The 144,179-nt window shown below is 37.4% G+C and overlaps 2 protein-coding genes and 1 non-coding gene across 4 annotated transcripts; 2 read left to right on the top strand and 1 right to left on the bottom strand.

Annotated features, from left to right (window-relative positions):
• Nucleotides 1–46,652: 46,652 nt before the first annotated feature.
• LOC136126225 (U6 spliceosomal RNA) lies at nt 46,653–46,757 on the bottom strand. The gene has a single exon (XR_010656112.1). It is a non-coding gene; the product is annotated as a U6 spliceosomal RNA (small nuclear RNA).
• Nucleotides 46,758–50,868: 4,111 nt separating this feature from the next.
• ATP5MC3 (ATP synthase membrane subunit c locus 3) lies at nt 50,869–54,509 on the top strand. Its single transcript, XM_065880483.1, has 5 exons — nt 50,869–50,920; nt 51,108–51,219; nt 52,403–52,480; nt 53,367–53,560; nt 54,254–54,509. Exons 2-5 carry the CDS (start codon nt 51,181–51,183, stop codon nt 54,366–54,368), a joined length of 426 nt encoding a protein of 141 aa, XP_065736555.1. The 5' UTR covers nt 50,869–50,920; nt 51,108–51,180; the 3' UTR covers nt 54,369–54,509.
• A 27,776-nt stretch (nt 54,510–82,285) lies between these two features.
• ATF2 (activating transcription factor 2) lies at nt 82,286–142,216 on the top strand. 2 transcript variants are annotated; one of them, XM_065880353.1, is made up of 13 exons: nt 82,286–82,317; nt 89,346–89,415; nt 101,366–101,392; nt 102,544; nt 104,490–104,608; nt 104,748–104,876; nt 108,016–108,194; nt 109,749–109,863; nt 112,342–112,428; nt 124,267–124,416; nt 126,931–127,137; nt 137,485–137,590; nt 141,990–142,216. In XM_065880353.1, the coding sequence occupies exons 1-13, from the start codon at nt 82,286–82,288 to the stop codon at nt 142,214–142,216; spliced, it is 1,449 nt and encodes a 482-aa protein (XP_065736425.1). The 2 variants fall into 2 exon arrangements, with proteins under 2 accessions (XP_065736425.1, XP_065736424.1); XM_065880352.1 differs by lacking the exon at nt 102,544 and having other exon boundaries at nt 101,366–101,462.
• The last annotated feature ends 1,963 nt before the right edge of the window (nt 142,217–144,179 follow it).

The following is a 144,179-nucleotide window of genomic DNA, read 5'->3' as shown; positions in this document are numbered from 1 at the left end:
TATCTGAGGGCTGTAGACAATTTTCAACTAAGCTTACTGGTGATGAATTAGAAGAGAACTGGCGAGGATAGATCATTTCAGCGTTATCCACTGTGTTGGTGATAAAGGGTGAGCTGTGTTCTCCTGGCTCTGAGTTCCCAGATCATTTGGGAAGTGGTGAGAGTTCTGCCATTTTATGGGATCATAATCTGGGTTCTAATTGGGTCAACCTCAAGATAAAATGAATATTCAAGTTCCCAGGAATCACCCAGGCCTATAAGCAGAGGATCTTTTGAGACCAAATCACAAACTTAGCTTTTTTTCCATGCATAAGTGAACAACCTTTCAGCAAAATTTAATGACAGAGTTGAGACCAAAGATTATGGTCTAACTAACAATCCTCAATGAAATAGGTTTGATGGTTTCAGTTCAGTGCATATCATGAAAGCACTCTGGCACAATTGATAGCATGTTCATGAGGAGGTAATATACAGATCCACAGATTAAATTACTTTTCACCCCAAGAGATATTTATAGGGATGATCTATCAGGGTTACAGGGAAGAGCAGTGACATGACAGTAAGAATGCTCAAACTAAGCTTATATGCTGGAACATAAAGACACCTGCAATTGTGTCTTTGTTAACTACGGCAATGTGTCCTTGTAAACTACCACAGTTGACAACTTTTCATTAAAAAGTGTTTGGGGGCTTCCCTGGTGGCGCAGTGGTTGAGAGTCTGCCTACCGATGCAGGGGACACGGGTTCGTGCCCCCGTCCAGGAAGATCCCACATGCCGCGTAGCGGCTGGGCCCGTGAGCCATGGTCGCTGAGCCTGCGCGTCCAGAGCCTGTGCTCCGCAACAGGAGAGGCCACAACAGTGAGAGAGGCCTGCGTACCACAAAAAAAAAAAAGTGTTTTGGTTTAGGAGTCAGTTCTAAAGATTTATACTTGTTTTTCAAGTTGAATAAAAATGCAAAAATATATCTATTTTATTATAGAAGAGAAACTACCTACCACTTAAGATATATGGAATTACTTTTTCTATAGCAAAAAAAAGATCAATTTATTTTATTATAGAACAGATGCTACTTATATCTTAAAATAAGGAGTAAAGACCAGAAATGTAAAATTAATGTTTTCACAGCCATAAGTCCATTCAATTGCAAAAAATTATTTTTCTGAATAGAAACTTTAGGAAACATTTTGCCTTCAGAAAGCCTACCATGAGATCAACTCTATATCTACTACATTTCAGTGTTAGATGGTACAGATAGATAAAACTGTCATCTTCTACCCCACAAACTTTACTCCAGTAACTCTTAATTGTGATGAAATGTGGTCCACCTGAAATGTGGTCCACCTGACCTTAGAATTCACACACACATTGTATTATTTCCTTGACCTTGTCAACAATTGAGAAAATAGACCTAACTATGCTTTCAAAAGTATAGTAACACTTAAACTATACCTCATGTATCTGATCACTTCATTCTTCAGAATACAACAACCAGGGAGCTAGAAGAAAACCGAAAAGACATCTAAGACATAAAAATAAATCAGGCCAAAGTTCATCCCCTTTCTTCCTGAGACAATTCCTTGACCCCTCTTTTAGAGTCTATTTACTCTTTTATATATGTTCCAATAAGCTTGGTTACCCTGGAAGAACAGTATTTCTAGAGGTGGGCAAACTGACATTAAGAACAGCGTTATGTATATGCACTTATATATACCAGATACAAATCGAATTACCACTCAGGTCCGGAGAAAGGGAGAATTGTGAGATGCACGCCCACACATCCATCTCTAGTCTAGTCATAATATCAGAGAGCAAGATTGAAATGTATATTTTATAATTTCTAATGAATGATAAGCTGAAGAATCTATATTGCCTGCTAACTCAAATAAGGAGTATTTACTCCACCACTTGGCTGAGACTAGGCTGTCACAAAGCCAGAAAGAGACCCCTGAGAAGATTTACACTAGGGAGGAAAGGACAGGCCCCTTCCTCCATGCCTGAGTGGAAGCCCAGACCAGGGCCAGCCAGGGAGGGGAGCAGCCAGAGTTGGCAGCCCATATAATAGGTATTCACGTCTCTAGGTAGGGCCACTTCTACAGGGTCTCCACGGTAGGTTCTTCTGCTCTACTTGTATTTCAGCACAGAAAAGCTGTGTCCCCTACCAACGGGGGGACAGCATCCAACGGGGGTGGGAGTGAAGGAAGCTTTCTTCCTTCTGATTTTGAGGTATTCTGACAAGAGCAAGAAATGGAGACTTGGGGTCACATACTTGGCGACCAGTTGTTCTCCCAAAGCGATAAATCATGGTTAAAACAGAAAGTCATGTCAAGTACATTTTGCCAATCAACCTTTCAATACTGAATTGAAGCCCCATTTTTCCCTGCATAAATGTAACCTTGATTTGAGGAAGTCATAGGCCCTGTATTCCTTTGGTTCTCTCCCAAACTGTTGAGCCCAACAAAAATGGAGATATTCTACAAAGACTATGAAATTTCTAACTTTGAGTGGATATCTTGAGTCTCTTTAAGTGAACATTTGAAAGTCTCTAGTGATTATCTCAAAGCCAATCATTTGAAACTCGGTTTTTAACCTTAAGTATGAGAATCCCTTGTTGAAAGTCCTTTAACTTTTAGTATCTGCTGATTAGGGAGCTACATACTGATGACAGGCTACTGCCAGGTTAATGATTAATTTAATTTTAAATTAACTTACATTTACTCAATCACAACATATACATATATTTGGAAAGTAGCAATGCCTATATGTGGGAGACACAAATTCAGAATCCATTCACACACCTTTTACAGTAACTCCAAGGGCTCCTCGAAACTAAGATCCATAGGTTGGAAACTATTTCTTTAGAAAAACTAAACTTATGAAAATAAGTAACTGAAGGAACATCTGACCATTTTGAATGTGGGCATATTTTAATTTGTCAGGAATCTTAAAACAGATCAAATTGAGCACACTTCCCTTTTTCTAGATCAAGTGCATTTTGAATATGAATAGGATAAACTGAAAACATGAATATTTGGCACTGAGACAAAAGAGACTTTATATTTTAATACAGGAAGGGATGGCAGTAAAAACCAATCCTTGTGTGAAAAAAGAGTTTAGGGTTTTTTTTTCTCCTTTTTCTCTTTTAATCCAGAGGGGGAAAGGAAAAGGCAGAAACATGTAGTGGCCAAGCGCTCATTTTTCAGAGCCAGATAAACCAGAGTGTGAAACCAGGCCTCACCCCTAACCAACTGTGGAATCTTGAGTCTCTTCACACCTATTTTTCATGTGTAAAATGGGAATAGTACCTACATTAGAGAATGTAATAAGAGTTGAATGAAGTAAATGTCAAGTGCTTGGTCCGTAGTAAGAGCTCTAACAGTGGTGGCCATTGGTATTATAGTGAATTTTGCATGGAAATGGGTGTTCTAGTGAGGGTTAGCTTTAGAAATCTAATATTTTTTAGTATGCCCAGAAAGGACAAATTGCAGACAGATCTAAAAGCTAGATCTCCAAAATGCAAAGAGAGGGCACTCAGGTGGGTATCATCACTCCACTAAGTCAACACTAGGAGATGAGAAAACGAGAGAAGGAATTTTTATCACTGTTTATTCTGTGCTTGGGCTCTTTGCTGAGGCCACAAGTACTAAATGGTCTCTGTACTCTTGGTATTATGGGTACCACTTGCAGAAGAATTAAAACCATTTCCTTGCTAAAAACAAAAAAGCCCTGTAGATTCAACAGAATATCTGAGACAGGGTGGATTATGACAGAGACATAGCTTTCAGACATTCTTATTGTCTGAGTGAAATTTATAATCGTCACTTGTGAGAGGAAGCCAGGTTTCCATGTTCAGATAGGCATTGTGTATCCCGCTGCTAGGTTTAGACATTGCTTATTGTCACAAAGGATCTTAGGTGGCCTCATATGCTGACAGTGCACTTTTTCCTTACTAAAACATGAATTCCATGCCACCACCCCTTCAGAAGAACAGGTGCAAAAAACTACAGATCACAAATGTGCTGTGGCTTTAAGTTGGAAAACCGAACTTCCACTTCTCGTATGACTCTGAATATAATGCATTTCTTTTACCCTGACAATAAATAAAGATCGATTTCTTTGCATTTGGGGGTAAGGGGGCAAGGACTCTCAACTTAGAATACTCTTTTTTCTTGAAACTTATTAAAGTACTCGGGAGCCAGACATTTAGCTTCAGTTGAAATAAGGATTGTAACACCAAGAAAGTGTCTTTGGCCCTTCAGGGATTTTCCTGAAGTCTGCGAAAACTCATCCTGATGGCACCTGAAGGACCAGGAGGGGATGGTTCAATTACAGCCAGAAAGTGCTGCAAAGAACCGCACATAATTCACACAGTGCTCATGACCTCTGGCTTTCTGCCTTAGCAACTGCCATGTACTACGTCAAGCGTGTAAATGTTCTATGCAGAACTCTTTTTTGTCACAGCCTGTGGGCCCCTGGGGCACAGACGGAGCTAAGAGAAGGTTAGCATAAGACATTCAGGACCCAGTTCCCTAAAACTCTTCCAAATATTGAGGTGTTAATCATGAAACCTAGGATGAATAAAAATATCTAGATGTACTAAGCAACAATTAGTTGGCTAAATCGTACAACAATTTCGTGAAGGATATAAATACTGTTACCATCTTAATCTGGGTTTCTTTGGTGGGTTGCTTTCCCATATAAGGTTTAAGAATTCTTTCTGTGTCACCCATGAAATTAGGCCCACATGTCCTAATCCATGTAATCTGTTCCTGAAATCATATAAGGTCCAGGCATCAGAATTCTATCACCCAGAATCCTATCAAGTTCTCAGTTTCCTGTTCGGTCCCTATTCAGAAACCCATTCATCCACTCCACAAGTATTTCTTTTTCTGCTAGGCACTAAGTATACATAGGTTTGTACTCCCTGCCCTTGGGTAGGTTACAATCCATGGGAGAGACCAACGATACACGAATAGATACACAGCTACATGCTGTGAAGGAAGCAAGTAGGGAGTGGTGATGGTCAAACAGAGAGGGCCTCTCTGGGATGACACTTAAGCCATAATCTGTAAGAAGTGCCCAGAGCTCTCCAGGGAGGAGGAACAGCGTTCCAGGATTCCTGGGTGTTCCCAGAAACACAGAAGGCCCGTGTGGCTGAGGCAGAGCAAGGGAGGGGCAGTGTGGGAGCAATCGCCTTGGAGAGGGGTTGGGGCCAGATCACGTAGGGCTTATTAATTCGGGTTTTCTGAAGTGTGATGAGAAGCCTTTGAAAGGTGTCAGGCAACGGAGTGACATGTTTAAAAGCCCTTTCTCTAACTGTGTGCGTAAGGAGGCATTTGCAATCAGCCATGCGATTGTGGTGGTTCTCTTCATTTTGACTTCCAGAGAAGATATAACTGCAGATGGAAGGTAAACTCCACGTCAAGTCGGCACTGTGCTGCTAACCAAACTTTGTATAACATTTATAAGCTACGTCTAATGACTTTACTTCCCTGAGCACTGGTTTTTCTGGAGAAACTTGCCAACCTTGAAGAGTTAGACTGAGGATTCAGAGACATAATTCATGAATGTGAAGTCTCTAATACCATGCCTGGCACAGAGCAGGTACTCAGTAAGTTATATTGTTATTTCCATAAAGTAGTACCTTCTTATGCATAAAATATCCATTTTCTAGGGCTTCCCTGGTGACGCAGTGGTTGAGAGTCCACCTGCCGATGCAGGGGACACGGGTTCGTGCCCCGGTCCGGGAGGATCCCACATGCCGCGTAGCGGCTGGGCCCGTGAGCCGTGGCCGCTGAGCCTGTGCGTCCGGAGCCTGTGCTCCGCAACGGGAGAGGCCACAACAGTGAGAGGCCCGCGTACCGCAAAAAAAAAAAAAAAAAAAAAAATCCATTTTCTAAAATCATCAATATCTTCATTTCTAAACTTAAGACGTAGAAATTGACCTCATTTAAATAGTTTTCTATCTCCTTTCTTTTCCTTTTACATCATGGAGTAGAGGCTGATTTTGAAAATGAATAGTCTACTAAATGTATGAACACCCATCAATTCCTTAAGAATGCAAGGTATGTTCGATGCCATCCTAGTAGTGGCTTTCTTTTAATTTCTGGTTAACATGTAGGACATATTTTATGTTCCCATCTCTTTATATACAAATGGAGAAAAAGTATTTCAAAGATGAATTCATATCCTATTTAAAATTCTGCTTCCTGTTTCAAGCAATTGTTCACTAAATCTGAATTATATTTTGAGTCAGTATTTGTCATTTAATAACAGGGCATTTGAATTTTATGTCATGGAGTCAAGTTCAATTAATAATTTAACTCACTAATATTTATAATTAAGATACTGGTGTGTCCTTGTCAGCAAACGATTATCCTTTACAATAAAGAAATATAAACAGTATTCTAACATTCTCCATATTCTTTCTTAGTGCTTTAATCTGTGTTCAGTTTTTAGCTATATGAACAGAAAGATACTTGGCCTGATTTCAGAAAAAAAAGTAAAATTCTGAATTTGGGAATGTTGGATCAGGAATAGCTTGAAGAGTATCTGGAAAGCACTCCAAAAGGATTTGTGGCCCAGTCATAAGAGAGAGTCAGAGAAGCCTGTAGCCACACAGGGCCCTAACCTGACGACATCCAATCTTTAGATTTTCTCTGCATCTTTTCCCCCTCAACTGAGCCACACGCAAAGAGAAAGGCCAGTTCGTGGTTGGGCAGATGTTTGAATCTAGTGCCAATTATAGGGTCTTCTATAAAGGAATATGTTATTAGGTTGATAGAATATAAGTCGGATCAAAAGAGGCTCCCACAAATATCTCCAGAAAAAAATTGGATTAAATTATTGTTGGTGAATAGCAGGTTCTAGTTCTATTCCCCAGCACTTTATCCCTTTTTAATGAAGAGGCTTGCTTCTAATGTTGACTCATGAATCAGGTCAACCACAATTCCCGTTAACGTCGAATGCAGGTGAAATACGGAATCAACAAGCACTGCAGAGAATAACCACAGCTTGGCTCAATCTTTCTTGGAAAACGACTTCAGAAAATGAAGCAGAGATACTGATGATGCATTTCCTCTGGCTGCAGCCCTGCAAGGGAACAGGGACTTTGTCTTTCCCCTTCTCCCTCCCTGACAGATAGAAGTTGGGTCTTCCAAGCTCCAAAATACAAGTTGTAAGCACCTCCAAGGTGTGAATGGTGAGAGGTGATGGGACTCTGAACCACAAGAAGGAGCTGGAAGCATAAGAAGTAGTGATGGGAAAATGGAGGCAAGAGAGGGGTTTATAAAGAGGGAAATGCGGGGAGGTTCCCACATTAACTCTTTTTTTTTTTTTTTTTTTTTGCGGTACGCGGGCCTCTCACTGCTATGGCCTCTCCTGTTGCGGAGCACAGGCTCCGGACGCGCAGGCTCAGCGGCCATGGCTCACGGGCCCAGCCGCTCTGCGGTATGTGGGATCTTCCCGGACGGGGATCCCTGCGTCGGCAGGCGGACTCTCAGCCACTGCGCCACCAGGGAAGTTCCCCACATTAACTCTTGAAAGCTCTTACCCCAGCCCCTGGGAAAGCTGGAGAATGATGGCAAGTGACCTAGTTATGTCCCATGTAGAGGCAAGAGTAAGATGAGGGCAGAAGTAAGCTTGATCACAGAGAGAGGGGAGGGGAAGGGGAAAAGAGTAAATGCTTAAGGCCAACCACCCAGTGAGGTGTGTCCCCAGGTCCACATGACAGTAATTAATGCAACGTAAGCTAAAGTACGAAAAACTGGTGGCTTATCATATTTTTTATGTTGGTTTTAGATGAGATGTTCACTGCTCAGTTTCTATGCTTCTCAGAGGTTGGCAGCAACATGGATTGATTCTCACTGCTAAATGTAATTTTCTAGACTCTGGTACCCTCATGAAGAAAGTAAGGAAAAGCTTATGTTTCTACCAGATTTATGTAAATTATCTTTGAGGATTTTAAGGGATTTTTTTTTTTTAACAAATTTAAGATGCAAACTATATCTCAGAGTTCCAATAGTGAAGGTTGGGAATTATCCAATGCTCTTTTCCTGTCTTGACCATATGTCTCAGCCCCCGGTACAGATCTGGCATGTGGATAGCTCTCAAAAAATACCTGCTGAGAAGATGATGATAATTCTTGCAATTAGCACCTCTAGACTTCACAAGTATAATAATCTTACTATGACTATAATGGGCACCAACACATTCAGGGAAGAAGAAACTGAAAGATTAGATTGGCCATACCCATGATCGCAGGACTACTAATCCAGATCATGAAAGAAAACAGATCACAGAAAATATTTTGTTGAGAGAAAGATTTTTTTTTAAGTTTTTAATAAACTTTATTTTTTAGAGCAGTTTTATGCTCACAGCAAACTTGAACAGATTCATTGCCAATTCATTACTGGTAGGAATTCAGAATGGTGCAGCCACTTTGGAAGATGGTTTGGCAGATTCATACGAAACTAAACATACTCTTACCGTACAATCCAGCCATTTCACTCCTCAGTATTTACCCAAAGGAACTGAAAACTTATGTCCATACAGATACCTACACACAGATGTTTATAGCAGCTTTATTCATAATTGCCCAAACATGGAAGCAACCAACATGTCCTTCAGTAGGTGAATGGATAAACAAACTGTGGTACAGCCAGACAATGGTATATTATTCAGCCGTAAAAAGAAATGAGCTGTCAAGCCATGAAAAGACATGGAGAAAACTTAAACGTGTATCACTAAGTGAAAGAAGCCAATCTGAAAAGGCTACATTCTGTATGATTCCAACTATATGACATTCTGGAAGAGGAAAAACTATGAAGACAGTAGAAAAGATGAGTGGTTGCCACGGTTAGGTGGGGAGGGATGAATAGGCAGAACACAGATTTTCAGGGCAGTGGAACTACTCTGTATGGTACTGTAATGGTGGATACATGTCGTTATATATTTGTCCAAACCCATGGAATGTACAACAGAAAGAGTAAGCCCTAAGGTACACTATAGTCTTTGAGTCATAGTGATGTGTCAGTGTAGGTTCATCAGTTGTAACAAGTGCCCCTCTGGTGGGGGACGTTTATAATGGGGGAGGCTGTGCAGGGGTTATGTGGGAAATCTGCTACATTTTGCTGAGGGCTTTTTATAAGTAGCTTGCTCACAGTGTCTTACTATTTGATAATTGCTAATTGCTGAGTTCTTGCTATGTGTCAGGTACAGTTATACACCCAGTCACATTTAATCCTGAACACAACTCTGTAAAGTAGGTACTATTCTTATCATCCCCACTTCATAGAGGAGGAAATGAAGCTTGGAGAGGTTGAGTAACTTGCCAAAGGTCACAGTGTCACAATGGACAGAGCCACACTTGTCATTAGGCCAGGCTGTCTCAGTCCACAGACGCTAACTGAAGTCAGTGCTTTGTCACAGGGACATTGTAACATGAGGCACGACTCATAACTGTGATGGGATAGGAAAGACTGTGGACCGAAATTTCACACAAAGCTATTTATAAATAAGTTGTAAAGATCACATAGATTGCCACCATGTGAGTGATCCAGGGAGGATCTTTGCACGATCCACTTAGCATCCGCGGCCTTAGCACCAGGAAACACGCAGACGCACGCATTTGTGTGTGTGTGTGTGTGTGTGTTGAGGTAAGGTTTGCGATGGTTTATCTGTCAAAGAAAAGCAAAGCAGTTAAAAGTCTTCTGGTGGCAAAGTTGAAATAGATTCTAATGATTTATGCTCTGACCAAGAAAAAATGTTCTGCTCCTTCATTATGCCTAGAATAAAGTAAAAGATGACTTTCTCACTTTTTAGTGATTTATAGGCCGTACCCCACACTGTGCCCTCACAGGGCATGTACAAAGGGAAAACTGAAATCATTAATAATGTAAAGGACCTCCACATCTGGTTGATCCTCCCAGGTGAGTGAAGCCGAAGCCTGATTTAACAGATGGACATTACACTCTTTCCTGATGGTAAAATCACCAGATGTTTAGAGATTCTAGAAGTACAAAGGCAGAAGGAAGTGCGCTAATGATGAGGTTTCTAGCATACCTTTGAATTTTCTTACTTTTCACACCACACGTTCTTGCACATAGGGTATATGTGCGTGTCATGCTATTATTCAAATTTTAATTAAAATAGAATTTTACTCCAGAATATTTTATGCTAAAAATAAGGAACAAGGGAAATATTCTTACATACCATCACTAGACAATACCAAGCATTATTCACAGCTTGGAAAATTCAGTTGTTTTATTTCCCATTGATTTTTTCTTTTTTCTTTTTTTTTTTTTTTTGCAGACGCTCTTGAAGGGGCTTGGCCCTTGTGGCAATGGCTTGTCTGTTCCTCCCTGGCTTTACCTCCCTGGCTATGCAGGGGGAGCATAGCAGATTTGCTTAGGTTGTGTCCATTACTTTTAAGCCTCTGATCCCAAAGGGAACTTGAGCCCACCCTCACTCAAGAAGGGGAAATCATGGAGGCCATAATCATAGGGAACTGAGATGAAGACCTTGGTGCCAGTAGCGCTGCAGAGGGAGATTATTCCACTGTGGGGAAGAACATAAGAGCAATAGCTGTGCAGAGAGTGAGACCTGAGTTTGAGTCCTGGCACCCACATTTCCCAGTCATATGGCCTTATCCTTGGACCAGTTCTTAACCTCCCTCCGTCTTGGTTCTCAGTTTTCTCTGTACAATGGGGATTGTAATGCGTACCTCACAGGATTGTATTGATCAAAGAAGGTAAGGAATGGAAATGGTCTTTGCACACTACCTGGTATAGAGTCAAGTCCTTAAATAAGAAATCAAAGAGAGAGAGAGAGAAGCTGTGCGTCATGAATTTCCAGGTACACTGCCTCTGGGAACACATCCTTCCTTCCTTTTGCATCCGAGTATTTCCGAATTGATGCCTAGCATGGACTAGCTTCAGCTTGTTTGTTCCAAACCTGTCTTGATCGTTCCAATAATCAGAATTCTGGGTCCTATGCATGGTGTAGTTTATATGGACAACAATATTGTATTATAATCATCAAACTTGCTAGGAGACTAGATCTTAATTATTCTTACCCAATTATTCCCACAAAAAAGAAATTATGCCACGGCAGAAGGGCCTAACCATCACTACAGTAGTAATCATTATTACGATATATGTATGTATCAAATCAATGTGTTGTACACTTTAAATGGACACAGTGTTATATGTTAAATATATTCCATTAATAAATGAATTAATAAAGAAAAGCTCAGGGCCCTGGACTTTCCGCAGATGGAGCTCCTTATTTCAGAACTGAGAGCAGGCTAAGGGGCCCACCCAGCACCACTCACTGGTCATGGTTCCTCTTTCAGATGCTCAGAAGTTTGGCCTTCTGAGTCCATCTGAATACAAACTACAAAAATAGAAAACAAGACAAAACAAGTAGCTTTCTCTAAGAATCTTTTCTGTGTGTTTTCAACGGGATGAAGCTGCCCTAGGGTTAAGTACTGTGCTGTCAACTGACCAAAGACCTGAAAGAGTAAGGCCCAGCTTCCCTTTTTCAAATTCTCTCTCAAACTACCTGCTGGATGATTGTTTAATTAGTGGGCAAACGGCAATTCCCAAAACTGATGGGGTCTTTTAGTGTTCACAAGCATATAGTTCCTAATGTTTCTTCCCAGCAGCATATACAACCGTCTCCTACTATGAAATAGTGGACCAATCTGAATATTAACTGTCTTCCGATTTCAACACACCTCTCCTATAAACATTCCCTTCCTGGGCAGGGAGGAAGCCCAAATGATGTGGTCCTGTGTAGTTCTTTAACTTTCTGTTTTAAGATTTGTGCAGAGCATCTGATTATTTCCAGGTGTTTCAGATTTTTCTCGTGGTCTCCTTGTTATTTCTCCCCTCTTTGAGCTCCTCTGGCAATGAATGTGACCATGAGGTCCAAAGCCATAAAGGATGTGTTCACCACTTCCCTCTTATGTCTGTCTCTTTATTTAACCACAAGTTCACTGTCTTTATCCATGTTAATTCCCTGAGGTATTCACACAGCATTTGTGTTGACTGCCTTAATTTTGGCCTTCTCTAATCATTCCCTGCCAGATGGTAGTTAAAGTTTAATGGCCCCCGTAAAAATAGTTCCCTTTCTTCTTTCATCAGTCATGTGTGTTTACTTAGCTAACTGCTGGATGTTCAGAATGAACGCAAAGTGACCACCAACAAAATGAAATCAGCAAACACATTGGCTTAATACTTTTCATGGTAGCAAAAGATGTTGCCTGCCATTATCCACTCAGCCATTAGCCTTACCTTTTATTGTCTTTCCTTTTTACCTCCCTTCTCAGGTTGTTGGATGGAAAGCCAGAAGACCATGGGGCCTGGCAATCATCCGTCGGCAACAGTTAAAGTGCGTGGATAGGTCCGGCTGCAGTAGCGTTAAGTGCTAGAGAGATGGCATTTGGCAGAGCCGGAGAGCTTTCCTTGCCACAACCATGTGAGGTGGGTAAGCACCCTTCCTTGCGTTCAGATAAAGAAGCTGCGATGACTCTCGGTGGGCCACACAAGAGGCTGGTGTAGAAACTTGGCATTCTCGAGAAGCAAAATAAAGAAGCAGATAGATAGAACAAATTCATCTCGAGATAAATGATATGCCCTTTGTATCTTTTGTGCATCCAACTATCATTCCTGAGCCAGCTGGTTCAGAAAAAGCAACTAAATGAGGATGATACAATAAGCCATTTTACAGATGAGGTAACTGAGCTGAGTCATATTACATGACTCTTGCCAGGACACTCACATCTCTAGAAGTATCCTGTCACTTAGATTTACATTCAACATATTAAAATATGTAGGAGCTATTTTAAAAATAAATAAAACTAACCAAACAAAAGATTGTTAGCATTTTTAGTGAGCAAGCATTCTGGGTGACTTTATGTACACACACCACTTAAATCCTATAAAATATAGGACTCTAGGGCAGGGGTCTGCAAACTACAGCCTGAAGGCCAAATTCAGCATACTGCCTGGTTTGGTAAATAATGTTTTATTGGAACATAGTCCCACTCATTCCTTTGCATATTGTTTATGGCTGCTTTCACACTGCAATGGCATTGTTGAGTAGTTTTAACGGAGACTATATGACCTGCAAAGCCTAAAATATTTACTATCTGGCCTTTTACAGAAAACGTTTGCCAAGCCCTGCTCTAGACCTTTGCATTATGGCATTGCATGTTATTTCTACTTAAATAATTAATTTCTTTTTATGATTTAGGAATGCTATTTGGCATTGTTGCTGAACATGGCTTAAAATGACTTGGCTTTTAAATAACATTTCAAATGCAGAAGAATTCTAAAATCATCTACCAACATGTCTAAATCGTACTAACCACCTTGAAGAGTTAGGAAACTATAAGTGTTCCACAACTTCTTGGTAATTTGGGAAGCATCCGATGACCATTATGCATTCTATAGCTGGTAGTATTTTAGAATGTGGGCAAAAGATATCCCAACTAACTATTAATCAAGGAAAAAGTCAATGTTAATATTTGGCCAGCTTCGTAATTTGAGGCAAGAACCATAATCTCTCTGGACTTCTGTTGTTTTATCCGTGAATTGACGCTGTGTGTTAAATCATCTCTAGCATCCCTTTAACACTTCTGTTCTATTGTTCATATTCTCCCCAAAGTGTAAGTGACCTCCTCCTCCCCCAGCCCCCTCCAAAACTAAGCTTCTAGACTCTCATGGGAATCTAGTTAGTCCCAGTTTTTAAACATCCCCTGCAGGAAGATTTTCATTCTAAGCATCTTTAACCTGAATCTCAGGGGAGTGAAGGAGAAGTGATGCTCTGAAATGAAGAGCATTAAGTTACTCTCATGCCAAATATTTTAACTATGAGTATAAAAATGGGAAACTTGGGGACTTCCCTAGCGATCCAGTGGTTAAGACTCTACTTCCGCTGCAGGGAGCACGGGTTCAATCCCTGGTAGGGGAACTAAGATCCCACACAGCGTGCGGAAAAAAAAAAAAAAAAGGGAAACTTGTACCCTTGTGGACCTGAGGAAGTGTATCCACACAGCGTGCGGCCAAAAAAAAAAAAAGGGAAACTTGTACCCTTGTGGACCTGAGGAAGTGTATCCAGACACAGGACAAATAAGGCATCAACTTTCCACAAAGATTTTGAATGGAGACTTAAGAAATTTAACTGATGACTTAAAAGATTCTTTTTATGTTAAAACAAGTAAAGCCATGTTGTAGAGTAGCATGCAAAAATCAGCAAGAATTTTCAAAATAAAATACAACCCTTCAAAGATCTTTTGCTCATGAGGCAGGAGCTTTAGATTTTACACCCAGAACCCTTCTCTCACCTTGTCCCCTCACACAGAGAGCTTGGTCACTGGGGAACTGCAAAGGAGAAGTTGGAGGGGCATTGTCTTACGGAAAGTAAATGCTCATCTTCCAATGTGAAGGAGAGCTCTCATGCCTTTGAGTCACTGTACCAGAATTTATAATCAGACTTATTACTGTGTCTCAAAACTTCTAAGTAGCTCCGAGAAGTTTATTCCAACAATAATGTGCGTAAGTGAACATTCAGAGTGGCCCATAATTATAAATTCCCAGGAGCGTGTGTATCTTTTCCTGATGTTTCAATAAATTACTGTGGGCAGAATTCAAGCATCATACATCAACCAGATTATCTCTAAGCTCCCTTCCAGGCAAGGGAGGCAGTGGTAGAAGGTGAGGAATGAAGTAGGAATAAACCAGGAGGCTCTGCCGGTAATTCACAGTGTAAACTTAGCCAAGTACAATAACTTTGGGCTGTGGTTTCTTTCTCTTTTTTTAATTGAAGTATAGTTGATTTACAATGTTGTGTTAGTTTCTGGTGTACAACAAAGTGATTCAAATATACTATATATTTTTTTTTCTTTTTCAAATTCTCCTCCATTATAGGTTATTACAAGATACTGAACAAGATCTTATTACAAGATACTGTTCCCTGTGCTATACAGTAAGTCCTTGTTGTTTATCTACTTTATATGTAGTAGTGTGTATCTGTTAAGCCCAAACTCCTAATTCATCCCTCCCCCTCCTTTCCCCTTTGGTAACCATAAGTTTGTTTTCTATGTCTGTGAGTCTGTTTCTGTTTTATAAATAAGTTCATTTGTATCATCTTTAGATTCCACATAAAACTGATATCATGATATTTATCTTTCTCTGACTTACTTTGTTTAGTATGATAATCTCTAGGTCCATCCATGTTGCTGCAAATGGCATTATTTCATTCCTTTTTATGTGGGCCGTGGTTTCTTTATCTGGGAATGAGAGGTTGGAACTAGAGGCAGGCCCACATGGGCCAGATATGAAATTCTTAGTAAATTATAACTGCTGTGAAAATGTTGTTTGTATAATCTTCAATTCACTATCCTCTATCTGGCAGTTACAAAAACTTACAGTATTTTCTTTATTTCCTAAATACGAGTGAAAATTACTATTATTTTATACTTACTCCTAATCCCTTAATTAATAACTATAGTAATAAACACCATGAACAATGTAGGTACCAGAAAAATAATTTGGAACATAAGAAGTGAAAAAAAGATGATTACAGATCTAAAGGAGCTGCCATAATGAAACTCAACAACAAAAAGGCTTAAGAAATAAGGAAGTTGATTTCTCTCTCAGGTAACAGTCACAGGCGGGTGCGCGGCTCTGTTTGGAGACTGTGGCTGATGACAGCTCTCCCTCTGCCACATGTGGCTGCCAAGGCCATATTGGTTGTTGCCATTCCAGCCACCAGGAAGTCCAGAGCCAGGAATTTGTGAGAGGCAAGTTGCTCACCTCACTTCTGCCCACCTTCCATTGGCAAGAGTTTAGTCCCACACCCAGTGGCTGCAAGGGGGACTGGGAAATGGGAAGTCTCACCCTAGCCACAGCTCCATTATTATGGAAGAAGAGGAGGACAGAGAATCCCTTAGGATCATTGGAATGAAAGGAGGCTGAAGAGGCAGGCTAGTCAGTTACTCAATGTATAAAAGGTATATATTTATAGAACTTTAAAATATTTTAATATTTCATATTTGATATATGAAATACCTAAATATGGATAAAAATTCTAACAATAAAACAAATTAGGGATCCTTACCCAAGCTTTAACAGCTCTCAGAATGTGTATAGTGAAAGACCTCCAAGTCTCTCTCCTCTCTTACCAGGGGGAACACACTCCTGGATTTAGTGTGAAGTCTTCCCTTCTGTGTTTTTTTAAAATTTACTACATTTTTAAATCAGTAAAGAATATAAAGAATATTTCTGTGTTTCTTTAACTTTACGTAAAGTGGTATCACACTGTATCTAACATAATACAGCTTGCTTTTTCCCTCCAAATTGTGTTCTTTAGATTTATCCGTGTTTATAGTATAAACTCAATTCCTTCACTCTGACTGCTTTACGGTATTGTTTGCGTGACTACAACTTGTCTCTGAATTTCTATTAATACAAATACTGCTGTTATGTGTATCTCTGTGCACAAAGGCAAGCATTATGCTAGAGTTTTGCTGTTCAATAAAGAGCCACTAGCCACTGTGTAGTCATATGGATACTTAAATTTAAATTAATTAAATTAATTAGAATTAATCCCATACAATTTACTTTTAATTCCACAGTCACACTAGCCACATTTCAAGTGCTGAGTAGCCACACGTGGCTAGTGGTTAGCATATTGGAGGGCACAGTCATCATCGTAGAAATTTCTACTGGACAGTGTTGCTCTAAAGTATATATACAGCAGTGGAGTTGCTGAGTTGTAGGGTATACATAGCCTCAGTTTTAATAGACATTGCCAAATTGCTTTCCACATCAGTCAGGAGTCTTAGTTATAAGCAACAGAAAGCCATTATGGGTCATTTAAACAAGAAAGATAATTTTTAAAAGAATGTCAGATAGCTTACAGAATCTCAGGAAGGGCTTGAGAACCAACCTGAAGATAAACTACCTAACATCACACCATAGAATTGATCAAATAAGGACAATGCTACTCTGCTTAAAGGCACAGGTACTGCCCCTTTTATTTCCAAATGACACCTGCTCGATGCTTGTGCTATTTCTAGGACGGTGCTCATTGCCGACTCCAGAAATTGTACAGAGGTGCTGTCTGTGCTGCCACCTTCATGACAAGGGTTCCGCTTGGTCCGTACTTTTTTTTTTTTTTGATTTTTTTAAAAAGCTTTATTGAAATATAATTCACATACCATATAATTCACCCTTTTTTGTTTTTTTTTTTTTGCGGTACACGAGCCTCTCACAGTTGCGGCCTCTCCCGTTGTGGAGCACAGGCTCCGGATGCACAGGCTCAGCGGCCATGGCTCACGGGCCTAGCTGCTCTGCGGCATGTGGGATCCTCCCGGACCAGGACATGAACCCGTGTCCCCTGCATCGGCAGGCGGACTCTCAACCACTGCGCCACCAGGGAAGCCCACACCCATTTTTTTTTTTATTTAACATCCATATTGGAGTATAATTGCTTTACAATGGTGTGTTAGTTTCTGCTTTATAACAAAGTGAATCAGTTATTCATACACATATATCCCCATATCACTTCCCTCTTGCGTCTTCCTCCCTCCCTCCCTCACTGTCCCACCCCTCTAGGTGGTCACAAAGCACCGAGCTGATCTCCCTGTGCTATGCGGCTGCTTCCCACTAGCTATCTATTTTACATTTGGTAGTGTGTATATGTCCATGCTACTCTCTCACTTTGTCACAGCTTACCCTTCCCCCTCCCCGTATCCTCAAGTCCATTCTCTAGTAGGTCTGCATCTTTATTCCCGTCTTGCTCCTAGGTTCTTCCTGACCATTTTTTGTTTTGTTTTTAAGATTCCATATGTATGTGTTAGCATATGGTATTCGTTTTTCTCTTTCTGACTTACTTCACTCTGTATGACAGACTCTAGGTCCATCCACCTCACTACAAATAACTCAATTTCGTTTCTTTTTATGGCTGAGTAATATTCCATTGTATATATATGTGCCACATCTTCTTTATCCATTCATCTGTTGATGGACACTTAGGTTGCTTCCATGTCCTGGCTATTGTAAATAGAGCTGCAATGAACATTGTGGTACATGATTCTTTTTTTTTTTTTTTTAAAAAGAAGATGTTGGGGGTAGGAGCTTATTAATTAATTTATTTTTGTTGTGTTGGGTCTTTGTTTCTGTGCGAGGGCTTTCTCTAGTTGTGGCAAGCGGGGGCCACTCTTCATCGTGGTGCACGGGCCTCTCACTATCGCAGCCTCTCTTGTTGCGGAGCACAGGCTCCAGATGCGCAGGCTCAGTAGTTGTGGCTCACGGGCCTAGTTGCTCTGTGGCATGTGGGATCCTCCCAGACCAGGGCTCGAACCCGTGTCCCCTGTATTAGCAGGCAGATTCTCAACCACTGTTCCACCAGGGAAGCCCACCTGACTCTTTTTGAATTATGGTTTTCTCAGGGTATATGCCCAGTAGTGGGATTGCTGGGTCGTATGGTAGTTCTATTTTTAGTTTTTTAAGGAACCTCCATACTGTTCTCCATAGTGGCTGTATCAATTTACATTCCCACCAACAGTGCAAGAGGGTTCCCTTTTCTCCACACCCTCTCCAGCATTTATTGTTAGTAGATTTTTTGATGATGGCCATTCTGTTGGTCCCTACTTTTTAACATCATTTTCAGATTCAAAGTTTGGAGCTGATGTATCTGTTTGGCAAACTGGGTCAAACACCTGCATCCCATCTTTACAGAAGGTGAGGAAGGCAAGTGTCTTGTAATTTTTCATTTCTGGGAAATGTGCAGATTTTCAGACTTACTATTACCTAGTTGGTCTCCAAAGTGGATATAAAAATTTTAATTCCTATGAAGGCAAGGGACAGTTCCCATTTCTCCACAAAGTTTCCGGCATGTGGTATCATCTAGCATTTTAATGTTTGCCAAACTAATAGTTGTGCAAAGATGTCTCAATGTGATTTTAATTTTCATTCTCTTGATTAGTGGTAAAACTGAGCATCTCTTAATGTGTTTCATAATCATTAGAGTTTGTTCTGTAAACTGCCTCTTCATATCCTTTGCCCAATTTTTAAGTTGGAATTTTGGCCTTTTTCTTATTGATATTAATAACTTCTTTTTATATATTTGTCTTTTTAAGTTCTAGGCATTAAATATCTCTTCCCAGGTGGTGGATTGTCTTTTCAATTAAAAACAAAGTCTTATTATGGAAATCTTCAAGCATATACAAAATAGAATGATATAATGAATCCCACTGTACCCATCACTGAGCCCATCAGTTTTGTTTCACCTATATCACCACCCTGCACTCCTCACAGGTTATTTAGAGGGAAATTCTCAGATATCATATTACTTCCTGCATAGAATCTCTGAAGGAAAGAACTCTTTGTAAAACCAGATCCATAATACCCTCATCAACCTAATAATATGTAGAAAACAATGTCCTAGTATCAAAATTCTCCAGTCAGTGTTCAGATTTCCCCAGTTGCTTTATAAGTGTTTCCAGTTTGTTTGGGTCAGTTTCCAAATAACCAATTACAATCAATATCCAATAGTCAATATTCAATAAGTGTTACAATTGGTTGATATGCCTCAAGTACATTTTAATCTGTAGGTTACTCCTCCTTTCCATACTTCTCTCTTTCTCTTTCTCTCTCTCCCTCTCTCTCTTTCTCTCTCTTTCCCTCTCTCTCCCTCTCTATCCCTCTCTCTTCTCCCCCCCCCCACCTTTTGGAAATGTTTTTGTTGTTGTTGAAGAAGTCAGGTTTTGGTCATATAGGCTTCCTAACGTTGGATTTTTGCTGTTTGAATGTCTGTGGTACAGTGTAACATATTCCTCTGTCCCTTATATTTTCTATAAATTGGTAGTGATAGTGAGACACTTGAATAGACTCAACTGTTTTGTGGCAAGATTACTTCATTGTTGGTGTAGTCTAATTCCATCAAGAAGTACGTAACATCTGGCTGTCTCTCTTTTTGAGATGCTAACAGCCATTGGTGATCATTGCCCAGGTCCGTTAATTCAAAACGGAATGGAAAATAGTGATATTCTTATGATACCAGTCCATCTTCTTCTGTTAGTTGAAATACTTCTATTGAAAAACAAAACACAGAACAGAAAAACTTCCCCTTATGAACTGTTGATATCTTGACGTATAGTTCAAATGGAAAAGGCAATATAAATGCTATTTTCCCTGTAACGGTTTTCAATATCATAAGTTAGTTCCCTAGAATCCTACAAAGGGGAAGAGGTTGTGGACTCCAAATACTGTTTTCCACTGAACAAACCAAAGATCCTTGGAGAAATAGCTATCTCCTGATTGGAACAGGAAATGTACAGGATGAGTCTACATATCACAACTGAAAGTGAGGAAGCTATAGAGTTGGAGTTGCATCAACAGTTCTCAGGAGCCAGCCTGAAAGGTTTCCACTGACCAAAGACAGGGTAATATGAACATTCAGAAGAATAATCATTAAATGTTTAAAACACAGCTTATATGTTAAAATTCACATCACAATGACACCAGACAAAACACTCTTTTTATATTTCTAATGGCAATCTTTTTAGACCAGATTTTTTTTAACCTGAATCTAGTCAGAATCATTTACATTTTTCTAATTATAGCTTCCAGACTCCTGCCTGTTTAACTGCACCACTAGAGATGAATGAGGTTTCTCTTTCTAGATCCTATTTGAAATATCCCAGCCAAAGGCTCTGATTAGCCATGCTGAAGTATTATTCCCACTCTTCAAGCCAATCACAGTGGCCAAAGAGATGAAGAAATTATGATTGGTCAAGTTTTGGCAGGTGGAGTAAGGTAGGGGAAAGGCTGTTACCATAAGGGAAAGTAGAGAACAAAAAATAATAACAAAGAGGAAGAGGGAGGAGGAGAAGAAGAGGAGGTCTGTTCTGAATGCACAGTCTACCTATAGCTCCATCCTTAAATAATGTGTTTAACTCACAGCCAAGAATCTTATTCAAAGGTTCCTAACCAAAAACACTTGACCCTGAGTGATGATAGACTAGGCTCTGGTTCACAAGTCAACATACAGGTGCCCATCTTTAAATGAGTCTGGCCAGCTATCTCTTAACACAAACCTATTATAACTCTTGTGTTCCAGTGGGGACTAGTCCTGTTGGGTGGTACAAGATACAAAAAGGTTACACAATTGCATGATTTTGTCTGACTTGATCGTGACATTTATGTGATTGCTTCTTGACAATGACCAGGGCCAGAGTCCCTCCAATAAATTAATTTCCCTTTATACCATCCTTAATCGTTCTCTTCAGAGGCTCATGTACTTCAGAATTTACTTGTATTAGTTCACCTCCATAAATTCTTTTTTCTTTAGCTTCACATTCATTGTGCTTCTTAAAGTCAATTTTCTCATCAGAACTTCTGCAGTTGCCAAAGTACAGAGGTGAATGTCAGAATGTCAAGGGTTTTTTAATGAATTCTGACAAGACAGAAAAGGTCAAAGCAGATTTCTCCAACATGTTCAAATGTGGTCCTGATTATAAAGGTTTTTATGAGTATTTAGGCTGTTCCTTAAAATGAATGCAGTGTTCTGCTATACTTGATGGGTTAAATTTTGCCTGGAACGGTCTTCTGTCTGTGGCCCCCACCTTCTGCCCTGATCACCTCCCCATCCTTCCGCTCTTGGATGAGATATTCTCTTGCAAGAAGTCTTTCCAGGACCCCCAAGATATAGCCAATTGCCACTTCTAATACCCTCTTCATGCTCAGAGTTTACCTCTATTATAGCACTGTAGTGTAATTACGCTAGATTGTAATTACCTGTTAATATGTACATCTCTGCGCCTCTTCACTGTAAGACCAGCTTCCTGGGGGCAAAGACTGAACCTAGACTCAGGCACCCCAGAGACTAGCACAGCTCCTACAAAAAGTATCTGCTATGCATTTGTAAGATAAAGGGACATTCTTCAAAACAATTGCCCTGTACTCTGTAAAAGTGTCAAGGTCATGAAAGACTGAGAAACTGTCCCAGATTGGAAGAGATTGAAAAGGCATGACTCTGATCCTGTATTGGATCGTGGACCAGAAAAGGAACATTAATGGGACAATTGGCAAAATTTGAATAAGGCCAGTAGGTTAGTGAATAGTATTTTATAAATATTGATTTCCTGGTTTTGATCGCTGTACTGTGGTTTTGTAAGATAACATTTGAGAAGCTGCATGAAGGGCATATGAAAGTTCTTTGACGTGTGCAGTCTTTTTTGTAAGCCTGAAATTATTTCAAAATGGAGAGTTTTTAAAATTTTTAATAGGAAAAAACAAGCATATGTTGACTCAGGGATAAAATGGAAGGCAGGGAGGGAGGGAGGGAAGGAAAGAGAGTAGGAGAAAAGAAAGAATGAAAGCTTAAAAGCTAGCTGGCTTTTGGAAGTATAGCTAGGATGATAAAAGGATAAATTTGAGAGCTTTTATAACCATAGGCACCTCAAACACCAAATTATTACCAAATTCTTAGCAGTTTAATTAGGAAATGCTGTTCACACCACAACCTTATGTAATCCTTTCTTTGCTGTTTACTCTTGAGCTTGGTTCCATATGCTTTCAGATTATTCAGTTAGATTTAGCAAGCACTCCCTGAGTGCCTGCTATGTGCCAGGCACAGTGACGAGCACTGAGGGTAGATGCAAATGTGGTAAGATATGTTCCTCGTCCTCACAATCCACAGGCGAAACCAAAGCAAAAGGCAAACGAAGAATGGCGATACAGGGAGAAACGTGCAACTGTTCCCCAAATACCAAATTGAGGCAAGACTTTGAGGGTGTCATGCTAAGTAAAATAAGTCAGATAAATACAGTATGAGCTCACTTATATGTGGAATTAAAAAAAAAAACTTATAGATACTACAGAGAATAGATTGGTGGTTGCCAGAGTGCCAGAGGCAGGGGTGGGCAGGTGGCGAAATCAGTGAATGGGGTCAAGAGGTACAAACTTCCAGTTATAAGATCAATAAGTCCTGGGGTGGGGGTGCAATGTACAGCATGGTAACTATAGCTAATAATACAGTACTGTTTATTTGAAAGTTACTAAAAAAGTAGATCTAAAAAGTTCTCATTTTCTCATCAATGTGTGGGGACAGATGTAACTAGACGTATTGTGAGCACTTCACAACATATACAAATATCAAAACATTATGTTATACACCTGAAACTAATATAATATTATATGTCAATTATATCTCAGTTACAAAAAGAGGCAGCCCAGAAAAGTGCTTACTTTCCTGGGAGGACTGAGGCTTCCCAGAAGAGGGGATGTGCAAACTGGGTTTTGGGAATAAATCAGGATTTACCGGTAGCAAAACTGGGGAGAACATTCCAGGCACACTATGTATAAGATCTCAGAGGTGGGAAACAGCAAAGGGAGTTCAGCACAGCTAAAATAAAAAGCATTCACAGAAGAATGGATTCCTTTTTCGCAGCTTTATTGGGATATAATTCACATCTCATAAAATTCACCCATTTAAAGGGTACACTTCAGTGTTTTTAGTATAGTCACAAAGTTGTACAACCATCATCACTGTCTAATTTTAGGATATTTCATCAGCCCCCAAATGAAATACCATGTCCATTAGCAGTCACTCCCCATGCCCCACCCCCAGCCCTAAGCAACCACTAATCTATTTTCTGCCTCCACAGATTTGCCTATTCTGGACATTTCACATTAAGGAATCCTACAGTATACGGTCTTTTGTGATTCTTTCATTTAGCGTAATGTGTTCAAGGTTCATCCATTTTGTAGCATGGGTCCGTACTTTATTGCTTTTCATTGCCAAATAATATTCCAGTGTGTGGATACGTCTCATTTTGTTTATGGACATCTGGGTTGTTCCCACTTTTTGGCGTTATTAAGAATGCCGCTATAAGCACTAATATTTTTATCTGGGCATAAGTTTTCATTTCTCTTGGATATATATTTAGAAGTTGAATTGCTGGGTTTCATGGTAACTCTGTTTACCTTTTGAGGAATTGTCCAACTGTCTTCCAAAGTGGCTGCACCATTTTACATTCCCGCCAGCAATATATGAGGCTTCCAATTTCTCCACAATTCCACACATCTTACTGTCTATCTTTTTTATCATAACCATCCTAGTGGGAGTGAAGTGGTGTATTAGCTTATTAGGGCTGCTATAACAAATTAGCACAAACTGGGTTCAGTAAGTCTCCTATGTATAGACGAGTTCCATTCCGAGAGCACATTCGTTAGTCCATTATTCGTTAAGTCCAACAAAGTTAGCTTAGGTGCCCAACAAACACAGTCGGCTGTAATAGGTTTATAATACTTTTCACACAAATAATACATAAAAAACAAACACAAAAAACCAAACATTTTAAATCTTACAGTACAGTACCTTGAAAAGTGCAGTAGTACAGCACAACAGCTGGCATCCAGGGGCTGGCATCGAGTGAACAGGCAAGAAGACCTACTGACTGGAGGAGGGAGAGGAGGTGGGAGATGGTAGAGCTGAAGGATCGTCAACAATAGGAGACGGGGGGCAAGCTGCAATTTCACTCACGCTTGCCATTCATGACACAGGTTCTGATTCCTTGCTGGAACCAGGTGCACGTTCGCATCTTTGAAAGTTCCCAACGTGAAGGTTCATATGTAGGGCACTTACTATAATTTAAAACAGGAGAAATTTATTCTTTCACAGTTCTGAGGTTGTGATAAGGAAAAGAATGAACAAACCAAGATTATATTCAGGAAGGGGTATCACTAAAGATGAGAATAATTAGCTAGAAGGAGGAAGTCTAAAATGACTCTTGGGATTCTTAGGGCAGTGAAACTGCTCTGTATGATACTATGATGGTGGATACATACCATTATACATTTGTCCAAACCCATGGAATGTACACCACCAAGAATGAGCCCTGATGTAAACTATGGACTTTAGATGATAATGCAATATATAGTGTCAGTGTAACAAATTTCTACTTTGATGCAGGGTACTGATAGTGAAGGAGGCTATGAGTGTGGAGAGGGGGAGAAGGGGAATGGGTAATATTGGAACTCATAATTTTGCTATGAACACAAAACTGCTCCAAAAAATAAAGTTTATTTAAAATGAAAAAGCTGTTTAATAATGATAAAATGACTCGTATTTGAGACTAGAGTGACTGGATACATGCTGTGACCCAATTTGGGCCAATCAGGGTCTTGCCTCCTGGAATTTGAACCTTGAAAAAGCAGTGAGCAAAGCAGTGAGGGCTGACCTACACTTCCGCCATGCCTCAAAGAAACTGGCCTCCTACTTAGAACCCAGAGCTGCCCCAGTTTTTCATCCAGACAGAGCCTGGGCCAGGATTAGGGTGAGGGGGTGAAGTAAGCGAGGCACTGACCTGGAGCACAAAATTTAAGAGGTGCTCCAAAAAACTCAGTAGTCAATATAAATAATAATTTAATGCAATATTTTTAAAAATCAAAATTCATGCAAATTTCCACGATGAACAAAATACCAAAATCTTAAAGATAGGATCAGTGTTACCGATTTTTTCTTTTGCCTCAGGCTCCAATATGGCTTGAAATGGCACTACAGGGTCCTGGTTGTTCACATTTTCCTTTTTTTCCAGAAGCCAATCCCTATCTCTCCAGTAATTCCTCCTTTCTGCAAGTTAACCAGAAAATGTCTCCTTTACTCACAACCCAAAACCCAACTGAGATGGACTCTGACATTATAAGTAAATGTGACTGCCTGCTAATTCCTTGGCTACACGGATTCCAACTTACAATTCCAATTGATTGGCCTTCTATTGGACAGAGCCTATGTCATCCTAATGCAAAGCTAAATCTCACTTTACCTAAAGACTATTTGAAATCAGGGATAAAAAGCCACCAACTGAGAAAGACTCTCAATTATGCTGAGTGAAAGAATTCAGACAAAAATGAGTACACACTGTTTGGTTCCATTTATATAAAACTCCAGAAAATACAAACTAATCAGTAGTGACAGAAAGGCAGATCAGTGGTTGCTTGAGGGGAGGGGGTGAGGGTGGGCAGGGAGGGATTACAAAGGACATCAAGGGAACTTCGGAGCATGATGGATGTGTTCACTGTCTTGAAGGTGGTGTTGCATTCAGGTGTATACATATGTCAAAACCTACCAGAGTATACACTTAAAATATCTGCAGTTTATTGTACGTCAGTTATACCTCAGTAAAGATGTTTTCGAAAAGCCACCAATTGGCCTTTAGACTTTGCAACTTTACTATAAAATAATTTTTACCTTTTGAAATTTGAAAACTTTTGCTTGAATACTACATAAAATGTTTTAAATTGATGTTTCAGATGTTTGATATATTTGGCTTTTTCCATTTCTTCCTTTCTCTATACAGAAGTAGATTTATTCAGATAATTAGAAATTGTCCCAAGGGAATGTTTCCCTAAGGTTGCAATGGAATAGTAATTTAGTCTCTGAAGTGCATAACATCCCAGCTGAGAGTGTGTGAAAAGTATACCGAATGTGCTGACTTCCTATTCAAACACTCCTGTGTGCAGATGATTCTCAACTTTTGAACAGATTGTCTGCCCAAGATTTTTGCTCGTTTCTAAGCTGTGTACTTCTCTCTTGGATCATACTTTCTCAAAGGAAAGATGTTGTACAAGCTAGATGCATCCGTAGGCACATTCCCCAAATCCTATTTGAGTTTAGCCACAAATCCAACCTTGAAAGTACAAAGGAATAAAAAATTTTTCTTGAAAAATAATTACTAGTGAAGAAGATAACATTTAATTATAATAAGGCTTTTTTTCCTTAAGTTAACTTCAAAACTTGCCCTTGAAAGAAAGTACTTGTATACAGAAGTTGGAGGGACGGTCAATGGAGACTTCAGTGGAAATTCCGAAGGAAACGTCTAGACCCTTCCAAGGGCTTTAGAGACTGATAGGGGCCTACCATTTCTAAATCCAATTTCCTCATTCAATTAGGTAGGAACAGTTGATAAAAATGATTTTCCATAGTCACAATTCATTATTCTGCCTTGCTTTAGGTCTCATGGCCAGAGGTTCCTTTCCCTGGAATTTGGGGTACATAATGCTTCAGATTCTGACTGCTCTTTCTAGCCCACTTAATCAAATATAAAATCCAAACCATAGGGCTTCCCTGGTGCCGCAGTGGTTGAGAGTCCGCCTGCCGATGCAGGGGACACGGGTTCGTGCCCCGGTCCGGGAAGATCCCACATGCCACGGAGCGGCTGGGCCCGTGAGCCATGGCCGCTGACCCTGCGCGTCCGGAACCTGTGCTCCGCGACGGGAGAGGCCACAACAGTGAGAGGCCCGCGTACCACAAAAAAAAAAAAAAAAAAAAAAAAAAATCCAAACCATGGTAAAGAAAGAGGGCTGTCTCTTCTCATTTTTCCTTGCCCCTTCATTCTCCCAGCCCTAGTTTCCCTTGTACAATCCCAGCATAATCTGTATGAGTTCTTAAAAGATTTTGCAGAAATCAGTGGGTTTCTTATAAATCAATGAATTTCTTTTTTCATTGTTTCACTTTGTATTTATTTTAAAGTGCTCAAGGAATTCTTAATCTGAAAACTAATGTTTTAATCTAAAAATGTTCAAAGATCTCTACAAAACCCAGGTTTGATCATGGGACAAATGAAATAATAAATACACTTGGATTTATAATCAATGTAATCGATTTATAATGTAATTGGAATTCTGTAGCAGAAACTCCCCCACTCCCAGTTTAACTTTTTGATAAGACACTTCCATACTTTAAAAGTCAAATCAGAGACTTCAGAAAACTGGTGATAAAAGGGAAAAAAACCTAGCTCAGAAACAGAGTGAAAACCTTTATTTAAAAACAAAGAAAAAAGATAAAGAGAAATAAATTTTAAAATTAAGATAAAGAAAATTTTAAATAAAGAAAGCAAAAAAAAAAAACAAAACCCAATGATGACATTTACAAACAAATACATGCAGTTCATCCAAATCTTGCTGTTTTCAAGCATTACATATGTAAAGTACTTAGGAATGGCTTCCAGCTCACCGAAGGGAGAGTGCTTCTCTACATGCCAAATTACAGTGCTAAGGCAGATTGAGGGAGAAATAGAATCAACCATTTGTTGATTATTTTTTTAATCATGTCCTCAAGCACCTACAGATGTAAGGAAGCATGTGGCCCCAGACTGGCGCTGTTTGCAAACAGCAGGATTGCCTGGCCCAAGGAACGGCGCTCGCTGTGTGCTGAAAACCATCCCTACACAACCGTGTTTGGTTAGCGCCTATGCCCCGCTGAAATTGGCATAGCACATTCTCTGTGGGCATGCTGCCAGCCTAACAGATGGGCATGAATGTAGCCCCGCCAAAGAACCAGTGTGTGCAGTGAGCTCACAACTGTGGTTAGATTCCTTTCCAAGGATGTTGCATCTACTTAAGCTGCCCAGCAAAAAAATGTATGACTTACATGTCTTCAGATGGCATTAATGAATATGTAAATAATTCTCCAAATCAGTGGTTCTCAAAATGTGGTTCCCTGGACCAGCAGCATTGGCACCATTTGGAAGATGGCTAGGTCTACTAATTCTCAGGCCCCACCCCAGACCTACTGAATCAGATACTCTGGGGGTGAGAACCAGCGAGCTGTGGTTTAACAAGCTCTCTAGGTGATCCTAATGCAGCTCAAGTTTGAAAACCACTGCTCTGAACAATGTTCTCAAATGTTCAGATTACTTGAGAAATTTTTCAAAAGACTGATGCCTGTGTCTCAGGCCCAGAGATTCTGATTTAATTGGTATAGGGTACAGCCTGTGCCACAAGAGTTTTAAAAATCTCCTCACTTGATTCTAAGGGACAGCAAGTTTGAGAAGCCCTGTTCTAACCACCTGGGATATGTGGAGCAGGCTTTGAGGAGAAATACTTCAGACCTTCTCAAATGCAGATAAGTCTTTATTGAAAGAACATTTGTATAGATCTTTGCATAAATAATTCTTTGGTTGATTGCTTTCAGTTCTTGGATAAGATAAAGTTTATGTAATCTGTGGATTTTTGCAAATTCCTGTGTGCTCTGTGAGTCACTTACCTTCAGGATCACCCTCTCTTGCAGCACCATATTGAAGTTTACTTCCAGTTTCAGTGTGCTTTTTTTTTTTAACATTTTAACCATTTTTTAAAATTGAAGTATAGTTAAATTACAATGTTGTGTTAGTTTCAGGTGTACAGCAAAGTGATTCGGTTATACATATATTCAGTTATATATATTTTCAGATTCTTTTCCACTATAGGTTATTACAAGTTGTTGAGTATGGTTCTCTGTACTTCCAGTAGGCCCATGTCGTAGTGCGTATATGTTAATCCCAAACTCCTAATTTATCTCTCCCCCCACCTGTGTGTTCTTTTAATCTCAATGAACTCAACACCTTCTAATGTAATATCCCAAAACTCTATTCTACTGGTATCTCACTCCTCTGTGTCTCTTAAATACTGAAACCTTGCCTTCTTCCAAGCCAGGAAAAAAATCTAACTTCAGAAAATTAAAACTTCAGATGGTCTAAATTGACATAATAAAAAGAGGGAAAAAAGCCCCTTTAAGCCACAAACTTACCCAGCACATTTAGTATTAAAGTATTCAACAAAGAAGGCAAGAGCAAGAAAACTTGAAATACCCATTAATTTGCTGTGCTTTCACTACCAGTGTCACATCAAGGCACCCGTAGGCATGATAATATTTGCACATTCCACTGGAGTGAATGGGAGAGGTTACTGCCAACTAGCCAGTCTGAGGGCAAGAGATCAGGATCTCACACAGACCAACTTCACTGCTGGGAAGCTCTGAATCAATGAAAACTCAGATTCAAGGATGAAATCAATATAATTCTTTGGAAAATGAGACTTATCCAACAAATATTTGGTTTCCCTTCCATTTTTCAGCAACTAATCTGTTGTAAGATGATAGTGATGGCCCTTTGTACCACTCGGGACTCTGTTGAGGTCCATATAACACTGAAAAGAAACAATGTTAAGGGGAGAAGTTAAGTGATGGGACTTTGTTTCCTGTGGTGGAATCTCAGTTTGACCGCCTACTAGCGGTGTGACCTTGGGCAAGTAACTTAATTGTGTTTTACCTCAATTTCCCTACCTATGAAATGGAGGAACGATAGCATCTATCTCATAGGGTTGTTCTGAAAATTAAGTGAGCTCATTAATGTATGGAAGCACATAGTAAGTCGTGATTAAGTGGTCACTATTCTTATTAACAATAGTTACATCTAACGATGCTGTTGTGTGGACCTATTCTTAGCGCTGGGCCTCATTTCCCTTGTCTCGGTCTCCCCTGGCCCCAACAGATGGACCTACTGAATGAGTGGCCATTCAACGATCCTAACGGATGAACAGAACAGGGCACAGCAACAAACAGGGAACTGGTGAGGCATGCTCTGCCCTCGGACAACGAGGTTCCACTCTGCGTTCAGCATGAAGTCCGGCACCCTAGGAAGGTGTGCAGACAGGGTGGTTTTCAATTAGAGTGGCACAACAAGCTTGCGGGATTGGAAATATTTGGAAGCGTTTCTGGCTGTGCACAGCTGAGGAACGCTACTGGCATTTAGCCAGTGTTGCTCAAGGTCCTGAAATTAATGGAAAGCAAATGGCAACAGCAACCGCATAGAGAACAAATCAGAACGGGACCAGCCCCCAGTGTGATGACTGGGGCATAAGACAAGTCACCAGTACAGGGACTTGAGAACAAGAACTAAGAATGAGCAGCAACATATAAACTGAGGCCCATGGCAAGGAGGTTTACAAAGGAATACCCTCGAGATGAGCACCTGAGGAAGGAAGGGGGCTATCTTAGTCTGTTCAGGCTGCTATAATAAAGCACCACCAGATGGGTAGCTTATAAACAAAAGAAATTTATTTCTCACAGTTCTGGAGACTGGAATTCCAAGATCTAGGCACCAGCATGGTCACGTTTTCTGGTGAGAAGCCTCTTCCTGGTTCATAGCCAGAGCCTTCTTGCCGTGCCCTCACATGACAGAAGGGGCTAGGGAGCCCTGTGGAATCTCGCTGTAAGAGCACCAGTCCCCTTCATGAGGGCTCCATCTTCACGATCTGGTCACCTCTCAAAGGCCCCACCTACTAATACTATCACCTTTTTTTTTTTTTTTTTTTTTTTTTTCGCGGGACGCGGGCCTCTCACTGTTGTGGCCTCTCGCGTTGCGGAACACAGGCTCCGGACGCGCAGGCTCAGCGGCCATGGCTCACGGGCCCAGCAGCTCCGCGGCACGTGGGATCCTCCCGGACCGGGGCACGAACCCGTGTCCCCTGCATCAGCAGGCGGACTCTCGACCACTGCGCCACCAGGGAAGCCCAATACTATCACCTTTGTGGTTAGGATTTCAACATATGAACTCTGGGGAGACACAAACATTCAGACCAGAGCAGGGACAGGAGTAAAACTGGGCAAAGGGAGAAATCAGGCTGCCTCAGATGACTCTGTGGGAAGTGCTGGAGCTAGAATAGCCCTTCAGAGTTGCCTCAAGTTGGGCCAAGATGTCAGTGTCTTTATATTCCCCATTGGTCAATCATTGGATATGGGCTGCCCCGGAAAGGGTGACCTCAGGCATGGCTGTTTCTCCTTTGTTAGGTCATTCATGAAGGGGCTGGCAACTGAAGGCTATCTGCTGACAAGGCTCTTAGCAGCTCGGTTAACAAGATCCACTAAAGGAGGATCTGAATGCCATGTAACAGGGATGGACAAAGTATGCAGAATAACATGGAATCCCAGTGGCCAGTGCCACAACACCATCTTCCAGGTCAGCTTTCAGCATGAGTGCCTTGATCAAACACATTCGTTCTATGTCCAGAGTTTGGTTGCTGGTCTACAAAGTAGGGAATTTGCATGTTCTCAGGACAATGCCTGCTTAGCCTTACTTGGATGGTCTGAAAGAAGGGATCAATCAGTAAAGCCATGGAACTCCTCTAGACTCCCCAGCGAGACGCTGATTGTCACGCTCTCTGTTTTGTGTGCTCAAGCCCAGATATGGGCAGTTGACATGTTCAACCTTCCGGCTCAGTCCCACCCTGTCATTATGCTAAAGAGAACCAAACAGCTATAATTAGGTTCTACTTCTCTCTCCTTCCATCAGTCTTGCCTGGAAGGGATGAACAGCAGCCTTCTACATGAATCCCTGTCATATATATTCAGTTGGAAGGAAGGGGCTTTTGACACCAGTTCTGGTTTATTCACTGGTCCAGCACTGCCTTGAATGTGTTTGTCTGGCTGGGACTCTATCAGTCTACCTAGTTCTGGTCAGTCTATTTTTCCCAGGATTTGGACCATGTCCTGATCCCCCCATGCTGTCTAGGATCCTGTTTTCATCAGAACCAAAATGACATCAGCCATTGAGTATCATCAGCATAGCTACTGCTCAGAGAATCTAGCTGCAGGATCCCAGCTCCCCTTATCTGATACCTTAATTTGCATTTTGTGATTTGGACTTCTGGGCTAGCTTCCTCGGAACCTGGTCAGGTCAGTCCCCCCAAACCCTTGTTCCCTAAAAGCTTAAGCTTACTCTCATCTCCTCATAGACTCACACTGTTGAGGGTCCAGGACAACCACTGGCAAAATATATAGTCTATGACACCTTGAAGCCTCTTAGAAGGATGTCTCCAAAGTAGTCTTCAGGAATCAAATTGGTATAATAATTCTATTCTAGCCATATAGAGATGGCAGACTTTAACCCACAATTTCCTTGGCCTCCTTTCTTCCCAGATCTCAGTCTTTCCCTCCCAAGGAGGGTCATTTTACTTCATACATCAAGGAGTGTTCCTCGAAACATACCAACCCCTTTGCTAGAACATGGCTAAAGACATTGCTCAACATCCCAGACACTTTCCTGTGTGATTTGTATTCCTTATGCAGTTAATTGACTGCATACAATCAATAGTCTAAACATGCCAGGCTATTTGGGATAACTCCAGCTCCCCCAAAACTCTGGGCAGTGGTTTTGTCCAGATAAATATCTTAGCCGTTTAAATAAAATCAATATCTTAACCATAAATAATACGTATACATGTATCATTATAACAAATATATTAAATATATATACTTAACCATTTAATACCAATAATATGAGTAATATCTTAATCTGATACCAATATTTTAAATCCTAACTAATATAATTTATATAAATTATACATAATAACCATCTACTACCAGTATTATTCATTCAAAGGGGACTCTGCACAAATTCATACAGAGGTAGAATAGTAGTTGCCAGGGGCTGCACGAGGGGACAGGGGGAGTTATTGTTTAATGGGTACAGAGTTCAGGATGATGAACAAGTTTTGGAGTGTTTATGGTTGCACAACAACGTGGATGTGCTTAACGCTCCTGAACCGTGCACTTAAAAATGATTAAAGGGGTAAATTTTATATATATTTTACCACACTTTTTCAAAAAGGACTCTGGAAGTAGTAATATTTTTCTCTCACATTACTCCTATTCTGGTTCGTTTGGTTAGAGAGAGACAGATATTCACTCAAGTTTGCACGATTAATGGCTGTTTATTATAAGACTCAGGATGGAGCCAGGATCTCATGGCAGTCAAGGAACAGGGACCAGACTGGACCAGAAACAGGGACCAAACTGTTCCCAAGGACCCTCGGGAACAAGAGCCATGACTCTCCTCTAAAGTGCTCCATTTCCACTTTGCTCAGCCCCTCCCTGTCTCTGCTTCTCCTCAAACTTCTTGCTACTCCTCCCGCAAATGACTGGATTTCTCTTCTCTGTCTTCTCCTTCTCACCGCTTCCACTTAATTTTTCTCATCTTTTTCACAGCTTAGCTTCCTCATACTTGGCTTTGCTCTTGGCCTCTATTCTACACTGTACCCCCCTCTATACTCCTTCCACATCAGTTCCTACTGTTACCCACTTCGTGTTTCAGTTTCCCAAATCAGATTCCTGCAAGCGAGCACATGATTGGTCCAGTTTGTCCCTCTTTGAGTAGTGCTTTTTGAGCCAGATCACCCTGCAAGCTGCTCTCCAGTCGATATTTTGGCCCCCTCTAGTGCAAGGCAGATTTATATGGTACGAAACGTAGCCACCTTCATCTGCCTCTTTAGCAGAGGTGGTGGGTATAAAAGACACTGTGAGAGCCACGTCCAGTAGAATCTCATTTTCCGTATCTTCTCTCCTTATGTTCTAGAATAATAACCCCTTTCTAGGCAGTCTCAGCAACTACATCTGGGTCAATGACATCTTTGACAGTATATTTCAGGAGCATCTCTACTATCTGATACAGCTGAAGACCAAATGACTGACCTAGAGATCATATCAGCAGTAACACCTGTAGAAGCCCTCCATGCTCTAGAGATCACCAGAGAGCATGCCTCAGGTGAACACGCATGCAAAATCAGTTTGAAACATTTAGCTTGATTTTAGGACACATTTTTACCCCTGCTGTTTATGTTTACCCCTGTTAATTATTATGTGCCTAATGTTGGCATAGCATAAATCCAAAAACCCCTTTGGACAAATATATCATTTTTAATCAGCAATTGTTTTTAGGTCTTGGTCGTTAAATCCTAATAATGTATCTATCTAGTACATTTGGCCTGTAGCAAATGCACTAATTATTAATGTTTCAAATAACACATAACAATGTATTGTTCAGGCAACAGGCTAAGGAAGATATTCTCCCCACTTGGAGATACAGGAGGCACTTCCTTGAGACATTAGATCCTGCTGTCTGAGTCCTGTAGAGCAGCCTGAGCTCATCAGCTAGCTCAACTCCAGCTCTGCAGGGCTTAAAGCTTCTGGGCAGGAGAGCAGGCAGAAAAGCTGCATTGTGGGTGCCCCCAAGTGGGTACATTTTGATGTGCACGCCGAGGATTTTCTGGCCAGTAACTCTAGCATTAGGTCATGTCTGTGAAGCATTTTTAAAGATGGAAAAAAGCTATACAAAAGTGTGAATGTTTTTCAGCATGTACCTCTTATTATATAATATCTACTGAAACAATCCTTAATATTTCAGGTTATCACAGATCATTTATTTTCTAGAAAATATCTTACGGGAAAATGTTCAAGTAATGCTGCCATATAAAACTGTGGAACTGAAGAGGGATGGGCTTTAGTGTCAGACACAACTTGACTTTGAACACTCAGCCCTGTATTGGTTGTGTGACCTCGGGCAAGCCACTTAACCTCCGTAATCCACAATCGTCTCATTTTCAAAATGGGACTCAGGAGTATTTGAAAGAGTATCTTATAGGGTCATGTTTTGGATAAAACAATACTTATCGTGTAATAGGGACAGTGGCACATTAGAAGTGCTCAATAAATATCACTTTTGTGTGTGTGTGAACAGTATGGTTTGATATATATATATATATATGCAGAATAAAATGTATTTATTGAGATATGTCAAGGAGCTCCCCAATACCTTTTTAATAAATTCCTGCTCAGTCAGCCATAGGCAACTTCTGTTATTTATGATGAGAACTGAGTAATGTATATGGTTATGGCAGGAAAAAATGAATGAAATTGACCTGGATTCCTCAAAAATGTCAGTGTCATGACAGAGCAAGAAAGGCTAAGGAAGTGTTCTAGATGATAACAGATTAAGAGGCACAGTGATTAAATGCAGTAAGTGACTTTGGACTGGATCCTGTATTAGAGGGGAAAATTTCTCTAAAGGACCTAATTGGGACAACTGATGAAATTGAAATGTGGGCTGTAGGTTGAATAAAAATATTTTATTAATGATAGATTTTCTGAATTGATAACTGTGATTATGTAAGAGAATCTTCTTCTTCTTAGGAAGTATGCACAGAAATATTAAGGGGCATGAGGCATGAAACCTACCCTCAAATGGTTTAGGAAAAATAAATAATATATATAACACCTGTGTACATACGTGGATAGAGAGATATAGACATATCTATATAAAGACAACACCATACATACACATACACCATACATGTGCATGTGTGTGTGTATACAAACAGAGGGAATAAGAGAGAATATGAAAAAGTGTAGAAAATGATAGAATTGGTGGGTCAGGGTAAAGGGCAAACAGTAGTTCTCTGCACTCTCCTTGCAATTTTTCTTTGTTTAATATTTAAAGTTTAAAAATATAGCTTAAATTTTTTACATAAAAAATTTTAAAGATAATGAAGTAGTCCCCCCAAAAATATTAGCTAACTCTCCAGTACTTTGATATAAACCCACAAAATTATTGCCAATTATTTGGCAAATAAATTATGCTATATGTTAAAGGAATACCTTATACTCTAAAGAACATTAGAATATATTAACTAATTCTTTCCAAAATTAAGAAATAAAGCATAAATGTTTTTCACGAATAAGAAAAATTTTGAGCTCAAACGGACATTACAGATCACCTAGAACAGGCTTCTTTCAAAGACAGAAATCATCCAAATTTCCTTAAAGATATATCCCCCACTCTAAATCCACTCTTGTACTCATTTCCTGATGGTTTAAAATTACCTATGACTCATTATTCTGAAAACTGTAAAAAAGGGAAAGAATCAACAATTTCTTCTGCCTTTTCTGTCCTAACTAACACAAGATAATAAAAATCGTTGATATGGGAAAGTTTTTCTTTGTAGAATAATTTCAGCTAAGTGAAGAAGAAATAATAGAAAAAGAATATCGCCATATTTCAATCCTAATGAAATAATGAACATACGAAATAATCATCAATGAGCACTAAACTTGTTAAGTAGGAAGCTGATGGGGAGCTTTATAATGGATAAATCAAGCTGAACTCATTGATCAATTTTAATATCAGAAAAAAGACAACCAGACATTGTGTGCCTCCAAAATGGTGCACGTAGGAAGTACACAACACAACCTACAAAAGCTATTTTAAGAAGGAAAAAAAAAAAATGACCAAGCCTCTAGGTCTATCTACCAATTTTCAGGAAATACAGAGTTCAAATGAACATGTTCAATGACACTATGAGGATAAACTTAGCAAAATCCAGATTATGGGAAACACTCCATAACAAACAACTGAGTTTCTTCAACTAATAAAGGTGAAAGAAGAGTGATGGAGAGTCTATAGATGAAAAGTGACTTAAAAGACATATAACTAATTACAATGTGTAGAACTTGTACAGATTCTTAATTTCAACAAACCAACTAAAAAATATTATAATACAATCAGGCATATCTGAACACTGGCTGCATATTTGTTGAGATTAAGGAATTATTAAATATTGTAAGTGTGATAATGGTATTGTGGTTATGTTTTTCAGTAAAGAGTCCTTATACAGATTCATACTTAAACATTCATAATTTAAATATTATGACTTCTGGAATTTGTTTCAAAATAACATGAGGTAGAGCAGATAGAAGGGAAAAGGAGTAGATGAGAGGGAGAACAGAAGAAACGAGACTAACCACGCGTTGATAACCATTGAAGCTGGGTGATGGGTGGGAATTTAGTATACTATTCCCTTTGCTTTTTAATATGTTTGAATTTTCCATTATAAAATTTTAAAATTTATTTATGTATTTATTTTTGGCTGCGTTGGGTCTTCATTGCAGTGCGCGGGCTTCTCATTGCGGTGGCTTCTCTTGTTGCGGAGCACAGGCTCTAGGCGTGTGGGCTTCAGTAGTTGTGGCACGTGGGCTCAGTAGTTGTGGCACTCGGGCTCTAGAGCGCAGGCTCAGTAGTTGTGGCTCGCGGGCTCTAGAATGTAGGCTCAGTAGTTGTGGCACACGGGCTTAGTTGCTCCGTGGCATGTGGGGTCTTCTCAGACCAGGGCTTGAACCCATGTCCCCTGCATTGGCAGGCAGATTCTTAACCACTGCACCACCAGGGAAGTCCCTCCATTATAAAATTTTAAGCACTATTTTTAAAAGATTGAGGTAACTGTGTGTTTACTGAAATTGAAATAATACTAGCAGGTATTTGTTGAAAAAGCAAGGTATAATTTGGGGGGTTGTTTTATTACATTTATCATTATATATTATACTTATTTATTTAGTTAAAATGTACATAATATAATATTTTATATACAAATTTATATTAAAAATTATTTCATTTCAATGGCATTAAGTACATTCACATTTTGTACAACAATCACCACTATCCATTTCCAGAACTTTTTCAGCATCCTAAAGAGAAACTCTGTACCCATTAAACAATAACTCTCTATTTCCCTTCCCTTCAGTCCTGGTATCCTCTATCCTACTTTCTGTCTCTATGAATTTGCCTATTCTATGTATATCATATAAGAGGAATCATATGATATTCATCCTTTTGCATCTGGCTTATTTTAATGTTTTCAAATTTCATCCATGTTGTAGCATGTATCAAAAAAATGTTTTGCTGAGATACAATATGTTTGTCATAATTTTTGTTTTATTAAAAGCTCACTTTTCCAAAGCCTGTTTCTTTTTTTTTTTGGAATTGAGTATAGTTGATTTACAGTGTTTCAGGTGTACCTCAAAGTGATTCAGTTTTATTTATATACATATACATATATTCTTTTTCAGATTCTTTTCCATTATAGGTTATTATAAGATATTGAATATAGTTTCCTATGCTATACAATAGGTCCTTATTGTTTATCCATTTTATAGATAGTAGTGTGTATCTGCTAATCCCAAATTCCCAATTTATCCCTCCCTCCCCCTTTCCCCTTTGGTAATCATAAATTTGTTTCCTATGTCTGAGAGTCTGCTTCTGTTTGGGGGTTTTTTGTTTCTTTTAATTTATTTATTTTTGGCTCTGTTGAGTCTTCGTTACTGCACGCAGGCTTTCTCTAGTTGAGGTGAGCGGGGGCTACTCTTCTTTGCAGTGCGCAGGCTTCTCATTGCGTTGGCTTCTCTTGTTGCAGAGCACGGGCTCTAGGTGCGCGGGCTTCAGTAGTTGTGGCACGTGGTTTTCAGTAGTTGTGGTTTGCAGGCTCTAGAGCGTGGGCTCAGTAGTTGTGGCGCTCAGGCTTAGTTGCTCCACAGCATGTGGGATCTTCCCGGACAAGGGCTTGAACCCATATCCCCTGCATTGGCAGGTGGATTCTTAACCACTGCGCCACCAGGGAAGCCCCCTCCTTCTGTTTTGTAAATAAGTTCATCTGTATCGTTTTTTGGATTCCACATATAAGTGATATGCCTTTCTCTGTCTGACTTATATTTGCCTTTCTCTGTCTGACTTAATTCCACATAGAAGTGATATCATATGATATTTGCTTTTCTTTGTCTGACTTAGTTCACTAGTATGATAATCACTAGGTCCATCCATGTTACTGCAGATGGCACTATTTCATTCTTTTTTATGGCTGAGTAATATTCTTGTGTGGGTGTGTACCACATCTTCTTTATCCATTCATCTGTTGATGGACACTTAGGTTGCTTCCATGTCTTGGATATTGTAAATAGTGATGCTATGAATATTGGGGTGCATGTATATTTTCAAATTAGAGTTTTCTCCAGATGTCTGCCCAGGAGTGGGATTGCTGGATCATATGGTGATGCTAGTGTTGGTTTTTTAAGGAACCTTCATACTGTTTTCCATAGTGGCTGCACCAATTTACATTCCCACCAACAATGTAGGAGGGTTCCCTTTTCTCCACACCCTCTCCAGCATTTATTATTTATAGACTTTTTGATTATGGCCATTTTGACCAGTGTGAGGTGATACTTCATTGCAGTTTTGATCTGCATTTCTTTAATAATTAAGCGATGTTGAGCATCTTTTCATGTGCCTGTTGGCCATCTGTATGTCTTCTTCGGAGAAATGTCTATTCAGGTGTTCTGCCCGTTTTTTTATTGGGTTTTTTTTTTTTATATTGAGCTATATAAGCTGTTTGTGTATTTTGGAAATTAATCCCTTGGCAGTTGCATCATTTGCAAATATTTTCTCTCATTCTGTGGGTTGTCTTTTCATTTTGTTTATGGTTTCCTTTGCTGTGCAAGAGCTTTTAAGTTTAACTAGGTCCCATTTGTTTATTTTTGCTTTTGTTCCCATGATCTAGGAAACGAGACAAAAAAAAATTTTGAAGCAATTTATGTCAAAGAGTGTTCTGCCTATGTTTTCCTCTAGGAGTTTTATAGTGTCTGATCTTACATTTAGGTCTTTAATCCGTTTTGAGTTTACTTCTGTATATGGTGTTAGAGAAGTTCTAATTTCATTATGTGTATTTTGTTGTAGCGTGTATTTTGTTGTAGCATGTATTAAAATAATATTCATTATTTTTAAGGCTGAGTAATATTCCATTGTATGTATATACCACACTTTGCTTATCCATTCATTTGTTGATGGACATGTGTGTTGGTTCCATCTTTTGGCTATTGTGAATAATGCTTCTATGAACACTGGTGGGAAAGTATCTGTTTGAGTCCCCGCTTTCAATTGTTTTGAGTATATATACCTAGAAGTGGAATTGTTGGATCATATGGTAATTCTGTATTTAACTTTTTGAAGAGCCATCACATTGTTTTCAACAGCAGCTATACCATTTTACATTCCAACTATTGGTGCACCAGGATTCCAGTTTCCTTACATCCTCACCAACAATTTTTTCCATTTTTTGGATAATAGTCATTCTAATAGGTATGAAGTGGTATCTTGTGGTTTTGATTTCCATTTCCCTAATGACTAGTGATGTTGTACATGTTTTTATGTGCTTATTGCCCATTTGTATATCTTATTTGGAGAAGTGTCTATTGAATTCCTTTTTCATTTTTGGATTGGGTTGTTTGGGGGGGTTGTTGTTTAGTTGTAGAAGTTCTTTACATATTCTGAATATTAATCCCTTATCAGATATATGATTTGTAATATTTTCTCCCATTCTGTGCATGTGTCTTTCACTCTCTTGACGGTGTCCTTTGATGCATACAATTTTTAATGCTGATGAAGTCTAGTTAATCTATTTCTTGTTTTGTTGCCTGTGCTTTTGGTGTCATATCTAAGAAATCATCATCAAATCCTTTGTCATGAAGATTTCCTCCTATGTTTTCTCCTAAGAGTTTTATAGTTTTAGATCTTACACTTGGGTGTTTGATCCATTTTGAATTAATTTTTGTATATGGCATAAGGTAAGGGTCCCACTATTTTGCACATATATATCCAGTTTTCCCAGCACTATTCATTGAAAAGAAGATACACATTTTTATTTAAGAAAATGTAAAACTATATTCATAAATTTGTATACTACTACGTAAAAATACAGTGAAAGATTTAGAAAGGTATACACTATGCGGTTAGTAATGGTTACTTTGAGAAGGAAAACAATATTGGGGAGGAGGATATATAAGAGCTATAGTTTTTATTGTCTATAATTTTATACTGTTTAGATTTTTACAAGCCTGTAGTCATATATTACTTACATAATTTTAGAAGGATAGTTTTGGTGGGTTTTTTTTTCTTTTTGTTTTTAAGAGAAAATTGGTTGGATGTCAAAGCATGGGATGTGTAAGCCAAGGGTCTATATTCTGGTATGCTAGAGGTCCAAATTAAATAAGAACTCCAAGGCAGGAGAACTGTAATGTGGCAAGGAATTAGCAGATCTCAGGGGAAATGCTGTTTGTCCAGATAATCTTGGAGCAACAATAGCAAATAGAGACAGTTAAGAAAACTTGGTCCTAATTCTTAACATTCCACCTAGCCTGCCCCCTATTTATTTTGTTTTAACCTTCACTTGTATTTGCATAGCATATGTTTTGTTGATATATGTAAGAGGTAACTGAAGAGGTCCCTGTGAGCTTTGCCAAAGCAAAGCAGCCAGTTACAAAGAGGCTCTTATGCAATGGCTGTTTGGAGGATGGTTGTTTGGCCAGACCAGAGGATTTTAATAGCAGACTGACTAGCAGGGTTCCAGAAAAAAATGAAAGCTTTTAACTTTACATTAATTACTATATATTTTATTCTAGAATTCTCAGCAAAGAAAATATCTATGGAAAGGAGTCTCACAATTATACATAATAAATAAAATGCTTGTTGAATGAATGAATAACATATGAATCTGAAGGACCAAAAATGGAGACAAGTAGACTAAGTAAGAGTAATATGGGAGTTCCCTGGTGGTCTAGTGGTTAGGATTCGGCGCTTCCACTGCTGTGGCCTGGGTTCAGTCCCTGGTTGAGGAACTGAGATCCCTTAAGCCGTGCAGCCAAAAAAAAAAAAAAAAAAAAAAAAGTAGAGTAGTACTAGTGAGATATTGGCCTAAATAGGGTAGTCTCAGTGGGGGAAGAAAAGAAAGGAAGGAATGTGTCTAGACTTAGTTCATAGTACCACCTAGACCAGACCTCTGAATAGTCAAAAAGTATGAATTAGGAAGCCTGTGACTTTTACTGTGCAATAAGCTATCAATGACCCTGACTCATCATTGAATTGACACTGGCCCACGTTTCCTGACCCTCCCTCTATTCCCTTTCTGGCCAACAGCCTATCATTAGTGATTCTCCTCTAGCTGCCCTCTTCCTGCAGGTTTTCTACCCTAAGAGCAACTTGGAGGCCAACCTGGAAAGCTATTTCTAGTCTTCTAGAAGTCACTGTGGTTCAGAAAGTATATTTTGTTGCTTTATGCTCAAGAGCGTTTCAGCAGTACTGTTATATACCAGCTTCCTATATCTGCCTGCCTAGAGATATCAGTCTTCTCTTTGGATATACTTCTGTTCAGTTTCTTGGGTACCTGGCTTTTTTTCTGTCCTCCAAATTTTGGGTGCCCAGGATAGCCAGTAAGCTGGCTAGTATACCTACTATGCTCTTGGAGATCATGTCCTCTTCTGTCAGAGCACACCCCTGCTACTCATCTCCCAGGCCTTGTACTAAACTAAGATCCATAATGAATGGCCCATGCCACATAACACTGGGCACCTTGGCTGCCTGGATTCCAAAGTCAAGGCCCCATCCCATCTCCTTGATTTGACCCATGCCTGGAATCACCAAAATTTGACCTCTGTATTAGTTTTCTACTGCTGTTATAACAAATTACCACAAACTGGGTACCTTAAAAAAAAAACCCACAAAATTATTATTTTACCATTTTGGAGGACAGAATTTTGAAATGGGTCTCACTGGCCTAAAATCAAGGTATTGGCAGGGCTGCATTCCTTCTGGAAGCTCTGGGAGAGAATCCATTACCTTGCCTTTCCAGATTTTGGAGGCTGCCTGAATTCCTTGGCTGGTGGCCTTCTTCCATTTCCTCAAAGCCAGTAACAGCCAGAGTCTTTCTCATGCTGTATCACTCCGACTCTGCTTCTAGGGTCATATCTCCTTCTCTGACTATCCAGCCTCCCTGTTTCACTTATAAGGACCCTTGTGATTACATTGTGCCTACCCAGATAATCCAGGATAATCTCTTCATCTCAAAACCCTTAACCTAACCACATCTGCAAAGTCCCTTTCACCATCTAAGGTAACATATTCACCGATTCTGGGGTTTAGGACATGGACATCTTTGGGGAAGGGCATTCTGCCTACCAAAAGCACCCTCCAAATTTATCTGAAAAAGTCACAGCCTTTGTATGGGGGAAGAAGTTACCACTTCAGACCCTGAGTTTAACCTGAACTCCTTAAACCTGGTCCCTCCCTTCCAGTTCATTCCCCAGAGCTCTGAACATGCTGTCATGCTGTTGATCAGATGAGGTTAACTGATGCTGATCAGATGTAGGATGTAATGTAAAAAACACTAAGATATTTTGCCAAGAGGTTGAAAGATAGTGAGGAAACGGTGTAGTGGAAGGGTTTGATTAAAGTTAACTCTTGAGAAATTAAAATTGTTAGGATCTTAATAAAAGGATTATATACAATTTGCCAGTTGAGTTACGTTTTCAGAAAGGTGGACTATCTACCTGGTATATAATACATACCATATTGTTGTGTATTAATGTACCCTCTATTAATGTACCCATGGCCACAGGCCATGGGTTGAGCAGATCAGAAACAGGAAGTTTATCTGGATTTATCTGACAATAAATCCTTCCTCCTAAAGCTGAGGTCCTTGCAATCTTGAAATAGGCAATGGTTGGGTAAGAAGTGAGCAAAACCATGCTTTCCTAGCACGACCTATCTCCTGGTACATCAGTTTCACTGAAGAATAATAAAGGGGAGAATTAAGTAATTTAATTGGTAATTTAAAGCATTTTAAATTATCTCAGTTTCTACAATAGAGTATCATATAAACATTGCAGGATTTTTTTAACGTAAAATAGAACAGGGCCTTTTGAAAAGCTTCCCTGATCCTTTAAGGCTGTACTCCTATAGGGGGTCTGCTTATATTCCTCAGCTGGTAGGAGTTCTCTGGTAGAACAAGCTGAGAGAACTCCCTTAAATTGTCAAGAAACGTAGATGGAATCTCACCAGAGAACAACCTGGAGCAACTGGTAGGATCTGCAGTTCAGTAACCTGTCTCTACCATGAATATATGGCCGTTCTCCTGAATGATTGACCAGCCCCATAATACTGTATAAGACTGAGCAAAAATACGACCAGATAAAAGAAGTTCCACGTGTGACTTTCCAAACTGGAATGTTCTCATCACAATGAGGGAATAGGACCCTCTAAGTTAAAGATTTTATCTACTATGAACTTTGCTTTTCCTATAGCTATTGACCACTGGTGTTTTTCTGGCCATGTTTTCCACTTCAAGTTCAAATACAAGTTGCTATATTTAAAACGTACACATTTTGCATATGCTCTCCTCTAGTTCAAATCAAGAAAGGCAATTTCAGCAAGCACTCTAACTTAATCCTTGAGGCTTAAATGAACCTTAAGGTTTATAGACCCCATTTTGTGAAATGTGTCTCCTTGATATTTTGCCTCTGAAAACCATGCTTCCCTTAAAATTAATACAGAGCCATCACTACTTTAAGCCAAGTTCCCTGGCTTGGGGACATGACATAGGAAACTAACCTTGGTAGTAAAGCCCATAGATCAGAAATTCTTAGATAGGTGAGATTGGTAAGGAAAAGTCTGAGACTATTTGTCTGAACAAACTGGAATAACTGACTAAAGTAATGGAATAACTGACTAAAATCAGTGATGTAAGAGGTGGTCAAGGAGAGTGACTCATGCCGTGTAACCATATTATTCTTACACAGAGCCACGATAATCCAAAAGTGGAAAGAAGACAAAGCATTACTCAGCATGGGGCACTTGTACCATATGGAAACCCTGTAATTCCCTAAATTGATGTAAGACCTTCATTTATCACATAGCACTAGGACTAGAAATATGACCCTTAAAGACCTCACTGAGGCTAGAGTAGCAAAAAAACTTGATAAGCAGAAGTCCTCTCAAACATTTTGTTAGTGTTGTGAAATCTCTTATCTCTTAACGGTAAGTTCAATATCTGGGTCCATTGATTATGAATGGATTTAATTTCTCGAAGGAGAATAAGGACTTACATTTGCATTTGGTTGTCTTAAAATATAGCCGAGGGCATTCCCTGGTGGTCCAATGGGTAGGACTCAGTGCTTCCACTGCTGTGGGCCCGGGTTCAATCCCTGGTCAGATAACTAAGATCCCACATACCACGCAGCACAGCCAGAAAAAAAAAATTATATATACACACACACACACACACACACACAGCTGAAACTGACAATATACTTTCCTATCACATACAAGAAACTCCAGCCAACATATAGATAAGAAGGTATACACACCCACACCCACACCCACGTGATGCTTTCAAACAGGAATAGCCTTACCATGGAGAGGTTAGAGTTTGAATATAAAAGTACACCAAAGCCCATCACCAAAAACTGAAATTCAACATTAAATAATGCTTCCCTTTGGTTTCATTAATGCAAGTGCCATAGAAGGGATAATATAATACATTTATCAATTATTATGAAGTATTAAAACTTTCCTAACATATTGGTTTTTTACATTTTAAAGCAATGCTTATGGTAACATATCAAATAATACAGAGGTATGTGAAGAAAATTTAATAGTTCCTTCCAACCTCATTGCTCAAAAATGTACTGAGTACCTATTAGTGGGCCAAGCAAGTTCTAGGCTATGTGGATACAGCAATAAACGAAACAAAGTCCCTGTCCTCATAGACTTAGAGTCTAATGTGAGCTACAAACAAACAAGCAGTAAATAATGCCAGGTAGCAATAACTGCTATGGAGAAATATAAGGTTAGGCAAGGGATCCAGGAAGGCCTCTCTTAAGAAGTGACTTGAGCAAAGACTTGAATGAAGTGGAGGTTAAGCCATAAACATAAGGTGTTCCAAACTAAAGGAATGAAAAGTGCAGTTCTATCAGGGGAATATGGTTGGCATGTTGCAGGAATAACAAAGAGGCTGGCGTGCATAAAGCAGATGATCTAGGAGTTGCTTGTCTTTTTATCCATTTGTAGACTCTTTGTACTTACCAAAAGTAAATGTGTGGTTATGTTACCGACTAGATGCAGTTAAATTCAGTTGTTTCATTTACTTTCAATTTGTAGGGATTTAAATTTTTTTTACTTCTATAAATGGTTTGCATGGTTCCAAATTCAAATCCAGAAAGCAAAGCATATTCAAAGAGGTTTAGCTTCTATTCTTGTTCTAATCTATTCCTTCCACCATAGGTAACCATCGATGAACCTTCTATTTTTTAAACACAGGAAATGCATTTGTAATTCTCTCCCTTTCTTAGATGCATTCACATCCCTCCCCACCTGTGAGGGAAATGGTAGCAAATTATTAAAACATGGAATACGTGATAAATTTGAGTGTCATCCTTGCACAGGTGCCATGTTAGTCTTCTCTGTATCATTATAATTTTGGTATATGCACTGCTGAAGCAAGCAATAAGTTAGATTTTACATGGGTAAGAGTTCAGAAGCTGGACACTGCCTGGAAAGAGATGGCTTCAGTAGGTGCCACCATGGAGAGCCTAACATAGCCAGGAGACACCAAGAAGGTACGAGGTGCCGGCAGAGAGAGTAAGTTGCCGAAGGATGGACCAAAGGCATTGAGAAAAGAAGTGAAAGGTTGACCACAGACAGACCTTGCCTACCTCACAACCCAGCCCAGGGCCTATTATGCTTCAGCTGATGTCCCATTCCTGCCAATACTCTATTGTATCATATAACAGGTCAATAAAGGGCTTTATTGTTTTGTTTTTTAATGAATTCTTTAGGCACATGAGAATATACACACAGAATCCTTCTTAGGCACAGAAAAAATGTTTGTTTGAACAAATTCATGCCACAAAGCAAAAATACGTTCCTCAAGTTCTCTAAGTTTGAATTTTGCAGTATGAGCAAGACAAAGAAATTCTAGAGGTCATTCCAATTTTTCCAATCCAATTTTAACTAAAATTAAAATTTTAGTTAAAAGAGAATAATAAAGTTTCTGCAAATTACTTCGAATATACTAAGTACCCTATTTATTACTGAGCAAACTTTACTGAGTGACTACTATGTTTAATACTCTACATTAGGTGCTGTGGAAGACATAAATACAAATTAGACCTAATCCCTGCCCTTGAGAATCTTACCATCTGTGCTAGTTAGTAATTTATGACTTCTCCACTAGAAATCCATCTTTCTATGCCTTGTTTCTATTCTACAAGTGGACCCAATAGGCATTTCTGCTATGACAACTGGCAAAATGTTAGGCTTCGCCAATAGAGGGCACTGGAAAGACACTGTGAGGCCAGAAGAGGAGGAAGGACTTTCCTTTCTTCTTCAGGTGGATTGGCTTGCAGCAGAGGCCTGGTTTGTGTTCACCTCGGCAATCCTCACGGTTCACTTGTGGCCCATGCCTTCAGCAAGTTTCTTCACCACAAGTGAACTTCAAGTTCCTGTGACAGCCATGTCCTCTCCTCTAAATTTCTAAGTTTTTCGTTACTATTCACTCTTCCTCAGCCAAAGGTAGTAGCTATTCCTATAGTTCCTATGGTTTATCTCTAGGCTTTCTATCCTGTGCCATTGATCTATATTTCCGTTTTTGTGCCAATACCATACTGTCTTGATTACTGTAGCTTTGTAATATAGTCTGAAGTCTGGGAGTCTGATTCCCCCAGCTTTGTTTTTCTTTCTCAAGATTGCTTTGGCTATTCATGGTCTTTTGTGTTTCCATACAAATTGTGAAATTTTTTGTTCTAGTTCTGTGAAAAATGCCATTGGTAGTTTGATAGGGATTGCATTGAATCTGTAGATTGCTTTGGGTAGTATAGTCATTTTCACAATGTTGATTCTTCCAATCCAAGTACATGGTATATCTCTCCATCTGTTTGTGTCGTCTTTAATTTCTTTCATCAGTGTCTTACAGTTTTCTGCATACAGGTCTTTTGTCTCCTTAGGTAGGTTTATTCCTAGATATTTTATTCTTTTTGTTGCAGTGGCAAATGGGAGTATTTCCTTAATTTCTCTTTCAGATTTTTCATCATTAGTGTATAGGAATGCAAGAGATTTCTGTGCGTTAATTTTGTATCCTGCTACTTTACCAAATTCATTGACTAGCTCTAGTAGTTTTCTGGTAGCAACTTTAGGATTCTCTATGTATAGTATCATGTCATCTGCAAACAGTGACAGCTTTACTTCTTCTTTTCCAATTTGGATTCCTTTTATTTCTTTTTCTTCTCTGATTGCTGTGGCTAGGACTTCCAAAACTATGTTGAATAATAGTGGTGAGAGTGGACATCCTTGTCTTGTTCCTGATCTTAGAGGAAATGCTTTCAGTTTTTCACCATTGAGGATGATGTTTGCTGTGGATTTGTCATATATTGCCTTTATTATGTTGAGGTAGGTTCCCTCTATGCCCACTTTCTGGAGAGTTTTTATCATAAATCGGTGTTGAATTTTGTTGAAAGCTATTTCTGCATCTATTGAGATGATCATATGGTTTTTATTCTTCAGTTTGTTAATATGGTGTATCACATTGATTGACTTGCATATATTGAAGAATCCTTGCATTCCTGAGATAAACCCCACTTGATCATGGTGTATGATCCTTTTAAGGTGCTGTTGGATTCTGTTTGCTAGTATTTTGTTGAGGATTTTTGCATCTATGTTCATCAGTGATATTGGCCTGTAGTTTTCTTTTTTTGTGACATCTTTGTCTGGCTTTGGTATGGGACATTCCATCTTATCTTCTCAGACTGGGATTTATATCACTGGCCTCTTTGGTCCTCAGGCCTTCAGATTCCAATTGAATTTTACCACCAGCTTTCCTGAGTCTCCAGCTTGGAGACATCAGCTCATGGGACTTCTCAGCTTCTATAACCACATAAGCCCATTCCTCATGGTTATCCTGTCAGTCTGTCTGTCTCTCTCTATACATATAAACAATAGTGCTCTGTACTACTCAGGGTTCTCCACAGAAGCAGAACCTGTAGGATCCTACTGAGGGAGGTCAGTTTTTCTTCCAGCTGGTTCTGTTTCTCTGGAGAACTCTGACTAATACAGAGCATTATTGTTTATTCTACTTTAAGCATCACAGGACATCTTACCACATACTTCAGGCAAGAACTGAGTACTTGAGAAAATACACTAATAATTTCTCTTTGAACTGCATGTATGCATTATCTCTTTTATGGGCTAAAGATTGAACCTGGGGACTTCCCTGGTGGTCCAGTGGTTAAGAATCCGCCTTCCAATGCAGGGGATATGGGTTTAATCCCTGGTCCAGGAAGATCCCACGTCACGGGGCAACTAAGCCCACACGCCTCAATTAGAGAGCCAGCACGCTGCAACTGGAGAGAAGCCTGCGTGCTGCAACGAAGATCTCGCGTGCTGCAACTAAGACCTGACACAGCCAAAAATAAAAAGTAATTAATTTTTAAAAAGAGATTGAAACTAAAATGATTAGCTCGTGTGTGATTTTGAAGCATTTTTCTGTGAAGTTAGATCAGTGACAAACTCTTATTCACTCTTCAAATTTTAGTTCTGAGGGCTTCTCCCCAGGATTACTGCTAGGTGATACTGCACCTTTGTGCCAACTAGAAAAAGAAGTGATCCTCTGGGTCCATGTTGTACCAGGGCTGTAGACCAAGTGGGTAGGATTTCAGTCCCCAGCCATCCCATCATCTGGGCACACTAGATATTTATTCTTTTATGTTGACTTGTATCACCTCTGATAGCCACTTGTTAGAACTATTAAGTCAGATTTACAGAATTCAAGGACTTAACAGAAGTCCAGAAAGAGCCATTTTTCTGAGATATTTCTGTATTCATCTGAAGTCCAAAGTTACCAAAAACAGGTGTTAAAGTTGGGTCAGTTTTGAAAAAACTCAGACTTTCTTTAGTCCCTGGCTCTACATGAAAAAACATTTACAATCCCTTAATTCTCCCAACCATGGGGCTGGGATTGAAAAACCGACCTGCTTCACTTTACCAAGAGGCAATTTTGTGCCCAAGTCACGAAGCTCTTAGATCTATTCATTTGCTTATTCCTTTGTCCCAGTAGGTCAGGCCCACTTTCACCCAAAAGATTATTCCAGACTCTGGAACCTTTTCCAGATTCCTTTAAAGAAATGTATTTTCACTTTGCTGGGAACCCTAACTGCTTCTGCCAAGCAGAGAATGAACCGTTTCCCCACACTGAGTCCCATTTCACAGAGGAGAATGACCAGGAAGGGAGCTCCTCTATGAAAGGGACCTAGGAACTGATAAAAGGCCAAATCTCATCAACTGAAAGACAAAGTCCCACTATCCTCCGACCAGCCTAGATCAAAGGCGAAACAACTTGTTCGGTTCTCTCTGCCTGGGCTGGTCTTTATTTCTTCTTCTTGTCTCTCCGCCACCCTCTGCTCCTCAGTCCGTCTCCGGGCGGCTGTCGCTGCCTTTCCCGACTGGTTACCAATAAAGTTGTTACACGGTGACCTTGAGCGTCTTCCCAGCTGTACCCGATTCCCCGCCTTCTGCATCCGGGTGCCGCGGCGCGGATAAGAGCCGGACCGCGCCTGCGCATCCAGCCCCATTCCTTCGACCTCTGCTGACTCGGCCGCTGCCACCTCCCGGGAAGGTAAGCGCAGGGTGCGGGAGCCGGACGTGGCCGAGGTGGAGCCGCGCCCAGGAGGGACCCATTCATTCTGCTGTCGCCTCGCTTGGCGCGGGACCCGAGCTGACCGCGTGCACGGGAGCCCGCGGGACCTGGGTGGAAGGACGGGCCCTCGGAGGGCACTTGACCTTAAGCCTCTTTGCCTCCGCAGAGAGGAAGCGGGAGAGGAGCCCTAGTCGTTTGTCACCCAAGTCCTCCAGCCGCGCCGCCCCGAAGAGTGCAAGATGTTCGCCTGCGCCAAGCTCGCCTGCACCCCAGCTCTGGTGCGTAGCCCAGGCTGGGCCGGGGGCTCGAGGCCCCGACCACTTGGCCTGGGCGTCCACGTTGTTGAACGGGTCACCTCGGGGCAGGACACACCGCCCTCTCGGGACAGCTTTCCCTAGCCCCATAACCTCTGTGTCCTTTTCTCCCTTTCCTCCTCTTCCTGGGGCTTCTCATTCCGCTCCTCCCCTCCACTCGCGGGGTGGAGAAACGCCGAAGGCCTAGCTGTCAGGCCCAGCTCGGTGTAGGTCAAACCCTTCTTGCCCCTCGTTCCGGAGCGGCCCCCCACCCCACCTCCTCCGACACCCTGTTGGATCGCGGCCTCGCGACGGTTGGGGTGCAGTGGAGGGTGGAGGGGGCCCCTGAGGCCTAGCTCGCGGCTGCACTCTCACTTGCTGATCTGTAGGTCAGTCTCGCTGCTGCAGAGGGAGGGACTTTCCTCACCCTGTGTGGGCGGAGGCGGCTGGTGCAGGACCCGAAAATCTCCCCTCCTGCTTCTGGGATGTTATTTCCAAAACCATTTTGGACACTTGATGAAGTGAAGATCTCGGGGGTTTGTCTTAGAGAATCAGGTCTTGGTTCTGAAGGGGTTTTCTGTGACCTTAATTTAGTGGACACTCAAGGGCGGAGAAGGTGGACTGGAACGTGTCCTTATGGTCAGAGTATTTCAACTATTGTTCTTCCACTGATGTGGAATTGCTTAAGCTGCTTTTTAATTCTATGATTAATGGACATATAAGAATATCCTAGAAATAGCGGGAGCTCATGTTAACTAATGGGCTATTTAAAATGACACACTGTTTATAGTGCTGTTGTACCTACTTGTTGATCCACTTAAACTTAACCAAAGAATGTGAGGTCTTTATTGCTGGTTTTCTGATCTGAATTGTGGTGCTACAATAATTAAAATTTTAAAAGCAATACTTATTCTTTTTAACTAATTGTTCTTAGAAGTTTTGTTCAGGATATCACAAATACATTATGAAGCAAGCTTTAAAATTGCGTTAAATTGCTTTGTGCCTTGAAAAATGACCAAACAGACAAGATAAGAATCAATAGAGGAAAGTCATAATTCTTCTTACTCATTTTTGCAGCTTGCCTTTTTAGAATTCATTGGTGCAAGAAGGGTCATTGAAGTTTTATCTGTATTTTTACTTAATACATGGAATCTTTTTTCATTAACAGATCCGAGCTGGATCCAGAGTTGCATACAGACCAATTTCTGCATCAGTGTTATTTCGACCAGAGGCTAGGACTGGAGAGGTAAATGTAGTAATAATAAAAATTAAGTAACACTACCAAATAAGCCTTATGGTTTCGATTAAAGTGAAGGGGAAAAACCTCATTAATGAGTGGTCTGAGAGGGTCCTTTCCACCCTTTCATCCAAAAAATTTGCAGAGAATGAGCCAATGAAAGAAACTTCTGTATCCAAAACTTATCCACCTGAATTGGCTAAGAAACATAGTCAGTATATATACTTAAGTATATGGTTTTGAGTTGCCTGTATTTAAGATTATGATAGCAACAGTTACTGAACAGCTACTCTATTAAAAAGCATATGCAGGGCTTCCTTGGTGGCGCAGTGGTTAAGAATCTGCCTGCCAATGCAGGGGTTATGGGTTCGAGCCGTGGTCCAGGAAGATCCCACATGCCGTGGAGCAACTAAGCCCGTACATCACAACTACTGAGCCTGTGCTCTAGAGCCCGTGAGCCATAACTACTGAGCCCACATGCCACAACTACTGAAGCCTGCGCACCTAGAGCCCGTGCTCTGCAACAAGAGAAGCCACTGCAATGAGAAGCCCGCTCACTGCAACGAAGAGTAGCCCCTGCTCGCCACAACTAGAGAAAGCCCAAGCGCAGCAGTGAAGACCCAATGCAGCCAAAAATTAATTAATTTATTTAAAATAAAAGCATATGCATGTACACCGTTTCTTAATTTTCAAAAACCTTATGCAGTGTGATATTGCTGTTCCTATTCTGCAAGATGGGAATTATTCTAAGCCCCAGATTTTTCTGTTGTGCCACACCACCTATTCAAACTCAGCTACAAAAATAGAGAAGTGGTTATCATTTTGACAGTACGGTAATTAAAATAGCTAACTGTGATTGCTGATTTGACCTTTGCCTTTATTTCCTGTTCTCTAGAGCTCTACGGTATTTAATGGGGCCCAGAATGGTGTGTCTCAGTTAATCCAAAGGGAGTTCCAGACCAGTGCAATCAGCAGAGACATTGATACTGCAGCCAAATTTATAGGTGCAGGTGCTGCAACAGTAGGAGTGGCTGGTTCTGGTGCTGGTATTGGCACAGTCTTCGGCAGCCTCATCATTGGTTACGCCAGGTAATTCCTGTTGCCGAATAAACTAGTTTAAAAACATGCTTGAAATAATTGGAAACTTAGGAAACTAGTGAAATCATCATAGCTACTTTGTATTAAGTGCCTGTCTGTGTCTTGCATTATATTTTGAGGTCTTTGCATGCAGTTATCTCACTGCTCCCGACACACCTTGGAGAAACACTGGTTTACCTGTGAAGGACTAGAGACACAGAGGTTATACGGCTTGCCCAAAGTCACAGCCAGTGTCAGAAAATAAATTTTAACTCACTTTGACTTCAGAGTCTGCACTCTTTAATTTTTAAGTTGTAGTGGGAATATAATTAAGAGAGCTTATGCTTTAAAAACATCAGCTTCCGTTTTATTATTTAAGACCTTATTTTTAAACTAATAAATCTTAAAAAGTATAGAACAAACTTTCACGGGGATAAGAAGAATGTCAGAATCCCTCAAAATGGATGAAGGCTAACCACTTACATTGATATAGAGAGACAGTGCCTCCCTTTCCCCATATGATTAGGAATGAGGAGAAAGGAATGTCAAAGGCAGAACCAAAAGAGAACTAGGCAAAACACTGTTCCGGTCCTTTCCAATTTACAAAGATCCTCACGCTCGTAATCTGGTTCTTTAACATTTACCAACCATGTTAAAATACAAATTATATTTCAAAGTAACAATGATATGTGTTGTCTCTTTTAGAAACCCTTCGCTGAAACAGCAGCTGTTCTCATATGCTATCCTGGGATTTGCCTTGTCTGAAGCTATGGGTCTCTTTTGTTTGATGGTTGCTTTCTTGATTTTGTTTGCCATGTAACAGAAATTACTGCTTGAAATGTTGGCATTCATGTTAATTACGGATGTAATTCTGTGTATCTTACTGTAACTCCAAAAACTGTAGCATTGGTGTCATGAAAATGTACGTTATTTCCAAAGTCATTAAAGATGAAAACTTTAATTTTTGCTGTGATTTGTACTTACCTAATTTAAGTTTAGATCATCACAAAGAAGAACATGTATTCAGGCAGAGGCTGTACAAGTCAGAGGAAACTACTGCAGTTGCCCTGGTGATGGAAAAGATCCTAATGTAATTTTTATGGGAATTCTTTTATATAGTGTTCTGAACATTGTAAATTATAGGGCTTTTGTTTATTCATGTAAAGGGGAAATGTTTGAGTGGTTTGAGCTTCTATGAAATATGATTAATTAAATCAAGATATTAATTGCTCAAGATGGTTTTGTGTTTTTAAGGGCTAATAACGTGAATTACAATACTTGGAAGCAGAATCACCTTCCAGGACTAACCTGGCTGGTCTTAACACAGCTGGATCTAAAAATAAATCACGTCGGGTTTTTAGGAATTGAAGCCTTATTAAATGGGTGTTGGGATTAGGGAGGTGATTTTTACTTTTCAGTAGGTCTCACGTTAAGTAGTTGTGTGTCTATAGTGAATCTTACCTGTCTTCTAAAAAGAAACTCAATCTAACTAGCAGCTAGTTTCTTGCTTAAACAAGGCTCTCATTAAAAACCAAATATCAAAAAGTAAACTGAATTTAAATTTAAAGCCAAAAGTTGCTAAAGCATTGCTCATCTTTGATACCAACAAATGTTTATAATAGGAGTCTTGAGAATGACAATTGGTTCAATAGTATTCTGTTTCTAATACTACGTGTTGCTTATTGGTCAAATTTTGCCTATTAAAATGAAAAAAGGGGTGCTACTATAGGAAGACTGAGCTTTCCCCCTAGCAAATATATTGTACCATTACATTATTTGTCATCACAGTTTCAGGGTTTCTATAAAAGGTTAGGCTGACAGTTGGAAAGCTTCATTTTATTCCTTTAATCCCTTCTGCCTAATTTGATTTCAGTTAAGAGCCGTCAGCTACAAGGGTTTGTCAAAGTGCAGTGGGAAGACCCATCTCCATCAGAATCACCTAGGATGTCTAAAGTACAAATCCCTACGCTCCAGACCTACTGAATTAGAGTCTTTGGCCTTGAAACTCAGCCATCTGCATTTTTAAAAAGGTTTCTCAGGTAATTTTTGAGCACATTATTTGAGGATCACTAACTTATCTGTATCCTTCCCACTCTCTATAAAGTGTCAAAAACACTAAAGAGCTAGAGCTACTACCACTTTCTGGTTGGTTAATCACCTAGTCTATGTTACATAATTTCCTGGAACCTTCACCTTTTTCTTAAATAGTACTACTCAGTATTTGAATTTAGCAATGTAAAGAAGTATTACATGTATTATATGACCTAGCAATTCCACAGCTTGGTATATACCCAAAAGAATTATAGGCATTCAACAAAAACTATATACAGATGTTCATAGCAGCACTATTCACAATAGCTAAAAGGTAGAGACAACCAAATTGATGTTTGGATAAACTGATGATAAAATGTGGTATATCCATATAATGGAATATTATTCAGCCATAGAAAAGAATGAGGTACTGATGAGCGTTACAACATGAGTGAACCTTGAAAACATGAAAGTGAAAGTGCTTTCACTTGGCTAAGTGAAAGAAGCCAAGCACAATAGGCTGAATATTTACATGAAATATTCAGAGTACACAAATCTGTAGAGACAGGGGAATTCCTTGGTGGTCCAGTGGTTAGGACTCTGCGCTCTCACCACCGAGAACCCAGGTTCAATCCCTGGTTGGGAAACTAAAATCCCACAAGCTGCACAGTGCCACCAAAAACCAAAAAGTCCATAGAGACAGTAGATTAGTGGTTACTAAAGGCTAGTGGGAGTAGAGATTGGGAAGTAACTGCTTAATAGGTGTGGGAGGTCCTTTTGGGGTAACCGGTGTTCTGGTGATGGTTGTACAACATTATGAATGTACTGAATGCCACTGAATTGTACACTTTAAAATGGTTAAAAGAAAATACATATCTTACTACAATTTACAAAGAAGTACTGTACAATTAACACAAAGTCCACAGTGTAAAATCATGAAATTTTTTAAGTCTAGGGAAATACTTAGATTAACCAGTCCTCTGGTAGAAGTTCATTTTAGGCCAAACAAACAAAAAACCTGCTCTTACTGCTGGTTTGGTGTTTAAAGAGGCCTGAAACATTGATTCTGGAACAGGTTTCTTATAAGACATGCCCTTAGCTGAGGAAATCCCCTGAGAATGAAAAGGAAATTGTGCTGTGGCTGCCTGCCTTCCAAGGTACTGAGGAAAAAAAAATTCTTTAGAAAATCAGTATAACTTAGAAGTATAACCACAGGCGATCTTACCTTACTTGGAGTAACAAGTTTCTGACATTGAAAGTACATCACTAGAATACATCTATTTGACAGCAGAAATGTTTATTGTATGCCATTTTTGCAGCAAGTACTACCAGCCTTATAAGCAAATATTAAAGGTGTATGCTTTTCACTAACTTCTTAGTTTCTGAACAGAGGCCAATAAAGATATTTTTGCATTGAAGACCAAATGAGTTTTTCGTGTTGATAAGTTTGGCCTGTTTAAAAACTCCAAGAGACAAGAGCACCCAAGAGTGGTAGAGTGCTAATTCATCTATTTATTTAGAATACCTAAAGGTATTTCAGATTTCCAGGCATACTTCTTATTTGGTAACATGTTGTTACCTTTCTTCATTGCAGGAATGTGGTATTTTTAATGCCTTTGGGATTAACCCAAAATACAGATTTGAGTATGTTTGAACTAAAGAAAAACTTGTCATCTAGCCCCAAACACTAGACATGTATGGAAATAGCTAAAACTCAAAGTAGAATGGTGAGTTCCAGAAGAGTGGCAGGAAGTACTAAGATGTTCAGGGGAGTAGAAAGAGTTTTCTAACAATGGAATCACATGAAGAAGAGTTATTTTTCTACAAATTAATATAAACCTTGAACTGGTGGAATGAAGAAAGGCCAGAATAAGAGGGTATCTTAGCTAGTGAAAGCGTGTGGTAAGGTTCGGGAGAAGCAACCTGGGTATGGAAGGGAAATAGTGTAAGATAAGGCTGCAAAGGTAAACTGGGGCCAAATTATGTAATTTGTCAGATGTAAAAGTGTGGGTTTTATTCATTTGACCACAGCCAGCCATTGAAGGTCCAGAGCCAAGGAAGTTTAATACAAGAACAGTGTAGGATAGACCGGAACCAGGAATGGTCAGTGGTTGCTATAGTAGCTTTGGTGAGAGGCAACGAGGGTCCAGTCTAGGATGGCGGCAATGAGTATTTTTTTTAAAAGAGTCTACAAAAGTTGTATCAGTAGGATTTGATGGGAACCAGTTGGAGGAGGAGAGGGTATGTGCATCAAATAAGTGCCATTCCCTATCCTAGGGACTTCGTATACTATGTCATTTAACTTTTATGACAACCATGCAAAATTGGGATTGGTTTCCAAGATGTAGAGTAAAAAGGCTCAGAGGAGTTAAACAGTTCCCCAAATTACATAGCCATTAAGGGGCAAAGACAGGATCCAAATTCAGGTCATCTTTGATTCCAAAGTCCATGCTTTGATTTTTAGTATGATTATCTTAGGGATGACAAGGAAAAAGTTGATTTGGGGGAAGTTGGTATGTTGTGTTTTTTTTGTTATAGAATTCTAATACAAGATTGAAGCATACTCCTGAAGAGAGACTTGTGGGCTTGAAAAGGGGAAGGGTATGGTATATGATATGGAGTACATGTGAATAAAAGAAGTGCAGAGCTGGAGTAAGGACAGTGACCACTTGTGCCCAAGGGAAGTCATGGACTCAGAAAAGACCTGAGAAGACCTTATGTTTACACATCAGGTTGATCCTTGGCACAGAGACAGCCTACAACAATAAATAAAAATAATAAAAAGCGCAAATCTTGGGGAAGGAGGAGAATCTGATTTCCAGAGATCCCACATTATTAGATTCAAATGTCCAGTTTTCAACAAAAAATATCACAAAATATTCAAAGAAACAGGAAAGTGTGGTTCGTTAAAAGGAAAAAAAGATCAACAGAATATGCCCCTGAAAAAGACCTGATGGCAGATCTACTAGGCAAAAACTTTTAAACAACTGTCTTAAAGATGATCATAGAACTAAAGGAAGATGTGGAGAAAGTCAAAAAAAGAAAAGTATGAACTTTCTGATTTCAAAACTTACAAAAGCTACAGTAATCAAAGCTGTGTGGTGCTGGCATAAAGATAGACATAATAGACCAATGGAATAGAATAGAGAACCCAGAAATAAACCCTTGCATATATGGCCAAATAATATTTTTACTCGTCTTATTTTTTGGTATAGGATAGTTGATTTACAATATTGTGTTAGTTTCAGGTGTACGGCAAAGTGATTCAATTATTTTTTTCAGATTATATTCCATTATAGGTTATTATAAGGTATTGAATATAATTCCATGTGCTATACAGTAAATCCTTGTTGCTTATCAGTTTTAGTTTTATGTTCAGTAATTTGTATCTGTTAATCCCATACTCCTAATTTGTCCCTTCTTCCCTCCCTCTCCCCTTTGGTAACCATAAGTTTGTTTTCTGTGTGAGTCTGTTTCTGTTTTGTATGTAGATTCATTTGTATTGTTTTTTAGATTCCACATATAGGTGATATCATATAGCATTTGTCTTTCTCTGTCTGACTTCACTACGTATAATATTCTCTAGGTCCATCAATGTTGCTACAAAAGGCAATATTTCATGCTTTTTTATGGCTGAGTAATATTTTTTTGTAAAATAATTTTTGACAAAAATGCTAAGACCATTCAATGGAGAAAGGACAGTCTTTTCAGCAAATGATACTGGGAAAACTGGCTATCCACATGCGAAAGAAAAAAGCTGGACCCTTATTTAACACTATACAAAAGTTAACTCAAAGTGGATTAAAGACTTAAATGTAAGACCTAAAATTATAAAACCCTTGGAAGAAAACAGGGCAGAGTTTGCAGGACATTGGATTTGGCAATGATTTCTTGAATATGACACCAAAGGCACAGGCAACAAAAGAAAAAAATAGATAAATTGGACATCATGAAAATTTTTAAAAATTTGTGCAATAAGAAAACCATCAACAGAGTAAAAAGGCAATCCACAGAATGGGAGAAAATATTTGTCATATATCTGATAAGGGATTAATATCCAGACATATAGAGTACTCCTGAAACTCAACAACAACAAAAAAACCCAATTTAAAAATGACCAAAGGACTTGAATAGACATTTCTCCAAAAAAAAGATAGTCAGATGGCTAACAAGCACATGAAAAGATGCTCAACATCTCTAATCAATTGGGAAATGCAAATCAAAACTACAATGAGATACCACCAAGCACCCACTAGAATAGCTACTATCAAAGAAAAATGGAAGATAACAAATGTTGGCATTGATATGGAGAAAATGGAACCCCTGTGCACAGTAAGTAGGAATGTAAAATGGTATGGCTGCTGTAGAAAACAGTATGGTGTTCCTCAAAAAATTAGAAATAGAATTACCATATGACCCAGCAATTGCACTTCTGGGTATATACTCAAAAGAATCGAAAGCAAGGTCTTGAAGAGATACTTGTACGCCCATAGTCATAGCAACGTTGTTCACAGTAGCTAAAATGGCACCCCAAGTGTCATCGATGGATGAATGGATAAACAAAATGTGGTATATACATACAGTGGAATATTTTTCAGCCTTAAAAAGAAGGAAATTCTGACACATGCTACACTGCGGATGAACCCTGAGAACACTATGCTAAGTGAAATAAGCCTGTCACAAAAAGACAAACACCATATGTTTTCACTTATATGAGGTACTTAGAGTAGTCAAAATCATGGAGACAAAAGGTAGAATTGTGGTCGCTAGGGGCTGAGGTGGGGGAAATGAGGGGGACGGGCAGCTATAGTTTAATGGGTATAGAGTTTTAGTTTACTAGATGAGAAGAGTTATGGAGATGGATGGTGGTGATGGTTGTACAACATTATGAATATATTTATAATATGACTGAAATGTACACTTAAAATGGTTAAGATGGTAAATTTTGTGTGTATTTTATCAAAATTTTTTTAAAAGAGGGGGGATCAAGGGCTCAGAGGTTGCAATAAGGTTGAAGATCCATTTCAGTAAGCACCAAAAATTAGACAAATTTTTTAAATTTCAGAGTTCAGATCTTAGAAGTAAGGTAGGTCCAAGGAATGACCAAATTTTGTGGTCAAGTTGTTAAGCGGCTAAAGTTGGGTAGAAATTAATGTCCTTGAAGTTAAATTTAAGGAAAGATTGTAGAGAAATGAGAAATAACATTTAATAACCAAATAAACTATCTCATGCTTCTTCTGCAAGTTTTAAAGTCTGTTTGATAGGCTTCCCTGGTGGCGCAGTGGTTAAGAGTCTCCCTGCTGATGCAGGGGACACAGGTTCATGCCCTGGTCCAGGAAGATCCCACATGCCATGGAGCGGCTGGGCCCGTGAGCCATGGCCACTGAGCCTGCGCGTCCGGAGCCTGTGCTCTGCAACGGGAGAGGCCACAACAGTGAGAGTCCCGCGTACCGTAAAATTGTGTTTGATAATTTTAGCCAATATGGTTTGTTTTGCATGTTAAGTAAGGAAAAGTTTGTATTGTTGCCGTACTATCCTCTGCAAAGCCTTTTAAAATATTTCTACACATGAAATTATAAATGAGTTGTTGAATTCTCTACATGCTGAGCATATATAAATTGCATAATTTCATGCTGTCGCTAATGAAATGGACTTAAGATTCTAACACATAGTTCATCAATTACTTGCCCAATCCTTTACATTATTAGGGGGAAAAATTATTTTTTTTTCAGATCTAATACCCTTCTCCTCTGCCTCAACAAACATAGCAACATTATGCCTTAGTTTGCTTTGCTGGTTGACAAGTAGTAGTGAAAATTTGTCATAATACAGGATTTATAAAAAACGATAGCATCTTTTAAATAGTTTTTAAAAAAGTATTGGTAGATAGCATGCATTTATTTATACTTCTCTCTTTCCTCCACCTATCCCTATCCTACACTTCCCTCACACACACACACACACACACACACACACACGCAAGCTTACTTGTGCATTCTGCAGGTTTTCTGGTGATGTGTATATCATAATTTACTACAGCATTGCTACTCAAAGTGATGTCCATGGATCAGCACCATTGGCATCACCTGGGAGCTTGTTAGAACTATAGGTTCTGTAGCCTCGCATCAGATCTTTTGAATCAGAATCTGAATTTTAACAAGGAACCCAGGTGATCTGTATATACATAAAATTCAAAGTTTACAGTGCTTCTCAAAGAAGTACTACCAGAATACTATGATTCCCGGCATGTCATGACTCAGACTCCTTATCTTTCAAAAAGCTGTCAACTGGTTCATTGGAAGACTTGTTTCCTCCTCCCTATTGCAATGTACTGCTAATCCAGTGATTCTTAAAGTGTGGTCTGAGAATTCTGAGGGCCCCAAGAGCCTTTCAGGGAGTTCATGAGGTCCTCCCTTTTCCATTTACATAGTTCTGTGAGGCTAGATTTTCATCATACACTTCAACCAAAACACATTGCAGCAGATCAAATGCAGAAGCAGATACAATAATGCAACTATCTTCTACTAAGCCATGACATAACGATTTGCAAACATGAAAACAATGTCATTCTTCTATTTTTGTTTTAGAAAATATAATTATTTTTCCCCAAAGTGTTACTTATGTTAAGATGTTGTTATCAGGTGTAGGGTCCCAAAGTCAAAAAGTTTGAGAACCACTGGTCTAATCTGTCAGTGAGAAAACAGGCTGCAATACACATCTCACTTACAAATCAATAGAAATGTCAATTTTGTAAATTGTCTCCCTAGGTCATATCCTTTCGGCTATCAATCTGTTGATAATCTCTAAAAATTGGCACAGGTTCTTGGCAAGAATCTGTACTTCTTTCTCCCAAATGATTTAAGTACTCTATCTCCTCTTATATGTTTTGTAACTTAGAGCTTCTTTCTCAAAGGAGCTTAAATTTTGAAGAGAGAGGGCTTCCCTGGTGGCGCAGTGGTTGAGAGTCCGCCTGCCGATGCAGGGGACACGGGTTCGTGCCCCGGTCCGGGAAGATCCCACATGCCGCGGAGCGGCTGGGCCCGTGAGCCACAAACAGTGAGAGGCCCGCGTACCGCAAAAAAAAAAAAAAAAAGGCTATCTACTTTGAAATGCCATAACATTTATAACTCATTTGTGCACATTTTAGTGAATATATTCTAGACCGAGCAATCTGTGATCTGTCAGTCACACATTTTGTCCATCACCATGTTCATCATCAGTAATCTGAACTGCTGAGGTTTTAATAATCAGTGCTACACTACACTAACACTACTACAATGTTACTAATGTTATGTAGAGATGGTACTTTTAACTTGAGACATAAACAGTGTCAATTTGGCTTCTTTCAGGTCTCTTGAGTAATGAAATTAGTTTTAAAAGAGGAGTGAGTTGGCTCACATACATGTATAGAGGCCAGAAACCTGCTAAAAGGTCCAGTGCCATTACAATGTCACTTTTATGGCAGGTACCATTATTGAACTGTAGGTTCATTAACTCTCAAATACTATGCCCCACAATCTAACAACAATTTCAGTTTCATTTGAGTTTGGAGATAATGTTTGAGTGCAGTTAATGTTCATATGTAAACTTAATACATAATTTTGCTATAGACTAGAAATCATCACTTAGTAAGTGGAAAACAAGGCCCCGGAAAAAACGTGCTTTTTAAATAAATAATTAATGCAAATTTTCGCAGGGTCCCCATCATACTTTTCAAGGGTGCTAGGGTGTATTTATTGAACAATCAATATCCCTACCTTTAACATTCGAAACATTTAAGTTGTAAAGAGAATCATAGAACAACATTAAGAAATATTTTCAGCACTTCTCTTTGTTTGTAGGAATGTATCTGTGTCAACTGAAGAGCAATAAATACGGTCTTTTTTGTCCTTTATGTTAATCAAATGATTAGCTCCCCCGCCCCGCCTTCTTTTTAAACAGCTACTTTCAAAGCTTGACAGTTATTTCCTAGGCATTGCATCGGCCTATAAGCAGTAGGACAGTATTATGGAAAGAGTGCTATTTCTACGCCGTATTAATTTGGTGTCCTTTGGTCCTCTCAAGTGTTAATACGGAGTTGTTGATGTTTTAAAGGTTTGGAATTATCTCTACTAAAATTGATATATTTTTATCTATAACTGCTAAGTAAAGGAAAATTGATAAAATAGGATACACCATAATATGGAGGATTTTCCTCTTGCACTATTTTAAGTTAGGGAGATATAGTGGAAGGCACTGTATTTCCTTTTAGTAAGTTACTTAGAACATAATTATATGCTAACATCATACACTGTACTGGGCGCTAAGAGCCAGAGGAATCAGTTCCAGCTACAGCTTAGTAAAATTCGAACAAACGCCATTCATGGTAAAGGCTTATTTCATTTATTTCGGAACTGACATCTTGCTTCCCCGTTTCAGGCGCGTAGAGGGCTTAGGGGGTAATTTCCAGCAAACTCCGCGTCTTCTAAACCGAAGCTGTCCTTCTCAGGCTTCAGTGCAGCCGGAAGGTGAGTTTCGGTGCGAACCTACCTACGCTTTACCCTCCTCCCTACCAAAGGCCGGGAAATGACAGCAACGGAAATACCAGGTTTCCGGAGCTGGGCTCAGAGGATTCCTCCTGCTTTCTCTCCCGCCACCGGCAGCCTTCCCAGAGTTCACCTTTCCTCCCTGCACACCATCAACCTCCTCACGCGACCTCAACATCCACCTGCTCCAGCGCCCTACACTCGCGCCCACCTCCAGCCGGCTGCCAATCACAGCCTTCCGCAGCTCCCGGGTACAGAGACGCCACTCTTCTAACTCCCTGGTCCCGCCCCCTCCAGAACTGCTTCCCGCCCTTCGGGTTCTGTATCCAATAACCAGCGCCCGAGTATTCTTTGGTTCCCGCCCCCTTCCTTAAGCCTGACTGAACCACCTGATCCGGAGGCGCTCTGTCAGAAGGAAGGCAAGAAGGGGCGTGTGCGTGGAGAGGAGGGGCGCGAGAAGAAAGGAGGGATGTCGGGAGGGGGGCGGAGAGAAGGGTTGTCAGTCCGATCTCGCGAGAGAGGACGGAAGCCTGTGGGAGCCCGTGGCCTTTAAAGTGCGGTTCAGTCCTTTCCTCCAGGGGTGGTTTGTAAACACCGCTGAGCTCGGGTCTCCCCAGCGACCGAAAGAAGCATGAACTAGTGACCTGGAAAGGTGAGTAGTGATGAGGAGAGGGCCGCAGGACTGGAGACTGTAGGGATACAGAGAAAGAAGGCACTAACATGGCGACGTCGCTCACCATAGTCCCCACCCCCCGCTTCCCATCACCTCGGGCGCTCCTGCCAGTGCCTAGCCCTCGGGGCGGCTGTGGCTGTGCTGCAGCTTTAGCGGCCCGCGCGGCGTCGGCTTCGGGAGCCCGGCCGAACAGGCCGGACCGTTAGGTAACTGGCATTTGTTGTTCCGGCCCCTCCCCGCTCGCGCGCTTTCCTGACGAGGAGGAAAAAGGAATAACGGCTCCTCTTAGACCCCTCCCCCTGCTGTATCGTTCCCTTGTCTGGTCAGTTTGGAGATCCCTGGGGCACACGTCGGATTTGCCGAGGGTGCAAGGAGAGCCCCCTTCAGTCCTTGGGTTGAACAGGAAGAGGGCCGGCTCTGGTCTCCCCACTCAGTGGTTGGGAACTGTATGTGATGGTGGCGAGGGGGAGGATCAGGAGGCGCGGCAGAAAACAGGGTCAGGGTCTCTGGCTGCGGTGGGAGCTGATGGAACAAATGGTATGCAGAACCTGGGAGCTGGAAGTCTCGGCCTTTTCTGTCCTCTCTGCCCCTTCACACTCCCGCCACCCCCCACTTTTTCAGATGGGGCGGGGCTGAGGTGCGGGTGCAGATTGATTCTGGTATTTTACCCCCCCCCTTTTTTTTTTTTTTTTAACCTTCCTGGGTGGACTGCAAACGTTCTGTAGGGAAATCACCTGTGCTTTTTTTAAATTGATATCCCGGGGACCAGGGCCGAGAGTGTGTTTTCTGTGTTCGCTGGTTGAACTGACGCTAGAAGGAGGCAGAGGACGGAAGAGATGGGGACTATTTTTGTGCCTTTAAGTGGTATAAAATTGTCTTTCTTTAATGAAGAGTTTTAAAACTGGTCAGGCCAAGAGCAAAACTATTGTGAATATGATGGAGTGAAAGGGGTTACTCCTGATGGACCTTAGGCCTGTTGACTAATCTGTAAATTATTATGTGAAAGTTACAATTTCTTAGGAATTTAAAATTTTGGAGATAGTAACTAAATAAATTTAATGTGAATATTTGAAATCAGAACAAAAGCTGTTCCTCTGAGCATGTTTTTTGTCCTATCTGAAGAAATTTATAACCACTGTCAGTAATAGTTTTTCTAGGCATAATCGGAAAGCCTATATGCTTGGTCTGTTGTACGAAAACTGTGAAGGTGAGAAGCTTGTTAAAGAGTCATCCCAGTAGGGTTAAGTGCCCTGAAAGACAAATGCAATAGCAATGATATTTTGTAATTAAATTTAAATTTGTTACAGTGACTTGAAAAATCCACTGTAAACACTGTTTTCAAAACTGTAGGAACATCGTTGTAAAGTGTGTTCAAAAATAGAGATGCCCTTCTTCAGATCAAGAAACAAAAAAGTTCATGGGTCTTTAAGGTCATTGATAATTGAATCCTAATCTTTGTAAAATAGTTTGTAAGAATATTCCAGATTTACAGTGCTGTGTATGCTGCTTTCCTAAGACATGTTTGATCTTGTTCTGAGAGAATGCTCCTGCCATTAAGTTTTTAATTATTTAAACTATAATATTGTGGTAATTTAGAACATAGGTGTTTGTTTTTTATTGGTTTGTTTATTTATTTATTTTTGGCTGCGTTGGGTCTTCCTTGCTGCACGCGGGCTTTCTCTAGTTGCTGGAGAGAGCGGGCGCTACTCTTCTTTGCGGGGCACGGGCTTCTCATTGAAGTGGCTTCACTTGTTGCGGAGCACGGGCTCTAGGTGCGCGGGCTTCAGTAGTTGTGGCACGTGGGCTCAGTAGTTGTGACACATGGAATTAGTTGCTCCCCGGCATGTGAGATCTTCTCAGACCAGGGCTTGAACCCGTGTCCCGTGCATTGGCAGGCAGATTCTTAACCACTGTGCCACCAGCGAAGTTCCTAAAATTGCCTCAATTTTAAAGGTCCAACAGGAAAATAACTTTCAGTTTCTGCCTGTTTTAACATTGAATTAAGCGTCTCTGTGCATAGATCTTTTATTTTGAATTATTTCTGTAGATACCAATCTCAAATGAGATTCTAGGTCAAAGGATATAAATGTTTCTACAGTTGCCAAATTTTTGCCTCCCCAAAGAGTTGAGCAAGTTTACACTGTCATCAGAATGTTACTGCATCAACTTTGTCATAATTTTACCAACTTTGGAGTTGCACTTATTAAAAAAAGTAGGATTACTTAGCTAGGAATTATTATTATTATTTTTTGCGCGGTACGCGGGCCTCTCACCGTTGTGGCCTCTCCTGTTGCGGAGCACAGGCTCCGGATGCGCAGGCTCAGCGGCCATGGCTCACGGGCCCAGCCGCTCCGCGGCATGTGGGATCCTCCTGGACCCAGGCACGAACCCGCGTCCCCTGCATCGGCAGGCGGACTCTCAACCACTGCGCCACCCGGGAAGCCCAGGAATTATTAATGTAAGTGACGTTATTTAGAAGTTTTATTTAGTTGACTATATCAGTCTGTAGTTATTTGTCTGCCAGTGATCTGTGTCCTGGGACAGATATGTGTATTTCATATTTTCTGTCATTTCACTGATTTTATTTCTCTTAAAGATTACTGAAACTTTTGACATCCAAGTAGCAATAATCCTTAAATTTTCTGCAGTTTTACATAGTTTACACATTGGATGTCTTATGCTAGTTTGTTTTAATATAAGAGCTTCTTTCTGAACTATACATTTGTGAATTATTAAACTTCATAGTGACATTCCATATAGGTAACCCTTCAAATAAGGAATGTGTATATTACAGCCAAATTGCCTGTTTTTGTTTCCTCAGTATTATCTTCTGGGTCATTGTAAGTATATAATCAATGTCGTAGGGTAGTTACTAATCAGGTTGTCATGAGTCTACCACTTATTATCTGGGTCACCTTGGGCAAATCATATAACTTCTCTGTGCCTCAGTTTCCTTATCTTTAAAGATAATACTTAACTCATAGTCTTGTTGTGAACATTCAAATATTTAACGTATATACAATGTTTGAAACAGTGTCAGGAACTTAATGAGTACTCAGTATATGGTATGGTAATTATAATTGTTAAAGTTCATTCAAAAATAATAATAATCCATCACAACCCCAACAGGCATGCATGTGGTGTGGCTTGAAGACAGTACAGCAGTCATCTATTTGGTAGCTTTGGCAATAATGTTGAGTCTTCCCTAGGAACTTACAATTTGTGGTGGAACTTATAATACTACCTCAGAATTTTCATAAATCCATGTGAGAGAATAGCTTGTAGTTTTTGTTCCATATACATCCGTTCTTCCCAAGTGAGACTTTTTCTATATAAAACTCGTGGAGTATAGCATATCCACATTTTGAGATGGTAAAGTCATGATACTGTGATTTGCATGCATTCCAGTTGTCATTTTCTTCTGCTCCACCAATCCCACTATAAACATTTCTGTGAGACCTTTCATTTCTTCCTCTCTATAGTGGAAGAGATGATTAAATTAAAACATCATACTTCTAATGTTTGTTCTTTTGATTTCTTTACTAATTATTTAATATAAGTATAGCATCATTTCTCAGTCATGGTGTTGAGAGTCACTAGTATCTTTTATCATTGTAAGATAGGTTTTAATGATCGTTGAAGTGTGGATGTTGGATTGAGGGTTACTTCTGAGGTAATATCTCTTTCATTTACCTGAATTTTGATGTACTTTGCATGGTGTGGGGGGAGGTAAGCTTACTAGTGTTGTAATGGGAATTGTACATAATCTGTATCTTAATTGTGCCCTCTTCATAATGAGAAATTATTGATGTACTCCTAAGCGGTGATTATGAATTATTGTAATTCTTGGTGAGCTGTGAGCTTCTATATTACTTTTACAAAGATAAGTTTTTAGTGAGGAAAAGCAATGATCAATAGGTACATTTTATACATCTACCTTGAGCAAAATTAATGCTATGGACACTGTTTTGTATAGCTGATATGATTACCAAATCTAAAATGATGTTATTAGTAAAAACTTTCATTAGCACTGTTCATATTCATAACCGTTAATCTGTAAATTCTTTGTATTTATATATTTCTAATGTTGTTCTGTTGTAATTTTAAACTATAAAACAAGAACTTGCTTACCTTAATTCACCTAGGAATTAAAGGTCTGGGAATAATCAAGACTCACTTGAAAAAATGAAGTTTGACTTAAAAATTGGACTACTGATATTATTAAATAATATTTTGAGATATTGGGCTGATTTCACTATTCACATACAGTCATCCCTTGGTATCTGTGGGGTTCGGTTCCAGGATCCACTGCAGATACCAAAATCTGTTGATGCTCAAGTCCCTTATATAAAATGGCACTGTATTTGCATATAACCTAAGTACACCCTCCCGTATTCTTTAAATCGTCTCTACATTACTTATGATACCTAATACAATGTAAATGCTTTGTAAATAGTTGCCAGGCAGGAGGCAAATACAAGATTTGCTTTTTGGAACTTTCTGGAATTTCTTCCCCCCAAATATATATATATATATATATATATTTTTTTTTTTTTTTTTTTTTTTGCGGTACGCGGGCCTCTCAACGCTGCGGCCTCTCCCGTTGCAGAGCGCAGGACTCTCAACCACTGTGCCACCAGGGAAGCCCCCCGCCCCCCCCAAATATTTTTGATCTGAGGTTTGTTGAATCCGGAGGGCCAACTGCACTCATAATGTACTTTCATGAATACAGTATTGAGAAAAGTCTGTGATGCTCTTCATGTATCCCATCAACTTTGAGGAATTTCATCAAAACTTTGGTATATTCTTGGGAGTTGTGATATGTATGAAGAACATCTGTTGTGTCTCCTGTGAGTAGTGAACAATTAAAAACTGCTGCTTTCCTCGTTAAAGCGGAACTTACATTTTTCTCACTTTCTTACATTGATGAAGTAAAACACTATATACCAAATAACCTTATGGGATAACATCAAATTCATGGGTTAAAGATTAATGTAAAAATCTTCTGTCTAAAAGTTAAACTATGTAGTGCTCAGCTTCTGGCTTTAAAAATAAAGAAGGTAGTAAGATTTAGATTAATTAAGTATTAGGAAAATGTACATTTAAAGTCAAAATACAGTAAAACTTCTAATAAACTGAATAGATACTATATGAGTGCCATGCACTGTACTTGATATGTTTTACATATACAGTATTGTTTTCTATTATTATTATTTGTGTGTGTTGTGGGGGGAGGGTACGTGGGCCTCTCACTGTTGTGGCCTCTCCCGCTGCGTAGCACAGGCTCCGGACGCGCAGGCTCAGCGGCCACGGCTCACGGGCCCAGCCGCTCCGTGACATGTGGGATCCTCCCCGACTGGGGCACGAACCCGCGCCCTCTGCATCAGCAGGCGGACTCTCAGCCACTGCACCACCAGGGAAGCCCTCAATTATTATTTTTGACAATCCTGAAACTAGTATATTTTTTCTTCCTGGAGAGGATAGGAGGTGAAGTCATACCATTTAAATTTTTCCTAATTTAGAAACTCAAAGGGGAATGAATTCCTACTGGCTTATAGCTACAGGTTTTCAACTTCTTAGGTTTAAGTTCATCATTATGACCATATTGCTCTTCCTAGTATGAGCTCTAGGATCATTTCTTGGCATTTTGTGGCACTTACCAAGATATGAGAAGGAAATTAGAGCACAGAGAAAACTCTGAATCTATGCGGTTCCTTGGGCTACAAGCCTGTCCTCCTGAGTACATTAGCATTTTTGCTTACTTTATTTTTTATTCCTGTTTCACAAATCACTACATACTTTGCATCATAAAACAACCCAAATTTATCTCATAGTTTTTGTTTGTCAGAAGTCCAGGTGGGCTCAGCTGGGCCCACTACATGGGTCTTACAAAGCCAAAATCAGTATGTTAGCAGAGCTGCATTCTTTCTTTCTTTTTGGAGTCTCTGAGGAAGAATCCATTTCCCAGTTCATTTGGATTGTTGACTGCATACAGTTTTAAGACTGAGGTCCCTCTTTCCTTGCTGTCAGCCAGGGCTAGTCTTCACTCATAGAAGTTGAAATGCTTTCAGTGCTGCCCCTCCAGTAATGGCAGGTAAAGTCTCTCTCATGCTTATCTCTGACTTCTGCTACTGCCAAAAGCTCTCTGACAGATAAAGTTCTTCACTCTTACTGGCTCATGTGATTAGATTGGCCATCTGGATAACCCAGGATAATCTTCCTATTTTGGAATCTGTGATGATTTTTACATCTGCAAAGTCCATTTTGCTATGTAACATAACCTATTCATAAGTTCCAGGGATTGGGGTGTGGACATCTTTGGGGGGCCATTCTGCCTAGTACACTCATATATATACTCCTGAAAAGAAATTTGATAAACTATGTACTCTTGCACATTTCTAAGTTGATTCCTAAAATATTTCTTCATAAGTTTAGATAGTTAAAAAAATGTAATTTCTGGCTTTTCAAGATACTGACACCATTCTTTTATAAGTACAGTTGATCCTTAAACAACATGGGTTTGAACTGCATGGATCCACTTATATGTGGATTATTTTCAGTAGTAAGTACAGTTATCCCACAGAGCCATTTGTCCTTTGAATTGCTGCTCCATTCATAGTCCCAAATTTACATTTGTCTAGCTAAATACCCTGTTCTGGTCCCTTTTCCTTTAAGGAACAGTCTGTATATAGAACAATTTCATTACCGATTTTGAAATGAGTCCTTATAGCTTTTGATATTTGCATCAAAAGTTTTAAACATATTAAGGCTGTTCTGGTCAACCTTACTCAAGGTAAAGTGCAACTCTTCTTTTCAACAGTCTGTGCAATAAGGAAATCTCCAAGTTCATACTTGGCCCTCATGCATGGGAGCTCAGCCCTCAGGTAAGGGAAGGTCAACTTTCCCTTTAACATCTTGCTCCTGGGATAGCTGCCTTTTCCTAATGCAATTGGTAACTGAACTTTCTGCAAAGTTCTTACCCAATCTCACCTTAGGCACTCCATTACTTACCTAACGGTCCCATGTAATCATTCCTAAGTTTTGTGGACTGCCTAGTGAGTTTATCCTCCTAAACTACAACTATTTAGGTTGTTGCTTTACTCTTATATTGTTACCCTGGTCTTCAGATAGTTTTCCTTCTTCCTCTGTCACCTACAGATTGGTCTTGCATATTTAGAGAAGTCCTTATTAACATTGGTCTTGCTCCTTGGCCACTGGCAGGAGTTTCTGCCTTTGAAAGCTCCCTTCAGTGGACTGATAAGACATCTCTACAAGGTATCCAACCATCTTACATTTTAGAATGAGCTGCATATGATGACAGAAACAACTAATTGTCCACCAATATTCATTCTCTTCTTTTTCCTTATTGTAGATGCTCCAGTTTTTTTTTCTAAGCATGTGGTGAAATAAAGAATGTATTTCTCAGCTTCCTTGCTAGCTTGGGCCATGTGGTTTAAGTTCTGGCCAGAATAGAAGTTTCCTGTAAGATTTCTGAAAAGTATCCTTAAAGGGAGGCTATCTCTCATCTCACCATTTTCCTTCCTGCCATTGATGTGATGGCTAGACCTTGAGCAGTTATTTTAAACTGTGAAGGGGACGCCACATGTTGAGGATGGAAGAACAACAAGACAGAAGGAGCCTGGGTTCCCAATGATCATGGTTCTGGACTGCCTGTGTTCTTGTGAGAGAAATAAACTTCTGACTCATTTAAGCCATTGTTATTTTGAGTTTTCTCACTCACAGCTGAACCTAATCCTAACTGATAGAGGCATAAAAAAGTCATTTCCAAATAAGAAGCACATAAACAGTTGTGTGAAGCACACTGGCACAAGAAGAGCCATTAACCTTCACTCTTAAGAATTTTGACGCTCAAGATTCAGCGCTGCCGTTTCGCGGATCAGCTGTGACTACCTCTTCCTTCTGTTATATTAAAAAGTTTTATTTTTCCCTTTTCACCAAGATTCCATTGCCATGCTTCCATCTTTGAAACTGTTACACATCTGATAGGTGGCAGTGTGCCAGGAGTTTTGGGAGGCCACAAGGTAAACATCTTCCTGGAGCATTAAAGATTTGCAGGGAACCTTAATTTTTATACTAAAAAATAATGGAATAGAAGGCAAAATACACATGCATTTTAAAATATAACATAAACATTTACAAATTTTTGTAGTGGAGTTATTTATTTAAATTTATTTATTTATTTTTGGCTGTGTTGGGTCTTCGTTGCTGCATGTGGGCTTTCTCTGGTTGTGTTCATTGCAGTGTGTGGGCTTCTCATTGCCGTGGCTTCTCTCGTTGCAGAGCACGGGCTCTAGGCGCGTGGGTTTCAGTAGTTGCAGCACCCGGGCTTAGTTGCTCCACCGCATGTGGGATCTTCCCAGACCAGGGATCGAGCCCGTGTCCCCTGCATTGGCTGGCGGATTCTTAACCACTGCGCCACCAGGGAAGTTCCTGGAGTTATTTAGATTTTGCAGAGTAATGAGTTTGCTCTTTTCTGCCTCTCCTTTGCCCTAGGGATACTTAGATGGAAACTTGAGAAGCACTGCTTACTTGATTGGAGTTGAGGGATTCCTGGCAGAAGAGTAAAGAAAGCTCATGGCCCACCAGCTAGAAAGGTAAGAAATTTTAAGCTTTTGCTGCAAAAGTGGTCTTTTATTTTGTGATTGTTTCTCAAATATTATTAAGTTCAAGAGGTGTTTCCATACGGTAATCCTCAGAATGCTAGTTGTCCTACCATATTGATAATGTTTAGTAAAAGAAATTCCTAAGGTTCAGCAAATTTGGAAATATCCTTTTGGAACTACAGTGCATGTCAGCATGTAAAAGCACACTGAAGACTGCATAAAAGTATGTAATTTTGTTTAACTCAGAGGGTCCTAAACTTGTCTGACTAGGGAGCCCTCTGTAGCAAAGAGTTCCAATATGAAAGTCTCAACTCTCCTAGGATTTTGTAAGGATTAACTCCTACCCTCTTGCATGTGCTCGATAAATACTTATTGACTGAATAAGTAAATGAGACATCCGAATTTCAGGGTAGGGGGATAGTGGCTGGAGGAAGATCAGAGGTGAGTGGTATTAACTAAGAAAGGAACAGATGAGTGGGAAGTAAGAGCACTCTAGGCTGAGAGAGGGAGCTGCCTAACTACAGCCAAGAGATCAAGGTATCATTAAGACTGGGGTGGGTGGCAGAGGTCAGTCCACGCAAGGGTCTGCAGACAGTGTTAAGGATTAGAGGCCTTATCATAAGAACATTTTTTTCCGTAACTTGTCCTTTCCTCTCATTTTGACTGGCACTGCTTGAGTATAAACCATCATTCTCTTTCCTGAATCTAGTAGTAACGTGTACTGGTTTTCTTATGCATAGTGTTACTCTCACCAGTCCATCCTCCACACTTCCATTAGAGATGTTGCAAAAATGCCCCTTTGATTATCTAATTCACCTATTTAAAATCTTTCCATTTTTTACAGCAGGATTAAGCAAACTTTTTCTTTAAAGAGGCAGATAGTAAGATTTTTAGGCTTTATGGGGGTCGCATATAGTCTCTGTTGCTTCTTCTTCCCTACCCACTGACCATTTAAAAAATGGAAAAACTTTCTTAGCTCGACATTTTGGTGCAGGACCATAGTTTATAACCTCAGGGTGCGGGTGGGATGGGGGAGTGAGGTTGGACTTCAGACTCCTTACTGGGGTATTAAAGGCCCTTAGAGATATGTTTCCTTCTCTGGCCTCACCTCTCTTCCCTTCAATCATATATCCCATGCTTTAGCCATCAGAAGTTCTTAGAGATCCTTCAGTGTACTCTGCTTTACTGTGCTTCTACATGCTGTCTCCTCTGCCCAAAACATCATCTCTTATTTCTTTGAGAAGACTAAGCTGAGGCATTACTTCCTTCAGTACCCTTCACAGACCCTCTCTTCAGGGTTGGCTAGGTACTAAGTTAGGGGGTAGAAAATCGGATAAATTCAACCTAAAAAAAAAGCTCATAATCAGGATACAGAAGATTCTCACATGACCCAATCACAGAAAGCACAGTCAGGCATTGCAGAAACTGCTTTCCTTCATCTTGGCTACATGGTTTCTCGTCCCTGTTTTTCTGTGCCTACTCCATTCTGGCTTTCATTAATTTTTAAAAATTAATTAAGGTATTTACTTTTGGCTGCATTGGGTCTTTGTTGCTGGGCGTGGGCTTTCTCTAGTTGTGTTGAGCGGGGGCTACTCTTCGTTGTGGTGCGCAGGCTTCTCATTGTGGTGGCTTCTCTTGTTGCGGAGCACGGGCTCTAGGTTTGCAGGCTTCAGTAGTTGTGGCTCACGGGCTCTAGAGTGCAGGCTCAGTAGATGTGGTTCACGGGCTTAGTTGCTCCGCGGCAGTGGGATCTTCCTGGACCAGGGATTGAACCCGCGTCCCCTGCATTGGCAGGCAGATTTTTAACCACTGTGCCACCAGCGAAGTCCCTCATTAATTTCTTATCAGTATGAACATGGCAGAAAATGTCTGCCAGTCCTGAGTATGATTTTGAATGTCTAGTGTATACCTCTGTTTGGCTGATTTATTATTATTATTTTTTTCTTTTTACACGTTTCCTGAAGAGGTAATCTGATGGCTTGACTGTTCAGGTGTCTCCTCTGGTTCACCTGAAACAGGTATGTCAGGCCATGGAAATACAGGATTGCCCTTTGCTGGCAGTCTGGCTCTAAGAGGGGATTATGGCTGCGGAGGAGAGATGACCAGTTCCAGTATACCCTTTATTCCCCTATGTTCCCATAGCGCTTGTGTATATCTATTATTATATGTATATCACTGAATTAGTATTACTATTTTCACTTATTTGTTTTCCTTACTAATCTGATTTTGAGGTCAGGGACCATCTTTCTTATTCTTAATGTAGTATCGGGTACAAAATAGTCAAATGTCTTCCAAATAAATTTCATAAAATAAATTATTTATATTAGAAATGTTTGGGAATTCTGTACATTGTGTGTAACATTTAGTAATATCCATATTTTAAAAATCTGCTTTGAAACTTGAGTACATGCTTTAAATGTAAGAGGTTACAGCATTTGTAGTTCTATAACTAACTAGAAGATCAGTCAAATTCACATTTTAGACTCTAGTGATTTCTGAAATTAGTCACCAGAAATTGTGTCATTTCCCCCCACCCCTATTTTCAAAGATTCATTTACTCACACTATTTTCTTTTTTTTGGTGGATGGGGGGATTAAAATACCAGCTGTAATATATTGTTAAATGAAAAAGCAAAATTCATAACAGCATGTATAGTATGCCACAATTTGTATAAACATGTGATATACACACATATAATATACTTGTAAATACATGGATTATCTCTGGAAAAATACATAGTAACTGGTAAGAGTGGTTATCTTTGGAAATTGGGACTGAGGTCAGGGGTGGGAAAAAAGGAAGGAGACTTACTTTATACTGTATATCCTTTTGTACTGTTTGATTTTTACCAGGGGCATGTGTTTTTGTCCAAAAATGATTTATATGTTAAAAATTTTTAAAGAATAAAAATAGATACCAGCTTTATTGCTGATAGGTCTGGACTGGAGAACATGTTTTGGACCTAAGCCTGAAATGAACTTTTACCCCAAGTGTAAAGACAGTGGATGCCCCACCCCAGAGGGTTAGGGAGGTCTACAGATTAGATGTTTACCCAGCCATGTAGTGAAGGACTGTAGTCTTTCCCATATATTTCTGTGAGAAATGAACTCAGGAGCCAAGAGGGCCCTAAGTTACATATCCATAATAACCCTTTTCTCAAGTTCACCAAGTTATTTCTCCTCCTATTTGGGAGACTGAATGAGTGGATAGTGGAGATGGGTAGAAATTTTCTTTCAAATATTTTTGAGAGTCACAAGTCCTTTGTTTCTTGGTCAGGAACATGGAGAGAGGCAGAGGATAGATCCTGTCATACCTTTGGACATTTTTGTCCACATTGTCAACACCCAAGACAGACAGGGCTTGGCTGTCCCCTTCGGGGGAGACCAGCAGTATCTTAGGAATGTCCTGCTCCCACTTGACTCACACTGTTTTCTGTGAAGTGAATTGGTTTCTTGCTTACTTGTTTTTGGTGAGATGTAAGAAAAGCACACATTTTTATCAGCTGCATCATTTGAATGATATAATTCAAAATGGCATGGAAATAGTGATACTACAGCCTAAAGGATTGTCTATTTTGCTTAATAGGTTTAACTCACATTTCAGATTTTAAACAAAGGAGTTACCTATAGGACAAATAATTGTCTAACACTACCCTTTGAGTCTTTATTCAGATACAGAAATTGTTCTACTAAGTTTGCTCTTTTCAGTACAGAACATAGTTTTTCTGTTCTTTGACATCTCTCTCTCTTTTTTTTTTTTGGCCGTGTGGTGAGGTATACAGGATCCTAGTTCCCCGACCAGGGATTGAACCCGTGCCCCCTGCATTGGGAGCACAGAGTCTTAACCACTGGACCACCAGGGAAGTCCATGTTCTTTGACATCTCATAACATGAAGGTTATAAACTGGAAGCAAGCAGAGAATTGTTAGAGAATCTGTGTGTTTTAGTATTTTTCTCAAAACTACTGCTAAAAACTACATGATACTAATTATATAGTGGTTATATATTGAATTATCACAGTGCACGTTATTTATATATAATTTAAATTCATTCTGTAAGTTTTTTTTTTTAATTAATTTATTTTTTGGCTGCATTGGGTCTTCGTTGCTGCGCGCAGGCTTTCTCTAGTGTGGCGAGTCGGGGCTACTCTTCGTTGCGGTGCACGGGCTTCTCAGTATGGTGGCTTCTCTTGTTGCGGAGCATGGGCTCTATGCACGTGGGCTTCAGTAGTTGTGGCACACGGGCTCAGTAGTTGTGGCTCGCGGGCTCTAGAGTGCAGGCTCAGTAGTTGTGGCGCACGGGCTTAGTTGCTCCGTGGCATGTGGGATCTTCCCAGACCAGGGCTCGAACCCGTGTTCCCTGCATTGGCAGGCGGATTCTTAACCACTGCGCCATCAGGGAAGTCCCTCCCTCTGTAAGTTTTTCCTTTTTTATTTTTAAGTTTTTTAGTCCAGAACCTTTTAAGAGTAAGTTGCTAGCATGATGTCCCATTCGCCCAAATACTTTACTTTCTACAATAAGACACTCTCCTCCAAAACCATAATACAACCATGAAAATCAAGAAATTAGCTTTGAAATATTGCTACCATCTAATCTGCAGATTACATTTAAGTTTTGCCAGTTATTCCAATAATGTCTGTCCTTTATAGCAAAAGGATTCAGTCTAGAATCTCATATTGCAGTTAGTTATCATGTCTCATTGGTCTTTTTCAATCTGAAGCAGTTCCTCGATCTTTCCTTGACTTTGATGACTTGGACACTTTTGAAGATTATGGCCCAGTTATTTGAGGAGTTTACCTCAATTTGGTGTTCTGTAATGTTTCTTCACGATTAGACTCAGGTTATGTATCTTTGGCATGACTATTATGAAAGTGATGCTGTGTCCTCCTCATTGCAACCGAAGGGTTGCAATGATATTGATGTTGATTTTCCTTATGTTTAGTGTTGTTAACTTGGATCACTTGAGTAAAGTGATATTTGCCAGGCTTTTGTACTGTATATTACTGTTTTGCCTTTAGTAATTAAAATGTATTTTATAGGGAGATACTTTGAGAGGATGTATAATTTGTCTTATCAAATTTTCATTTCTACATTGGTGTGTTTTATATCAGATTAATGGAATCCTATTTTATTCACAGTATGATCTATTACTATCATTTATTTTGAATCTCAAATTGTCTGAGATTTGGCCACTTTCTGGCTAAATCCATAAGTCCTTCTTTACTTTCTTGCAGAAGGTATTCAAGGCCCATCCTGTATTATTCCTGCTTTAGCCTCGGAATCAGCCAATTCTTCAAGGATCCCAGGTTCCTTTTGGTGGAGAATAGTATTTTGACATCGAGGTCTGGAGGGCTTATTGCTATTGGGTATCAGTGCTCCCAGGCCTTCTCAGTGACACAGCTAGGGAAGTATTTGAATATATATGCATGTATATACACATATTATCATCTGTATTTCTATATCTGTATATTTATATTGAAAGTCGTGAGTGCACATGAATATCTCCAAATCTCATCCAGTACCAGGGTTTATTCTATGTAATTACCTTCACCTGTAGTGTGAATTTACCTTCATCTACTATATCCTTGATAAATTCACTTATTCAGTTAATACCTGCATGTATATGTAATGAATTGCCTGTTGCCACCAGACCCCCTCCTCCTCATCAAGTAGACATCTTCCTGCTTGGGCCCTGATATCCTATCCTGGGCTGGTGCCATCCCTATTCTTTACCTCATGTGGATGTTACGCAAAGATTTGTCCTCAAAGATATTCACTGATGATAAAAATCCAGTGGTAAAGAATTAATTATAAATATGTCATATCTGTATTGTGGAATACTATATAGCCATTAAAATGACATCTAATATTTGATGATGTGGCAGAATTTAGATAATTGTGTTTTAAAGGAAGTTATAATGCTCTTTTTACAATTAAAAATTTTTTATTTATCTTTATACATTAATAAGACTGAATATGTACTCTGGAGTGTTAGACAGTAATCTCTGAATGATAGTATTTTGGGTGGCTTTTTTTTTCTTCTGTATTTTTTCTGGGAGCAAATTTAAAGTTCCTTACAACATCTTAATTCAGTAAGCATAATCTAGTTCATATTATCCAGAAATAACAATGACCTCTTTCTGAACCCCAATTAAACTTGAGTTTTAAAGGTGTTTTAGAATTATGTAAGATTGATCATTTATGGGATACCTAGTGGTGAATAGTTCTATGGCTGTGTTATAACAAAATTTAAAATATACCTTTAACCAAGTTTGGAGTTCTAAAATAAAATGCCTATAGCAATGAAATAGAGAAAATATGAGGAACATACACGTGTTTATATGTGGAATTGTCTTAGAAACTGGAAAGAGGAGTCTGAGCTGGATGCTTGATTAGCTAGCATAAGCTCCTTCACAATCCTGGAAGCTTCTTGAGGGCAGAATCTATTTAATTCACCACTGCATCCCTAGCATGTAGCATAGTGCAAAGCACAAAGTAGATACTCAAATATTTGTTGGTTGAAAGACAAAAGGGGGAACTTTGGCACTAAATCATTAGGGTAGGGAAGATGAAGGAATGTTAGAAGAAGAGTTAAGAGAGAGATTAGAGAAACCAAAGAAACTGGCTTCTTTTAAATCTTGCCTAGAACCCTTCTGTATATTCTTCATGACAGTGATTTTCCTACCAGTATAGGTTGTGGATGCTTGCCAGAGAGTGGTGTGGTATAGTAACAGTTCACTATCTGCAGTCATTGTCTTCTCTGAGTTTATAGTTGAACAAAGCCTCCTTCCCATGCTTTCCTAGGAGCATATTTCCACCCTTGATGTAAAAGGGAGATAAACCTCGATTTAGAGGCTTGAGATTCAGTTAGTTAGCTTAAAAATGCTATCTCTTTGTTAATCCTCCCAGAAGAACTCTCATCATTTATGTGCCAAGGTGCTTTGACTTATATTTACAGACCTCAGCTAGGTATTAGGAAATAGTATAAGGAATGGGAATTTTTATTGGTTGGCTAGGAAATAGTCTAGTTCCTAGACTATAGGAAAGGAACTATAGAAGTTGCCTCCTGCAGGTAAGGAACACCTTTTGTAGAAGAATGGGACAATAGTAGTCAGGGGTATGTGGAAGAGATCAGAGAGGAGGATACGAAGGGTTAATTCCCTCAAAGCTTTTCTAGAACTATCGGATCGGTCCCTGCACTACCTGTATATTTTTATTTATTTATCTTTTTATTTTTTTATTTTTTTTTTGCGGTACGCGGGCCTCTCACTGTTGTGGCCTCTCCCGTTGTGGAGCACAGGCTCCAGACGCGCAGGCTCAGCAGCCATGGCTCACAGGCCCAGCCACTCCACGACATGTGGGATCCTCCCGGACCGGGGCACGAACCCGTGTCCCCTGCATTGGCAGGTGGACTCTCAACCACTGCGCCACCAGGGAAGCCCCTACCTGTATATTTTTAATATTTTAACTGTTATTCTTAGCAAATTGAATTGAAATTATATTTCGGTATTCTTTCTTCTGCTTGACTGAAAGTTTCTCAAAGTGGAGGGACTGTTTGTTTTGTTTTGGGTTTTTTTGGACTGTTTGTTTTTTCACCTTTGTGTCTTGGCATGAGTTTGGTGTTTAAATATTTCTTGAACTTAACTGAGTTTAAATATTGCTTTGATTTTTCAAAGCAATATGAACTGCATTTATTAGTTTTAGAAGTTTTTTCAGTTAGATAACTTAAACTAAATTTATCTGACTTTTTCATATCGTGTGGCTGTTTATTCATTCCTTAATATTTAATGAGTAAATGCTACTATAAGCTAGCCACTGTTTCAGGTAGTTAACCCAAAGGTAAGTTCCTTGTCTTCATTGAGTTCACATTCTACTGGTAGTGACTGAAGCATAACTTTTATAGGTTTCCTTTGGTTTATTCTAGTGCTTTTTCCCCTCTTCTCACAGGCAACATGGTAAAGTTGAATGTGAATGCTGAAATGTAACCTTACCAGATAGATAGAAGTTTTGCCTGGGACCAGGAAAAGAACTTTCTTCTTCCTTTCTCCTATATCAGACCATCTCTGACTCCAGGACTCAGAAGTGTAGCTATTTACACATTTCCCCACAGGAATTACCCAATTTTCCTGAGCAGGACATTCTTGACACCACATTTATAAGCAAAATTATGTAAAATAAAAATTTTCTCTGTGTACCATTGGCTTATTTGCATAAGCATATAGTTAACTCTGTTTGCCACTACATGGGGTTTCAGTGAATGTAATGGAGGATTAGTAGAGTTTAAAGATGAGCCACTGACCCTCATAGTTTAAACATAGTTTAAGTATGTTGTACTTGTCCTTAAGCTAATGTCAAATAAGTAAACTATAAAGTTAGGGAAGAGGGAACTTCTTATAAAGATCAACTATCATTACATTATGGGACAAATAATGATGAATTAGGCCGAGAACCAGACCATCACTGACTACATTTTTTAAAACTTAAAGCTTTCTGAATAGATATTTTGAAATACTAGATCTCATCTTTTCATCAGACGTCAAAAGTCAGGATTTTCACTCTTTTAATTACTGCTCTTCAACCACAGTCCTAAAGGCTAAATGTTTCTCTTTTACCCTCTTTATCGTGGAGTTGGATATATTAATACCTATGTTTAAGGCATTTATATGGGTGTTCATATTTTAGGAGCAGTGCTCTATTATAAAGATTCTTAATAGTGAGTGGGTTTTTGGATGACAGTAGTGTTACAAAGAGTGTAATTATTTGAGTGTTTTTATTGTTTTACTATGTTTCAAGAAATGTTTCAAAACTATATTTAACAGTGTGAAACCACTTCATTTTTCAGTATCCTTGCCATGAAAAAGAGGACGTGATAAGTTGTACAACTTATGAAATTCAAGTTACATGTGAATTCTGCCAGGTGTGTATGCAATATTTGGTATTTTGTGCTTTTTTCATATTTTAGATTATAAAAATTCTCATAGGTTATTTCTAGATAAATATTTCAAGTGTTTTTCATAAATAAGAAAATACTTACCTAGTATGTAGTTTAGCTACTACTGCTATAGTATTTTAAAATTATCAAATAGAGCATCAAAATATACTTAACTATGACAAGCATAAACATATTTTAGGGTTTTGATTTCTCCTAAAATGAGTTCCAAATAATACTAGTCCCATGAGATGTTCTAGTATTGTTCTAGTGAAAAAGGTTCAAATAGAAAATGGATGTGGCAAAAATGCTGTATCCTAGGTGCTCTTCTGGTCATTTCTCTTGAACATATAAAGTCTGAAAAGTCCTGCCCCCAAAAAACAGTATTCTAGCATTTCCCAAATTTGGCCATAATAGTGATTGTCATCTCTGTTCCTGAAGAGAAACTTATTTCCGAAAGGTTAACAAACTAGTGTTGAAAAAGAAACAATGTTACAGAATTTTTAGTTGTCAAATATAGTTCATATATGTAATTTCTATGAAGAAAGCAAAAACAAAAACCTACAAGTTAACGGAAGGAATAATTGGAAACTTTAAGTCTATATCAAAAAGTAGGAAAACAATCTTGACTCAAAAATGTCTTTTTGTAGTTGTTTGGTTCAAATCTGGATCCAAGAAAGTCCCCATATTGCATTTTGTTTAGTATGTTTATTAGACCTCTTTTAATCTAAAACAGTTCCCCTCTACCTCCTCTTTTCTTTAGTTCCCCATGACATTTATTTCTTGAAGAAACCAGGTCTTTTGTCCTGTAGAATTTGGCTAATTCCAGCTTGGTGATGTTGTTTGACATGTTTTTTTTTTTTTTTTTTTTTTAAGGTTAGAGGATTCTTAAAATTTATTTTTTTATACAGCAGGTTCTTATTAGTTATCTGTTTTATACATATTAGTGTATACATGTCAATCCCAGTCTCCCAATTCATCCCATCCCCACCCCCACTTTCCCCTCTTGGTGTCCATACATTTGTTCTCTACATCTGTGTCTCTGTTTTTGCCTTGCAAACCGGTTCATCTGTACCATTTTTTCTGGATTCCACATATAATATGCATTAATATATGATATTTGTTTTCCTCTTTCTGACTTACTTCACTCTGTATGACAGTCTCTAGGTCTGTCCACGTCTCTACAAATGACCCAATTTTGTTACTTTTTGTGGCTAAGTAATACTCCATTGTATATATGTACCACAACTTCTTTATCCATTCGTCTGTCAATGGGCATTTAGGTTGCTTCCATGACCTGTCTATTGTAAATAGTGCTGCAGTGAACATTGGGGTGCATGTGTCTTTTTTTTTTTTTTTTTTTTTGGCGAAACGCGGGCCTCTCACTGCTGTGGCCTCTCCCGTTGCGGAGCACAGGTTCCAGACACACAGGCCCAGCGGCCATGGCTCACGGGCCCAGCCGGTCCGCGGCATGTGGGATCCTCCCAGACCAGGGCACGAACCCATGTCCCCTGCATCGGCAGGCGAACTCTCAACCACTGCTCCACCAGGGAAGCCCGCATGTGTCTTTTTGAATTGCAGTTTTCTCTGGTTATATGACCAGTAGTGGGATTGCTGGGGCATATGGTAATTTTATTTTTAGTTTTCTAAGGAATCTCCATACTGCTCTCCATAGTGGCTATATCAATTTACATTCCCACCAGCAGTGCAAGAGGGTTCCCTTTTCTCCACACCCTCTCCAGCATTTGTTGTTTGTAGATTTCCTGATGATGTCTATTCTAACTGGTGTAAGTGATACCTCATTGTAGTTTTGATTTGCATTTCTCTAATAATTAGTAATGTTGAGCAGCTTTTCATGTGCCTCTTGGCTATCTGTATGACTTCTTTGGAGAGATGTCTGTTTAGGTCTTCTGCCCATTTTTTGATTGGGCTGTTTGTTTTTTTAATATTGAGCTGCATGAGCTGTTTATATATTTTGGAGATTAATCCTTTATCCATTGATTCATTTGCAAATACTTTTCCCATTCTGAGGATTGTCTTTTCGTTTCGTTTATAGTTTCTTTTGCTGTGCAAAAGCTTTTAAGTTTCATTAGGTCCCATTTGTTTATTTTTGTTTTTATTTCCATTACTCTAGGAGGTGGGTCAAAAAAGATCTTGCTGTGATTTATGTCAAAGAGTGTTCTTCCTATGTTTTCCTCTAAGAGTTTTATAGTGTCCGGTCTTACATTTAGGTCTTGAATCCATTTTGAGTTTATTTTGGTGTATGGTGTTAGGGAGTGTTCTAATTTCATTCTTTTACATGTAGCTGTCCAGTTTTCCCAGCACCACTTGTCGAAGAGACTGTCTTTTCTCTGTTGTATATCCTTACCTCCTTTGTTGTAGATTAGTTGATCATAGGTGCCATGGGTTTTTCTCTGAGCTTTCTATCCTGTTCCTTTGATGTATATTTCTGTTTTTGTGCCAGTACCATATTGTCTTCATTACTGTAGCTTTGTGGTATAGTCTGAAGTCAGGGAATCTGATTCCTCCAGCTCTGTTTTTTTCCCTCAAGTCTGCTTTGGCTATTCGGGGTCTTTTCTGTCTGCACAGAAATTTTAATATTTTTTGTTCTAATTCTGTAAAAAAAAAAAATGCCACTGGTAACTTGATAGGGATTGCACTGAATCTGTAGATTGCTTTGGGTAGTATAGTCATTTTCACAATGTTGATTCTTCCAATCCAAGAACATGGTGTATCTCTCCATCTGTTGCTATCATCTTTAATTTCTTTCATCAGTGTCTTATAATTTTCTGCATACAGGTCTTTTGTCTCCCTAGGTAGGTTTATTCCTAGATATTTTATTCTGTTTGTTGCAGTGGTAAATGGGAGTGTTTCCTTAATTTCTCTTTCAGATTTTTCATCATTAGTGTAAAGGAATGCAAGAGATTTCTGTGCATTAATTTTGTATCTTGCTACTTTACCAGATTCATTGATTAGCTCTAGGAGTTTTCTGGTGGCATCTTTAGGATTCTCTATGTATAGTATCATGTCATCTGCAAACAGTGACAGTTTTACTTGTTCTTTTCCAATTTATATTCCTTTTATTTCTTTCTCTTCTCTGATTGCCGTGGCTAGGAATTCCAAATCTATGTTGAATAATAGTGGCGAGAGTGGACATTGTTGTCTTCTTCCTGACCTTAGAGGAAATGCTTTCAGTTTTTCACCATTGAGAATGATGTTTGCGCTGGGTTTGTTGTATATGGCCTTTATTATGTTGAGGTAGGTTCCCTCTATGCCCACTTTCTGGAGAGTTTTTATCATAAATGGGTGTTGACTTTTGTCAAAAGTTTTTTCTGCATCTATTGAGATGATCATATGGTTTTTATTCTTCAATTTGTTAATATGGTATATCACACATATTAATTGATTTGCATTATACTGAGGAATCCTTGCATCCCTGGGATAAATCCCACTTGATCTTGGTGTATGATCCTTTTAATGTGTTGTTGGATTCTGTTTCCTAGTATTTTATTGAGGATATTTGCATCTATATTCATTGGTGATATTGGTCTGTAATTTTCTTTCTTTGTAGTATCTCTGTCTGGTTTTGGTATCAGGGTGATGGTGGCCTCTTAGAATGAGTTGAGAGTGTTCCTTTCTCTGCAAGTTTTTGGAAGAGTTTGAGAAGGATGGGTGTTAGCTCTTCTCTAAACGTTTGATAGAATTCACCTGTGAAGCCGTCTGGTCCTGGACTTTTGTTTGTTGGAAGATTTTTAATCACAGTTTCAATTTTATTACTTGTGATTAGTCTGTTCATATTTTGTTTCTTCCTGGTTCAGTCTTGGGAGATTATACCTTTCTAAGAATTTGTCCATTTCTTCCAGGTTGTCCATTTTATTGGCATAGAGTTGATTGTAGTAGTCTCTTAGGATGCTTTGTATTTCTGCCGTGTCTGTTGTAACTTCTCCTCTTTCATTTCTAATTTTATTGATTTGAGTCCTCTACCTCTTTTTCTTCATGCGTCTGGCTAAAGGTTTATCAATTTTGTTTATCTTCTCAAAGAACCAGCTTTTAGTTTCATTGATCTTTGCTGTTGTTTTCTTTGTTTCTATTTCATTTATTTCTGATCTGATCTTTATGATTTCCTTCCTTCTGCTAACTTTGGGGTTTTTTTGTTCTTCTTTCTCTAGTTCCTTTAGGTGTAAGGTTAGAGTGTTTATTTGAGATTTTTCTTGTTTCTTGAGGTAGGCTTGTATAGCTCTAAACTTCCCTCTTAGAACTGCTTTTGCTGCATCCCATCGGTTTTGGATCATCGTGTTTTCATTGTCATTTGTCTCTAGGTATTTTTTGATTTCCTCTTTGATTTCTTCAGTGATCTCTTGGTTATTTAGTAATGTATTGTTTAGCCTCCATGTGTTTGTGTTTTTTGCGGTTTTTTCCCCTGTAACTGATTTCTAATTTCATAGCATTGTGGTCAGAAAAGATGCTTGATATGATTTCAGTTTTCTTAAATTTACTGAGGATTGATTTGTGACCCAAGATGTGATCTATCCTGGAGAATGTTCCGTGTGCACTTGAGAAGAAAGTGTAATATGCTGTTTTTGGATGGAATGTCCTGTAGATGTCATTTAAATCTATCTGGTCTAAAGAAAAAGCTTGTGTTTCCTTATCAGTTTTCTGTCTGGATGATCTGTTAGTGTAAGTGAAGTGTTAAAGCCCACCACTATTGTGTTACTGTCAGTTTCCTCTTTTATAGCTGTTAGCAGTTGCCTTATGTATTGAGGTGCTCCTATGTTGGCTGCATATTTATTTATAATTGTTGTATCTTCCTTCTTAGATTGATCCCTTGATCATTATGTAGTGTCCTTCCTTGTCTCTTATAACATTCTTTTTTTATAAGTCTATTTTATCTCACATGGGTACTGCTATTCCAGCTTTCTTTTGATTTCCATTTGCATGGAATATCTTTTTCCATCCCCTCACTTTCAGGCTGTATGTGTCCCTAGGTCTGAAGTGGGTCTCTTGTAGACAGCATATATATGGGTCTTGTTTTTGTATCCATTCAGCAAGCCTGTGTCTTTTGGTTGGAGCATTTAATCCATTCACGTTTAAGGTAATTATTGATATGTATGTTCCTTTGACCATTTTCTTAATTGTTTTGGGTTTGTTTTTGTAGGTCCTTTTCTTCTCTTGTGTTTCCCAGTTAGAGAAGTTCCTTTAGCATTTGTTGTAGAACTGGTTTGGTGGTGCTGAATTCTCTTAACTTTTGCTTGTCTGTAAAGCTTTTGATTTCTCCATCGAATCTAAATGAGATCCTTGCCGGGTAGAGTAATCTTGGTTGTAGGTTCTTCCCTTTCATCACTTTAAGTATATCATGCCAGTCCCTTCTGCCTTGTAGAGTTTCTGCTGACAAATCAGCTGTTAAGCTTATGGGAGTTCCCTTGTATGTTATTTGTCATTTTTCCCTTGTTGCTTTCCATAAATTTTTCTTTGTCTTGAATTTTTGTCAATTTGATTACTATGTGTCTCGGCATGTTCCTCCTTGGGTTTATCCTGCCTGGACTCTCTGTGCTTCCTGGACTTGGGTGGCTGTTTCCTTTCCCACGTTAGGCAAGTTTTTGACTATAATCTCTTCAGATATTTTCTCGGGTCCTTTCTCTCTCTCTTCTCCTTCTGGAACCCCTATAATGTGAATGTTGGTGTGTTTAATGTTGTTCCAGAGGTCTCTTAGGCTGTCCTCATTTTTTTTTCATTCTTTTTTATTTATTCTGTTCCTCAGCAGTGAATTCCACCATTCTGTCTTCCAGGTCACTTATCCGTTCTTCTGCCTCAGTTATTCTGCTATTGATTCCTTCTAGTGTAGTTTTTATTTCAGTTATTGTATTGTTCATCTCTGTTTGTTTGTTCTTTAATTCTTCTAGGTGTTTGTTCTTTAATTCTTCTAGGTCTTTCTTCAGCATTTCTTACACCTTCTTCATCTTTGCCTCCATTCTTTTTCCGAGGTCCTGGATCATCTTCACTATCATTATTCTGATTTCTTTTTCTGGGAGGTTGCCTATCTCCACTTGATTTAATTGTTTTTCTGGGTTTTTATCTTGTTCCTTCATCTGGTACATAGTCCTCTGCCTTTTCATTTTGTCTGTCTCTTTGAATGTGGTTTTCGATCCACAGGCTGCAGAATTGTAGTTCTTCTTGCTTCTGCTGTATCCCCTTTCAACATGTTTTTCTATCTCCTGTATTTCCTGTAGTTGGATCTAGAGAGGCTTGATTAGATTCAGGCTTGACTTTTTTTCCCCCAAGAATCCTTTGTGTGCTTTTTATTGCATCATATCAGGGGGCACATAATGTTTGTCTCACTTTTAGTGATGTTAATTTAAGACTGACCTGTGAGTTCAGATGCTGTCACCCTGACCCAGCCATTATAAAGTTCCTGTCACCTTTGTTCCTGATTGTTTTATCAGACATTGATGATAGTTACCTAGTCCATTATTTCATTGGCATTTAAAGTGGTTATCTTCTCATTATTTCATTTATCTGCACTTATGCTACTGAACAGGAAAGATTTAGACTGATAGATCAGGGTTCCTAATATTTTTTTCTGTAGTGTAAAATCTGCATGTTACATGTCTCTGTTCATAATAAGAAAATGGAAGGTGGGGTTAAAATGTCAGTAAAAGTGTTTTACTTCACATTCAGATAGAAGGTGATAAGCTTAGTGAAAATCAAATAATATTACATTTTAAGTTGTTCTTTTTTTTTTTTTTTTTTTTTTTTTTTGTGGTACACGGGCCTCTCACTATCGTGGCCTCTCCCATTGCGGAGCACAGGCTCCAGACGCGCAGGCTCAGCGGCCATGGTTCTTGGACCCAGCCGCTCCACGGCATGTGGGATCTTCCCAGACCGGGGCACGAACCCACGTCCCCTGCATCGGCAGTAGGACTCTCAACTACTGCGCCACCAGGGAAGCCCTTAAGTTGTTCTCTATTTAAAAATCTGTACTGTGAAACATTTAGCCATTTCTTAATGTTTTATTATAGGCAATACAAGGACCTGTGGAATATGAGTGATGACAAACCCTTTCTATGTACTGCCCCTGGATGTGGCCAGGTAATATATAAATTGTTTTGTATATTCATATTTAGTAAAACACTTATGACAATATATGTTGTCATTAAAAGGATTCTTTTACAATGTTTTGTACAATTTTGGAGTTAGAATGAAAATAACCCAGAAAAATTTGGGGAAGAAATTAATTTTCCTCAATAGCACATCTGAGTTTTAATGAATACAATCTAATATGGAAAAAAAAATAAGTCTTGTAAGGGAAAGATGGAAAACCTGGAGAAAATCCAAGATTTAAAAGTATATTCATTTGACCATTATTGGTTGAAAATCATTGTGAATTGCCTAATTGGAAATCAGATATACATTATCTTTTATGAAAATTAGTTTACTTGCTGAACTCTTATGAAAAAAACTAATGTTTACCTCTGAGCATATCACTAATAATATATTAATGTTCTTAAGTATAACATCTTTAATATAGAGCATGTATGGAAGCATTTTTAGAAAATAATATTTTAGTGTTGTTACAGAAATAATATTTCAGTGTTTTTTAATAGGCCATTAAATTATTAATCTATTACTGTTATAATAATCTTAAAATAGCTATAGACACTAAGGAATGAAAGAATAAATTTAATGTGTAGTAAATTTACAGAGTACTTAAATATACAAACTATAAATCATAAAAGTATTAAAGTGTTTCTTTGGTTCTCATTGTTTTCTTTAGCTGATACTTTAAATGGAGGTATAATTTATATACAATAAACTGCACATACTTATAGTGTACAGTTTGATACATTTTAACATATGTATGTATCCATAAAACCATCACCACAATTAAGATAGTGAACATATTCATCATCCCCAAAAGTTTCCTCATGCTTATTTGTTATACCTCCCTCCCATCCCTGTCAACCACTGATCTGCCTTCTGTCACTGTAGGTTAGTTTGTATTTTCCAGAATTTTATATAAATGGAATCATACAGTATGTACTTTTGACTGGATTCTTTCCTTCCACATAATTAATTTACAGTTTCTGCATGCTATGTGATTAGTAGTTAATTCCTTTTCATTGAGGAGCAGTATTTCCTTATTTCACCATTAGTTTATTTATTCACTTGTTTATGGACATTTGTCTTATTTCCAGTTTTTAGTTGTTAGAAATAAAGCTGTTGTGAATATTTATGTATAAGCCTTTGAATGAATGCATGCTTTCTTTTCTCTTGGGTGAGTACCTAGGAGAGTAGTGGTGGGATCATATGTAATATATAATAGGAAATTGCCAAACTACTTTGCAAAACAGAGGTGTCACTTTGCATTTCCACCAACAGTCTATGAGAGGTCCTGTTGTATCATATCTTTGCCAACATTTGGTGTCAGTCTTTTAATTTTAGCCATTTTCATTGTGTGTATACTGATATATAAAGTGTTACTTTGCATTTCTTTGTTGACTGATGAAAAAATGAGCACTTTTTCATGTGCTTATTGGCCATTCGTATACTTTATTTTTTGTGAAATATCTTTTCAAATTTTCTACTTGTTTTTAAAAATTAGGTTGCCTGTCTTTTAATTATTGAGTTGTATGAGCTCTTTAAATATCCTGGGTACCAGTCTGTCATCAAATTTTTCTCCAGGTCTGTGGTTTCCAACTTGATTTTCATAATAGTATCTTTTGATGAACAGATGTTTCTAATTTTAATGAAGTCTAATGTATTAATTTTTTCTCTTCTTTGGTTGTTGGTTTTTGTGACTTATCTAAGAAACTTTTGCTTAACCTTAAGTCATAAAGATATTCTCCATTGCTTTCCTCTGAAAGCTTGGTTTTTCATTTCGGTCTCTTTTGTATCTTGAATTAATTTTTGTGTATAGTGTGAGGTAGGAGTTGAAGCTCACTTTTTTTTCCATATGGTTTCTCAGATATTCCAGTGTCGTTTGTTGAAAAGATTTTCCTTTCTCCATTAAGTTGCTTCATCCCCTTTATTGAAAATCAAATGATTTGTGTAAGTGTGGATCTATTTCTTAGCTTTCTATTCTGTTCCTTTCATCAGTCTGTCAACTTTTATGCCAGTACCATACTGTCTTGATTGCTTTAGCTTTACAGTAAGCCTACCAGTCAGGTAGAGTAAATTCTCCAATTTAGTTCTTTTTCAGGATTGTTTTGGATATTTAATTTTAATCATTCTGGTGAGGGTATAGTGGTATCTAAAGATTTTAATTTACGTGGTGTCCATGATGTTGAGCAGGGTAAAGGTAGGAGTTACCAGGGTTGGTGATATTTTAGATAGGTTGGTCAGGGAATGCCTCTGTAATAATGTGACATTTGAATAAAGATGTGGGAGCAAACCCTGCACGTACCTGGGGGAAGAGTTTTCCAGACTGAAGGAACAGCAAATATAAAGTCTCATAGGGAAGAAATGGATTTGGTGTGTTTAAAAACAGAAAGATGACTGTTGCGGCTGGAGCATATAGTGATTAATGAGGATAAGGGTAGGAGATGATGTCAGAAAGGTAGGGGAATAAAAAGAGTCAATAACCTGTAGGGCTTTTGTTGACTGTGATAAGGTATTTGGATTTTATTCAGAGAGCAATGAAAAGCCATTGCTGAGCTAATAGTGAAAGTAGAGACTGGCAGCAGTCAGAGAGATAGTGGTGGCTTTGACTAGGTGGTAATAATGGACAAATAGAGAAATAGACTGATTTGACATATATTTTGAAGATATATTTTGTATACATTTTTCTATAAATTCAGGAAAGCTAAAAATTGCAATTTCTAAAATCCTTTTCAGCTAGAATTCTGGGTATGATTTTAGGTTCCACCAACCAGATTTACTCATTCTGGTAAATTACATTTACTCCTTGGATTTGGGACCAAGTTGAATGGAAAGGTGGTATTACTCAAGTCCTCCATTTTGCTGGAATGGATTGGACAGACACAGTATGAATCTTTAATCCCTGGATTAGAGCTAATACAATATGTTTCTAGAGCCAGCCTTTGGACCATGACCAGTTTTGCTGTGTTGTTCTAGGAATCATTCGTGGAAACTCAGTCTCAAACCAGTCCCTAATTCCTTGTCCTATCCTTTTCTGCTTAAAATAGTTGGAATTGTTATTTTGTGATTGAGTCTTTAGTAACATACATGCCATTTTAAATAAAAAGAATTACATTTAAATTTACTTAAAATTTACTTAAGAGCGCTTCCAAATGAAGCCAACAAAAGATCAGGGGGGATTTGACTTCAGGATGAATCCAAGAAGTCGAATTAGTACCATCCAACCTTCCCCGTTTTTGGTGCCTCTGCACCAAAACTATCCCTTCCATCTTCTGCCTCCACCCCAACTCCCAAGGCCAGGCTGTCATTTCTCCCTATCTGGGAGATAGAACCAGTGAAAGAATGACTCAGTAAAATTAGGAGAAAAAGGCAAATGGAAATGAGATACTCTTCAGGTCAAGAAGATATTTTAAAATTGCTGAGAAAAATTACACAATCTGTTCAAGCATATCCAGACTGTTTATAGACACTATTAATGGTTTGCTTCCTTAGCGGATGGGGTGAGGCAAATGGAACATTACACAGCACATCCCCGGGGTAAAGTAAGAGTTTATTCACCTCAACACCAGATCCAGAAAGTCTGGGAACTTTTTAATATTCATTGTTTAAGTTCTCGCAGCAGACTGCCTTGCACATGCCCAGTCCATGTCCATGGCACAAATGGCCAAGAGACTGAGAGGTAGACTACCTCTTAGCCAGCCAAGAAGACACCCTTCGTAGGGCTAAGGTCTTCTATGAACATAACAAGGGTGTTCCAGCACTTTATCAGGCCCCAAAGTCACCCATTGTTCTTCCTCATAATATATATCAGCAACATTTCCATCTAATGATCCTGCCTATAAATCAATCTATGATTATTTTGGCATTTTCTACCATAAGAATGTTTATACTTTTGGCAAAGCAGCAACCATTTTACTTCAGTGATATTAAAAGTACTCTTGCACTCTTATTCATTGCTGGTAAAAGTGCAAGATGGCACACCCCCTAGAGGGAGTTTGACAATATCTAGCAAAATTACACATGCATTTACCCTTTGACCCAACAATCCTACTTCTGGGACTCTATCCCAAAGATGCACTGTCAAAACTATGAAAAGACATATGCCCAAGGTTATTAGATATATGTTCAATATATTTTGTTACCTGTCAGTCTCTGGACAGTAGTATTCCAGGAGAATAGAAGCAAAAGCTATAAAGCTTCTTGAAACTTCAGTTTGGAAGTGACAGGTCATCACTTCTGCAGCATTCTGTTGATCAGTGCAAGTCACCAGACCAGCCCAGACTCAAGGGGTGGGGAAATAGATACCCTCCTCCGGATGGGAGAACCAGCCTTACCACATTGCAAAGGAAGGAGGGTACATATCATAATGGAAGGAATTTGTGGCCATATTTTACAAGCTGGCACAGACAAATACTGAAATGCTTAACAGGTAAAATAATTTCTGGGGTGGGCCTCAAAAAAATCCATTGGGTGAATGGTGAGTAGAGATGAAATGAGATGGATCATAGGTTGATAATTGCTAAAGCTGGGTGAGTGTGCAAAGGGGTTTATTACACTATTTCTTTTTAATTTACTAAAATGCAACAGAAGAAAAATAAACCTATTGCTGAATGTAAGAACATATGTATGTATGTGTATCAGAGATTGTGTAAAAGACCTAATATTTTTTAAAAATATGAAAAACATTAAGAAGTTAGAATTGTTTTTTAGACTCCCTGTTATGAAAGGAGTTAACATTCATTTTTCCTCCTACTTCTTTCCTCTCCCTTGATGTCTGATAATAATTTTTCCATTGTCAGGGTTTGTAATACATTTTGTCTGATAATCTATAATCCCCATATTTCTTTAGTTTTACTTGTGTATTTAAATAGTATAGATAGAGAGGAAGGGTGAGAGCTAAGCTTTAAGACACTCCAGTGTTCAGAAGTCAGAAAGAGGGGGAGGATGTAGCAGAGGAGACTGAGAAGCAAGCAGACAATGAAGAAAATTGTGTTCTGGAAGTCAAGTAGAAAAAGTATTTCAAAGTGTGGGGGAACAATGTAGTCATGTAGTTGAAAGGGTAAGGTGAGAATTCGGTATTTATTATTGGATTTAGAAAAATGGGGATTATTAGACACCTTGCTAAGAGGAGTTTCAGTGAAGCAGCAGTGACAGCAGTGAGATTGGAGTTAGACTGATGAGTAAATGTGGAGAACCAGAAGTGGAGACATTATAAGATACCTTTTTCTTGGAATTTAGCTTAAAGGGAACAGTAAAATAACTGCTGGAGGAGAATTGAAGATGGAGTTTTTTTGTTTGTTTTGAATTTTAAGGTGGGACTATCACAGCATATTTGACACTGCAGAGAGAGGGACTATTGCAGGAATGGGGTCCTTAAGAGAGGATGGGATCCAGTGTTCAAGTGAAGGGACTGGCCTTAGAAAGGACCATAGACAATTTATCCATAGTAACTGAAAGTGAAAAGGCGGGAAGAGGTGTGGAAGGTTTGAATAGAGAAAAGGAAGCATATCAAAACTTAGACATATAAACATTTCTTCGATATGGTCACCATAAAAAACTACATTTCTTTTCATTCCATTACACAAAAGAAATCACCTTTAGAAGCTATGGCACATTGTTTTAAAGAGACTTGTATTACTTAGGATGCTGGCTGAAACAAAGACTCAACCTTAATAGATTGAGCAGTTTGTTCTTTATGTAGTAACTGGGAAGTAGGAGTCCCAGGGCTGGCTGATTCTATAACCCTCAACATGCTACTTCCATTTTTAGCTCCATGATGGCTGTTCCAGCTCCTGACTCAAGTCCATATTCCAGCAATAAGAGAGGGAGAAGGGGAAGCAAAACACAGCATGTATACACCCATCATTTTAGGAGCATTAACTGGAAGTAATGCATATAATTTTCACTCATTCTTTTGGTCCCAGCCCAATCATATGCCCACCTAACTGCAAAGAAAGCTAGAAAATGTGGTCTTTGTCCTGGGCAGCCAAGTGCTCACCTAAAATTCAGAAGTTCTTTTATTGAAGGAAAAAGGGTAATAGATATTGAGGGACAGCTGGCGGTCCTTGTCATAGTTTTCAGAGATGATTTTGAATTTGGTAACCTAACAAAAAGTCATTTGGAGTCTGAGTCTGGTTAAGCTGGGTAATACTGAAATTACCAAAGTCTTGAGTTTAGTTAATAGTAATATATCAATGTTGGTTTCTTAGTTTTGATAAATGTACCACAGTAATGTAAGATGAGAACATTGGGGAAACAAACTGAGTAATGAGTGTGTGAGAACTGTCTGTACTATTATTGCAACTTTTCTGTAAACTTAAAGGTTTCCCAAAATAAAAAGTGTATTCAAAACAATAACAACAAAAAGCTCTACCTGAGAAACACAAAAAAGTTGCTTATGAACCACAGAATAGAGCTTTCAGATATTTATCAAGTGTATATATACCATGTCTATTTATTTGTGCTCCAGCTTGTTTCAAAAAGGATTTGAGGAATTAAAGTTTCATATAAAAGTTGTCATAGTAATAAAAACAGTTATAACAGTAGTAACATTTTTTAACTTAGCCAGTCACTGTGCTAAGAAGCTTATGTGGGTTATGTCATTTAATCCTGCAAAAGCCCTATAAAATAGGTGCTACTGGCCTCATTTTACAAGTGAGCAGTTGAACTTAAATATACTACTGAATGTCTCTCAGTCACAGAGCCTGAAAATATTGAAGATAAGTTTGAACCCAAGCCTGCTCTTGTGTTAACATTTATAGCGAAACATCCCTAAATAGAATGTTCAGGCTTCAAGGTATATTTGAATACAGGTCTTTGTATATGTTTTTTTTTTCAATTAACATTAAAGGTTTTTATTTTCTCATTATTACAAAAGCATCACTGAAAATGTTGACAGAAGGAAAAAATAAAATCCAGAGAGGACTTCTGTTAACATTTGGTGTATTTCCTATATCCTTCCCCCCTTTTATTTATTCAAACAAAATTGGGATCATACTGCACATAAAGTTTTGTATTCTGTTTGTATGCAGATGACACTATATGTATTATGGGCATTTTGTGTGTTAACTGAAAACATGGGTTTGAGTTCCTGTGTAGTATTCTATTGCCAGGATGTGTCCCATAATCTATTTACCCATTCCTCTTTTATGACCTAAAAATTATTACGGCCTTAAAAAATCACAACATTGTGATGAGTATTCTTCTGTATTACCCTTTATATGCATCTCTAATTAATTCCTCAAAATACATTTTTAGAAATCAAATTATTGGGTGAAAATGTATACACATTTTTAAGGTTCTTCATACATTTTGCATATTGTTTTTAAAAGCTAGAACAATTTATTTTCACTAGTAATTTATCTAAGCACCGTTCTCATCATGAACACTCCAATCCTAGGTATTATTAACTATTTTTTGGCTTATATTTGTTCCCTAAGATACTTAAAATAGTCTAATCTCTATGTTATAATACCTTGTAACTGTTACTGGCCAAAATGATAATCCGGCTAAGGTCAGCATCATCCATTTGTTAAATCTTGCTTAGAACAGAAATGGTATAATCTCTCTCTAGATTCAAATAGTATTTCCTAGGAAATCAGAAATTCTAATAAGAATTGATTTTAGAAACACCAATTTATTGGTGGTATTACAAATTATTTTTTGTCACTAGTAGGTGATAACATTATTCCAAATTTGAATTTCACCTTTAAAAAACTTAATGGACTTAAATTTTCAAATAGGTATTTAAAATTTTTAATACATTTTGTTGATAATGTCATTTCAGAGAGAGAGACTTATAGAATTCAATGCAGAGGATTTTAACTTTCGACTCTTTATATTACAATTTTTTTCATATGCTCGCTCAGTCACTATTAGGTATTTCACAGAGTCCTGTTCATTTCATTTGTTTTAACATGGTGTTCCACTGAATTCAGTAAAAGAGACGAAGTTGAGATAATTTAGTGAAAGATTCATTTAACATTGAAACTCATATTTTATTGATAGTATCTTTGCTTTTGGTGATACTCTTATTGAAAATTCTTTCTTTGGTAGAATGTTAATACATTATAAGTTGTTTTACAAAGGAGATAATCATTTTATTTAATCTAAAGTTTCAGTGAAGGTGTGAGAGTGGAAGTGTGTATGTGTGTGTGTTTAATTAGTAACTTCCTGATGTTGAATAAAATAATTCAGCTAGTTAAAGAAGTAATAAAATGGGCTATTGGCCTGATGGCTTTATAACTTAGTACCTATTTAATCTATTTTAAATAGGAATAATAATCTATATCATAGATATGAATGCATGTATTAAATGCAGAATGACTGATTTCTTAGGAAGTTAATTCTGGTAAGAGTGTTCAAGCCTTGGAAACACAGATTTCTCAGATACCAGAGCTTAAATTAATTTATTATGGAAGCAACTATTTCACCTCCCTCCTACCTGTCAGGTTACCCATCCTTTTTAACCTTTTAAAAGAGATGATTGGCCTATCCTACCTTTCTTGACTGCCTTTCCCATTGTTTATTCAGCTATATGCTCAAAGTCTTCTTCTTTAACAAAACACTACACATCAGTAACATTTTGCATTGGAGTTGTGCTCTCAATTGCCTGGAAGAAAGAAATTGTATGAATTCAATATGTTATCACTAGCAGTATCATTATAATTTTTCTACGAAGCTTATTTTTAGAATAAAATTCTTAATTTGTCTGGGAAAGCAGTTCAAAGAGATTCTGCAAAAATGTTAGCTTGTAATAGCTACTTTATGTGTTTGTTGAAGAAAGAATGCGTTTTACAATATATACGTTCCTGGTGACTGCCTTTTGACACTGTCTTTTTAAGTTTCTTGTTAGAGATAAATAAGTTTTCTCAGATGATAGCCAAGGTTAAACTCACCTGTATCAAGTGTCAATTTCAGTGTATTTTACCCGTATATATAAATAATATCATTATATGATCAACAATTCCTTTATAAATAGCATTCAGGTAAATTTGATCTGTACATTCTCCATGAGACTTTGTAAATTCATATTCGTCGCATTTCTCCTCTTACTAGTCATATGATCCTAAATGTTTTTTAGGATCCTTTTAGCTGTTTCTTTTCACTTAGAATCAATCTCGGTGCCGTTTTCACATGTTTTGTATAAAGCATAATGTTATTTATTCTATATGTAGTTGCTGTTTGATTTGGATATTTGTGTTCAAACCAGAATCTAAGCAGAGGATACTGTTAGGATAAAAAATTCTTAGCACATAACTATCTGTTAATTATGCTGGCTGCTGTTTTAAAATCTAAGACCTCTACTACCAAAACACATTCATTTGCAAATGTTTAATGATTGCCCTCAATGGAGAAAGCCACGTTGTTAGGTTCTTTGGAACATAAAGTGAACCTTGCTTTAAGATACCTGTAAGACATTCAAGCAAAAAAAAAAAAAGATACTTGTAAGACATTCAGAACTGTAATGCAAAGTAAAAAGCAATGAAGTAACACAAGTAAATGCTATAGCTATGTTCATTCTCCAAGAGCTTTGTTATTCGGTCTATCAAAGGATGACTATTTCTTATTTCTCCAATTTGTTTTTTTATTTTTGGCTGTGTTGGGTCTTCATTGCTGCATGTGGGCTTCTCCTGATGCGGAGCACGGGCTCTAGGCACTTGGGCTTCAGTAGTTGTGGCTCGCGGACTGAGTAGTTGTGGCTCGCGGACTCTAGAGCGCAGGCTCAGTAGTTGTGACGCACGGGTTTAGTTGCTTCGCAGCATGTGGGAATCTTCCTGGACCAGGGCTCAAATCTGTGTCCCCTGCATTGGCAGGTGGTTTCTTAACCACTGCGCCACCAGGGAAGCCCTTATTTCTCCAATTTGGAAAGGATTCTTACAATGATGAAGCAATAGGAAAATAGCACTTGAGTGGGGAGGAGCTGGATTATGATCCCATTGCCTATAGTTGGTACTTAATAAATGTTTGAAGAGTAAATGAATAAGTCAAGGGGTAGAGGTACTGTTTGCATCTGGACACTCACCTACAATGGGAATACAAGCAGGTTTTGAAGAGGGGTCATATAATAATAATTTTCCACTGGTGTACAGTAACTTAAAGACTTAGTGGTAAGCATACTTACATGAGAGCACTATACAGCCAAATTAAATTAAAGGCTTAATTCATCTTAAGGAGCAGTCTGTGGTTTGGTGGGTTTTTTGTTTTTCCTTTATACTGGGCTTGAAGATTCAATTCTTTACTTGTAAGGTGTTCTTTCTTTCAATTGGCATTTATTGACTACTTAGTATATGCTAAATTTGGGGGAGCTCAAATAGTAGGAGCTCAGCCGACTTAAAAGGAAATACAAAAATATCAATATCATATTTGATAGGTGCTATAACCAGGCACTGTGCAGAGCAAGATGGGGTATATATGAGAGGGATTAACTTTTACAGTGGGCTTGTGGGCTGGCCTAAGTATGATATAGGTCATACTTTTAATATTTAGAATAAAAAACATAATGGAAAGAAATATTTCATTCTTTTATGTAGTTTTAGGGTTACCCTAAAGCTATTATCATTTGTTGCATGAAAGGATGTAGTGAGTTGGATAGTGGGGTGGTGAGACCAAAGAGAAAGAATCCATTTTTGGTGGTTCAGAGGAACCAAGTTCAAATATATATAATTTTAACATCCCATTTGTAAGGATATAGACTAGAGAGTGAGTTTAGATCTCTTAATTTGGCATTTTATAATTATTGCTCTGAAATAACAAAAAGTAAGTGCTCTCTATTTTCAGTTATAAATGTTACTAAAGATAAGGAAGCATCTTCATAAAGATTGATGTCCAGACACAGTCAGGAGGTATTTAAACAATGCATTTATTATATTGTAATCATAAATGTCACCTTTGGTAGGCAGGATGTATCCAAGCTAAGTGTAGTTTTAAAAATAAATTTGCTTCATTTTTTTATATAAGAATGCGATAATAAAATGAAAATTCACTTTATTCTAAGTTAAAATTTTAATTTAATTTTACTTTTAAAAAAATTATTTATTTATTTACTTTTGGCTGCGTTGGGTCTTCCTTGCTGCGTGCAGGCTTTCTCTAGTTGTGGCCAGCGGGGGCTACTCTTCATTGCGGTGCACGGGCTTCTCATTGCAGAGCATGAGCTCTAGGCGCATGGGCTTCAGTAGTTGCAGTGCGCAGGCTTCAGTAGTTGTGGCTCTTGGGCTCTAGAGTGCAGGCTCCGTCGTTGTGGCGCACGGGCTTAGGCTTAGTTGCTCTGCGGCATGTGAGATCTTCCCGGACCAGGGCTAGAACCCGTTTCCCCTGCATTGGCAGGCGGAATCTTAACCACTGTGCCACCAGGGAAGTCCTTAATTTTATTTTAAAGTAATTAATTGCTTTATTATTGTACTGGCCACTATTTCTTTGCTGGATTATGATCGAGGCATTCTTTTTTTTATGTGATAACATAAAGAACCTGATTTACCTCTTAATTTGTCCAGGAGTAATATTTTTATAAGAAAGTTTTCATTTTAAAAGTGGTAAGTAACCTGAAATCTAAGTAAAATACAGTGCTTTCTTCAAAAGTCATTATACCATGGAGTATATATTTCTACTATGATATGGCAAAAATTAATAGTGTTCTATTTTTAGTGTCCAAATGAAATTTATATAAAGTTTCTTTGCCTCAGGTTTTGTTTTTAAATGCTCTAAAATGAGTTATGTGACCTAGTATTATATCAGAATTGCTTGTTCTTGGGTAATGTGTTTCTCTATGATTGTTTGAGATCTAGTATGTTTATCTATACTAACAGTAGGTTCTTTATAGTTAACAAACTGCTATTTCTTTTTTAATGGTGGTTTTACATGTTGTGGAAATGAATTTCCTTATCATTTAACTTATTTGATCAAATTGAAAATCTTAACTATATTTTAAAACTTTTTGCCACAGCGTTTTACCAACGAGGATCATTTGGCTGTCCATAAACATAAACATGAGATGACACTGAAATTTGGTCCAGCACGTAATGACAGTGTCATTGTGGCTGGTTAGTATATGCTTTTATTAATAGCTTATATACATATTTCACCTGGAATGTGCACAATTTTTGTGTATTCTCTGTAAATAATATAGTCTGGTGATATTCCAATGACTTCATTTACAATAAATGTTGGCAACATGTATTTTACCCATTACATTTTTATGTTTCCTTCTGACCATTCATTTCACTCTTTTTGTGTGGTTTTCAAATGTGGATTTTAATGTCATTTTTTGTGGAAGTTAATTAGAAACCTGGGAACATTCATACCATTTCCAAAATTTACATTTAACTGATAGTTGAACTAATGTGATGTTTAGTCAATGTTTCTTTTAGCTGTTTACACCTGCTTTACAATGCTATGCGAAGCTAGATGATGATCAAGCTCTTCCTGTTGGAGAAAGAGCAATTAGCAGACTTGTTCATTAGGATTTTGTTTGTTTCTTTTTGGACTAAACATCTGTGTTAGTAAAATACTCTCAATAAAGGGGGCTAAAATTCAGTCAGTGCTTTTATTTTTGTATGTTGCTCCTATGAACATGCAGTATCACCTAAGCAGATGATTATCTTACAGTATGCAAAAAGAGAAACCCAATTCATGCATTGGTTTATTGTCCTTCCATGCTATATCAGCTACCCCTTTTTTGGTATTTAAATATATATATGTACATATCTCTGTATATGTACACACACATAACAGTTAATTTCATTGCATTTTGTATATTTTATAAGTAGTGTGGTAAGAAAACAGTTTTATATAAAATTTAATATACTTATATACATTTCAGTCCTTTTTGTGTCATAACCACAGATTCACATAAATATTCAAATTAACTTAATTTTTTTCTCTTGTAAAGCTTAGGTTATACTATTTGTAAGTCTAGAATTATATACCTGTATACTGAATATTATTAATACTTTTAAATTATTACCCAACATAGAGATCAAATTGTCATATGCAATGCTTTGGAGAGATAATGAGGAAAAAAGACGGTTCTTGTCATTCGGTATCAAGATTTTTGCATTGAAAAAACTGGAGGTAAAAATGTTGATAATTTACCAAAAAACAATTTGTTTAGGAAAAATGTAGGGTAGCATTCAACATATCTTCATTTCTATAAGTAGAAGGAAGTAGACAAGAGTGAAGTATGCATTTCTTTAAAACACTATACATCAGATACTAGGAGAGAGAACCAAAAACACAAACAAAATAACAACAGCCTGAAGGTTCACTCTCCTAGGCACGAAGGTCTTTGCTTCTCTAGAATTTCTTGCCTTAGAGCCATATCTCTCTCTGTAACATTTAACTCAAAAATATTTTGAGATTGGTTTCTAGAACTTACTTTCCTATCTGTTTATATTTAATGCAATAGAAAAGTAGAACACATTCAAACATAGCACTTGACCATTTTTTTACTAATATACATTGAGATGAGTAGTTTAGCATTACTGTATAAATATAATGCATGATGTGTATGGTATATATTTGATGATCAATAGCCATAAGCCATGTGCATGTTTAAACAATTGTGCCTGTGTTGACTTTTCTCTTTTCAAGCCTGATCATTATAGTAATCACTGATAAAAGTGATTTTTCCATATCTACGCTTAGATAGACAAACCCTTTGGGCATGAACAGAAGAGTCAAATTTATGTTCAGTTTACTAATTCAGTCATGATGGACCTAGGTTGATACAAGTATGCTGGGCCCTTATTATAATACCATTTTGAAGTCTTTTTGGGGGTAGAGGTTATATATGTTGCAGACTAACTATTAGGTAAAATGAAGACAAAATAAAAGTCCTTCAGTAATTTTGATACTACTAATAGTGTCTGAGGTAGGCCTACATTATATCTAATGTGTATGACAAGTAGGTCATTTTAGTGTTAAATATATTTATATGTAGTAAACATATTAATACTCTGGGAATATGTTAAGGTGAGGGTGAAGATAAAACAGTAAGTAATGCCCACTCTGGGGACCCAATAGTTAACAGAAATATGTGAATTTTAATTTCACAGAAGGTTTTATGAGTATTTTATCTTAAACCAGGAGTCATCCTTATACTTTTATTTAGTTTAAGCTTGATCCCTGATATAACCTATAAAACTGATGCCCTAAAATATATAAAATGTGAATAGAATTTGAATGTGCTACCAACTCTAATCAATCTGAGTAAACAGCCTTGAAAATAATAAGACTAAACAGGCAAAATTCATAAATTTGCTCTTTTTCAATTCAACGTGGACCTTAAGTGGCATTTGTTCTGTAACTAATACATGTTCACATGTACATTCAGTACATATTTTAATGCACCTAGTGTGAGTACATATTCAAATGTAGGTAAAATGTTTCAAGTTTCGAGAAAGCAGAGTTTGACTAATTCTCTGCTGCCTAGGAATTAAGCTAGAACATTAGACATATAACTCTTACATAGCTCCTCATACCAAGCTTGAAAAATGCTTTAAAATAGAAAATTAGCTTTAAAAAGGAGGGTTTTGTTTTAGTTTTCGTTTGCGGGGGGCTCTTGTTTTAACCTTCTTTTTCTTGTAGTATTTTGATCTACCTACTAAAGACTGTTTTATCTTAAGCTTGCTTTCATAATAGATTATGAACACTAGTGGAAGGGCCAAGTTAAAGCAAATATACATGCTGTTGTCCTAGTTTTCCCCAAATTGCATGTATTTTATGCATTTGTAAGTTTTAATAGTGTAAATTTTTTAAAAATTTTGTGTTAGATAACGACAGTAGTTGATCTCTGAGAAGCGGGTGTTTATGTCACTCAGAGAGAATGTGTGGACTAAGGAACAAGAAGTACTTCTTTTCATACTTTTATGGTTCATAAAGTTGGAGGAAATACCTTAAACTGCAACAAAAACTTAACCAGATTTTGTTTGCTTTAAAGGAAGAGGTCTTTCCAAAGAGAATTAACAGCTGACTGAACCAGTCCCGCTAATTTGTTAATTTACTAGCTATATTTTAGGGTCCTGTATGATATTTAAATCTATGTGTTTACTTCTTGACATTTATTTCAGATCAGACCCCAACACCAACAAGGTTCTTGAAAAACTGTGAAGAAGTGGGTTTGTTTAATGAGTTGGCAAGTCCATTTGAGAATGAATTCAAGAAAGCCTCAGAAGACGACATTAAAAAAGTATGTTGTTAACCATGAAATTAAAACAGTGCTTCTGACAGAACAGTAATCATAGTTTTCACTCCCTGCTCTCTTATTTTAGATATACTGATTGGCTATTTTTAAACTCCTAACATTTTATTTAACGTTTGTGTTTTAGATGCCTCTAGATTTATCTCCTCTTGCAACACCCATCGTAAGAAGCAAAATTGAGGAGCCCTCTGTTGTAGAAACCACTCACCAGGATAGTCCTTTACCTCACCCAGAGTCTACTACCAGTGATGAGAAGGTTAGAAATTTGTATTTATGGTAGAAACACAAACTAAGTGGAAAAAAATCAGCTAAGTAAAGTCTAATATTTGATCTACATGAAATGTTAACGTAATAAATTATACATAAATCAGTGTCAGGTTGTAATAGTCTTATTATATGTGAAAGTCTGTGAATACTCAGAAATTTCAGGGAAAGAAGACTGTACCTTTATAGATAATTCGTTTTTTGTTACACACAGAAAAATTATTGGGGAGAATAGAAGAGCCATGGCAGAGGAGCTAGAAGTAAGGCAGAAAAAGTAACTATTTACCTAGGAATAAATGCTTTGACCTTAGGTGTTTTGTGTTTTTTTCATTTCCTTGTTATAAAAGTACATTCTCGTTATAAAAAGTTTAAGAATATAGAAAAATATAAGAAAAAAAAAAAAAACTACCTTTTAGCCCATAATTGACTGATAAGAATTACTAGTATTTTGAAACATTTTTCCTAGATATATGCATGCATTTATACATAAAAATATGCATATGTAAGTGAATAGTTATAGGATACAAAGAGGAATCTTGGTTTACTTTTTTTTTTTTTGGCTGCTTTGGGTCTTCCTTGCTGCTTGCAGGCTTTCTCTAGTTGTGGTGAGCGGGGGCTACTCTTCATTCTCATTGTACATGCTCTAGGCGCACATGCTTCAGTAGTTACAGTGCGTGAGCTCAGTAGTTGTGGTGCACGGGCTTCAATAGTTGTGGCTCTCAAACTCTCGAGCGTAGGCTCAGTAGTTGTGCACGGGCTTAGATGCTCCGCAGCATGAAGGATCTTCCCGGATCAGGGATTGAACCTGTGTCCCCTGCATTGGCAGGTGGATTCTTAACCACTGTGCCACCAGGGAAGTCCCAGTTTACTTTTTTATATCATGCTTTAGACATTCAGCATTAATGTACATTTTCCCATGGCATTAGAAAATTTTCCAAAGTCATAATTTTTAATGGTTGCACTTTATTTTATCATTACCTTAATGTATTTACTTATCTTGTTCTTGTTGGACATAAAGGTTGTTTCCACATTATCACAATTATAAGAAGTGCTGTTAAATCTTTGATATAAATATCTTTTTCCTAGAAAGTATTTCAGTCCCTTCACACTCAGCAGTTTTTTCCTGTTGATTGCTGCTTTAGCCTCTTTTAGGGGTATTTCTTCTTCCTGCATTCCTCAGTCATTAGTTCCCCCTGGGCATGGCATAGTTATTCCAAGTTGTAAAAAGCAAGTTCTGGGCCCCCTTCTCTTTTCTTTCTCAATTTTTTTCTTAAGTGCTCTCATCCAGACTCATAACTTTAAAAACCATCTACATGGTTTTCAAATTTATATCAACCCAGATATTTCCCAGATTTCCATATTCATATCCAGCTCCATCTTGACATTTCCTTTTCTGTGTCTAATGGACATCTTAAACATAGTAGGTCTAAATTAGAGCCCTTGATTTTTTTCCCACAGTTTTCCCTGTCTCGGTAAAACAGGGAAAACTTCTTTCCATCCATCTAGTTGCTCAGGCCAAGAATAAAGAATACTTAATTCCCTCTTTTCCTTCACACTGAAACCAGTAACAAATCTTACTAGACCTACTTCCTGAATATATCCTTAATTTATCTCTTTTATCTTCAGTGTCACCACTTTAGTCCAATCCATCATCATTTTTTACTTGGATTGTTAACGATTACCTTCTAATAATTGTTAACAATTATTATTTGTTAAAATACAAATAATATTAATATAATAATTGTAATATAATTAATATATTAATAATGTTAATATAATTTTTAACAATTACCTGGACTTTCTACTTCCATCTCCAATCTATTTTCCATAGGCTATTTTATTTTTAATACATTATGTCACTTCCCTGCTTAAAAAAAACCTTCAATGGTTTGCCATTGCATTTAAGGTAACACACTCCTTCTATAAGTCCTCATTGATCTGGACTTACCTACCCATCCAGCCTCACCTCATGCCATTCTCTGGTGTGTTCATCAGGTATTCTAAGCTTTTTCCTACCTCAAAGACATTGCTCTTGGTATTGCTTCCTTTTCCCTAGAATGCTCTCCTCCTTATCTTTTCAGTACCTGTTCAAATGCTGTTTTGCAAAGAAGCTCACCTTACCTCACTATGCTATCAAAGGAGCCAACTCCAACCTTCCCTCAGTTGATCTTTCATGATTTCTTATGTTTTGCTGTTAGTCTGTAACACATTACAGTCTGAAATCTTCTTGTTTGTTTTACTTGTTTATTGTCTCTCTTCCCACTAGGCCTTGAGGGTGTGTTGTAAATTCTCAAACTTGTCAAATAAATGAAGTCCTAGTACTACTAGTTTATCTTTCTTCCTGTATAGCTTAATAAGATTTTGATAATAAATGGCAGTATAAAGGCCAATTCAAAGAACATAGTAGACCCAATTTTTACAGTAACTAGTTACAGAGTCCTGGATAATCTCTGTTTTCTAATCTGTAAAATTGGGGAAAAGACCATCTATGAGGTTCTGTGTTTTCCTTTACTTTGGAAAGATGTTACTCCAATAGTTATTTATTTTTACATTCAAGGTATCAATATTACTTGGCCTTTTGATACTGAGAAATTATTGATAATGTAGAGATAGTTACCTGAAATTAGCAAATATTTGTATTACTTTAAAAATTTTTTAACATTTTTGGGCCCTTACTATAATACCATTTTATAAGTATTCTATTATTGAATTTGTATCAACTATAAAACAGTCTCCTGGACCTATTTCTTCTTTATACAGTATAATGATGGAGTAGGACTAGGCAATCCCTTCTGGATTTTAAGTTCTATGCTTCCATGAGAATGGAGTTGTATTTCTGTTTTTTAACTTAAATTCTCATGGAGTTATATAGCCAAGTTGCCCAGCCTAACTTATTTCTAGATTGATGATAAAACAAATTGTACTGAAAAAACGACTCAAGATGTTTTTAAATTAAAATATGAACATTGCATCTGAAACTTTACAGTGGCTTCTACAATTTTCTTTTAATTAACTTTAAATATTAATATACTTTGGGGTATATTATGTTTGTTGTTGTTTTTAAAAATGTGTTATATTCTGTTGACTTGCATTTTTAAATTACATTCTTTCTCTATCTCATTATTAAATAGGAAGTACCATTGACACAAACTGCACAGCCCACATCAGCTATCGTTCGTCCAGCATCATTACAGGTTCCCAATGTGCTGCTTACAAGTTCTGACTCAAGTGTAATTATTCAGCAGGCAGTACCTTCACCAACCTCAAGTACTGTAATCACACAGGCACCGTCCTCCAACAGGCCAATCGTGTAAGTGATTTGGGCCAATCATTGAATTACATGAATTGTTAAGTTTTTCTTGTTATGATTTGTCCTAAGATATTTAATTATTCTAATTGTGGCGTGTGTGTGTGTGTGTGTGTGTGTGTGTGTGTGTGTGTGTGTTAATAGTATTTTGCATGCTTTGATTTTCGGAAAAAATGCTTGGGTAGTCTTTTTAATAAATATAAATAGTATCTAATAAATTAGAAAATAAATATCTAAAACTTAATTTGAGAAACAAATCAACATAGAATGTGATTTTAAGATGGTCTCTTATTTTCATGCTATTTCACACAAAACATATAAGATTATTTTTATCACCAGGTAACATTTCTTTCAGTTCTTACAGGTAGTTGATAAGAATTTTTCTCAACTAACATGTTGGAGATTGTCCTAAGTAAATTCATAACTTTTTCCATTTTTTTCCTCTTTTTCTCTACACTGCTTACGTACATTGTGCATTTAAGATGCAATTAAAAACAATTAAATTTTACGATGTGCTTTGCAGTGATTGGAAGATTTTTGTTTTGTTTTTAATTACTTGAGTGGTGTATATATACCATGAATAATTTTCTGTGGGTATTTTATTCATGTTATGAGAAAGATGGTATCAAGTTTCCATCTGTCACATAGGCATTTTCTTGGGCTGGAGCTGCAGTTCTTTTTTCTTTTTTTTCCAGTTTTATTGAGATATACAGTGGACCCTTGAACAATACCAGTTTGAACTGCGTGAGTCCAGTTACACACAGATATTTTTCAACAAATACATACTACCACACTACACAATCCACAGTTGGTTCAATCTGCAGATACAGAGGCCGACCATAAGCTACACTGGGATTTTCAACTCTGCATAGTGTCAGTGCATCTAACCCCCTTGTTGTTCAAGGGTTAACTGCAGTTGACATACAGCACTGTATACATTTAAGGTGTATAGCATAATGATCTGACTTACATACATCATGAAATGATTACCACAGTAAGTTTAGTGAGCATCCATCATCTTGTACAGATATAAAATAAAAGAAAAAAATATTTTTTCCTTGTGATGAGAACTCTTAGGATTTACTCTGGTAACAGCTTTCATATGTAACATACAACAGTGTTGACTATATTAATCATGTTGTACATTACATCCCTAGTACTTATTTATCTTATAACTGTAAGTTTGTACCTTTTGACCACCTTTGTTACTGTACAAAGATACAACATTATTAATGGCTGTATTCCTCACACTGTGAATTTCATCCCTGTGACTCCTTTATTTTGTAACTGGAAGTTTGTACCTCTTAATTTCTCTCATCTCTCCAACACCCTTCCCTCTGGAAACCACCTGTCTCTTCTCCGTTTCTGTTTTGTTATGTTTGTTCGTCTGTTTTGTTTTTTAGATTCCACATATAAGTGAAATCATACAGTGTTTACCTTTCTCTGGAAAATTTACTTTTAAATGATATAATAATAGGAGTAAAAATACTCTTGTATTTTTAGAGATTATTGATAGGGATTTCTTTTCTCTAATTGGCCTTCTTTTGTTTTCCTTAGTCCTGTACCAGGCCCATTTCCTCTTCTGTTACATCTTCCTAATGGACAAACCATGCCTGTTGCTATTCCTGCATCAATTACAAGTTCGAATGTGCATGTTCCAGCTGCAGTCCCAGTAAGTTTGAAATTTAGACTATTAAAATTTTTTCTTTATAGTAAAACCGATCTTTGTAATCAGAAAATACAGCCCAAGGGGGGGCTGCTTGATTAGTTTATGAAACTGAATTCAACAGAATACTTAGTGGTGAGCAATATTTACTCACTGATATTTATTGTGATAGCATTTACCTTTCAAGGCAAACAAAATTGGATAGAAAACATTTTTCCATCCTAAAAATCTTGTTTTCCTTTTATTTTTAGTATTAAGAACTTTATTCCATATTCAACCCATTTCAATATGCTAGATTTGTAGAATTCAAATATTAACATAGATTTCTATTCTTTAAGAAGACATTTATACTGGAACACTTATCAGGTAACTCCATGTTATTTTGATTACTATAGAAATTGTTTATAAAAGCACTCTCTGTGAAATATTATGGTCAGGTTGGGTTTACAAAATTCCTTTGCTGTCCCAAGCGTGTGAAAATCTAAATGGTCTAGTAGAATGGGCAATAGATAGTCCCCACTTTCCTAATGAGAAGATACATAAGAAAAGTTTTTTGAGGGCATGTTAAATATATAAATTTTGAAAGACGTAGTTAAATATCTACTTACAATATTTAATAACATGGTGGATATTTAGAAGCACATTCTTTGGAATAATATAAGTTAGAAATAATCCTTTTTTCCTGTTCTCACATTTCATAAGTTTATTCAGACTCTTCAAATGTGTCTTCAACATTCAAGTTTTCATCATTAGAACCACTTTTTAAGAAATCTCACACAATTTTCCAAAACACATTGTTTTCATCCTCACCAAAGTAGTTTCAGTATAACACTTTTTGAATCTATTATTGTAATCCTGGGAATCTTACACCAAGTCCTAATATTCATTCATGTAATAAAAAGACAGTTTCTTCTTTTACCTTGTAGATAGTTGTTTCTGATCAGTACAATATAATCACTTATTGTATAGCTTTTAAAAATTAGTTTTAAAAGCCTCCTTACAGGAACATCTAACACTTTGGTGAGATTATATCCTCAGAAATAATACTAAAATTAATGTTAAATATTTACTTCTTTTATTAACTAGTTCTTCCAAAGTGACCTTTTTAAGTATCCAAAATTAACATTGATTGAAATAATTTCAAGATAATATGTTGTCTTCAAACAGGACTTTGTTGTTCAGAATGAGATATTTTATAAGGACTCGAATATAAGGTGATTACTTCCTCTTTTCTGAGGATATTTTCAAGGGGGAAACATCCTTGTCCTGTATCTGGGATTGTACGGTTATCCCGTTAAATGTAACTGTGATGAGAGAAACTGAAATGAAAAAGAGGTATACTTTAGGTACATAATAATTAATCATTCAGTGTTGATATTAGGTTTTTTAAAAAAGGCAAAAACCAGGGCTTCCCTGGTGGCGCAGTGGTTGGGAGTCCGCCTGCCGATGCGGGGGATGCGGGTTCGTGCCCCGGTCTCGGAGGATCCCACATGCCGTGGAGCAGCTGGGCCCGTGGGCCATGGCCGCTGAGCCTGCGCGTCTGGAGCCTGTGCTCCGCAACGGAGGAGGCCACAACAATGAGAGGCCCGTGTACTGCAAAAAAAAAAAAAAAAAAAAGTAAAAAAAAGGCAAAAACCAGAAAAATCTGTTACATATTATTATTATTAGAGGAATTATTAGAGGTAATCAGGTTCTTCTTTGTCATGCTTTATATTAATATATCAAAGAACTTTTCATTGTATATTTTAGAAATTTTATATGTATATATTTTAGAAAAGCAAAGTTCATTGTTGAAATTACTTTCTATGCCTAGTTATACAAGTTTTAACATTCTTTCCTTTCACATTCAAAATGGGTGACAGATCTGTGAGAAATTTTGCATCCATCACTTTAAATATTATTTTCTATAAGAAGAAATCATTTTAAAAAAGGAATTATGAAAATTGAAGATTAGGAAAGTGAGTGTCTCAGAACAATTGACAACTTTTTTTCTTTTTTTTTTTTTTTTGCGGTACGCGGGCCTCTAACTGTTGTGGCCTCTCCCGTTGCGGAGCACAGGCTCCGGACGCGCAGGCTCAGCGGCCATGGCTCACGGGCCCAGCCGCTCTGCGGCATGTGGGATCTTCCCAGACCGGGGCACGAATCCGTGTCCCCCGCATCGGCAGGCGGACTCTCAACCAGTGCGCCACCAGGGAAGCCCCAATTGACAACTTTTGAAGGATAAATCAGGATTAAGGTCAATAAGGGTTCCGACAGAGATACAGTTTTCTAATTCTGAAGTCTCAAATAATTATACCAATTACATTTATATTAATAATATTAATATACATTTTCTATTAATGTATAATATATTGTCATGTAAATGTTAATGCGTTATATTGATTATAATATGTAAATTATTATAGCAGCCATTGTGCAAATAAAAGTACAAATCTCATTTTGAATATATTCTCTAGCAATTATTTTTCAATATCTTCTGCATAGCTTGTTCGACCAGTCACCATGGTGCCTAGTGTTCCGGGAATTCCAGGTCCTTCCTCTCCTCAACCAGTACAGTCAGAAGCAAAAATGGTAAGCAAGATTTTATTTGTTCTATACATTTCTTGAGCCTGTTTCGAATTAATTTTTTCCATTAAAGCCCACTTCAAATGCACAATTTAGATCAAATTTTATAAAATCATGGACTGTATTACATTACAGAAGAACCAGAAAATTTGGAAAAGGAAAGTTTTCATTAGCATAGTGACAAGTTACTGATACTTTAAAGCAAATGAATGGATTGGGAGTAAAGTTCTAGTTCTTGTCATTGGTTTGTCTGATTTTTGGTGTGGCTTTTTAGATAAATTCTCCTCCTGCTGGAGGCTAGAGATATTGCAGCTGAAACTAGAAGTAATCATCTGAAGGCAGTGCTGATATAATGAGTGGTTGTATACAGTATACAAATGAGTTGAACAGAATTAACTAGAATTCTGAAATAGTATACGAGTTAGTAAACATTACACATAATATATAAACGAAAACCATATTTTTGAGTTATGTTTCAGACACTAAGAAATTGGTGGTAAGGGATGAACTATAGAGTAGGAATCAAGAGACGTATTTTCATTTTAATCCTGATTCTGCTATTCAGTACCCCTAATCAACCTACTTTAACTTTTCAGAGACTCATTTTCCTCATCTGTGAAATAAAGGGGTTAAACTTTGATTTCTGGGGTCTCTCTTAGCCCCAAATCCTACTAACTTGCTAATTTTCTTGGTAGAAGATCTGAAGCTGCTGCTGTGGGATGGGGAGTGTGGGGGGTTGGTTTTTTTCAAATAAGTGTAATTCTCCCTTCTATAGTCTAACACACTTTAAAGCTAATTCTTAACTACAACCAATGAATCGATAGATAGTTTTTAGACACCTATTATTTGTTTCAGTTCTATGCTAGGCACTATACTAATAATATAAATCTGTACACATGAAAGCCATTATGTATCAATATTATTGCAAGGCTTTAAATTTTTTACTGCTATTCTCCATTAGTGCAAATAATCAATCTGAAATTGGCATGGGATAACTTTTTTTTTTAACAGCAAAACTTATATACCATCTGAATGAATAATAGTTGGTTGAAGAGTATTAAAATTAGCTGGTTATTGATTGTGGTGAGGGAACTTGAAAACCCAGGAGGGGAATTTTTCACATAACAGCATGTTTAGGTCAAAGGCATGGAAATAATAACTAAGATGAATCTTTTCCACTTGATAGCAGAAGAGCTTCACTGGGAATGTGTTTTACACTACCTACTTTAAACATAACTGTTATAATGAAAAATTCAATTAGTGAAACTGAGTAGAGTAGAAATAGAAGTTAAAGAGATCCTGTTGTTGTACACTGTATCTAAAAATATTTTTACATATTCAGTGGACTCTTTTTCCCCACAAATTAATTCCAATGGAACAAATCAGATTTAAAGAAATACTTTTGGCTATAAGAGATTAGGCCATATTTGTAGAAACTAGTAAACTTCCCTGAATAACTTTTTCTTTTAATCACTAAGAAATTTAATAAGAATAAAAGTATTTTGTATGCTTTATATTAAAAAAAAATACCAAAGCTACATTTCACAAATTTATATATGAAAAACAGTTACTGGTTGAAAGCCCCAAAATAGCACGGGGAGTCACAGATTGCCCCACTTAAATTTAACAGTCCAATTAAATTTCTTATTAGAATATTGTTAACATATAAAATAGCCATATTTAGGTGATTGCCTATTTTAACTGGGATAATAAATAAGATTGTCCTGTTTTTAATTTAAAAAGACTCAGAAATTAGTCCATTTCCTTTTTTTTTTAAGCTTTTTGTTATGGAAGAATTCAAACACATACAAAATAAATAGGTTTCTATAATGAACCCCCATGTACCCATCATCCAGTTTCAATTATTAGCGATATAACTGCCATTCTTGTTTTATCTGTACCTCAGACCACTCCCTACCCTCACTCTTTTTTTTTTTTTTTGTGGTACGCGGGCCTCTCTCACTGTTGTGGCCTCTCCCGTTGCGGAGCACAGGCTCAGGACGCGCAGGCTCAGCGGCCATGGCTCACGGGCCTAGTCGCTCCGCGGCATGTGGGATCTTCCCAGACCAGGGCATGAACCCGTGTCCCCTGCATCGGCAGGCGGACTCTCAACCACTGCACCACCAGGGAAGCCCATAAGGCTTTCTTAATGTAAAATTTACATAGATTGAAATGGACCGATTTTATCTGTACAGTTTAAGTGCATTCATGTAACTCACACCCTTATTATGGTATAGAACATTAACATCTACCCATCAAGTTTCTTTATTTCCCTTCCCAATCAGTCCACCTCCCCCAACTATTCTTCTATTTGTCACCAGCAATGTAAATGGAATCAATATATACTCTTGTGTTCAGCTAAGCATATGTCTATGAGATTTATCCATGTTGTTGCGTGTATCAAAGTTTGTTTCTTTTTATTGCTGAGTAGTTTTCCATTGTGTGAGTATACCACAATTTCTTTATCCATTCTCCTGTTGGTGGACACTTGAATGGTTTTTAGTATTTAGCTGTTGTGAATAAAGCTCGTATGCACATTCTTGTATAACTCTCTTTGTAGATGTATATTTTCATTAAGGTTATCTACCTAAGAGTGGAATTGCTGAGTCAGAGAGTAGGTATACATATAACTTTATAATAAATTGCCAGACCTTTTGCCAAAGGTTTACATTCCTGCCAGCAGTGTATGGGAATTCCAGTTGTTCCCACATTTTTGCGGACATTTGGTTTTATCTATTGTTTTCATTGTAGACATTCTAGGAGATTGTGGCAGCATCTCTTGGTTTCAATTTACATTTCCAATCAGCCAGACATTATTTGTGATATTTTTTGCTCATTCTTTAAATTTGGTTACTTGTCTTTTACTATTGTGTTATAGGAATTCTTTATATATATTCTAGATACAAATTTATATATAGATATGTATATATATCTCATGAATATTTCCTCAGTCTGTAGCTTGCCTTTATTTTTCTTAATGGTATACTGTATTACCATTGATTGCTACTTTTATCTTTAATATTTTCTTTGTCTACTTAGTTGGGTTTAATTTGCTTATCTTTTTTTAGCTTCTTAAAGTAGAAGCTTAGATTATTGATTTAAATCTTTTTACCTTTCTCATATAGGCATTTAACGCTATAACTTTGTGCACAAATTTTGATATGCTGTATTTTTATTATTTATTTTCTAATTTCCCTTGTGATTTCTTCCTTGAACTGTGGGTTATTTAAAAGTATAGTATATAATTTCCAAATATTTCAGGGCTTTTTATCTGTTTCTTATTGATTTCTATATTAATTAAATTACATTGTGGTTTGGTAATGTACCACCTTTAGGATATTTGATTATCCAGTGAATCAGTTTGATTGAAGAATTTTCAGTGCTTGAATTTCATTATCATCATTATCAAGTATACTTATATATTGGTATAAGCACAAAACAAATCTACCAACCTTTGGGAATAACCCAGAAATAGTTTGGGTTTTGTAGTTTAATTCATGTTCATTTATTTTGCATCAGCCTCATTTAACAGTTATTTCTAATGATTGCTATTTATTTAACAAACATTTCTTGGGTACTAAGAAATTCAGCAGACGTGATCTTAAGTTTTGAGATTTTTCTTGGCACATGTTTCCAATGATCATCAAGAGAGTAAAAAAAAAGTCTTCATATCTTTTTAATATGCCATTATTGACTTTTTTTCCCAACAGGTATGGCAGTTAGGATTATATTGTATCAATGAGGTGTTTGGCTCTTGTTTTCAGTTTTTTGATACCCTTGATGGTGACTTTTGTGCACAAAAACCGTTATTGAGAGTCTCCTTTTTAAAAATAAAGTTACAAATTCAAAAACTTATTTCTTCCCTAAGTTCTCAAGGCCAATTTATAAATCGAGTTGCACAGCGATCACTTTTAAAGGGCTTAAAATAAAATTAAACATACTAAACTTCATTTTAAACTTAATATATCCTGTTTTCTCTATAGGTACCTCATTGTCTAACAAACTTCCCCAAGTAGTTCAATAACTTAAATAATTAAATTATAGATATAATGAGGGTTTGGTTCTCTTCAATATTCCTGTATTATTAAGAGGCTTAGTAAGATTATCTTAGTTCTTCCAACTAAAATCACAGGACTAAATCAATCTCAAACATTTAAAACTAAAATCCAAGGGCAGTCTCTTACTCTATGTGGCAAGTTATTTTAGATACATTTGTAACATAAAATACAAAATAGTTACAGATTGTTTCTAAATTTAGATTAAAATGTCAGTGTCATTGATTACTTAATTAAGCATCAAAGGGCTAAAAAAAAGATTTACTAAATAAATAATTGTATAATTCTAACTGGAGAAAGTTGAGACTGGGTTCATATCCCATTGCACAGAGGTTTCTTAATGATCAGATAAACAATCATGGGACTTAATTCTTTCTCTATCAGTGATAGAATTCCAGTTCCATGCTCTCCAAATGAGTGGTCCCCAGCTCACATCCCCTAGATTCACATTACACATTAAATAATTTTTCTGACTGTTTACCAGTCTGTAGCACCCCAGCAAAACTTATAATTTCTTCTTTCACTGCTTCAGTTGGATTTTGCTTTGTTGTTTTCAACTCTGAAAATATTTTAAATATCCTCCCTGCTTGATTCTGCATCTCTGTTAAGGATTTGTTTGACTTTTGTGGTCACAGTCTGTTAATGACATGCTAAATAGTGCAGCAATGGTGATTGTGCTAAAATGTGGTTAAAAAATAATGTTTGAGAAATGGCAGCATTGGAACACATAAGAATGAGTAGCGCACTACAGCTGAAGAGAAACTTATTTGTATCCTAAGATAGCCAAGGATGCTTTTGTGGTGCCCTGATTTTCAGATGCCCAGTGCTCACAGGAAGATTTATATGCATTGTGTTTGTGTCTACTATAAATATTTAAATAAGATCCTTCTTTTTTGCTAAAGAAATTTCTTCAGGACAAGTTGTGTTTGTTATGTTTTGTTTTTTAAAAACGTTAAGTCTTTGGAAAAGTAAGCACGTAGTTTTTAAAAATATATATATATGGTGGTCCACAAATACAAGATTACCTAGTATTTTTTAATACTCTAGGAAAATTCCTATTATCTACTATTTTCACAGAATTTCACTGGATCTCAGCAGATTTAGGTTTTAGGGGTTTTGTTTGTCATTAAGCACATTAAACCACAGATATTTGCTATCTGTGTTACTCTTCTAATAAAACAAATTTCCTATGTAATATTTGTAATCAAAAAGTAAGTTCTGGGGCTTCCCTGGTGGCGCAGTAGTTGAGAGTCTGCCTGCCAGTGCAGGGGATACGAGTTCGTGCCCCGGTCCGGGAAGATCCCACATGCCGTGGAACGGCTGGGCCCGTGAGCCATGGCCACTGGGCCTGTGCGTCCGGAGCCTGTGCTCCGCAGCAGGAGAGGCCACAACGGTGAGAAGCCTGCGTACTGCAAAAAAAAAAAAAAGTAACTTCTAAATAAGAAAATGTTAACCATCCAGGAGTTTTGTTTAAGAAGATTTAGTAAAGTATTTGAGTAGTATTCCCCAGAGTCATTCCTTTAAGACTTGTGTGACAAACTGAGAGAGATCTTTGCACACAGTGGGTAGCCAGTAGGGTTTCTGCAGGGGGTTTCTACTGAGAGCTGACAGAGGGCATCTTGGCAAATGTTCAGAAACCTACATTAACTTAGTTGGGCCCTGCATGGAACCTCATGTTCAGCAGAATTCTTCTGACCTGCCTCTGCACGCCAAGCTAATCAGCAAACACCTAACGAGCCCACTCCAAAGAAACAGACTCTCTCCCAACGTACTTCATTTTCATATGTTCTCTGGGGGTGGGGAGACAAGATTTCACGAGGACTGATGATGCTGCAAAGACTACAATAATGATAATTAACTTGCTGAATTTAGAAGATTATGCTGTTAATTAGTTGCAAAATAAAGATAAGTAATAGAGCAGCAGATGGTAGGATAACACCCCAGAGAAGGAGGGTTATTACTCTGATGAGCTTTTGTGGCACATATGAAATATGGATCTGACTTTTTCATACATTGTTTCTAGAGAACATTGTGTTTTTTCTTTGAACTATGATAGAGTAGTTTCTTCCAACCAAGTTCTGACAGATGTGATAAAATTTGTTTTCAGGGGTACAACATATAACATAGAATTTGAATAACAAATTATTTTTAGCAGATTACCTCTTAAGATGAGTGTCAGATTGGTCAGCACAACAGACTATTTACTCTTTAATTGACACAATCTCTAAGAAAAAAGTTTTCAACATAGTAGTTGAATTTTACAGCACTAAAATTTTAACTCTAAACATTAAAGCACTAAGTCTGCTTAGAAATGTAGTAATAAAGATTTTAGTTTTCTTTCACTGTATACCTTTAGTTTAATATTAAAATTATGCCTAGCTTTTATTGTACATGTTAGAGAATATAGACTTGTTAAATCTTATTTACTTTCTCTGAGTATTCAATCTTTATTTACTCAACTAGATTTCTCTATTGATAGAAATTTTGACCTTAGTAATGGACTGACCAATGTCTGATACTCTTCTTAATGATTATTAAAATATACTTAGAATACTTAATATTAGACAAAAGCTCTAGTTTGGAAAAACTTTTATTTAAAATATGTTTGTTCAGTGAAGTAAGAGTCAACAGACGGAATTTCTGGTCCTAGCTCTGTTTCTTTTATAACTCCCTCTGTGATTCTGGGAAGTAACTTCACTCTTTGGGCCTTAGTTTCTTTATCTGTAAGATGGTAATTGGACTAATTGATTAGCTCCAAATTTCTACTGTAAAATAAATATTATATTTATATGTTTTCATTAATTTGGGGGAGGACCAAATAGTTGCCCTTCTTTAAAATACCTCTAACATATATGTGGGTGGATTGTAGATATCCTTATGTTAGTTGTAAAATGTATATGAATAATGACAACTTCCTTCACCTAACCTAACCCACTGTAATTTCTTTTAGTGTATGTGTGTTTTTGTTGCTGTTTAAAAACAAAATCTGCAGTTCAGAGCAGTGTTAATTAACCCTTGAAAATCTTTTTCTTACATTTTGTACCCAGTGGCACACTTTTCCAAGTTAGACCCATCGTAATCAATGTAACAGCATGGAGTAAACATTAGAGCTTCCTCCCTGGATGAGTACTGTATACCCTAGGGCAGTCAAGAGAGGATAATGAATGCTGCTTTTAAGTGCTCTATAAGGTAGTAACTTGCCCTACTAAAGATTATTCAAGAGAGTGATGTTTATGTACTTCAGACTCCCCTATGTGCAGTTACTGTATTTCATTAATTCTAAGAGTTAAGCTCTTCACTATAAAACTTTAAATGCTCTTCTTTGTTTTCTACCTAAGGACTTAAAAATGTTTTACCAACACATAATTTACCAAGCTTCACATCTCAACCAATATGTATATTTATGTACATTTTATATCCAGAAATGGAAGCCCACCTAACGCTATAGATTGGTGGGTTTTGTTTTGTTTTGTTTTGTTTTTTTCCGGTACGTGGGCCTCTCACTGTTGTGGCCTCTCCCATTGTGGAGCACAGGCTCCGGACGCGAAGGCTCCGGACGCGCAGGCTCAGCGGCTATGGCTCACGGGCCCAGCCGCTCCGCGGCATGTGGGATCTTCCCGGACCGGGGCACGAACCCGTGTCCCCTGCATCGGCAGGCAGACTCTCAACCACTGTGCCACCAGGGAAGCCCCATATAGATTGGTTTTTAAAAGACATAAGTATGCACACTCAGATCCTCCTCCTTCTGTTTATGTGACCCATACCTTCAGACTCCTGTCTTTTTACTTTAAGTTCTTTGACCATTTAGCCTAAGTATTCCTACCTGATTACAGCCAACTACTGCTTTGGTCACCTACCTAATTTTTAATCCATACACTTCCACATTAGCCCATCAGTTATGAGTGTCCCAATTTCCTGGATCTTAGCTGCTAATGTGGTCATTTCTGCTTGTTTAAAAAAGAAGGAAGAAAAAAAGCAACCAGGAATCTGACCTGGATTCTGAAAGATGCAGTGTGTCACATGGTCTTGAGAATACATTTTCCATAATAAAATATGTCTGAAGCTAAACCAGTCCTTAAGATGAACCCCTAAGTACTTTTTTTCCCTCTAAGTATATTTTGAAAATACAAAAGTATAGGAACTTTCCTGATTCTTTGGTGTCCTCACCCTGACACCTGTGCTAAAAAAATAGAGGCCTCAATAGCTGTTTTTGAAAAAAGTAAGGAAGGGACTTCCCTGGTGGTCCAGTGGTAAAGAATCCGTCTTACAATGCAGGGGACACGGGTTTGATCCCTGGTCAGGGAACTAAGATCCCACATCATGCCTCAGGGCAACTAAGCCCTCACCCACAACTACTGAGCTCGCGTGCCTCAATTAGAGCCCGCGTGCCGCAAACTACAGAGCCCACGCACTCTGGAACCCACACATCACTACAGAGCCTACGCACCCTGGAGCCTGTGTGCCACAACTAGAGAAGAGAAAACCCGCATGCCACAACTAGAGAGAAGCCTGCACACAACAACAAAAGATCCTGTGCGCCGCAACAAAGACCCAGTTCAGCCAAAAATAAATAATTGTTTAAAAAAGAAAAAAGTAAGGAAGTTGATACTTAAGAAATCCTTTTATGAATCAGGTAATTTTGCATATTATATTTAATCTTTACCTCATCCCTGCAAGGAAATTATCATTGTTCCCAATTTTACAGACAAGGAAACACAGACTCAGAGATTGAAATGATTTGTTCAGAGTCACACAGATTGTTTGAGGCAGAGTTAAATTCTAAACAATAAAGTGTCTTCTCGCTGTATACATTATGTATGCTAATATGTATACGGTATACATTACATATACTGATCTATTGTGGTGCTATTTGCAATTCATAAAGAAGTATTCAGTCAGAAAAGATGGAAAAAACATACCTGATCCTGGAGTGACAGGACTTTAGCAGTTGCAGTATCAGACTTGGCATTCCTAATCCTTTGTGGTTGTCTTTCATGCCGCATGGCTTGCGAGATCTTAGTTCCCCGACCAGGGATTGAACCTGGGCCCATGGCAGTGAAAGCATGGAGTCCTAGCCACTGGACTACCAGGGAATTCCCTTGTGGTTGTCTTCTGAATCATCAAGCCATGCAGCCTTAATTTCCTTATCTTCCTTAATTTTTTCCTTTTTCTTTCTTGATTTTTCCTTTTTCCTTTTTTTTTTTTTTTTTTTTGGTAGGATAACATATGTAACATGATGCCATGGAAAAACTGTGCACTTTGAAATTAAGGAGATCCATGTTCAAATGTAGGATTTTAACTAGCTTAATGGCTGTGTGACCTTGGGCAAATGATCTCTAGTGTCCTAATCTGTAAAATTGGAATACTTGTTTATTAGAAACTCATTGAAAAACTACTGATAATGCAACAACAGGGATGGATCTCAAGTGCATTATGCTAAAGGAAAAAAGCCGGATTCAAAAGGCTATATACACTGTATGATTCCATTTATATGATATTCTGGAAAAGGCAAAACTTTGGGCATCAAAAAACAGACTGGTGGTTTCCAGGGGCTGTGGGTGGGAGGAGAGTGACAGGAAAGAAGCATGAGGAAAGTTTGGGGGGGTAATAGAACTGTTCTGTATCCTGATTGTAGAGGGTGGTTGCACGACTGTATGTGCTTGCTGAAACTCACAGAACTGTACACTAAAAAGAGTTCATTTTACTGTATGTAACTTATATCTCAACAAAATATTTTTTATACTACTGACTTTGATTTTAAAATCATACCCAGATCTACAATGATTAGCAGTAGAAAATGTCCATTAACACTTGTCTAGTTAGAATTACTGCTTCATTGGAAATTTTGATCTTTTCATATATGCTTGTTTTTTTTTTAATTATTATTTTTTGGCTGTGTTGGGTCTTAATTGCCACGTGTCACTCTCTCTGTTTGCAGCAAGCGGGGCTTCGCTTGTTGTGGAGCACAGGCTCTAGACACGCGGGCTTCAGTGGTTGCAGCACGTGGGCTCAGTAGTTGCAGTGTAAGGGCTCTAGGGCACGTGGGCTTCGATAGTTGTGGCTTGTGAGCTCAGTAGTTGTGGCTTGCGGGTTCTAGAGCACAGGCTCAGTAGTTGTGGTGCACAGGCTTAGTTGCTCTGCAGCGTGTGGGATCTTCCCGGACCAGGGATTGAACCCGTGTCCCCTGTATTGGCAGGTGGATTCTTAATCACTGTGCCACCAGGGAAGTCCTGTGCTTCAGTTTTTAAGGGATCTGGATCAATTATAGATGGTAAGAAGATATGTATAGGTGAAAATAAAGAAATTACAAATTTTCTAAATTGTTCTTAGTTGGAATAAATGAAAACAATTGTAGTAGAATCATTTGGGAGACTTTTTCTAAAGCTCTTCTCTATTATCTACCCCTTTATGCTATTTCCAGGGAAAGAAGAGAGGAAAGGTTGCCAAGAATCTGTTTTTAGCATGTGATACCAAGGTAGTTAATTGACTTCTAGGAAGTGTGGGAAGCACTGGGTAGACTGCAGCATAGTTCTTATATTTGTATATTTGTTCTTATATTTGTAACCTCCCTCCCTGCCACATGTGCACCTGAGTGTGGATCTTAGGAAAATGTAATGACATATCTCTTCACCAGATTTTGTTATAAAACTATATTTTGAGCTCAAGGGCTACTTCTGAGTTATTAAGAACAATATCATCAATAATAGTCCCAGGTCTCTCAGATCCCTGAGATCCCTTTCATTGCTAAGATACTATAATATGACTATTTTGTGCTAATTATTTCATATTTATAGAGCATAACAATAAAACCACCCCAAAGATCCCATGTACCATTTTCAAAGAAACCAATTTCTGTCCATTAGCAAATATATTTGTTGTCCATTTATGTAGCAAATCAATGTACCAGTTGCTAAAAGGGATGCAGAGAAATAAAAGGTAATCTCTGCTTTTAAAGAGCTTACTGTCTGGTTGGGGAGATAAGATACTCATATATTTTTGCTGATAGAATAATAAGCCTTACTCACATGGTGTTTTGTTTTGTTTTAAAGAAGTAGCCATAAATGTCTAGAGCTTCATTATAATGCTAGATCTGCCATACTCTGACAGTGAGTTGGGTACAGTTCACTGGCAAAATGGAACATAGTAGAAGGGATAGACTTGGAGCTAGGTCTGCTTACTGGTGACAGGGAAGACCTAAGGGAGGCAAACCCAGCTGTGGGTTCTAGGAGGAGGTTCAGTCTGACAGTCAGTACAGTGGCCTAAAAAATGCAAAATCAGGTCATTGTCCAAGTAAGCAGTGACATCAAACCTGCAAGCAGAGATCAAATGGACTCAAATCTGAAAAAGAAGATAATTTAGGTCTAAGAATCTAGGCAGAGCCTGAAAAGACTGGGATATGGGATATAGGAATGGGGTAGGAGAAAATAGTGAAACATGCATAATTAACTTGTTTTGCTTATTTTAGTTGAACAAATCTAGTTATTTTCAGTCAACAGTGTTTTTAGTTTTCACTCTTTTCTCAAAATTGATTAATTAGGAATAGCAAAGTATAGAACCCTCTAGTAGTACTAGACAAAAAAGACTCAGGCAAACTTTCCAAAGGTCCTGTTCGTCTTACTGATATTTAGGAATGCAGTGGAATATGATAAATCAAAACTAATATTAAAGCTGAATGTATTTATGTATTCCTTAACAAATAATTTCTTTTGGTTAACCAAAGAGTATGCTGGGAGTTGGATTTGGGTGGAAAGCAGGAAACTTTTTTTTTAAATTGGTGTTTGCATTTCAGAGATTAAAAGCTGCTTTGACCCAGCAACATCCTCCAGTTACCAATGGCGATACTGTCAAAGGTCATGGTAGCGGACTGGTTAGGACTCAATCAGAGGAATCTCGACCACAGTCATTACAACAGCCAGCCACATCCACTACAGAAACTCCGGTATGTGTGTTGTTTTTATCATTCAGTGTTCAGTTATCCTTAAAAAAAAACCAAAGTGTATATTCCCATTTTATTCCCAAAGTGTATAAAAAGCCTTAGGAAAAGGTAGTTCAATGTAAAAGTATTGATACAAAAAATAAATAAGTAAAAATAATCAAGCAGTTGTTACTGCTCATGGCACCCTGTAAATGTTTCTGTGAGTGTCTGTATGTTGGTTTGACATGGCATAATGTCCATCAATACTTTTTAAAGAAAACTGTTTTTCTGTTGATTGTATTCAACAAGAAATGTATATAGGTATTATATTACTAATATAAGTCAAACGATTCTTGAATTAACATTCGTGAAATACACCAAAGGAGCAGATAGGCTTAATGGCAGCTATTTATACCAGAGGCCCTTTTCACTTATCTTTAATTTGTTACCGCCCATTAGATGATTGATATTTCTATATGTCTGCAGTATATTTCTACAGTAAGCATTACTATATTTCTGTTAAATGTTTCAGAGCTCTATTTATACCTTTTATCTTCTCTACGTAAAGAATATTCACATTTAAAAGTAAAACTTTCCAATTAAAGAAACACAGTTACACAGCAAGTTTTAGACTGCCTACTAAGCATAGGTATTTAGATTACTGTATTTTATCTTTGTGAAACTTAAGATAAAGTGGAATATAGTTGTGGTTGTCATCCACTAAGCAACTTTACTTAGGGGCCAAGAGAGGGGAAAAGTGAGTATGTTCTCATGTCATAATTCAGGGGTTAGCAAACTAGCTCATGAGCCGAATGCAGCTTATGGCTGTTTCTTTGTACGGCCTGTAAGCTTAGTATGGCTTTTACATCTTTAAGTGTTTATTTAAAAGAAAATAAATGAATATAATTTATTTTCTTATACTAACTGTAGTTTCCCTGGATCTAGTTTTCATTTATAGCTTTATATTTTATTGTATTGGAATGAAGCTCCATGAGGGCAGGACTTTTATCTGTTTGTTCACTGCTGTATCACTAGCATAGCTCCTGTATTTTTTTCAATGAAGTAGAATGAATGAATCACTGGAAGGAGGGAGAGGAGAAATATATGCTTCTAAGTAGCCTCAAATCCTTGTTAGGGGTAATGATATACAAATATAACTCTCTAATAGTTTCTGCTTACAATACCTGTGATTAGCCTTTGCTGTAGTAACCAAGTTGTCAATTAAAAACAAAAACCAAAAACTGTTCTCTCCTATTCAGTAAAATTTTAAAACCTGCTATTATCAGTAAGTTAAGAGGATAAAAATATATTTCAAAGTTACCATTCTTGAAGCCAGCCATAGAAAGATTTTTCTAAAAGATTAAATTGCAATTATGTAGGTAAAAGAATCTGATTTAATACTTGATCTTAATTACAATTAAAATACAGTATAAACGAAATAACCCTCACAATATTTAATGCTAGTTACTTGGAAAAGGAATGATAACTTTGATTTTTTGGAGTTTGTAGAGTGAGAACTAATTCAGGTTATTTCCCTGCAGAACTTAAGTTTTTAAGATTTTTGTTTATTGTATAGATTAAGAGAAGATAGTTTTTGTTCACATCATTTTAAAATACCATTAAGTAGAGGTTTTTCAGGCTGCTTCTTTGGATCATGTGTCTGTGGCCACAAAGTGCTATTTCTTTTGCACTATTTCTAAGGGTTCACATACTGTCTCCTGTATTCAAGTGTTGTGTGGCACAATTTTGGGATTTGTGAGAAGCTTGAAGATGTTATTCTGTAGTCCTACACACTGGACTGTATCACTAGTGACTGAAGATTCCTGTCTCTGGCTGATCTGGCAGGGCAGGGGGGCCAATTAAAATGAAAATCTAGACTCTGGGATTCTACCCACCAGGAAAATGAGCATTAATAATTATATGAACCTGACCCTTAGAAAAAGACTGATCCCAAATTTCAAAAACTGAAGAAGAGCTGAATACACTAAAATATGTATGTACTTTCAACTCCTTAATTTTAGAGAAACCAATTTTTAAAGAAAATTTACAGATTTAATGCTATTTTTTATTTCAAAAATATCATAGAAAACATGGTTTCTCATAATGAATTTAAATAGGAAGTTATTTTTATTTTAGTACCTTAATAATTATCAAAGGATTGAATAATACCACAATGTTTGCTTAAAAGTACACTTGGAAAAATACAAGATGGAAAACTACAAGATCTGTACATGATCATTTGTATTGCATTTTAAATTTCTTTGTATTATTTCTATAAAAATGAAAATACTATACAAACTTTAAAGAATACATTCACTGTGATAGTTAATTAGTGAGAATCGTGTTTTAGCAATGCTCATTTATTTCAAGGAATTTGTTAAACCACAGGGTGATTTTCACATTGCTCTACAATATTGATGTATACAATGAGACTTAGAAAATAAAATTAGTGGCTCTCGCCTTTGCCACCCTTTACTGCCTGTGTTAATTTAATCACTAGGTACAAATATAAAAAACTTTCATTTGTGTCTATTATAGGCTTCCCCAGCTCACACAACTCCACAGACCCAAAATACAACTGGTCGTCGAAGAAGAGCAGCTAATGAAGATCCTGATGAAAAAAGAAGGAAGTTTCTGGAAAGAAATAGAGCAGCAGCTTCAAGATGCAGACAAAAAAGAAAAGTCTGGGTTCAATCTTTAGAAAAGAAAGCAGAAGACTTGAGTTCATTAAATGGTCAATTGCAGGTATGGTGCATATATGTAAATTGTTTTATTTATTTATTTATTTTTAATAATTATGAACACACTTTTTCCTAGTTAGCCATCCAGACATTTTAGGACACAATATTGGGTGTGTATGGAATCTATAGTAAAGCGCAGCTTTATAAACCTATTTGAATACCGAGATGAAGTAATATAAAATTTTCAACACTGATACAGTGAAGAAATTTTTAAATATAAGTGTTTACTTGTATAGTACAAAAGTACCTAAACTGTCTGGCTTAAACTTTATAAAGTTGTGATATAGAGTTCAAACAAAGAATCTCAAAGTGTAAGATATTACTGGTATTTTACTTTTTTTATTTGTTGGTTTATATCACAACTATAAAGTTGCTGCAATTTGTAGTTTCTGTTTTTAGTGCTTTTGTTCTTTGAATTATAAATTTTGTTTTGTTTTGTTTGTTTTATTTAAAGTGAATATAGTGCTCGTGAAAGGTGCCAGATTGACAGCTTTGGAAACTGAAGGACTCTAATTATCCACAGAACAGGTACAATATGGCCAGTGGCAATAAAAATCATTTCATACTGCCCTGCCAGTGTGCCTCAGATACATTTCTTAGGAACCTTATGGGGTATAAAGGTTTAAGGCTCCTTCCTGTTCAGTCTTTGGTAAGATTTGCAGTGATGGTATTGGGCAGCACTAAGTCTGTTTCCTTCCTTCTGTTTTTTCTTCCTTTTTTATTGTTGTTGTTAATGTTGTGAATATTCTCAAGTAAAATCTTCTAAAATACCAACTGATGAGCATCAACTAGAAAATTGATGTTAATGAATTGTAGTTGTTATTGGTCAACCTTCAGCTATCCATTCCTAGTTAAAAATGAATCTTCTGTGTAATCAGAATTGGTGATGAGACCTGCTCTCTTCTTATATCTTTAAAGATGTCACCAATATAAGTGTCTTGTTAAATGCTTAGGAAGAAGCTTTTTAGCACCAGGCGTAGCATTTAATCTAATGTAAATTTTATAACAAAATTTTTTCATACGTGAGGCTGACATCTTTTAAACTCTATGTTGAGGGCTTCCCTGGTGGCTCAGTGGTTAAGAATCCGCCTGCCAATGCAGGGGACATGGGTTCAAGCCCTGGTCTGGGAAGATCGCACATGTCGCGGAGCAGCTAAGCCCGTGCGCCACGACTACTGAGTCTGCGCTCTAGAGCCCGCGTGCCACAACTACTGAAGCCTGAGTGCCTAGAGCCGTGCTCTGCAATAAGAGAAGCCACTGCAATGAGAAGCCTGTGCACCGCAACGAAGAGTAGCCCCCGCTCAAGGCAACTAAAGTAAGCCCACGTGCGGCAACAAAGACCTAATGCAGCCAAAAATAAATTAAAAAAAAAACTCTGCTGTGCTTTTGAATATTGACATGTTAGCTTTAGGACAAATATAATTATCTCACAAAATTTACTTTTAACCATTTAGAACAAAATTAAACATTTACCATATCACAGAAACTTCAAATATGTACTTGTATACTAGGATATGTTAAGAAACAATATATTATCTGACAAATGAATTCTTATTCAAGAACTATTTTCATAATGTTTAAGAAAAAAACTTGAATTTTTTCTTCTTAAAGTGAAACAGATTATAGATACCAATTTATTTATATACTATAAATATGTCTATTATTTACCAGATTTCTGTTAGAATATTAACTATCATCATTTAAATTTTTAAATGTTCATATTACATTAACAAAGTGATTTAGGAGGACCTATTTTTTTCTTTTCTGTTCTTAACTAACAAAATCATTCTTCTGAATGACTCGGCTATTTTACAGTTACATGATATTAAAGATATCTTTGTTAGCCTCAGTTATCTTATCCATAGAATAGAGATAATAATACTTGCTGGTCCTGCTGCTGTGGGTTGTTACATACATCAGTGGAATTAGAATGTTTGCAGATATTTTTAAATATATTAATTTTAATAGGATAGATTTATCAGTATTTTTGTAATTTGGCTTATTTTGCCTTTTTAAGAAGTAAAAATGTTTGAAAACTATAAAGCGGTATATAAGTATATGGTATTTTTCATGGTATTGGACTTTATTTAGGTTGGGCCAGTTTCTGTTTTGACCCAAGGCATAGCAGTGTTAACAGCTTTTACTTAGACATTGCTATTTCTTTAGTTATACTGCAGCACTGGTCACCATTACGAATAGCAGCAGTGCTTTATTATTTCAGAAAACCTTGGAAAATTCAGCATTCAAAATAAATGTAAAATTTACTTCATTGATCTCTTGCTTTTTCTACCATCCAAACTGATTAAAATATCATTATTGTAAATTGTGTTACATTTTTATATTTCCTAATTTGGGTAGAAATTTCTTGATTAGAGGAATAAAGGCAAGATTTATCACCTAGGTAAAAGTTACCTAACACTTTAGTTTTGAAGCAAGTGTGAAACTTTTACTTTTTTTTTTTTTAAGACGTTATTTATTTATTTGGCTGTGTCGGGTCTTAGTTGTGGCATGTGGGATATTCGTTGCGGTACGTGGGATCTTTCCTTGCAGCACACGGGCTTTTCTAGTCGTGGTATGTGGGCTCCAGAGCATGCAGGCTCAGTAGTTGCAGCACACGGGCTCTCTAGTTGTGGCGCGCAGTCTCTAGAGTTCAGTTGCCCCGTGGCATGTGGGATTTTAGTTACCTGAACAGGGATTGAACTTGCGTCCCCTGCATTGGAAGGCGGATTCTTAACCACTGGACCACCAGGGAAGTCCCAAAATTTTTAAATGGAAGTCAAATTCAAGAAATCACTAAGTTAAACTCTACAGTTGAACATAAACTCTACAGTTGAACATAACTTTAGTTAATACCTCAAATTACAAACAGAACCAGTAAAGTCAGTATATGTTTTAAATTGAGGTATAGTTGATGTATAATATACACTTATATAAGTTTTGGTGTACACATCGTGATTCACAATTGTTAAAGGTTATACTTCATTTACACTTATATAAAATATTGGCTATATTCCTTGTGCTGTACAATATATCCTTGTAGCTTATTTATTTTATATATAGTAGTTTTTACCTCTCAATCCCCTACCCCTATCTCACCCCTCCCCTCTTCTCTCTCCCCACTGGTAAGCTCTGTTTTTCTCAATATCTGTTTCTTTTTTGTTATATTTACTAGTTTTGGTTTTTAGATTCCAGATGTAGGTGATATCCTACAGTATTTGTCTTTCTCTAATTTATGTCACTAAGCATAAAAATCAGTATTTTTAATCATTAATAATTGAGTGATGATGGCATCATGGTTAGATAAGAAAGTGTTCTTAGTTTTAGAGATGCATACCAAAATATGAAGATAGGTGAAATGATGTGTTATCAGGGATTTTTTTTAAAAAATACTTGTGCAAAAAAGAAAGAGAATAAGGTCCTTCTGCATGTATTAACCTGGAAAAATGTCTGTAATATATTATTATGGGCAAAAAGAAAGTTGCTGGAAACTGTCCAGTGTCCATCAATAGATAAATTGTGGCGTATACATCCAATGGAATATTTTTCAGCCATAAAAAGGAGTGAAAGTACAATGTGGATGAACCTCAAAATGTTATGCTTAAGTGAAAGAAGCCACACACAAAGTCATGAATTATATGACTCCATTTATATGAAATATCTAGAACAAATGAATCCATAGAGACAAAATGCAAATGTAGTTTCCAGAGACTGGGGGGGGGGAGGAAGAAACAGGCAGAAACTGGTTAATGGATAAGGGGTTTTACTTTGAATGGACAGATGGAGGGTGGTGGTAACCCAACATTGCAGATGTACTAAATGCTACCGAACTGTTCACTTTAAAATGGTTAATTCTATATTATGGAAATTTCACCTCAATAAATTAAAGTTGCATACTAAAATGTGTAACATAATTCTTTTTCATTAATGAAAGGTTTATAGTTAGATGGATAAATGTGTAGGTATAGAAGTCAGTATAGAAATGATTCTTTAAATAGAAGTAAAATTTTAAGAATGACATGTACCAGCTTGTAACAGTGATGAAGAGGGGGTTGGAAAGCATGGATGGTTTGGGAAGAAAGGGTACCTCAATTATGACTTTATTGTTTCAAGTGGATATATGATTTTTTTGGTTGTTTGTTATTTGTCATATAAAATAAAAACAGTTCTTAAAGAGTAAGTGACACATTCTAGTTTTCAGAGTATGAAGAGTTAATGTGCTTATAATAGATTCTGGAGAAAAATTTCATTCGGTTCGCCAACAGCAAAACCGTTAACTGTGAAGAACAGAATGACTTGTAAAGAAAATTGAATGTCAAAGAAATAATTAAACTCTATGTGAAAACATTCATCAATTCTACATTTCCTTAATAATCCTTCACGTGACATACAGGCTTAGCTGATCAGTGTAGTGGGCAGTAATGACCCATGGTTGCTTACATATTATATATAATAAAAGGTTTAATGAGTGTTGAGGTGTGACTCTTCATATTTTTACCAAATATATATTAGGTTTCAAAGAAAATACTAATTATTCAACCTTATTGCCCCACTTACTGAATTTAATTATATTTTAGCTTTCTAGAGTCATTGCTTTAAAAGAGCAATTTTATCAAATTGTATTAGATACATTTGTGGTCATCTAGACCAAGAATTGGATACTGTTGGTTATAAACTATTATATATTTAAAGGTAATATATGATTTTTGTCTTTTACTTGAAATGGTTTTAACCTCATTATGTCTTTGTCTTTTAGCTATACTCATCTTGGGGGTTAGTTTTCAGTTTAGAATTTCAGCATTTCCTTTATGAACAAAAGGCTGACTCTTCTCTTTACTAATAGGAGCTCCTTAACAATCTGTGGATAAAACTTGGAGAGTTTGTTGTGGATTTTGCTTTTAAAACTTAGGTATTGCAAAATGTGTGTGGAGTGGAAGCTCAGTAAATTAATGGAAGCATTCTTTGATAGCAGGATATGTGAGGAGTTTTCACTCATAAGATAATATGGAAAAGGTTTTGCTTATTGGTCCATTGACTTAAGGGGAATGGGATCAAATATTTTATTCCTGGTACCTAAACGATATTTTACTTTAGTATTTATCACCCAAAATAGAAAGGAATGGCAGCAGTTGGGAGATGGTATACAATATCTGTTTAATTCCTGAAAAAAAATAGAACTGTTTTCCTTTTCCCCCCTGAGTTTTTCACTATATTCTAGAGGGGGAAAGGGTAATAGTGATGCCACCTCTACCTCATGCATTTTATTCTGAGTACTTCTTTTTACTAGCCTTTACTAAAATCTTCCCAAGCCTTTACTTCCCCATCTGTCAAACTCATAGAATAAGTACTATATTGAAGATCAAATGAGAGAGGTAATAGAAAAGTATGTTGTAACTACACTGTGCAAATGCTAATTATTTATTATTCATTCTGTCATTAAGCAGCTATTGTGTGCAGGGCACGTTATTAGACACGGGATAGAACAGTGAAAAAAGACATTGTCCTTAACACTTGGCAGAATTTGTGGTCTGGCCCAGAAGACAGATGTGAAACAAGTAATTAAAGTATGAGAATAGGAAAAGAGTCATTCCCATTAATTTTGCAGAATATTTGCAAAATATTATGAACCCTGTCATCTTTTTTTCTATTGTTGAAAATAAAAATTAAAGAACTATTTTGTTTTCAAGTATAAGGTTTTGCATCCATGACAACCCTTAAAACTTGTGGTGGGAAGTTAAGATACTTAATCATTGATTTTTGTGAAGACTGGCTTATCTTTAGCAATGAGAAATTCCCCAAAGAAGAAACTATCCAATATTATTTCTTTAATTTGGGGGGTAGTAGCTGAACTAGAAAGTCAAAGATCATGAATTTATGGAGTACCTGGTCATCAATCTGTGGCCAAATATCAGTGAAAATTTTTGATTGATTAATCAATTAGCTATCCTGTCATTATTTCATCAGGCTGATCTGCTTCAGACAGACTGTTAAAAAAATATATTATTTGTTCATCAGTATGTAATTAACCTTTGACTAGATACAAATAGAGTAGAGCAATGGTATAGACAGTGCCAAAATAATTACATTTTCTTTTAGACCATAATAATAATTTTCTTCAGCATCTACTTTATCTTACCAAATACACTTTTCTTTGACAAAAGTATCAGTAATTGCTCACATTTGAATGGGACTTTAATGTTTTCCAAATGTTTTCGTGTCTCTTATTTCACTTCATCTTCAGAATGATCCGGGAAGACAGTTAACATATTCTGCAAATATACTAAATAACAAACTAACCAGAAAGGCTTTGGAGGCTAAATCCAATTATAATCCAATCTAAAATAATCCTCAGATAGTAGAGGTATAAATATTTCTTTTTTCATTTAATATTAAATCTGTTTATGGCTTAACATGTATCCCCTCCAGATTCACTTTGGCTTAAGCAAACCGGTTTTATATATTTATATAAATACAAATATAGATAGATAGATAGATATGGTCTGATATGGTCTGTTACGGCTTTCTTTTTTTTTTTTTCATTGTGAGGTCTCTCCATAGGATCTTCAGGACTCTTCTCATTATATGTATGGAGGCTTTTGTCTCTGATTCTACCTGTCTTCCGATCTTTCTTTGTCAAAACATTTCACAGTTAAAGTCATGATTTATGTAACTACCTTATCTAAATATTGTCTATCTTTATGTTTAAGTCCTTTCCTTTATACATATGGGTATGAGACTATAATTCTTGAATGTTTGGATTAATTTGTTGAATTTTGCTACATTTTATCAAATGATTTTAAAAATGCTGGCTGGGCTTTGGCAAACTCCTACAGTTCTGCCTAATGTAAAGGTTATATACCATAATGAGCCTCCTGTTTTCAACCTCTGCTTGACCTGATCTTGACCACAAGCTTATGCTCATACTTAGGGCTCTACAGCTCAACTAAATCCACTTCCTTCAAGGTTTGGCCTTCTCTTATTCCTAATCAGCACTCTACCTGTGTGCTTTGCAGTATTTCTCACAGTCCCAATTCTTTGCTAGCAACCATGTCCCATTTGCTGCTTTCAGTCTAGTGCTTGATACCAGTTTTTAAAGAAATTGAATATTAGGATACAATAATAATACAAACTATTGATTTAATTTAACCTTTCAATCAAAAATCACTTGAGCTTCAGGATTACCATTAGGAAAATCTCTTACCATTGTAAAACATTTTAGATCAGGATGATGTAAAAAATTAGACTAAATTTGTATTGAGCAAAGCTTGAGTTTGTTGGGGGTTTTTTTCTTACAATTTCTGTCATTTAAAAGGTGTAGGGGGAAAATTGGGTTATTTGAATTTTGGATGAAGACTAGCATATTTGTGTACTGTTATCACTTAAGTATATATAAATTATAATGTTCAAATGGTTTTATTTTCAATTTCCTCCTCTCTTCCAGTTTTTTTCTTTCCCCGAGTTGTTTGCTCTGTTAAGTGTGACTCCAATTAAATTCAGTTAACACAAATATAAGTAAGTTGTTGTAACAGGAATCAAATACCTTACCTCTGAAGTCCTTAATGTTCATTACCCATTGTTAGCTAGTGGCATCTTTAGTTCCTTCACTTGTCAATGGACCAGGTAGTCTAATTAGATGAACAACCAAAACACCACCAACTGTTAAGTTTGAATATAGAAACTGATATTCCATCTATCAGTTTCAAACCTGTCATTTAAAGAGAGATTTTGAATGTATATATTTAATTTTGAGTGCACAGGAATATTGTTTTCTTGGTTAATCCCCAGAATTATTTAAATCAACTATTTTGTATCAGTTAGATTATCAACTTGTAACTGCTCAGGAATTTTATCTAATACAGCATTTTGTTTCATAATATGGTTTATAATGAATGTCCATATAGAGTAGTTGAGAAAGCATTTGTGATTTTTAAAATTCTGTAATTGAGGTGATGCTATTAAACACGCCAATTTTCATTTTCTGACTGAGAAAATTAACAGTGTGACTATGTTGGTGAGGTTGTTGGCAATAAATAATGAAATTAGGATCCCTGACCAGTTTTATATCATTTAAGCTATTTCATTTCACCTTCTTTGGTGTTTTTTACCCCCTGAAAATAGATTTTAGAGAAGACCATGGTAATTCTGTGTACTCAGTCTGTGCCAGGCTGTGGGCTATGCTCTGGGGATACAAAAAGCAAGATAATCCCTGCCCTTGAGAAACCTCAATCTGGCAGAGGTGGCAAATAAGTAAACTAAAAATTACAATCCAGTGTGATAAGTACTATGTAAATACACACATACAAACACACATACGATACATACATGTATATACGGCTGTGGGAGCACAGAAATTGATACCTAACTTTTCCTATGCATATTTGTACTGAGTTGACGCTTAAAGATGCGTGAAATAATTAACAAGGCAAAAAGGTTTTCTAGATGGAAGCAACAGTATATATTTAGTTAGCCATATGAAATTTCTATTTTTGTAGGTCAAAATGATTAAATATTATTTAATAGGTTCAAACTAGTGAGAAGGGTGATCACAGGTACCAGATTATAAAAGATTGTGTATTCTTGACTAAAAATACACATCCAGCCCTATTTCATATTATAAAAATTAATGAGCGAAACTTGTAGATGTGAGTCTCAAAATCAAGCTGACACAGCAGAGAGAGAAACTTTTTTTTGGATAATATACGTTGGATTATTCATAATACGGGTTCCCATAAATAGTGTCATTAATTAAGAGCTATAATGAGCAGTATTGACACTAATGACGACTTCAGTATTCCATAGAAATTAGTTTTCTAAATAACAGCTTGTTTTTTAAAGCAAACTTTTAACCTTTTCTTTTTGTACTTTAATCACTATACACCCATTTTTGTCTCAAATACAATATTCTAAACATAATTTAACCTTTTTATGAATGGTTCAGAGTTCTTGTAAGCGTCAAGAACAAGCATTTGTTCTGTGCTTTAATACAGTGTTACAGTTTATTGTTATTGGGGTGTGAGGAACTATTTGACCCAACAGACTTGCCTTTGGATTGCTTAACTTTTATTCTTTTGATTTGTATGTTTCTGTCATTGATCACTTAAGGAGGCGTAATGAGTCTAATTACTAAAGTATTTTACCTTCAGCTTTCTGGTTAAGAGACTGAGGGATGGAAAAAGAAGCGCTTGAGCTTTTATGTACACCTTTTTTGCTGTATTTCATTTAGTTTTGGGTTCATGGATAAAATGTGAATGGTTAATATAAGTCCAAATAAGTAGAGGTGTTTGTAAGTTAAGATCTTTTAATGTTACCAATTTATTAAATTCATATTATTTCTAACTCTTGAGTATTGGTAATTATCACTAATTTATGTGTTAATATTTGGGGGTGACCCAAAGGAATTAATTGGACTCTCTCAATTTGGAACTTTTACATAGAATCTATCAGATTAATGCATCCAAAACAAAGACTGAACTGCTCATTCTGTGATAAGGAGTAGGATAGATCACCGTTGATTTATCAGATTTAAACTCAGATGTGTACAAATGGCCTAGGTCAAAGGCAGTTAAGCCATTTCAACATTACATCTGCCTTCACTGGTTCCGTGTCCAACACAATGCCTTGCGATGCATTTTAGGTATCCATGATTCTTTGGTTGTTTGTGTTTTCCCCTATGGAGCTTTTCCTAGTTTCTAGAAAACTGCTTAATTTAGTTTCCAGGACAAAATTTTTACTTCCAAGTGAATAGAGTCAGTGAAATTGTATCCTGACTCCCCTGATACTTCTAATTGTTCAAATAATCAAAAAGAGCATGTGGGCTTCCCTGATGGCGCAGTGGTTGACAGTCTGCCTGCCGATGCAGGGGACACCGGTTCATGCCCCGGTCCAGGAAGATCCCACATGCTGCAGAGTGGCTGGGCCCGTGAGCCATGGCCACTGAGCCTGCATGTCCGGAGCCTGTGCTCTGCAACAGGAGAGGCCACAACAGTGAGAGGCCCACGTAATGCAAAAAAAAAGAGCGTGTAACATGTAAAAAATACCTTTGATAGGTAACCTGTAGTATATAAGCAGTCACAAGGCAAATGATAATGTAAAAAGTAACTTTGAAATATGCTATCCAGTTGTGGTGTTAAATTTTTATGTAAGTTTCAGGGTCTATATAAATGCTAAAATATAAAAGCTAATGTATAATGATTAAACATTTAAACAGCATATTTTGTTTATTCCTTGGTGTTTTTTTTTTTTCTTGGTGTTCTTTTAAAGATGTCCGATTTTCATATCTTAATCTTCACTTGTGTTAAACAGTAAAAATTGTTAGTCTGATGCTGGTAAGGTACATAAGTTGTTTCTTCCCCAGAGTGAAGTCACCCTGCTGAGAAATGAAGTGGCACAGCTGAAACAGCTTCTTCTGGCTCATAAAGATTGCCCTGTAACCGCCATGCAGAAGAAATCTGGCTATCATAGTGAGTAATGTTCCATTACCTATAGCCTTAGGCTACATCAGTGAAATACTGCCAGAGTGAACCAAGCTACCATTAAAAAAGTGGAGACTGCAGTTCTGATATTTAATGTTAAATATCAGAAGTTCTGCAAGTTTATTATGGAATGGGGGATATACTTCTTAGAATCTAGAGTTTTACAATTTTCCTACTTCTAGCTTTTTTCTAGAGATTACTATAAATAAAATGGGTTGGTTAATAATTTAAAGTATAGTGTAAGTACTGATGATACTTTGTTTATATTCTCAGAGTAATACTTTTCTTGGACTGACATAGTGAAACACTACTACTAGCCTCCGTTTAGTAATTTTTTTTTGTCTTCACTTAATCTGTAGCAGATCCTATTGTTCTTTCTTAGATATCAGCATTGTGCAATTTTATTGTTCTGAATCTTTAGATTGAGTCTTCTAGTTAGTCATAAAAATGCTAAAATAGAACAGTATTTAAATTATCTGCTTGTAAGTTTCCTTTTAAATATTTACCTTCAAAATGAGATTCTTCTGTTTTCAGCATTTTAGAAGTTAATTGTGCTTTTCCTTCTTGTAATGTCCTGTTTTGATAAGATGCACAATGTTGGAACCAGCTGTTACTCTTGAATAAATGGCCAATTCTGTCCATCGTACACAAATTTGTAACAAATAACAGAGCTGGGAATGCATTAGGCAACATTCATAATATATAACCCACAGCTTTCATTTTTATGATTTAGTGATATTTCAGGATATTTGTAAATGTGAAAATTGTTTCAACCATATGTATCCACTTCGTTTTAATTTGCCAGTGTCAGTAATTCAAAAGAAAAAAACATTTTGTAGTGGATGCAAACAGTTCCTCAGGTGCTCACGATAAAACTTAATGGCCACCATCTTTACTTGTAGTCATTGTAAGCAGTTTCATCAGAATGGGCAATATTTTTTAATTTAAAAGATTCAGTAGATCGAGCAACTCTCTGTTGCCATATATATTTAGAACATTGATTTTTGTCAGTTTTGAGCAAATAAATCTCAATCCTTTGATATCTAGTCATTTTGACAGGATTGTGAAACACATTGTGGAGTAAATTGAAACCATATAGAAATATGTTTGGGGTTTGTATTAACAATGATTGCTGCAGGGATGAGGCCATTATGGCTCCCATCGGACTTAACAACATAATTTCCTTTAGAAGTTACTGAGTTCAGCATTATGCATACATGATTTTCTTAACAAGAGAGCTCTCTTGAATTTTGATAGTTCAGAAAGAAATATACAAGTGATTCTATAAAATTAGAAGGAAAATTAACTCTTAAATTGCATTCAGTTTTAAATTATCTTCAATTTTTTAATCTTAGTTAATTTATTGGATAACCCCAACAGTTTTTATCCCTGTTATCCAGGCAGTATATGCTCAGCAAATGCAAGCCAATTTTTTATTTTAAGCAATAAAGATATTTTTAAGTGTATATATGTATGGTTTTATATGCTATATCCTCAAACTGACTGAAAATCTAGATTAATAAGTTTCTAGTGAAGGTATACGAGGTTGTGAAAATGTAAGAAATGAATAAGACATTTTTGGGTTTGGGAACAGTTCCTATCTTTTATCCTGTCCGGTTATCTAGATAATCATATTGACTGAGGTAAGTATAGTTCTTGCATAAAATTAGTTCTGTTCAGCTCTTGGGAGATAATTGGACTTTGTAGAAATTTCAAATTTTTTATTTTCAAATTTGAAGTCTTTGGGAAAAATCTGACTTCTCTGTTGTTTAATAGTCAAGGTAAATACAAAGATTGTTTAAGTAAATGTTTAAATCTTGGAGAAAATGTGGAGAAATTCACAAATACCTAACACTTCATCACATTGTAGCACATAGCAGTTGCTAATAGTGGTGAGCTATAATACTAGTTAACTCAAAACATTGTATATAGAAAACTAAGGTTTAGTAGAAATTAAGGAATCTTACAAAATCTTGCAGGTAAAGGTGACAGTATAAAGTCACACAGTCATAGGGTCTCTTTTTTAACATTGGGAAGTCCCACGTCCTAGGAAACCCCTCAGTCATGGGAAAACCGTGACAGTTGTTGACCTTAAGGGTCAAGTAGTATATAAAATGAGAATGAAAACATTTTTAATGTTTGGGTTCCTTGAAGAGTAAAACGTAAGAGTAATCTTATTGCCATTAATTCATATTCTGTAGATCTCTGGGCATAATTAACATTGTATTATAGTTGTTGCTGTAATCCTAAATGGGAAGAAAAGCTTATTGGGCCCAAAATTGTGAGCTTATATTTTCATTAATGAGAATATGTATAAACACTGGTGGAACTTCAGAGAGAGTGAATTGTCAAACAGCTGGTTTCTTTTAAGTAGGGCCAAAAATGACTCTGTGAATGCAGTAAGATCTCTCGTATCTTTCTAGAGCTTGTGATTATATTAGTAATTTTTCTCCCTTTACCATCTAGAACTGGACATAGGTGCAGCTGTATCACATTATAAAGGTATTTTATACATAAAATTGATAATTACATAATTTATAAGTGAGTACCTGCTTCTTTGTACGGCCTAAAGATTTGTTTTACCAAATTCTGAAAGCCTGGAGGTAGATAAGCACTTGTCCCTTACAACTTAACTGTTTCATTTTGAGTCATCGCCTCCACAATATATTTACATTTCCTTATACCACTCATCACAGATCAGCCTCTTTATTTCTGAAAGCTGTTATATCCCTAGAACGTAACATTGAAAAGACATTTTGTTGTCATGGTGAATAGTGGTGAAATAGAGGGCTTTTTACTGTTCTCTCTAGTTAAATTGTCATTTGCTAGTGTTTTCTGTGAATGTATAACAATTGTATTGGCTATATAACTGAATTGTAAATATTTTATAACATTCATTATTGCTTGATCAGAAGAGTATCCTTTCTGCTTTATATAATTTTAAAAAGGATTACTGATTGTGCTTTTTTTTTTTTAACTGCATCTTGAGGTCAGATTTTTATCCAGTGGTGTAGTTTTGCATTTAAAGCAGATTTATAGAGAGGGTGAGATTCTATCACATTAAAATTCTGTAAGAGCTACTATATTTCAGAAACCCCTCAAAATGAAGAATTTTATTTGAACTAAAGTTGTACTTGCCAGATTCCTCCCCCTCTATCTTCTACATTACAAATCATGGGGTAAGTCCTACTTCATGGGGTCCACAGTCTTTTAATAGTTGACTTTCAGAATGAGCACCTGGCCATCAGTAAGCAGGCCAGTATGTATTGTCAGGTTTGATAGGAAGCCAGCTTATTATACTTCTAAACACTAAATAAAAATTATTTTAGAGCGTTCAGAAAGAAACAAAGCTAAACAGTACTGTTTAGGGATATATACCTATTTGGTAAAACTTCAAAGAAAAAACAAGGGAATGGTAAAAGAAATACGTATCAGAATGGTGATTGCCTTTGGTGAAGAGAGGAGCCTCCAAGAAGCACGAGTGTTACTAGCAATTTTCTCTTTAAATTGGGGGCTGGGTTCACAGGTGTTCATGCTATCATTGTGTCTCATAACTTGCATACACTATAATTATTTGTGTGTGTTGTACTTACCAGATTTTTCACTAAATGAAATTATTGGATTCTCTTCCATTAAAATAAGAAAGTTGAAGATTTGTTGTTAAAGCCTAAACAATGGTAGATATATTTTCATAAATATTTAGAATGCCCTTTCCTGAATATCTTTTCAATTACAGTATCTTGAGTTTTATATGGATTTTTATTTGAATCTCAATTCGTGCAACTATAACAGCTGGTGGCATTTAGAGTCTAAATATTGCTTAGTCTCATGTGTATGCATCACTAGAATCAGGTGTTACAATCATCCATTGCTGCCTTAGATGGAAAGTCAGCCAGAATAAAAATAGTTCTACAGAGGGAATTATTTGAAGATATAATTTGTATGTTAGAATTCATTTTGTGTATGCATATGGTTATAAATTTTTTAATCTTTTAATAAGAATGGCATGTAGGCAAACAGACTGGTTTTGTTAAATGTGTTGCTGGGGTAAGTGTTTGATTATATCTATAAGAGACCTATCTCCCAAATTCCCACCCAATTTTCTTCCTTAACACTATTTAGCAAATAATTCTTCAGCTCTCTTTTATGTGGCACTGGGCATTGAGGTGTTTCCATGTGCACGCTTGTGCGTTGTTTAGCCTGTACAGACAAAATTGCCTACTTCATGACTTCTAGCCACCTTTCAGTTACTCAATTCCAGTCATACCAACTTCTCTAAACTGATTCTGTAAAATGCCATCTAACTTTTTATTCTGTGCATTGACTCAACCTGATAAATTCTTACAACTATTTTAAGAAACTGAGTAGTTTCCTTTTTTCCACTCAGCTGCTGATAAAGATGATAGTTCAGAAGACCTGTCAGTGCCGAGTAGTCCACATACTGAAGCTATACAGCATAGTTCTGTCAGCACATCCAATGGAGTCAGTTCAACTTCCAAGGCAGAAGCTGTAGCCACTTCAGTCCTCACGCAGATGGCGGACCAGAGTTCAGAGCCTGCGCTTTCAGAGATTGTCATGGCTCCTTCCTCCCAGTCACAGCCCTCAGGAAGTTGATTAAAAACCTCAGTGCAGCAGTTTTAGATACTCATTAGTGACTTCAAAGGGAAATCAAGGAAAGACCAATTTCCATTTATGCGAAGTCTGTGGTTGTAAATTTTTTTTTTTACTTGAAATTAAATTTGGCTCTAAAGTTGGTGTAGCAGCAGTTGACGATCAGACTGAACAACAACAGTTTTTAGTCTCTGGAAAAAGACTGATTTTGCTTTTTTTATAAATATTGTTAGATTTATTCATTTTTCTGTGCTCAATGTGTAAATTGTATTATAATTAATTCATTGTGGTTTATTTCACTTTTAATTTTGTGGTGTTTTAATAAATGGGGGTGTTACTGAATCTCTCTACCCACTTCCATTTCTTTTGACCACCTCTTAACCCTCAACTGTGATGGTAGTATTGTTATATCATTTATACCAAAGTTCTGCATAGTCCCTATTGACTTTGTAGTGTTAACAAGGTCATAAAGCACTAGCAAGAAAAATATAGAAATTTGCTTTTAATCTTTTTGCCTTTTATTTTGCACATTATGCAAAAGGAAGAACATTATCGAACACTTTTTAAGTGAGTGAAACATGGTAAAAGACATACAGTGCTTTTATGCACACTTAAACTAAATGAAGATCAGTAACAGTGCGTTTCCTTTTTTTTAAGATTTTAAGTAGGCATGAATTTTGGAATCCTTTATCATTTCAAAAATGACTTTTAAGGCTTAAATTCAGTATTTTAAACCCTATGTTTTGAGACTAACAAAATATGAAATTATATAATGTACAATACAGGGTTATCAGATATCTAATAATTTTTTGAAATTAGTTTTTGGTTTTGTTTTGTTTTGTTTTGTTTTGCAGATTTCAGGTTTCAAACTGAGAAGTTTATGCATAATCAAGTAAGGTATGGTTGCCAGAAAAGCCTAAAAATTACTACTTAGAAAATTTAAGACTGTTTACCCCCATTGTCTTGTACTTGCAAGTTAACTTGTACTTATTCTTGTGAAAGCACTGTCATCTTTTAGTAGCAAATTTTGATAACGTTTCTCGTGGGGAAAAAAATCAGTATCTATCTTTAGAACAATGTAATTATAATATGGGAAACGAGTGAATGAGAGAAAGAGTGTGTGTGTGGGGTGGGTGGGTGTGTGTGTGTGTTTGTGTGTGTGTCTTTCAATAGTTCATGCCAGCAATCTTTGCTTGAATGTTTAACGATGCCTTCAGTGTGATGCTGGCCAATAGATGATTGCAATTTAAGATGTCATTACTGTGCAGGCTTGGATAACTAACATTCCATGATGTAGTTTGTTTCTGATGAGATGATTGTAGGTACACTTTTCTCATTATCCAGTCATCTGTGGGATACTGAGTTTTCTAATGTGCCATTATCTATTTTTATTCTGCAGTTATGTTCAAAATACAGTACAATATTTTAAAATAGACAAAATTGTTAAAAAATAAAAATGTAGTAGACGTGTGTAAGAAAACTTTGTAAAATAGTTATGAGTCCTCCCCAGTAGCAACTTCTGGCATTCGAGCAGGATCCATTATGTAAATATCTGTAATGCATTTATAATAAGTTGTGTAGTTTGTTCTGCATCCATACTGCACTGTTTGCTAAAGTCTCAGTGCCATCTCCTAATGAGACTGACATTTTAAAAACCGGTATGGAATATCCTTGGTAATTCAAGGAAACATTCCACCTGCCTAAGTTCCAAACTGGGAAACGTTCAGATTATACAAATGACATTTCAGGACTTTTAATTATGAAGATAATAGGAATTTTATTGTTTGGCTTATTAAAAATACCATTTTGGGTTGATAATTCTACTTCTAAAATTTTTTTATTTTTAACTGATTTTATAATTTTCCAGTAATCAATTTCTAATCATGATTTTGCCATAGTTATGCTAAGGAGTTGATCTCAAAGGCACAAAATATGAAAATATATCTCAAAGGCTGTTTTTTATTGT

Source organism: Phocoena phocoena, chromosome 7 (assembly GCF_963924675.1).
Source record: "Phocoena phocoena chromosome 7, mPhoPho1.1, whole genome shotgun sequence".
Lineage (NCBI taxonomy): Eukaryota > Metazoa > Chordata > Mammalia > Artiodactyla > Phocoenidae > Phocoena > Phocoena phocoena.
The sequence above is the reverse complement of the archived record's forward strand: the minus strand, read 5'-3'. Positions and strand labels throughout refer to the sequence as shown.

Coding starts and splice junctions, on each gene's coding strand:
- ATF2 (XM_065880352.1), top strand. CDS start 82,286: ATGAAATTCAAGTTACATGTGAATTCTGCCAG. Junction 104,877..108,015: donor CTACTACCAGTGATGAGAAG/GTTAGAAATTTG, acceptor ATTATTAAATAG/GAAGTACCATTGACACAAAC. Junction 109,864..112,341: donor ATGTTCCAGCTGCAGTCCCA/GTAAGTTTGAAA, acceptor TCTTCTGCATAG/CTTGTTCGACCAGTCACCAT.
- ATP5MC3 (XM_065880483.1), top strand. CDS start 51,181: ATGTTCGCCTGCGCCAAGCTCGCCTGCACCCCAGCTCTG. Junction 51,220..52,402: donor TCGCCTGCACCCCAGCTCTG/GTGCGTAGCCCA, acceptor TTTCATTAACAG/ATCCGAGCTGGATCCAGAGT. Junction 52,481..53,366: donor CAGAGGCTAGGACTGGAGAG/GTAAATGTAGTA, acceptor CCTGTTCTCTAG/AGCTCTACGGTATTTAATGG.